The sequence below is a fragment of the Cucurbita maxima genome, unplaced genomic scaffold (genome assembly GCF_002738345.1).
Source record: "Cucurbita maxima cultivar Rimu unplaced genomic scaffold, Cmax_1.0 Cma_Scf00048, whole genome shotgun sequence".
Classification (NCBI taxonomy): Eukaryota; Viridiplantae; Streptophyta; class Magnoliopsida; order Cucurbitales; family Cucurbitaceae; genus Cucurbita; species Cucurbita maxima.
Window position 1 is genome coordinate 5,300 of NW_019272064.1, and position 138,673 is coordinate 143,972.

The 138,673-nt window shown below is 35.3% G+C and overlaps 19 protein-coding genes across 26 annotated transcripts in view; 11 read left to right on the forward strand and 8 right to left on the reverse strand.

Annotated features, from left to right (window-relative positions):
• Window positions 1-2,685: 2,685 nt before the first annotated feature.
• LOC111471062 (protein RADIALIS-like 1) lies at window positions 2,686-3,830 on the reverse strand. Its single transcript, XM_023116749.1, has 2 exons — window positions 3,533-3,830; window positions 2,686-2,929 (listed from the first exon to the last, which is right to left on the reverse strand). The coding sequence occupies exons 1-2, from the start codon at window positions 3,777-3,779 to the stop codon at window positions 2,925-2,927; spliced, it is 252 nt and encodes an 83-aa protein (XP_022972517.1). The 5' UTR covers window positions 3,780-3,830; the 3' UTR covers window positions 2,686-2,924.
• A 9,885-nt stretch (window positions 3,831-13,715) lies between these two features.
• Window positions 13,716-15,088, reverse strand: LOC111471063 (protein RADIALIS-like 1). The gene is made up of 2 exons (XM_023116750.1): window positions 14,685-15,088; window positions 13,716-13,913 (listed from the first exon to the last, which is right to left on the reverse strand). The coding sequence occupies exon 1, from the start codon at window positions 14,946-14,948 to the stop codon at window positions 14,709-14,711; it is 240 nt and encodes a 79-aa protein (XP_022972518.1). The 5' UTR covers window positions 14,949-15,088; the 3' UTR covers window positions 13,716-13,913; window positions 14,685-14,708.
• Window positions 15,089-19,046: 3,958 nt separating this feature from the next.
• On the reverse strand, window positions 19,047-20,343 carry LOC111471083 (protein RADIALIS-like 1). 2 transcript variants are annotated; one of them, XM_023116777.1, is made up of 2 exons: window positions 20,003-20,343; window positions 19,047-19,240 (listed from the first exon to the last, which is right to left on the reverse strand). In XM_023116777.1, exon 1 carries the CDS (start codon window positions 20,251-20,253, stop codon window positions 20,011-20,013), a length of 243 nt encoding a protein of 80 aa, XP_022972545.1. In that variant the 5' UTR covers window positions 20,254-20,343; the 3' UTR covers window positions 19,047-19,240; window positions 20,003-20,010. The 2 variants fall into 2 exon arrangements, with proteins under 2 accessions (XP_022972545.1, XP_022972544.1); XM_023116776.1 differs by having other exon boundaries at window positions 19,047-19,252.
• Window positions 20,344-25,650: 5,307 nt separating this feature from the next.
• LOC111471073 (protein RADIALIS-like 1) lies at window positions 25,651-43,601 on the forward strand. Of its 2 annotated transcripts, XR_002715156.1 has the most exons (3): window positions 25,651-25,961; window positions 26,282-26,346; window positions 43,589-43,601. XR_002715156.1 is itself a non-coding variant. In XM_023116759.1 (2 exons), the coding sequence occupies exons 1-2, from the start codon at window positions 25,709-25,711 to the stop codon at window positions 26,284-26,286; spliced, it is 258 nt and encodes an 85-aa protein (XP_022972527.1). In that variant the 5' UTR covers window positions 25,651-25,708; the 3' UTR covers window positions 26,287-26,478. The 2 variants fall into 2 exon arrangements, 1 of the variants encoding a protein (XP_022972527.1); XM_023116759.1 differs by lacking the exon at window positions 43,589-43,601 and having other exon boundaries at window positions 26,282-26,478.
• On the forward strand, window positions 36,258-41,249 carry LOC111471067 (probable LRR receptor-like serine/threonine-protein kinase At2g16250). The gene is made up of 4 exons (XM_023116754.1): window positions 36,258-38,950; window positions 39,092-39,220; window positions 39,663-39,685; window positions 40,390-41,249. The coding sequence occupies exons 1-4, from the start codon at window positions 36,996-36,998 to the stop codon at window positions 40,992-40,994; spliced, it is 2,712 nt and encodes a 903-aa protein (XP_022972522.1). The 5' UTR covers window positions 36,258-36,995; the 3' UTR covers window positions 40,995-41,249.
• On the forward strand, window positions 42,195-46,686 carry LOC111471068 (transcription termination factor MTERF2, chloroplastic). 4 transcript variants are annotated; one of them, XR_002715153.1, is made up of 7 exons: window positions 42,195-43,078; window positions 43,154-43,562; window positions 43,994-44,209; window positions 44,335-44,442; window positions 45,354-45,628; window positions 45,803-46,236; window positions 46,320-46,686. XR_002715153.1 is itself a non-coding variant. In XM_023116755.1 (6 exons), the coding sequence occupies exons 1-6, from the start codon at window positions 42,360-42,362 to the stop codon at window positions 46,056-46,058; spliced, it is 1,983 nt and encodes a 660-aa protein (XP_022972523.1). In that variant the 5' UTR covers window positions 42,195-42,359; the 3' UTR covers window positions 46,059-46,686. The 4 variants fall into 4 exon arrangements, 1 of the variants encoding a protein (XP_022972523.1); XR_002715154.1 differs by having other exon boundaries at window positions 46,371-46,686; XR_002715155.1 differs by having other exon boundaries at window positions 46,374-46,686.
• A 126-nt stretch (window positions 46,687-46,812) lies between these two features.
• LOC111471071 (NADH dehydrogenase [ubiquinone] iron-sulfur protein 8, mitochondrial-like) lies at window positions 46,813-50,349 on the reverse strand. The gene is made up of 8 exons (XM_023116757.1): window positions 50,182-50,349; window positions 48,951-49,029; window positions 48,728-48,781; window positions 48,530-48,621; window positions 48,329-48,442; window positions 47,442-47,509; window positions 47,266-47,377; window positions 46,813-47,181 (listed from the first exon to the last, which is right to left on the reverse strand). The coding sequence occupies exons 1-8, from the start codon at window positions 50,233-50,235 to the stop codon at window positions 47,086-47,088; spliced, it is 669 nt and encodes a 222-aa protein (XP_022972525.1). The 5' UTR covers window positions 50,236-50,349; the 3' UTR covers window positions 46,813-47,085.
• A 617-nt stretch (window positions 50,350-50,966) lies between these two features.
• Window positions 50,967-52,526, forward strand: LOC111471072 (protein NUCLEAR FUSION DEFECTIVE 6, chloroplastic/mitochondrial). The gene is made up of 3 exons (XM_023116758.1): window positions 50,967-51,176; window positions 51,331-51,449; window positions 52,182-52,526. The coding sequence occupies exons 1-3, from the start codon at window positions 51,034-51,036 to the stop codon at window positions 52,199-52,201; spliced, it is 282 nt and encodes a 93-aa protein (XP_022972526.1). The 5' UTR covers window positions 50,967-51,033; the 3' UTR covers window positions 52,202-52,526.
• Window positions 52,527-54,231: 1,705 nt separating this feature from the next.
• Window positions 54,232-57,517, reverse strand: LOC111471069 (BTB/POZ domain-containing protein At3g05675-like). The gene is made up of 2 exons (XM_023116756.1): window positions 56,152-57,517; window positions 54,232-54,767 (listed from the first exon to the last, which is right to left on the reverse strand). Exons 1-2 carry the CDS (start codon window positions 57,325-57,327, stop codon window positions 54,498-54,500), a joined length of 1,446 nt encoding a protein of 481 aa, XP_022972524.1. The 5' UTR covers window positions 57,328-57,517; the 3' UTR covers window positions 54,232-54,497.
• A 6,511-nt stretch (window positions 57,518-64,028) lies between these two features.
• Window positions 64,029-67,918, forward strand: LOC111470997 (probable receptor-like serine/threonine-protein kinase At4g34500). The gene is made up of 7 exons (XM_023116669.1): window positions 64,029-64,779; window positions 65,985-66,089; window positions 66,176-66,298; window positions 66,404-66,574; window positions 66,657-66,786; window positions 66,943-67,152; window positions 67,560-67,918. The coding sequence occupies exons 1-7, from the start codon at window positions 64,217-64,219 to the stop codon at window positions 67,644-67,646; spliced, it is 1,389 nt and encodes a 462-aa protein (XP_022972437.1). The 5' UTR covers window positions 64,029-64,216; the 3' UTR covers window positions 67,647-67,918.
• Window positions 67,919-70,074: 2,156 nt separating this feature from the next.
• LOC111470996 (cyclase-associated protein 1-like) lies at window positions 70,075-74,544 on the forward strand. Of its 2 annotated transcripts, none has more exons than XM_023116667.1 (11): window positions 70,075-70,539; window positions 70,840-71,008; window positions 71,103-71,167; window positions 71,575-71,863; window positions 71,976-72,132; window positions 72,215-72,324; window positions 72,453-72,508; window positions 72,608-72,664; window positions 72,820-72,963; window positions 73,566-73,669; window positions 74,286-74,544. In XM_023116667.1, exons 1-10 carry the CDS (start codon window positions 70,264-70,266, stop codon window positions 73,650-73,652), a joined length of 1,410 nt encoding a protein of 469 aa, XP_022972435.1. In that variant the 5' UTR covers window positions 70,075-70,263; the 3' UTR covers window positions 73,653-73,669; window positions 74,286-74,544. The 2 variants fall into 2 exon arrangements, with proteins under 2 accessions (XP_022972435.1, XP_022972436.1); XM_023116668.1 differs by having other exon boundaries at window positions 74,354-74,544.
• Window positions 74,545-75,790: 1,246 nt separating this feature from the next.
• Window positions 75,791-79,872, forward strand: LOC111471041 (guanine nucleotide-binding protein subunit beta-2). Its single transcript, XM_023116727.1, has 6 exons — window positions 75,791-76,126; window positions 76,249-76,343; window positions 76,922-77,346; window positions 77,753-78,110; window positions 78,272-78,385; window positions 79,538-79,872. The coding sequence occupies exons 1-6, from the start codon at window positions 76,021-76,023 to the stop codon at window positions 79,571-79,573; spliced, it is 1,134 nt and encodes a 377-aa protein (XP_022972495.1). The 5' UTR covers window positions 75,791-76,020; the 3' UTR covers window positions 79,574-79,872.
• A 972-nt stretch (window positions 79,873-80,844) lies between these two features.
• LOC111471040 (coatomer subunit gamma) lies at window positions 80,845-86,880 on the reverse strand. The gene is made up of 18 exons (XM_023116726.1): window positions 86,680-86,880; window positions 86,117-86,214; window positions 85,953-86,003; window positions 85,703-85,816; window positions 85,415-85,615; window positions 85,221-85,322; window positions 84,563-84,670; window positions 84,255-84,488; window positions 83,912-84,162; window positions 83,634-83,805; window positions 83,373-83,528; window positions 83,225-83,275; window positions 82,983-83,123; window positions 82,713-82,910; window positions 82,467-82,598; window positions 82,189-82,362; window positions 81,599-81,838; window positions 80,845-81,275 (listed from the first exon to the last, which is right to left on the reverse strand). The coding sequence occupies exons 1-18, from the start codon at window positions 86,723-86,725 to the stop codon at window positions 81,081-81,083; spliced, it is 2,664 nt and encodes an 887-aa protein (XP_022972494.1). The 5' UTR covers window positions 86,726-86,880; the 3' UTR covers window positions 80,845-81,080.
• Window positions 86,881-88,095: 1,215 nt separating this feature from the next.
• Window positions 88,096-91,271, forward strand: LOC111471043 (ras-related protein Rab7). Its single transcript, XM_023116728.1, has 7 exons — window positions 88,096-88,266; window positions 88,736-88,762; window positions 88,917-89,016; window positions 89,730-89,876; window positions 90,007-90,087; window positions 90,182-90,327; window positions 90,838-91,271. The coding sequence occupies exons 1-7, from the start codon at window positions 88,214-88,216 to the stop codon at window positions 90,902-90,904; spliced, it is 621 nt and encodes a 206-aa protein (XP_022972496.1). The 5' UTR covers window positions 88,096-88,213; the 3' UTR covers window positions 90,905-91,271.
• Window positions 91,272-91,407: 136 nt separating this feature from the next.
• On the reverse strand, window positions 91,408-102,036 carry LOC111471039 (SWI/SNF complex subunit SWI3D). 2 transcript variants are annotated; one of them, XM_023116724.1, is made up of 7 exons: window positions 101,464-102,036; window positions 100,092-100,612; window positions 98,994-99,626; window positions 98,022-98,188; window positions 97,227-97,948; window positions 92,032-92,222; window positions 91,408-91,967 (listed from the first exon to the last, which is right to left on the reverse strand). In XM_023116724.1, exons 1-7 carry the CDS (start codon window positions 101,927-101,929, stop codon window positions 91,587-91,589), a joined length of 3,081 nt encoding a protein of 1,026 aa, XP_022972492.1. In that variant the 5' UTR covers window positions 101,930-102,036; the 3' UTR covers window positions 91,408-91,586. The 2 variants fall into 2 exon arrangements, with proteins under 2 accessions (XP_022972492.1, XP_022972493.1); XM_023116725.1 differs by having other exon boundaries at window positions 92,032-92,219; window positions 101,464-102,035.
• Window positions 102,037-103,384: 1,348 nt separating this feature from the next.
• On the reverse strand, window positions 103,385-104,286 carry LOC111471093. The gene is made up of 2 exons (XM_023116786.1): window positions 104,200-104,286; window positions 103,385-104,082 (listed from the first exon to the last, which is right to left on the reverse strand). The coding sequence occupies exons 1-2, from the start codon at window positions 104,236-104,238 to the stop codon at window positions 103,543-103,545; spliced, it is 579 nt and encodes a 192-aa protein (XP_022972554.1). The 5' UTR covers window positions 104,239-104,286; the 3' UTR covers window positions 103,385-103,542.
• A 4,858-nt stretch (window positions 104,287-109,144) lies between these two features.
• LOC111471092 (BURP domain-containing protein BNM2C-like) lies at window positions 109,145-110,958 on the forward strand. The gene is made up of 2 exons (XM_023116785.1): window positions 109,145-109,242; window positions 110,014-110,958. The coding sequence occupies exons 1-2, from the start codon at window positions 109,162-109,164 to the stop codon at window positions 110,770-110,772; spliced, it is 840 nt and encodes a 279-aa protein (XP_022972553.1). The 5' UTR covers window positions 109,145-109,161; the 3' UTR covers window positions 110,773-110,958.
• Window positions 110,959-117,721: 6,763 nt separating this feature from the next.
• On the forward strand, window positions 117,722-119,539 carry LOC111470967 (uncharacterized protein KIAA0754-like). Its single transcript, XM_023116632.1, has one exon. The coding sequence runs from the start codon at window positions 117,722-117,724 to the stop codon at window positions 119,537-119,539; it is 1,818 nt and encodes a 605-aa protein (XP_022972400.1).
• A 2,087-nt stretch (window positions 119,540-121,626) lies between these two features.
• Window positions 121,627-138,673, forward strand: part of LOC111471091 (phosphatidylinositol 4-kinase alpha 1-like) — a 19,900-nt gene continuing 2,853 nt past the window's right edge. Inside the window, exons 1-21 of the mRNA XM_023116783.1 lie at window positions 121,627-122,945; window positions 123,083-123,424; window positions 123,556-123,717; window positions 124,109-124,276; window positions 124,402-124,560; window positions 124,647-124,774; window positions 124,883-125,186; window positions 125,390-125,558; window positions 127,689-127,906; window positions 128,633-128,791; window positions 128,871-129,053; window positions 131,086-131,622; window positions 131,714-132,073; window positions 132,934-133,148; window positions 133,977-134,160; window positions 134,332-134,465; window positions 134,566-134,719; window positions 135,982-136,248; window positions 136,834-136,911; window positions 137,102-137,149; window positions 138,549-138,673. The exon at window positions 138,549-138,673 is cut by the window's right edge and continues 48 nt beyond it. Coding sequence (XP_022972551.1) covers window positions 121,944-122,945; window positions 123,083-123,424; window positions 123,556-123,717; window positions 124,109-124,276; window positions 124,402-124,560; window positions 124,647-124,774; window positions 124,883-125,186; window positions 125,390-125,558; window positions 127,689-127,906; window positions 128,633-128,791; window positions 128,871-129,053; window positions 131,086-131,622; window positions 131,714-132,073; window positions 132,934-133,148; window positions 133,977-134,160; window positions 134,332-134,465; window positions 134,566-134,719; window positions 135,982-136,248; window positions 136,834-136,911; window positions 137,102-137,149; window positions 138,549-138,673 — 5,096 coding nt within the window. The 5' untranslated portion in view covers window positions 121,627-121,943. The remainder of the gene's footprint in view (window positions 122,946-123,082; window positions 123,425-123,555; window positions 123,718-124,108; window positions 124,277-124,401; window positions 124,561-124,646; window positions 124,775-124,882; window positions 125,187-125,389; window positions 125,559-127,688; window positions 127,907-128,632; window positions 128,792-128,870; window positions 129,054-131,085; window positions 131,623-131,713; window positions 132,074-132,933; window positions 133,149-133,976; window positions 134,161-134,331; window positions 134,466-134,565; window positions 134,720-135,981; window positions 136,249-136,833; window positions 136,912-137,101; window positions 137,150-138,548) is intronic.

Below are 138,673 nucleotides of genomic sequence, written 5' to 3' on the forward strand. Positions count from 1 at the left end.
ATAGATTTGATTGATTCGTAGGGTGAGATTCCACATTGTAGTGGGGAACAAATCATTTCCGATAAGGGTGTGAAAACCTCTCCCTAGTATACTCGTTTAAAAAATCGTGAAGCTAACAAAAATATGTAACTGATCAAAGCGGATAATATCTACACATATTTTCACCTAAAACTAGATTGAATTGAACCAAAAGTCATCTGAATTTATTTTAATTCTAAAAAAATGTGAGTGATAACATTTATATGCATATATTTATTTTATTTATATTTAATTTCATAATTATATTTTTAGTGAACTCTTACATTTTTGAAAAGAACTAAAGTATGTTTTAGAAATTAACATTTTACTTTTATTAAAAAAAACAAAAAATTAAATAAATAGCTAATCATCCAACCTAAAAGAAAAATTAATGGTTGGTTCTTGATTAATAAAATAAGGGTGGTTTGAGTTGAAAATTTTATCAGGTTGGTGTAAAATAGGTGCAAATTCAACCTAACTCAATTTATAAAATGATCTTATCGATTTGAGAATGGAACGAAACATTCCCTTAACGTATAGGAATCTCTCCCTAACAAATGTATTTTAAAAATGGTGAGACTGACGACGATACGTAATGGACAAAAGTGGACAATATCTGCTAGCTAGTTGTGGGCTTGAGTTGCTATTGGCTTTATCATACTATTTTTTTTTTATTAATCTATTAGGATCGAAATTAATAGATAAGTGAATCGTACTAAAGCTCATAAAAAAAGTTGGTACGAACCCTTGTTCACCTGTACATATGGGAGGGTGAGCTTTTTAGGTTTTGAAAGATAGATTTCGAGCAAAGAAAGCGAAGTTTGGTGTAATGACCCTAATTTTATTACTGAAATAGAGTTGTTGCCATATGCATGACGTGTCTTTTTTATACGAAAATAGTTCATTAAACGATGCATTGGAAGGAAGCAATTGTTTTGCAAGGTTTGCTCGATTTATCTTCGACCCTTATTGCTTGACTATTGTTTAGCCTCTATAAGATACCTGTCGGATAACCATTTTGTCTTTCATTTTTCGTTTTTCATTTTTTAAAAAACAAGAACATTTGATAACGTTTTTTAGAATAAAATATTAGGGTTTCAAAAAATTAATTCAGGATTTTCGTAATCTTGTATTTTCTTCTGACACAAACACGTTTGATTTTTTTATTTTTTTTTTAAAACACAAGAAAAAAATAGTTAAACAACGTTATGGGTATCAGAAAACTAGAAATAAAATCGAAAGGATGCTTAAAAGATTAGATTTTGGTTGATTGATATATTGACCTAACATAATCACAAGTTACTTTTTTAGGTATTCGTGCATGTTAATTCTTAGATATTCATGAATGTTCGAGTAAACCTAGTTCGGGTTAATATGAACTTATAATTTATTTTTGAAAATCTATGTACTTTTTTGTTCCTACGTATTTCAATTCTACTTAAGGTAAAGTAGAGACCTAGTGCTTTAATTGTCATATAACACACTATTACAACTTTCTAAACCTAATAAACTCATTTTCTCCCATTTAACACCGACTTGCCTAGATAATCGTGTATAGAATCACATCGATGAACAATACGAACAATAACTCATACCAACTTTTTGATACAGTACGAACAATAACTCGTACCAACTTTTTGATGTTGTGTATTTTAATTAGCTCGAAAGTTTTAATATGATCTATTAGATCAGTAAACTTACTTTTTCTATCAAAATAAGATTTATTTTGATTGGAACTATGACGTAAATGTGAAAAACTATCTAGTGTGACCTTTGTGTTCATCTAAATAAATGATAGACATTGAAGGAATATTTTAAAAATATTCAGTAAGTGATGGTATTGTTGGGATCGAAAAATGTAACCACATATAACATAATTCTTGACACGTAAGACTTTTTTTTTATTAGGATTTGATGAATAGTATTCTCTAGCTCACATGTGTGCATATGAACCCACTAGGTGAGCTCGGATTCGTACCATCAGCCTGACTATGGACTAGCACATCCTCCCCTTACCAAAAACAAATAAAATGTTGACATTAAAACACATAAATTAATAGGTGAAAGTGATGTTCGTAGGCTTAATTAAAAAGAAAATAAAAAATAAAAAAACCAAATAATCTTGATTTTTGTTTTGTTACCTTTTAGATTTTTAAAATCTAAGAAAATTTAGGGGAAAAAATGTTTTTTTTTAATTATAATTTATTTTATTTTTACAAATTTGCTATGAATTCCAATATTCCCTTAGTTTTGTAAAATTATTTGGCTTTAGAGCAAGTTTCAATCTTCTTCGTGCACATCCACGAAAACGGTTGAACGTCTATTATTTGTTTAATGGCATTTGTCTCTATATTATTGCGGCTCTTGACATAGAGTTAGCCGAGTTTTATTTTCCAGATATTGTTATTGCTTCTTCTCTGAAAAAAGTTCACGACTCGTAAATCTTCTACCTCCACGCGATATTGCTCCATTAGAGTTTCGTCCATTGCAGAAAATTCTCCACTACTGCCTCTTATAGGAGTTTAGGTCGTGTCTGAGTCTCAGTGCTTGTTGGTATAGAATCACTCATTTAAATGTGGTTTTTTTTCATTTATATACCCGTACTCTTCCTTTGCGTCGTACGAAGAAACATAAATTAGCACTTTCATTGTTGAGAAGGTAAAAAGGTACACCATATTGCTTATAAATTTCATTATAAAAGGACATAAATATTCATTATACTAACGAAAAAGGAAGGGATAATCCTTTTGATCTTGCCCTCCCAAAATCGATGGTTGATAACAATTAAGATAGAGCTTGACGCCAATCAATAATATTAGGTATCATATTAGACAAAAAGGTTCATTCTTCTTTCCTTCTTTTATTCTCCCTCACTTCACCATCACAATGGTGGAGCTTCATGTTTCTCATCCTGAGAAAAAAAAAACATTGGGTTAAAATCAAACATGAATAATTAAAAAACCGAAAAATTTGGTTTGGTTTGTAGGTTGATTTTTTTTTTTTTTTTTGTCTACATCAACTCGACCAACTCAATAAAAAGGTTACAATCCAACCCAACCACACCCTGCATTTAGAAGTGTAACATCCTAGACCACCGTAAATCTACCGCTAACACATATTGTTCTCCTTTGACTTTCTTTTTCGGGCTTCCCCTCAAGGTTTTCAAAACATCGGCTAGGGAGTGATTTCCATACTCTTATAAATAATGATTTGTTTTCCTACCCATCCAATGTTGGGATCTCACAAAAAAGGTTTGGAACATTTAATATTTGTAACTGATGTTAGTGATGTGAGCTGACTTCTAAATATTTGATATTTAAACTTTGAGATTTTAGTTATTAATATTACATGTATCAGTTTATAATAAAAGAACAATCCGACAACTCAACCCAACCCAGAAGTTTGAGTTGGAAATTGTATTCGGGTTGTTTGGATCACCTCGAAAAAATGATACATAAAATTTCATATTCGAATATCAGGTAAAATCACCGATCAATCCAAAAACTTATTTTACCTTGGGTACCTCCTCCAGAGGTTTGATAGGGAAAGGGAACTTGACCCGACTCAATGAACTTAACATCGTCGACAAGAAGTGCATAATGCCTTTCGACCTCCTCGGCAGTTTTTCCCGGAACAGCCTTCGCAACATTCAGCCATCGGTCAGGTGTGTCTTGATCATAAACTGCCAATGCCTGCTCAAAGACCTTGTTTTGCTTTACAGTCCATGTACTAGCTGATCCATGGGAAGACATTGAAGCCATTGGTAAATGCTAAGTTCAACAAGAAAATTAGGGCAAAAGGGTTAGAACGAAGGATGTGTGGCAAAGAGTGGGCAATGGAAGCTCTTTATAAGCACGAAACGAGAGGGTTGATTTGAAAAAATTATTCGATAGAGTGACCACGACCTAACTACTTCATAATACAATTTATGGTATTTTTTTTTATCGTTTCTGTCTCGTACATTAAATGATATAGAATTATCGAACGTATTGTAGCTATGTTTTAACACTTTTTTCTTTCTGTTTTTGATTGGTGGGATAACTCCAATTGGGCAATGAGATATCCTTTTTCCTTTGAAAGAGCATTTCAATGATTTGTCTCCTTAGAAACCATACGATGTAGTAAGGACAAAGAGAATCAGTATCTTCCTAAGAGTTATTTTCCCTCCCATAGTACTATTCTACCAGCATTATGTAAAGTTGTTAAGTTGTTTAGGCACTTGATGACTTCGACATTTCTCTGCATCCCTTACAATATGGTCATGTTATCTACTTCTTGTTTTTTAAGAATAACACGAGTCATTCCAGTATGTTTTGTCATCACTCACATGCATTCCGAAAAAATTCTTAAGAGGTCACCCAATATAGAACATTCCGAAAAAATTCTTAAGAGGTCACCCAATATAGAATTGCTCTAAGTAAAGTGCGTTTAACCATGAAGTTTCTATGATTGAGCCATTGGAAATGAAAGTGCACCTTATTGGTATAGATAGTGACTTTTAATTCTTTCCAGTCTTTCTTAGCTATTCTATTCTCAAGTTCTGTCTCATTCGAATATGGTCTTGGTTCATTCATGTATCCCTAATTTACTCGAGTGTCACCGTAAATATTTATGTCCATTGTCGTTGTTCTTAATGATTTGTATCAGAGTTATGCCCTTGACTTAGCCACATTTGTATGCAATCCTAATTAGCGAGCAAATGTCGAGTAGAAGAGCCTAGATAATAGGTGAACTAATCGATTACTATTTAAGGAGACACTAAGTCATTTGTTTGAAATAATTCTTATGAGGATGACATGGCCTTCGATGATATGAAATCTTCTTATAGAAACCAAAAATAAAACTCCAGCTCAAAATGAATAATATCATATTATTGTAAATATCGGTAGATTTCTATAACAAATATAACACATCAATCACGTTATTATTATGGGTCCATCATATGATTGAAGAATGCATTTTTGGAAAATAGAACACAAGAAAATAAAGTTATATTTGGCAACTATTTCATACAACTTGGAACACCTTTGGTTGAAGGAATCTAAGTCCAAATTTTGAAAACAAAAAAGGAAGAAATATATTTTTTTTTTTTTAGAATTTGACTAAAAATTTAAATAATTTTTTTAATTACGATCAAAAGCTTACTCGAAAATTATAAGGAGCGTGATATAATTTTTTTAAAAAAATTTAAATCAAAATAGTTATCAAACGAGGTCTTAAATAATTTTTTTTATGGCCCGTGCATTCTCATGCAACGCGGTCATATTACTTACTTCTCGCTTCTAAAAATGAATATTATCCCCACAAACCAACATGACTCCTTCCAACACGATGTGTTCTCACTTAAATGCATACTAGGAAAATTTTCAAGATGTCGTCCAACATAGAATTACTCCAAGTAAAACACGTTTAGCTATAGAGTTCATATGATTGAGTCACCGAAAAGGAATGTGTACCTTGTAAGTATAGGTAGTGAATTTCAATTTTTTAAATCTTTCTTAGTCATCATATCTTCAAGATCGCTTTTATTTTGATGTGGTCACGGTTCATTCAAGTACTCCTCCTGTATCTAGAATTTAATTATCATTTAAAATTTATCATGATAAGAATTTAATTACCTCTTGTCTCATTTAAGTTGATGATCTAAAATATCAAGAATTTTGACAAAATAAGGTGTTTTTCTAGTAGATTTACAATATATAATATGAACTTTTTGTTGTCATATATATGATTTTGAGATTCTTATTATATTCTCTTCCAAGAAAAGAATATGACTCAACTTGAGAGCAATAGGCTACACTAAAAATATCTCTTGGAATATATGATATACAAAGCTAGGGAAACAAAGGCATAAGGATCACAAAAGCTAGGGTTGTCCTGCCATGGCTTTACGTTGCAACTTGCTCTAGGGCAGCCCCCAAGTCTATGGGCAATATATTGTCACACTTGAGTCTTGTTTATTAGCTTGAATAGAATCTATATTCAAAATTTATTTGTGACACTCGAGTAAGGAAATACTACATAAATGAACCGATATCATATCTGAGTGAGAGCGATTCTGAGTATAGAATGACTAAGAAATACTTAACATAGTTGAAAGTTACTGCCTATACCAACAAAGTATACATTCTTTTCTCGTGGCTCGATCACAAGAACACCAAAATTAATCGTGTTTTGCTTGAACTAATTTTATGTTGGGTGACCTCTAAGGATTTTAATAAGAAGCATATGAGTGAAGACAAAACATCTTGAAAAGATCTGTGTTGGTTTGTGAGGATTGTTGTAATGATCCTATGCCCAAGATTCGGATCAGTATTTGCCTGATGACTCCAGCTTGTGACACCCGAGTAAAAAAGGGTACATGAATGAACAAAGATCACATATGAATAAAAGTGAAAGGGTACATGAATGAACAAAGATCAAATAAGAATAAAAGTGGACCCGAGTAAAAAAGGGGACATGAATGAACAAAGATCACATATGAATAAAAGTGGTCCTAAGGATATGATGATTAAGAAAAATTTAAAATAATTGGAAGTTACTACCTATACCAATAAGGTGTGTCTTTTTCCGTGACTCAATCATAGAGATTTTACCGTTAAACATACTTTACTTTGAGCAATTTTATACTGAGTGACCTCCGAAAAATTTTCTTGGGATGCAGGGTAGCGAGGCCAAAGCATGCTAGAAAGACTCTGTTGGTCTGTGGGGTGATCTTCACTCTTAAGAAGCGAGAAGTAGGTAACATGACCATGTTGCAGACCGAGTTCCTATGATCGCTCTCATTCAAATATTGAAGTTTTATATAGTAGGGATTCTTCTCCTCATCTAGTCAATTTTGGGACTGTGATCTCATTCCTAATCAATTTTATTTTCTTTTTCTAAAAGCATTTTTCATTTGTTTGAATTGCACAAAATGTCTAAAGTAAAAGGAAGGTGACCAAATGTCATGGTAAAGTATCTCTAGTGATGATGAGCTGAAAATTACATGAAACATAACTTTTTTCACGAATCTCTTTCAAAGGAGGTCGGGATGGTGTTGTTAATCATTTCGTTTATAGAAATAAAACTTATAAATACTACTTTCACGTACTGATTTTTTCGGGTAAGAACGTTATTGAAATCTAAACAAAATTTTAAAAATTAAAAGACGAAAATCATGACTATCAAACTCTAAGGTAACACATGCTCCAAACAATGCTTAGATTCCTTGTGATTCCCTATTCCACCTCCCATTTGAAGGTGACATAATATTCAAGACTATTCCTTGCTAGTGCGGTCCTCGAACATTCACTTCAACTTGGAAAAGGAATGCTTATCATTGACCGATAATTTAAACCATATTCTAGATTATATTGTCTGCTTTGATTTGTTACATATCGCCGTCAGCTTTACAATTTTAAAATAAATCTATAGAGAGGTTTCCATACGCTTATAAGAACTATTTTGTTCTCTTCTTCAATTGATGTGAGATCTCACAATCCACTACCTTAAGGGCCAACGTCCCCGCTGGCCGCTGGCACACCGCCCAGTATTTGGCTCTAATATCATTTGTAACCGTCCAAGTCTACTACTAGCAAATATTGTCCGTTTTGGCCCATTACGTTAGTCTCACAATTTTAAAATGCGTTTACTAGGAAGAAGTTTGTACACCTTTATAGAAAGAGTCCTACTTCCGCTAATTTAGGGACTGATCATGATTTTGCTTTTGTGATATTGAAGGTGGCATTCTTAGCTGATCATACGCCTATCACTGCTGCGTTGCTGGGATGTATTGGACCATTGAAGCGAAGAATCTTAAGAGAGAGAAAATAAAGGAAAAGGGAACGAAAAGGTGACACCCCAATGAATCTTTTTTGTCCATATTTGTAGGGTTTTATGAATGATAATATTGACATTCATGGGTCCAAAAATGTCGTTATATATATATATATATATTAAAGATCAAAGTAGATCAAAGTTTGAGTATTATGTAGCAGGAGTAAGATAAGTTTAAGCTTGTATTAGTTACTACGTGAAAAGTTGATTATTCAATCTCTTTGGCACCTGATGGTCCAGACATGTATCGACGTCAATTTCATGGTATTAAAATATGTCTACTAATGCGAGATTTCTATACGCACCTTAAAGAATGTTTTGTTTTCCTCTCAAACTAATGTGGGATCTCACACGACATTTTTCTGCATCACCTACAACATGGTCACGTTCCTACTTCTCGCTGCTTAAGAGTGAAGAATATCCCTGTAGACCAACACGAGTCCTTTGAGCAGTTTATCCATGGGGAGTTCCTATGATTGAGCCACCGAAAAAGAAGGTGCACCTTATTGGTATAAAGAGTAACTTTTATCTTCTTTAAGCCTTTCTTAATCATTCTATCATCAGAATTGATCTCATTAGGATGTAGTCTCAGTTCAGTCATGTATTTGTCTTTTACTCGAGTGTCATATTCTTGTATCTTAAATTTTAGGTTTTGTAGTTCATGTATCTTAAATTTTAGCTTTCTTAATCCTTCTATCCTTAGAATTGCTCTAATTCGGATGTACATGGATATCAAACTCAGGAAAGAATTGGAGGGTCAACATTGCTTATGGTTTGGCCATGTGAACAAAATTTTAAGATAGAACTTTGAATCTCACTTTTTCACTAAGGAGCTTGGGTTTAGTTTACTCATACGAATAAGATGCTTGAAAATAAGATATTTTGGATTAAAAGAAGATCATATTAGTTATGAATGAGAATATTATCAGAATTTCATCGAAATAAACGATGTTTGTGTTTGGTATTTTGTATGAGAATGTTACCGAATTTGGGGGTGTACATAGGTTGGCATGAATTGGGTTGAAAAAATCTTTTAGATGAACTCGAAATTTTTAGTTGGTTGGATTGGTGACTCAAGTAACCCGAATAGAGTTCACGACACAACCAAACTCAACTCTCTATTTTCGGGTTGGGTTGGGATAGGTCGTCGGATTGTTTTCTTAAAAAAATTATTTATCCACAATATATCTTACATTAATAACTAAAATGTCATCAAATTCAAATATCAAATATTTATAACTCATTACCCATCACTAATAACATCAGTTGTTAAATATTCTGAAATCTTTTTGAAAGTAAGATAGGGTTGAGTTGTAACCCTATTTTTCAAGGTGATCGGGTTGACCCGTCTTAAAAATTGTCAACCTGCAAACCAAACCAAATTTTCAATTTTCTAAAAATTAAACCCAACCTAAACCGAAAAAAATTCTAATTCAACCCAACTTTTATTGTTTGGATTGGATAGTCTAAGTTAATTAGTTTATCTGATCATACGAACATCCCTAATTAAATTTTACTGAAATATAACAATTATATTTGTGTTTGGTCAATCCCATTGCTTTAGTTTATTTTCAAATTTCTTTCCTACCTTTTAAAAATATATTTTTTAAAATAAGACTTAAAAAAGATATGAAAGTGCCTCGAAAAAAAGAGCAAGCAATAACCTTTTTTTTATTTCATTGAAAAAGTACAATTAGAATTAAAAAGGCACAAAAAGCAAGCAAAATTGTTCATTCTTCTTTCATTCTTCAAGCACTCCACGAGCTGCCTCTATCCAACTTCATGTTTCTCCATCTTGAGAACAAAACAAAGGAAAAAGAGAAATATTTTGTTAAAAATCAAACTTGATCAATGTTCAAACAAGCCTCGGGCTCTCTCTTCTCAAGAACGCCGAAGAAATCTCTTTAAAAACGATCTCTTCCCGTGACTGACTCTGATACCATTTGTAACAGTTCAAGCTTACTGCTAGCAAATATTGTCCGTTTTTGCTTATTACGTATCACTGTCAGCTTCACAGATTTAAAACACGTCAACTGGAAATAGATTTCCACACTCTTATAAGGAATGATTCGTTTTCCCCTCCAACCACGGTGGGATCTCACATTTTTTTCGATCTCAGTTAAAGAACGTCGACTATGAACAAGTGAGAATTATCCTCGCGATTGTTCTCCATTAATTGTCATCTCACTTGGGTTTTTACTCTCGATCCCACTAAACTACATCGGGCTAGTATCCTGATCTTAGAAATCTTAAAATGTTTTAGGGATCGAAAATTGAAAAAGAGTGAAATTCAAAGGAAACTATCATCGTTCTCGTAATGACAGTTCAAACGTTTCACACTTGCGTTAAATTTTGAATAAAATCTATACATATTACCTCTTCTCAATCATCTGGACCTTCCATATGGGAAAGGAACTTCACCAGACTCAATTTGCTTGACATCCTTCAAAAGAAGTTGGTAGTGCCTCTTCACTTCCTCTTCGGTTTTCCCACCAATGGCCTTAGCAACATTGAGCCATCGCTCAGGTGTGTCTTGATCATACACAGCCAAAGCCTTCTCAAAGGCTTTGTTTTGCTTTGCAGTCCATGAACCACCTGACCCATGAGCAGACATTGAAGCCATAATTAAGGGGTTAGAATCAAAGAGGCCTCTAAAGTTTTATGATGGGTACCAAACACAAGGCTGTGGGTACTCTTTATATATATGCTGGAAAAGCGAGGGTATCTTTTGACATTACAAAAGGAATTTTAATGATTTGTGTCCTTAGAAACCACAAAATGTTGTTAGAACAAAAGACACACAACAATTGGAGATGGTGAGAGAATCAGAATCTCGGGTAGAGTTTCTGTTTCTCGAAAACCAAAATCTTGAAATGTTAACTTGTGGGCCAAGTATCCTTGTTGGCACACGGCTTCTTTCTAGCTTTTATATCATTGTAACCGTCTAAAATCATATTGTCCGTTTTGGTCCGTTATGTATAGCCATCAGCCTCATAGTTTTAAAACGTATCTGCTACGGGAAAGTTTTCTCGTTTATATAATAAATATTTTGTTCCTCTCTCCAAGGAATCTCAGTCTATTCGTCCATAAATTTTAAAAATCGAAATTTATTAAATACAAAATTAAAAATTGAAAGTTCATAAATTAAATAGACACAAATCTCAAAATTTTAGATCTAGTAATTTTTGTACGATCTTTTATTTTAAGGGTTATATATATTTTATTCCATTTGAAAAGAATTTATTGTTTATTCTTGAAAACTTTAGTATTTGATCACATTCACAATATATTTTCAACCTAGAAAAAGAAAAGGACCCAACTTTATAGCAATAGGCTACCCTAGATATCTATTGGAATATAATAGGCGTAGCTTGGGGAAACAAAGGCATAAGGATCATAAAAGCTATGGCTGTCCTGCCATTAGTTACGGCTAGTTGCAACTTGTGAGCTAGCTAGGACCGTCCCAAAGCATATGGGGAATAGTCCTTTGTACCATTCATGGATGTAGGAGAATTTCTTCTTTTCGAATCACGTAGATCTTTGTCTTTTTGTTTAATTTATGTTTGTGGGTGTGTGAGAGCGATCGATCTTGCTTCCACTTCTGTTACAACAGTTGGTCTATGAGAATAGTCAAGTTGAGACCCCATTAAAATGTAGATAGAATATTACAAATTTTATGTAATAGCTCAAGCCCATCGCTAGCAAATATTGTCCGTTTTATCCCGTTACGTATCGTTGTTAGTCTCACGATTTTACAACACGTCTGCTAGGGAGAGGTTTCCACACTCTTAAATGTTTGGTTGACCTCTCCAACCTATGTGGGATCTCACAATCCACCCTCCTTAGGGGTCAACATCTCGGTGGCACACCGCCTGGTGTGGTTTCTGACTTTGATACCATTTTTAACCGTCCAAACCTACCGATATCAAATATTGTCCGCTTTGGCACGTTACGATCGCCGTCAGCCTCACGATTTTAAAACACATCTGCTAGAAAGAGACTTGCACACTTTTATAAGGAATGTTTCGTCCCTTTCTCCAACTAACATGAGATCTCACATTTTTATATCTCATCAAATTAAATCTGTGGGTTCATTGATTATTTACTCAGTTATTACAACAAGTCTAATGTCATTTCCCTCTCAGATTAAATTGTCAGTTTTTGGGTTCGATGAAGTTTTTACAAGAATGTTTTTCATTTTTCCACACGACTTGACAAGATCGTTACCAAAATGAATGTGTTCGAAGAAGAAAGCTATTAAAGAATAAGATGACAACTTACAACATGTTGAAATTCGTTAGAGATGAATATAGGAGTCGGTATTAGGGTTATAGCTCGAGCTATTACCAATATTAGTTGAAAACTACATGAAATAAACTCTTGCAAGGAATCTCCTCAAAATGAAATTGATGGCTAAGGACTTAGACATACCCTCCAACCAATGCTTAGAATCTTTATCATCCCCAATTCTTCCCTCCAATTGAAAGCAATAATTATATCTTCGAATCTTCCATTTCTTGTAGGAACTATATTCATTACAAGTATGGACCTTGAATATTTAGTTCAAGTTGGATGATAATGTGTTCATATTTCACTAAGAACGGGAGAAATCTTTTTTAATAACCTTATTAAAAATGATCCTAAAGCTTAGTTTAAAGGTTATTAATCAATCCAAATCATAATTTAGTGTTACTAGCTAGTGTTTATTCCAATGTCGTTCTTAATTCTTGTTCGATCCATCTAAAACTTGTCTAAAGCTAAAAACACAAAGATCTAAAGGTTATAAAAGACTCTAAAGCACTTTTCTTCCATCCGATAGAAGTTCAAATAGATCGTTGCCTACTAGTTCTTATTGAAGCGTTGGTTCGTGTTCAAACACGTTTAAAATTGTATATTATGAACTATACTGGTTATGGCTAATCAGATCTAATGTTGCTTAAGGTGTGGGTCACCGCTGAAAGTCATCTCCTAATTCAAAATGGCTAATTGAATTGAGTAGCTAGTGTTATGCCATTGTATCACAATTTTCAATGCTCTTATACCACTTATTGTAGCGGAAGCGGAAGAAAGATCGATCACACTCACACACCCACAAACAGAAATTAAACAAAGAGATACAAAGATTTACATGGTTCGAGATAGAAATTTCTCTACATCCACGGATGATAGCCAATCAATATAGCCAAAGGATTTACAAGTGTATCTCTCATACTCTTGTACTCAAAGTCTCTCATCAAAGTTCTTCTTAATTGCCTCTAGCAAATACAAAATGACAATGACTCTACGTCTCAAAATAATGAGAGACAAGCTTTTATATAGACATAACAATACTTTAACTCTTGTTCTTAATCTTCATCTCTCTCGATATCTCACCACCGTCAGTCCATTTTGGTCTATTATGTATTATCATTAGTCTCACGGTTTTAAAACGTATCTGTTAGAGAGAGGTTTTCACACTCTTGTAAGGAATATTTCGTTCCTCTCTCTAACCAATGTGAGATCTCACAATCCACCCCGTTGGGAGTCAGCGTCCTCGTTGACACACCGCCCAGTGGTGTTTGACTATAATACCATTTGTAACAGCTCAAGCCCACCGCTATAGTAGATATTGTCCGCTTTGGCCTGTTACGTATCGTCATCAGCCTTACGGTTTTTAAAACGCATCTACTAGAGAGATTTTCACACTCTTATAAAAAAATGTTTCATTCTCCTCTCCAATCTCCAAAGTGATTCAAGCTACTCAACCATCGTAAATAAATATTCTAAATGTTGAAAATAAGTTTTGTCCATGTTGTAAACTAAACACAAAACCCTCGATCTCAAAAATCATAATATTGGTGGTTTGATTGAATAATAAACTCATAAAGGCCAGACAAAACTGTTGATGAGTGGTACTAACACCAAGAAATCATATTCATTCGAGTATTACAACTACATTTTAAGGGATACAACCACAGAGAACTTCAAATTTTTTCATGAAAATTCCAAAGAAAAAAGAAAAAAAAAAATGGATAGATCAGCAAGAAAATGGCTTTCTTCTTCTTATTCTTCCAGCATGGAACTTCATGTTTCTCATCCTGCAAAATTCAAAGGAACAATAAATATTGTTTAAAAATTAAACTCAAGAACTAATGGCTGAGTTTAGTGTTCTTCTTGAAACATGTAGTCATCAGCTTAAAAAAATAAACTCGAGCTCTCGGGTGATCGTAAATTTAATTATATCAATATTTTAACAAGGACGTCAGACAACTGTCCTATCCCAATTCATCGTACATTTAAATACTATATAAAAAGTCGAGATTTTAAAGTTTTTTCTCAATCTATACAGAAAAACTTACTGTTCATTCATATCATTTTGCATTTGGTTTGATTGGATTGTGACATTTTTTTAGACGTAACCTAGTTGTTGAGAGTTGCCATATTTTCAACCAAATAACTCTTATTAAATAATGAACTCAACCCAACCATAAACTTTTTGGGTCGGATTGGTTCATGATCTTTAGGTCATTTATTTAATTTTTTATTTTTAATAAAAGTAAAATATCTATTTAAGTCAGATTCACCACTCTAATTGAATATATACTTTGAAAAATTACCTTCTAAATAGTTTAAAAATGGTTCTTAAGAGTTATTGAAGAATAAATAATAAAAAAAATTTAAAATATTTCAGTTCTTTCAATTCCGTTCAACTTAATCTAGTTTTACGAGAACCCATAAATCAACTTAACCCATAAAATTTTTATTTATCTGAATTCATTTCAACCCAAATAAGTTCAAAACTCAAACGGAGGTGGATCCAATTTTCTTGCTTGATCATCAATTAGTGGCACTAAATTGGGAGCTATTACCTTAATCATCATCAATGAGTAGCATTAACTTCCTCTTGAGCTTCGATAAGGAAAAGGAACCTTGCCAGACTCAATATGCTTAACATCCTCCACAAGAACTTGGTAATGCCTTTTCACTTCCTCTTCAGTTTTTCCACCAATGGCCTTAGCAACATTCAGCCATCGATCAGGTCTGTCTTGATCATACATTGCCAAAGCCTCTTCAAACGCCTTGTTTTGCTTTGCAGTCCATACACCCGACCCATGAGCGGACATTGAAGCCATTGATGATATTGCTAAGTTTGAGGAGATTTGGCTAAAAAAAACAACACAAAAATGGGAAAGCTTTAATGGGTTTGAAAAAGAATTCAAATTTTGCAAGGAAAAGATGAATGGATTTGTGCCAAAGAGCTACACCTTTGGTGCTCTTTATAAGAGGAAGCCAAAGGGTAATGAACCAAGTTGGGGTGTAAAGGGAAATCTTTTTGTGTAGTTGAACAGGGAATGTCAATGATTTGTGTGTTTATAAACCACAAGATGTAGTAAGGACAAAACACAACAATTGGGAGATGGAGAATCAGTATCTTGCTTCCAAAATTTTGAGAAAATGCAATATTATAATGATGTTTTGAAGAAATTGATATACTTAGAAACTAGAACATATCAATTTATTTTGTTTGATGATTGTAGGTTAGGGAATAAAGATGAGAAACCACACCAAGACAAGAGAGAGGTCCATTTAAAAGGTCTATTTTTATTATTATTAAAGATTTCAAGGAGAATGAGATGCTTGAAAAGGGTATGTATGGTAAAACTAGTGCTACAATTTCCTCAAAATATTAATGAAGTTAAAGTCGTGAGAATAAATATGAATTTTCTAGTTAAAAGAAATTAGTTGTGACGGCTCATTAAAGGAGGGTTATGCAAATGAATCGATATTGCATTTAAATGAGAGTGATCATAAGAATAGGATGATTATGACTATGAAAGGTTTAAAATAATTGAAAGTTATTACCTAGTAGATATTGTCTGCTTTGGCCCGTTACTTATCGTAGTCAACCTCACAGTTTTAAAACGCGTCTGCTAGGGAGAGGTTTCCACACTGTTATAAGAAATGTTTTGTTTTTCTCTCTCCGACTGATGTGGGATCTCATAATCCCTCCCCCTTGGAGGCCTAGTGTCCTCGCTAGCACACCCACCCGATGTCTGGCTCCAATACCATTATAATAGTCTAGGTCTATCACTAATAGATATTGTCCGCTTTAAAGTATTACGTATCATTGTCAGTCTCACGATTATAAAACGTGTTCATTAGGAAGAGGTTTCCACACCCTTATAAGGTTCACCTTTTTTTTCGGTGGTTCAATCATAAGAATTTCAAAGTCAACAATTCTATGTCGAATGACCTGTTCGTAATTTTTCTAAGAAGCACGTAAAGAGAAGTAAGTAACATGACAATCTAACAGGGGGATGTTGGAAAATGTCGGAGTTATCAAATGTCGAATCCTAGACCTGGGGCGTTACACTAGCAAGTGAAATAATTTTATAGAAAAAAACAACCATTAGTTTTGGAATATCAATATAGTCCCTCATAAAGGTTGTATACTTCAATCAAATTGGGAATAATTTATTGATTTATATGCCCACTTTATGAATTGTATATGATTGGGGGAATTCAATCATACTCACATTATATTCTCTACTTATAAAAGAAAAGGAAACAACTTCATAAGGTATAGGGTTAGACTAAATATCTGTTGGAATATGAAATAGGCTTAGGGCAAATAAAGGCATCAGAATCGCAAAAGCTTGGTTGTCCTACTAGTGCTTAACTGCTGCAACTTGCCCAAGGATAGTCCCAACCCTACACGAATATCTTGTCACATTTGAGTTTATTCTATTGACTTTAACATAGAATTCAAAAATTTTGTTGGGACATATTTAGCATGTGGAATAAAAAAAAAAAAAAATTAGGTTAGACGTGTTAAGATCAAAACTCTCCCGATAAAGAACAAGTTTAATGATCCAAGATTCTAACACTCGGTAAGATATAAACAATCCTACTTGAATGCTCTCAACTCAACGGGTTTTAAAATCATGAAACTGACGATAATACGTAACGAGCCAAAATAGACAATATCATCTAGCAGTGGGTTTGGGCTGTTATAAATGGTATGAGAGCCCAGACACCGAGCAATGTGCCAGCGAGGACGTTGGACCTCAAGGGGGGCAGATTATGAGATCCCACATCGCTTGGAGAAGATAACGAAACATTCCTTATAAGAGTGTGAAAACCTCGTCCTCGCAAACTTATTTTAAAACTGTGAAGCTGATGATGATACGTAACAAGTCAAAGCAGACAATATCTGCTAACGTACACAACTTTTTATTTGCTTAACATAGAGAATTCATGGCACATACCAGTTATACTCTTTTTCAATAGACATATATATGTATACAAGGTATGTCCTCTTTAGGTACCAACAAAAGAAATCAATACAACTTAATTAGGTTTAACGTGTTATGGCTATTTAAATTTGTAACGACTCATACCTAGGATTCACAATTTGAATTCAGTACCTGATGGTCCCGACATTTACGTGCATCTCTTGTGACATGGTCACATTATTTATTCCTCATTTTTATGACAACACTAGCTTTTCCACGATGCTTTGTCCTCAGTTACATGACCTAGAATTGCTCCAAGCAAAACACATTTAACTATGGAGTTCCTATAATTGAGCTACCGAACAAATAATCAAATTATATCTTATTCAAATTAGATTTGTTTTAGCTTAAGCTATCTAAGTTATTTGAATTTAAGATTTTAGATTGCATAGATCAGTATTTTGTTCGTATACATATTAGAAATTTTTTTAATGAAACCCGGTCTCTATGCATCAATCTCGATTTTTTCGCCTTAAATTTGACATAAACTACCCAAAATATGTGTTGGAATATATAGGGAAGCTAGGGGAACAAAGGCATATGGATGTTTAGGTGCAACTTGGGCTATATAGCAAGACTTGTCACACTTCACTTAATTCTATTGAGGAAAAAAGAGGATTCACTTTAACATCGAATCCACAAATTTTGTTTGGACATGTTTAGTATATTGAAGAAACAACGGATGGTTAGAATCCAAAATTTATTGGTTCATATAACATTCTTTTAAAGCTAGCTTTAGAGTTCATATAGGTTATATTATATTAATCGAGTTATATTTATTTAGTTGAGTTTTTTAAGAAGATTGTATGAAAGTTAGAATAGGAAAGACCGCTAGTAGATATTGTATTGTTTGTTTTGGCCCATACATTCCAGGAAAGACCGCTAGCAGATACTGTATTGTTCGTTTTGGCCCGTTACGTATTGTCGTCAGTCTCACCGTTTTTTAAAAGAAGTCTACTAGAGAGAGATTTTCACACCCTTATAAAAAATGTGACGTCCCCTCTCTAGCTCTTTGAGGTCCAACATTCTCACTAACCCCTCTTCAGCTGATGTGAGATCTCATAATCCATTCTTTTGGAGGCCGAGCGTTCTCATTGACATATCGCTTGATGTTTGATATCATTTGTAACAACTCAAACCCACTGTAAGCAGATATTATTCTTTTTAGGCTTTTCCTTCTAAACTTCCCATCAACATTTTAAAATGTGTCTACTAGTTAGAGGTTTACACATATGTAAGAAATGTTTCGTTCCCCTCTCCAATCGATGTGGGATCTCACAATCTTTACCATCTAACACGAGTTCTTTTAGCATGTTTTTTCTACACACATGCTTTCTAAAAAAAAATTAGGAGATCAGCAAAGACAAGATTGCTCCAAATTAAGCACACTCAAATTTAAAGTTCTTATGATTGAACTATGAAAAACAAAAGTAAAAACGATGCACCTTATTAGTATATACATAGTAACTATGATTTTGTAAGCATTTATTAATCATCATATCTTTAAAACTATTCTCATTTGAATATGATATTAGTTCATTCATGTATACCTCATCATTAGTGAAACAACTTATAATAACTTTCAGTATTGAGTGAATTTATCTAACATAATTAGCTCGAGCTAATTCCAAGCTACAATAGATGATGCAACTAGCTCTTGTTGTCACATAATTTTGCCCGCTATCAAAGTCTTGATTATCAACTTTTGGTAATTAGTCCAGGACTAAAGCTCTCTCATCGAAAATAAACATAGTTATGACTATCAATTTCCTTCGATTCGTAGCTATTTAAGAAATTCTCCATTTAATTTTGAGGACCGAATAAGTATTTTGGTCATAGATGTTCTTAAACTCTTATCTTAAACTAAGTCTAACATGATATAAAATATACAATGTCTAAGGTGGATCGCTTCGAAAATAATAATCATAATATATAGATGGATTGATTAGTTGTCTTTATTAGTAGTATTTGCTGATAAACTTTGGAAGGTCAAATAAGGTGGATCTTATTCGTTCAATGCTACTTTGCACTTAGAAGTACAATTGGAAGCAAATGGTTCTTCGTCTTCCTTCCTTTATTCTTCCATTACTGCATGAGCTAGCTCAATTGATCTTCATGTTTCTCACGACCTGATGTCGAACCTGCACTCATATCAACTGAAATATAGTTCAATTGATTCATGCATAAATACTCGATCAGGAGTACGAGTTCAAATATTCCACCCAAACAAAAGAGCATTGTAAAGTAAGAGTGATTTTGAAGCAAACTAGCATGGTAAAATATTAAATTTACTACTCATTCAAACTATCTCAAGTCTATGACTAGCAGATATTGTTCTTTTGTTATTTCCCTCAAGGTTTTTAAAACGCATCTACTAGGAAAGGTTTTCACACTCTTATAACAAATGTTTCGTTCTCCTTCTCAACCGATGTGGGATCTCACAATCCACTCCCTTTTGGGGCTCAACGTCCTCACTGACACTCGTTTATTTCTTCAATCGACGTGGGACACCTCAATCCACCCCCTAGCATCCATGCTGACACCGCCTCGTGTCTACCTCCCTTCAGAGCTTAGCCTCTTCGCTGGCACATCGTTCAGTGTCTAGTTCTGATACTATTTGTAACAGCTCAAGCTCACCGTTAGCCGTTAGTGTTGTTTTTTAGTTTTCCCTCTCAAAGTTTTTAAAATGTGTTTAGGAGAGGTTTTCAAACCCTTATAAAAAATGTTTCGTTCTCCTCTCCAATCGATGCGGGATCTCACAATTTTCTCTTCAATTAATATTGATATTGTAAGTCAACTAGTACGAAAAGTATTAAATATTGATAAATAGTTAAACTTATCATAATTCATTGACTTAAGCTTTTGAATTCCGTTTATCGAACATATATTACCTTGTTCATCAGCACAATCTCGTAGAGCTTCTATATGGAAAATTAATTTCACCAGACTCAATATGCTTAACATCATTCACAAGAAGTTGATAATGCCTCTTGACTTCATCTTCAGTTTTTCCACCAATGGCCTTAGCAACATTGACCCATCTATCAGGTGTGTCTTGATCAAACACAGCCAAAGCTTTCTCAAACGCTTTGTTTTCTCTTGCAGTCCATGCACTTGACCCATGAGCAGACATTGAAGCCATTGCTTAGTGCTATCTTGTGGCAAAACAAATGGACAGCTTCAATGGGTTTGAAGTGAAGAGAATGATTGTGTTGTAAAGAGAGGAAATGGTAGGAGCTCTTTATAAGGAACAAGCCAAGAGGGAATTCATTGTGTCAATTGGGAAGTGGGAAATCTTTTGAATTTGAAAGGGAAGTTTGATGATTTGGGTCCTTAGCAACCACAAGATGTTGTAAGAATATAAGACACCAAACAATTGGAGATGGAGAATCAGAACCTTCCAAAGGTGATGGAAACATTAGAACAAATAAGTTCTTGGGAAGGAAAATATAAAACTAGAAAGGAAACCTTCTATTTTACTCGATCACTACTTGATTTGTGTAACGACTCATGTTTAGGATTCAAATTTGGATTTGGTACCTGATGGTCCCGACATTCACCTGCACGACGTGGTCACATTACCTACTTCTCACTTCTTAAGAATGAAAACTATTCCCACATACCATCACGAGTCCTTCAAGTTCTTAAGTGTGAAGACTATCTCCACCAACAATCACAAATTTTTCAAGCATGTGTTGTTCTCACTCACATGTATCTTATGAAAATTCACAAGAGTTCACTCAACATAGAATTGCTCTAAGTAAAGCAGGCTTAATCATGGAGCTCTAATGACTGAGCACAAAAAAAAAATGTGCATCTTGTTGGTATAGATAGTGTCTTTAAATTCTTTTAAGTCTTTGTTTGTCATCTTATCCTTAAGATTACTTTCATTCAAATGTGGTATTGGTTCATTCATGTACCATTTCTTTACTCGGGTTCATTCATATCTCATCGACAAATGCACCAAATCACATCAAACAATAATCATGAACCCACGACTTTGAAACCCATATGTGTAAGCCCCTCACGAACCCGTATAATAGCAACTTGAGCAGATCCTGTGACGACCCATGCAGATCTTCAACGGGACTCTAATTCAAAACTCACTATTTTTTTATTAACAAAAAACTTAAACAAAGGAGGAATAGAAGTAATTTCGAGAGCAAAAAGGGACTAAGACATGATTGGCCATGAGATTCGTTAGAGATGAAAAGTAGAAGTAATTTCGAGATGAAATGAATAGTGATGATTATTTGAAAACTACATGAAATAAACTTTATGCAACGAATATTTTCAAATGAAGTTGATAGGCTAAGGGCTTAGAGATACCCTCCTACCAAATGCCTAGAATCTTTTCTAATCCCTAATTCTCCTTCTTTTAGGGACTATTCCCTATTATTGTGGTCCTTAAATTGTTTAGTTCAAGCTACAAAATTGTTTGTTCTTGAGTTCTATTTCCCATATTGATAGATAATAAATATCACATTATGTTGACATACTTGATGAGTACTCTGTCATCGATAAGGATTGAACGATCAGTTCTCAAGAAAATCAAAATTTTGAAGGAAGATGACGTTTTCTCCGAAAAACATTGATAGTACTTATTCAAGCATTTGATTCATAAGGTTGTTTAATCTCATAGAATACAAATTCATATATTACACAAAATCAGCCTAATACCTATGACTTTTGCCCTTTGTCTCAAAAATATACAGTATATAAACGGAATTATTAGCACTACATTTTAAAAATGCCCATAAATTTTTATCGTTAGTACCCTTAAAATTGAAGAGATTGAGGATTTATGAGAGGGTACATAGATAGTTTATATCTATATATTGATACTAAAAAAAACTTTTTATAAAAGTTGAGAATATTAATACTACTTTTAAAAGTTTATGAGTATTTTGTAACAGTGTACCAACCGTAAAATTGGTCAAATTGGTCTTGCCCGCGGGTTGGGGACGGCCCTAGGCCAAGTTGTGCAGCAAAAAGTCATGGCATAATTTGTGATATTGATATCATTGCTTCCCTACATAGCCATTGTGAGTATCATTTTCTTATATTTAGAGTAGCCTATATAGCCTATGAAGAAGTGTCCTTTTCATTTGTAGGTAGAGAATATAAGATGAATGTGATTGAATTCTTCCCAATCATATATGTAATTCAAAAAGTTGATTGTAAATCTTCTCAATTTGACACATTAAATTCGTGATTAATTTTAAAGATTCGAAACTCGTGTTAGGAATGAGTATCTTTGTTGTGGTTGATGTTGATAGGAGTATCTTATTGTCCAATTTTTATTGACTTTTGTGAGAATGTAGGGTAAAGATTTCACTTTTTTTTTTTTTTGGAGATCATATATACCCATTCTTATTGAAATTTATGTGAGTTCAAGAATAAAGTGGTTTGTTCGTCAAAATGAAAGGGTTACAAGATATTTGTTTTGATACCATGTTAAATCATTTGAGTTGTTGATGTCGAGTCATTCTTATGCCGCTAGCTATGCCCTGAATTGAAAGATAAGCGGGGTCGGGAATTCTGAGTCGACAACTCAATTTGATGAACTTACAAACTATCTCTTACCATGTGGTCACATTTACCTACTTCTGGCATCTTAAGAGTAAAAACTATCTCCGCATACCAACTCGCATCTTAAGAGTGAAAACTATCTCCATAAACCAACACGAGTTCTTCCAACATGTTTTGTTCTCACTCACATACATTCTAGGAAAATTCTTAGGAGGTCACGCAACATAGAATTGTTCCAAGTAAAACACATTTAACCGTGGAGTTTCTATGATTGAGCCAAAAAAAAAAAAAAAAAAAAAAAAATCTTNAATCAAATTTAAAAATTAATTTATGAGGCAATGTAGTTTCAATTATTAATTTATTTTCTCTTACAGAGTTAACTGCCAAATTAATGATTAAGTTATCACTCAGGTAGTGCACATGGACAGAACTTAGATTTTATTTATTTTAATAAAATAATATTAAAAAATACTTCAAAATCTTATTTTCAGTTTGACTTTTTAAATTATAAATAAATATATAATTTTTATATTATATTAATTTTTTCTGAATAATCTCCACCAATATTATATTTTTCTTAGTCAGATCGTTCTCATTTGAATGTTTTTTTTTTAATTTGTATAAATGAAATTCATTCAATAAAAGAAAAGAAAAGGAGTATTAAAATAAATAAATAAAAATAAAGGTAAAAAAAGAAAAATTGAAAAATTGAAAGTAAATAAAGGTAGAAAAGTATACTTTAATTTGAAAAGAAAATAATGAAAAGATAAAAACAAAAGTAGTTGGGATGATTTGTGGTGTGTCTTCACATAAAGAGACTAAGAAACACAATAATGACCCATAAACTATCCCCCAATGTTTTTGTTCCAATATTTCTCAACATTTCATGTGGGCCAAAAAAAAAAAAAAAAAAAAAAAACATCTTGTTGGTATATGTAATAACTTTCATTTTCTTTAAGTTTTTCTTAGTCATTCTACCTTCCGAATCACTCTCATTTGAATGTGATTTCGTTTCATTCACGTACCCCTTTTTTATACATGTAATTGCATAATCTAGTAACCTCAGTAATGAAGGTGCTTACTGAGTATTTTTGTGAAATCCCACATCGGTTGGAGAGAAAACCTTTCCTATTAGACGCGTTTTAAGAACCTTAAGGGGAAGCCCAAAAGTGAAAGTTCAAAGAGGACAATATATGCTAGTGGTGGGTTTGGGCGGTTACAAATGGTATCAGAACCAGACACCGAGTGATGTGCCAGCAAAAAAATTGTTCTCCGAAGGGTGTAGACATGAGGCGGTGTGCCAGTAAAAACACTGGGCCCCGAAGGGGGTAGATTTGGTGGGGGTCCCACATCAATTGGAGAAAGGAACGAGTGCCTGAGAACGCTGGGCCCTGAAGGGGGTCAATTGTGAATCCCACATCAGTTGGGGAGGAGAACAAAACACCCTTAATAAAGGTGTGAAAACTCTAGTAAAGGCGTTTTAAAAACTTTGAGAGAAAACTCTAAAGAAAAAGCCTAAAGAGGACAATATCTATTAACCGTGAGCTTGGGCGGTTACAATTTTTAATACTCAACATTTTATTTTAAATTTTTTTAGATAACGACAAGAATGTATCGGGCGCCATGGGCGCATGGTGAGGTGACTTATTGATGGTGTCATAGGACTAGACAAGTTGTAGTTCAAATTATGAGTGATTCAAGATTGAAAAAGAAAAAATTCTCCATCTACATCCTTCCCCCCTACTCTAAATTGGGAATTCCCTACCCATTTGAAGTCGGTCCACCAAGAATATTACGATAGCTTTACTTCAACAAACTATAGATCACAAACTTACTATATAAATATACGTTCAACTTCATGATAATTAGCTAAATTAGGAATTTTTTTGACGTTAAACGAAAGCGAGAGAAACTTTTCAACGAAAAAATGGTAGACCGTTCATCAATCCAAAAGCTTAAGTTGATAGGTTACGATACAATAATTATATCGATACTTTAACGCTCTTCTCACTTACAGTCTCGGGTCAAACACGTAGAAATCAATACTAATTAGAGAGTAAATGACGATATAGAAGTTCAAAAACATGATTAATGCTATGATATAGTATTTAATCATCGCTAAATTGAAAAAATTAAGCTAATGGGTTATGATAAATTTAATTATATCAATATTTTAACACTCTCTCTTATGGGTTTGAAAATTTGTAGAAGGTTGACTATGTGACGCTCAAGTAAAGGAAGGGTACATAAACGAACCGAGACTAATCTGAATGAGAATAATCCTAAGGATAAGATCCTTAAGTGTAAGGGCTTCTGGAGCAATTTTATATAGTGACCTTACATAAATTTTCTTAAGAAGCATGTAAGTAAGGACAAAATATGCTGAAAGGATCCATGTCGGTCTATGAGGATAGTTTTCCAAGTGAGAAGTAACAAAACCATGTCGCTAAGGAATGTTTGTGAGATCCCACATCAGCTGGAGTGGAGAACAAAGCATTCCTTATAAGGGTGTGAAAACCTCTCCCGAGTAGACTTATTTTAAAACCATGAAGCTGACGGCGATATGTAACAAGCCAAAACAGAAAATATCTGTTAGCCGTGGGCTTGGAATGTTACAAATAGTATCAGAGTCAGACATCAGACAGTGTGCCTACGAGGACACTAGGCCCTCAAGGGGGTAGATTGTGAGATTCCACATCAGTTGAAAAGGCGAACGAAGCATTCCTTACAAGGGTGTATAAACCTCTTCATAGTATATACGTTTTAAAACTATAAAATTGATAGTGATATGTAACCGACCCAGAAAAAGAAACAATATTACAAACAAAGGAAAAGGTAAAACACTTTGGGGGAAATGATTCTACATCTCTTTTGTTCTATATCTTGTGGTTTTTAAAGATACAAATCATTAAAATTCCCATTCTCTCAAATGCAATAGGTTTCCCATTATTGCCCTACTAGGAATTTCTCCACACCTATAAACCCTACATTTTTCTTGCTTATAAATTGCACCAAATCCCCAACTCTTTACCACAAAACCCCATTCAAGCATAGCTTTTGCTTCAATGGCTTCAATGTCCTCTCGTGGCTCAAATGCATGGACTCCAATGCAGAACAAGGCCTTTGAAAAGGCTTTGGCTGTGTATGATCAAGACACCCCTGAGAGATGGCTCAATGTTGCTAAGGTTGTTGGGGAGAAAACTGAAGAGGAAGTCAAGAGGCATTACCAACTTCTCCTACACGATGTCAAACATATCGAGTCGGGCAATGTCCCGTTTCCTTATCGAAACTCTAGCGATGATTTGCCGAGGAAAAGAGGTAACTTATAAGATTCTGTTCCCTAGGGAATGTTTCGTTTGATAACATTCGTGATTTAGAGGTGACACGGGTTGTTTTCCTTTCTTCTTTCTCTTTAGTACGTTAGGGTTGTCTAGACAGAAAACCGAGTTGTATACTGGGTGAAATAATTAATAGCTGAAACACGAAACGATTATCTAAAACAGTTTCATTTTTCGATATTTGAAAAACATAAAATGAAAAAACAAGAAACATTATCAAATCCGCGCGTATTTTGTTACATTTTTGTGTATTAAATTGGCAAATAGATTATATTTAACTTTTTTTTTTTTTTTTCTCAGGATGAGTAAGAAGAAGTTCTTCATTGATCCAGCTAGTGCAATAGCTGGAAGAATAAAAGAAAGAAGTTTATTTGAAGTCTTGTTTCTCCCAAAATCTAGGAGATATTTGGTCTTGTTTTTCTCCCAAAATCTAGGAGATATTTGGTCTTGTCTTGGTTGACATTCATATCTATGAGAAATGTCTAATTTAAGAGAAACACTTGTCTTAATTTGCTAGCTGGATTACACCCGACTCGAACTAAACTGGGTTTCGTTATTTTTATATTTGTTATCCTTAATTGGGTCGGGTTGGGTTGTTTTATTGGAACTGAATGGAGAAGTTCGATTTTCGAGTTTAAGAAACAAAGTTTTGGGTCAACTCGAATCGAACTAGTCCATTATAATAATAAAAATGAATCATAATAATAATATATACTTTGAGTAGACCATAGTGTTACGGTTTTCTTTTGCACGTCATACCTCTGCATCACACACTATCACCCACGCCCTCACCACACTACCCTCGTATCCATCGCATCACACGCCAATGCATGTCGCACCATCCCTCTCAACTGCACACTAGCATGCTGCTCGCTCACCATTGATTGTGTTAAATAATTATGTATTGTGGATAAATATAAATTTTTTTAAATTGAAGAACACGACAACCTAACCCGAAAATAAATAGTGGAATTTAGTTGTGAAACCATTTCGAATTACCTAGGTTACTAATCCAACCAACTTCAAACTCGTGTACCCTATTTTCATTATTTTTAAATTACACGAGTCGATTTCATGAGTTTTTATTTGTTATCGTAAAGTAATTGACCTTTAAAAAGTCGTAAAAGTCGGGTAGTTAATTTTATAAGTACTTTTTGTTTAAAAATTATTTTTTATCTATTATTTTAAATACGCAATTAAACAGATATATTTGTAGTCGATTTAAATCTTAACCGATAAAAATATATCTATTAATTATAGGTTCGAGGCTCGAATCCTAGCTGAACGAAAGATCTTATAACCCGTTTACAAGGATGGGCTTCATGATATCATCGTATGGCCCATTTTACAACAAAAAGAAAAAAATTATGGTTTTGGTATATTTTTCTTTCAATTTTTAAATAAAATTTATTGTCGTTCAGACTACTAGAAGAAAGAAAAGCGAGTTTAAGATTACGAGCCAAAGAAGCAGACCGAGACGAAGAAGAAGCGTTTCATTTACTGTAAGCTCGGTCGCATTGTCTACATCAACTGCCATTTACCTAATAAGCTTGTGGAAAACGAAGCTATGGTACGTTCTGATACTATATTTGAAGTAATTGTTTGAATTCATGAGCAAAAAATCAAACAAATCTCACGGGATTACAAAGAACTGCAGAATTGTCTTACAACAACACGAGAATATAAAAAAAAAAAATAATAATAATAAGTGTTTCTTATCATACGTATTTACGGGTTCTTCGAAGTAGATACAATGCATACAAAATTAATCTTTAAAGTATCTACGGGTTCTTGCAGGGATCAGGTTCCCCACACATAGTTTTTCTCTATTTATTATTCTTTAAAAAAATAGTTATTTTAGAGTTTACATTTTTTTTTTATAATTTTTAATAAAAAATTGTAAAAATTTCGAATTTATTAATATATTTTATAAGCCATAATTTATAAAATAAAATCGTAGTTAAATTACTTAATTTATTTTTTTAAATATAACCAAAATGCATATATATATTTGTTGAAACTATATTTATATTAAGCGAGGCACAGAGGGAAATTAGGCGAAGACATGAACGGGAAGTATATCTAATGGAAAAAATGTTCCCACCCCGTCCATGTTCTCCACTCCCTCCTCATTCCTCTTCAGTACTCGACCTTTGGGGTAAAATTGACATTTCTACAAAGGCGTGAGTTCTAGTCTCAACCTAAACTTCTTAACAAGATCTCCTTCGCTTTTTTTTTTTTTTTTTTTTTGTCGTCGTCAGAAATAAGGGTTAAAATTATTTAATAAAAATATTATCATTAAATCCATTTTTTTTTTATTAAAACAATAATAAATAAATAAATAATATATTATTGTGACTCCCCATTGGGCAGTTGGATCTAGATATTTAGCATTAAATATTACAAGTAATTATAGAAGAAAAATCAGAGCATGCTTAACCACTCATTGGCAATGCATTAATTTATATTACCAAATATTTTTCTATTCCTTCTTTTTTTTTGTGGGTTTTTTTAATTATTATTTTTTTAATTTTTTTAAAAATTCAATTTTAAATTTCCAACTTTTATTTCTTTAATTACCACAATAATATTGATTCATTTAATTCTTTTTTCAATTATTTAGATACTAAGATTTGGATGAATATTTACAAAAGTATATATATATATGGATCTAAATGCCATTTAATGAGGGTTATGAGTATAAAATTATTTTGGCCTGAAATTTCAGATGCATCTTGTGTGCCTAAGTCAAACAAAGAATAAAATATTGGATGATAAATAATTTAAATTATTGGGTGTAAGGGCAAATCTTATTTGTTTATATCTCGATATGGTCATTTACGGTCAAACCCGTCTTTTGAAATATATGAACTACTATATAATCGAACAACTATTTGATACCGTGTTTGAATTTAACTTGTAGAAGATCACAAAATAATCAATATCGTCATTGTTTAATGGTTAAGACAGTCTTAATTCCTCTAAAAATGGCTCGTTCACATTTCATCAATCTTATACTTAATGATTGCTATCTAGTTAATCCAAGCATAGTTCAATGACCCGCTAACCTGACCTACCCAAAAAAATTGGTTTGATTTGCTAGTTGACTTTTTGTTTTGTGGGTCAACTTGACCCAGCTGACAATAGGTTACAACTCAATCCTATCCTTAAAAAGATTAAGAATATTTAATGTTTGTAATTAACGTTAGTGATATGGAATTTTAGTTATTAAGGTAACATGCATTATAGATAAGTATAATTTTTTAAATAATTAAAAAAAACGACTCAATAATCCAGTCCAACCCATCTCAAAAATAGAAGGTTCGGTTGTGAACTCTATACGGGTTACTCGAGTCACCACCTGAACTTCTCATGTATCAGACAAACTTCTTAATATTTCGGTTTTTAAATATATTCTAGGATCTCTGTCAGTCTTATTTCATAAAATTATATTAAACCATAAACCCTAATATATATATATATATATATATATATATATATATATATATATATATATATATATATATATATATATATATATATATATATATATATTATTCTAATAATTATTGAATAATTCAAATATATTTATAAATCCAACCGATAAAAAACCGAAAATATGTTCCAATTTAATTTGGAGATAACATTTAAATTTAATATTTTAATAATTAATTTATATTAAAATTAAAAAAGTCAACGATTAAATCTAAAAAAATATACCTAACGAGAGTGATATTAAAGATATGAAATTACTGTAAAAAAATAATTGATAGTTACTATTTATACCAACGACATACAAAATTTTCTTAAAAATAAATAATTAACAGTAATTTACGTATGTTCATATAATGTCTTAAATTCGAATGATTTAATAGGACGGTTGGATTTCCATCCAACGGCTATAAACTCTACATTTGTCTTCATCCTTTTGGATCTTCATAGACTGCCATTGGACATAGCCATGTGGTCCAACTCTTGGGCGTTGACTGATCTCATCGTTGACTTTGACTTTATTTTTCCCCTCCAAAAGACATAAATGTTTAGATATTAAAGGAAAAGCAAAGCAAAAAAATTGATGGATATGGAAAACCATTCCCAAAGATGTGAAAGCTACCTATTCCATGTTTTAAATATCTTTCAAAGACGATAAATCTACTTCCGATCGTTAAAAAGACGTATGAATTGATAACTTTTCAATACAAAGAATATACATATATAGTCCAACCTCACCGCAAGTAGATATTGTTTGTTTTGTCTCGTTACGTATCATCGTTAGTCTCAAGGTTTTAAAACGTGTCTTTTAGAGTTACGCAGCGGAACCGAGGCTTCCATTGAAAGTTTTTGAGTTTTCCTTTCTGGGTTTTCCCATTACGTGTCTATTGAGAGATCAAATTGCTCCGAGTAAAGAATGCTTAACTATTGAGTCTCTATAATTGAACTACCGAAAAAGAAGGTGTATCTTATTGGTATAGGTAGTGACTTTCAATTCTTTTAAACTTTTCTTAATCATTCTATCCTCTAGATCGCTCTCATTCAGATATAGTCTCGGTTCATTCATGTACTTTTCTTTTACTCGAGTGTCACACTTATAATTAGACATTATAAGTGTCTTGAGAAATACGAGTCCGACTTATTAAAAAAATAAAAATTGTTAATCAGACAAAAGTATTAGTGGCTTGAGTGTTGACCACTAAAGAAATTATTGTCTCTTTTTCAACCACTTTCCAAAAATCACACACTTACATTTAAAATAACAAAAAATATCATGTGATTCATGTATTTATTAAAAGCAATATGAAGTTCGGACAACTTTTTATGATTTTTACTTCAAATAATCGTTACGTGTTTGGAGTTCGATTGAAAAAAAAAACATGATATTAAACTAAGAGTTGTTGTGTCGGAAAAGAGGAACAAATGACCTAATTTGTAGTCTGTTCTAATTTTCCGTAATGTAATTTAGGTCCTTAAGGGTATTACCCGTCTTTTATCTATTACAATAATTAATATAGAGTTATATATGACCTACAAATGACTCGAGAAGGATTGAAAATGAAATTTTCGAAGTACCCTTAAAAGAAAGATATAAAACTCCTACCAAATTAGAGAGCCAAGTAATAAACCAACGTACTTTCTAGGGTATGCCGGATCCGATTTTGGTGAAAACTACCGAACAAACCGACCCCAATGGTTTAGAACAAGTTTGAATAAACAAAAAATTCACATATTTTTCGGTTCATGTCTCAGCTTTAAGGAGGAGATGATTGAGGGAAAAGGAAAAACGTCAGCCACAAATGCAAGTTTGTACAAATTTGAAAATTGAATTTGACACTTGATAGCCTCTATATTTTCCTGCATCTCTTGTGACTCGACCATGTTATCTACTTATCTTGAACTGTTACTAAGCTCGGTGACTGGAAAAACACGATCAACTTAACCAACTATTTGAGTTATGTTATCAACTTATTTGATTTGAGTTGGATCGGTTCATGAATTCTCTTAAAATATATTATATATTATTGTTAAGGATATTTAGTAATAAATTATTGTTTACCATATATATTATATTTGATATTTTATTATAAGGCAAATATTAGATATTTGCCTTATTATCGTATCCTTTTATTTATTGTTATTTCCATTTATTACTATTTCCATATCCTTGTAATTCATTTGATTATAAATAAGATAACTTTCACACCATTTAGGTGTGGTGGATTAATCAAACATTCACATGGTATCAGAGCCCTCTCGGTTTAACAACCCCGATCCTTTCTTTTCAATGGCTTTTGAATCCTCTAATCTTCTTCTCCACCACCCCTGCTGGTTTTGACGCCGCAGGGGCAGTCTTCATGGCTGCCGTAGTCGGAGCCGATTGATTACTCTTCGGCTCCACCCTATTGACCTCCAAATCACCTTTCGTCATACTCTGTACATATAACCTCACCTTTTCCAACCCAATCGGTTTTCCCCTTGGCCAATATAGTCTCTCTCATTTTCTTCCCAATCAACCTTCATCCTTCACATAAACCCTAACCTAAACTTATCAACCTTTTGCAGAGATTTACCTTCGGAATCTGGGTGCCGCACTGGCCTATTCGCCAACCAAGTTGCCGCCGCCCTTCCTGCCAAAATTGGCTTCTTCGCCCGATGAGGCGACTCTTCCGACTGCCCTTCTCGCCAAAATTGGCTCCTTCGCCCAATGTGGCGACTCTTCTGGCTTCAACATTGTCTTTGTCCCTTGCTCTAGGTTTCCCCTTCTACTTCTTGGGGTTAGAAATATTCTCACCAGAGCCAAGGCAGCATCGTCGCTAAGCGACAATCCCTCTTCATGGGTTAGACATATTCTCGCCGAAGCCAAGGCAGCATCGCCGCTGAGCGGCGATCCCTCTGCAAATTTTTGATGGCCAAGAACCGGGTTGTTAGCATCTTCATGAAAAGTGTTTCTCAACCTCTTTGAATTTTTCAGATTCAAGCTTCACGTTCGTTTAAATCCGACGCTTAGCTTGCGGTGGAGTGTTAAGGATATTTAGTAATAAATTATTGTTTACCATATATATTATATTTGATATTTTATTATAAGGCAAATATTAGATATTTGCCTTATTATCGTATCTTTTTATTTATTGTTATTTCCATTTATTACTATTTCCATATCCTTGTAATTCATTTGATTATAAATAAGATAACTTTCACACCATTTAGGTGTGGTGGATTAATCAAACATTCACATCGACCATGTTATCTACTTATCTTGAACTGTTACTAAGCTCGGTGACTGGAAAAACACGATCAACTTAACCAACTATTTGAGTTATGTTATCAACTTATTTGATTTGAGTTGGATCGGTTCATGAATTCTCTTAAAATATTAACAGTTCAAGGGTATTAATAAAAAAGTTGAAGTTCATACATTGAGTTGAATCGGTTAATGGCACTTTTGAATTTTTTTAAAAAGTTGAAGGGTATTAATGAAATTTTGCCAACTATCGAATTCATTAATGGATATATATATATTGCAATGTGCTTAATGATTATACATAAAAACAATTGATTTATTATTATATTTATTTAAAGAATGCATAAGAACAATTGATTTAGAAAACATTAAAAAAAAACATTAATATTTTCTACTATTTTTAAATATATATCTTTAATAATAATTTAAAATAATTACGAAAGTCAACTATTCCGAATCTCCATAATTTTTTTAAAACTAAGATTAGATTGTAACTCTATTTTTGAGTTGATCGAGTCAAATCGAAAACCGACCCAAATCTTTTCAGTTTTTCAAAACTTCAATCCAACCGAGACTGAAAAAATCTAACCTAACCCAAATTTTATGATTTGAGTTGGATAGTCTAAGTTGGTCGGGTTCACGAGTCATATGAACACTCGTAAGTACCATCTTAAAATAGATGTCTGATCACTCAACCGCTACCTATTTTTTAGTCAATAATTTAAATTACTTTAGTCTTTTTTTAATTAAATCAAAAGTGACTTAATTTCGATCTTACAAGCAATCCATACGAAAAAATCCAAATAACATATATAATTAAAGTCAAAATAGATATTTTCTTTTTTTTTTAATTTTTTTATATATAAAAATTAAAGTAAACTATTCATGACTTATTGGAAAACGATTTTATTTTCATTTTTTTATTATTCTAAATGGGTTTATTTTATAATATATATTTTTTATCATTTAAATGTAATTAAAAAAAATATTTTTTAATTTTTTATCTTTTAAAATTTAACGTATTTTTTTCCATTTTAAAATAGCGAATAATTTTATTTTAATGTGATTTATTTGAATTTTATAACAAAAATAATGGAATAAATCAAGTGAAAATGTCATTATTAGGTGCAAATTGATAATTTTTAAAGAATAAATAAGTTTCAAAATAATTCTCACCTACCTAAAAATTTAATATAATAATAATTATTATTACGATTGACAAGTTCATTAGGTAAAAATAACAAAATGATTATAATTTGGACCTTAATTATAATATAATTATAATCAAATCATCGTAATCAAATAGATTAGATGGCTCAAAATTTGGATCAGGATTCGGTACCTGAGCGTCCCAACGTTCTCCTGTGATATAGTCACGTTACTTACTTCTCGCTTATAAGAGTGAAAGTTATTCTCATAAACCAACACGAGTCATTCCAGCATGTTTTGTTCTCACTCATGCATCTCAGTAAAATTTTTAATAAATCACCCAACATAGAATTGCTCCAAGTCAAGTACGTTTAATCGTGTAGTTTCGTATGATTGAGCCACCGGAAAAAATGCATTTTTTTTTTTTTTTGCACGAACAGTAAGAATACCGAGCATTAATTCAACGCTGAATCGCACAAATACTTTGTACTCAACTGATTAAAATTTTTGTTCCACAAGGAACGATTGAGAGCTCCTAACAAAACGAATGTATTTATGTATAAATATAGTAGAACTGAACTGTAACGGTCCAAGCCCACTGTTAGCAGATATTGTCCTCTTTGGATTTTCCCTTTCGAGTTTTCGTTTTTTAAACATGTTTGACAAGGAGAGGTTTCCACACCCTTATAAAAAATGCTTCGTTCCCCTCTCCAACTGATGTGGGATCTCACAATTCACCCTCCTTTCGGGGCCCAACATACTCGATAGCACTCGTTCCCTCTCCAATCGATGTGGGACCCAGCGTTCTCACTGGCACTCGTCTCTCTCTTCAATCGATGTAGAATCTCACATGAACGAACTTAAGGATATAAAGAGAATGTACAAAATGGAAGATATAGTTTTCTCATAAATCAAAATCTACGCTTACTCTCATTATCTTCTCGGAGGCATTTCTTCTTCACGAAAGGTAAGAACACATTCTCTGCCTTCCATCTCTACCACTATCAGATACCCTTCATTATCGCTAAGGCCTCTCGACCTCCCGTGTCGTTGCCAATAGCAACACGAACAAGCAAGGTGACAGGACGGAATGGGAGGCAACCATTGTGACAATAACAATAACGAGCTCGTGTTCTAACTCCTCAAATGTCATTTATCATAATGCTCAAACAAACACCACATTCGATATAATTTCGAAAAGTTTATATAACCAAATGTTTGTAATATCTTGAAAGATGAGAGAGAGAAAATGGTCGTACATGGTTTTATCTTGGAAGATAAGGGCATGAAAACCTATCTCGAGTGGATGTGTTTTAAAACCGTGAGGTTGCGACAATACGCAATGAACTAAAACAGACAATATCAGCTAGCGGTGGGCTTGAACTATTACAAATGGTATTAGAGTTAGACATCGAATAGTGTGGCAATGAGGACATTGGTCAGAGCTAGACACCAGATGGTATTGTCAACGAAGACGTTGATTGTGAGATCTTACATCAATCGGAGAGAAAAACAAAATATTACTTATAAGGGTGTGGAAACCTCTCTCTAGTGGACACGAGCTAAAACCGTGAGACTACAACAATATATAATGAGCTAAAAACAGACAATATCTCCTAGCGGTGAATTTGAGCTGTTACACGTAAGGTCTCATACATGAAATAAAAACATTAGTTTTTAGAAAAATGTTATATATATTTTAAAAAAAACTATATGATATATAAAATGAAGATCTTATTATAAGAGCTAGATGGGGAAAAAGGGGTAAAAATGTGTCTCCTTGGAAAGTACACCCACAACTAATAAACACCATGTGGCATGAATTATTTAATAATACCATTATTAGTTATATATTTTAATATATATATATATATATTATGGAAAGGTAATTAATTTTATAATAAGAGTAATTTGGTCATCATTAAGCTCCCCTCCACCATACATCAAGGTTCATTATATTATAATTCTCACGTTTTTATTTTTTACATTTAATTTTTTAATACATTTTTTTCAATAAATTTTTAAATAAAATTATATAAAATAATTCATATTTACATTTTTTATATAATTTTTTCATCTTTAAAATAAAAAATATATATACTTAATTATATTTTCAAAATATATTTGGATTTATGTGAAATAGTTAACCGAAGTTTAATAAATAATTTTAATTAACTTAAAGTTTAATTCTTAAAATTTTAAATCATCGTCCAAAAAAAATTAATTAGCTTATTAAATATAAATTAAAATTTTAAAGTTTAAAGTCGTATAAGATACGAAAAGTTAATAATTTAAAATTTTATTAAATATTTAAAAAGTTATATAGTTCTTATTTTTTTTCATCTTTATTGCTTTTTGATTCTTTTATGAGCAAAAGTTCTTAATTTAATGGCTTTAACCTCCCACACGATCAAAATTCACAACCCCTCTTCTTTTTCTCCATCCACCACCATCAAATCGACAGCGACACAAACTAAGAGGGGAAAAAACAAGCAAACCCCACTTCGTCGGCCCTGTTTTTATGCCCTCCTCCGCCGTGAACGGCTGATTCTCACTATCCCCACTCCACATTACCGCCCGGAGAATCGAAATTTCGTCTTACTTGCTAAAATCCGCCGTGGACGGTGGCGGAGGTAGCTCGAAGTCGCTGACGGCGTCTAGAAATCAAACCCCTAAGGTTTCTTCGTTCTAACTTTCCGGCAAGGCAGTTGGGAAAAGAGGGTTGGATTGAAAAGGAGAGGGAGAGAGAGTGATAGTCCACTCATGTATTTGACTAATTTATTTCTCTCTCTCTCTCTCTAGAATTATTATATTACTGTGACTTTCTGATTATTTGGGGTTTTTTATTTGGGGGTTTTCGTTTTTCTTTGATACCCATCTCTGTGAATCGAAGAAATTTAGGAACGGAGGGTTTCTTAGAGATGAAGATTGAAGTGGAGAAGCAAATAAGAGGAAAAGGGTAAGAATCTTTATGGATTTTTGATGAACAGGGGAAGAAGGTAATGCAATTTTGGGTATTCGGTTATTGTAATCTTATGCTATTTGATATCTGTGAAGGTAGAATAGGTAGCTATGTAGATATAGACACTGAAAACTTGTAGGATTTTAGCTTCCTGTTTATGAACAATCATGGTTTATAAGATACACTTTGTATTCTGGTTGTTCTTGTTGTTGTTGTTGCTGTTGTTTGAGCCCACATTTCAACAAGATTCACCGAGTTCTTCAACAGTCGAACGAGTTGCGTTACTTGAGCTCAGATCGTCGTTAGGTTTGAGAAGCAAGGAGTGGCCCATAAAGGGTGACCCCTGCTTAGTTTGGAAGGGTATCAAGTGTCAGAATGGTAGGGTAACTGAGATCAATATTGCTGGATTTAGAAGAACAAGAATTGGTAAACAGAACCCTCAGTTTGCTGTTGATGCCTTGGCTAATTTGACTTTGTTACAGTCCTTTAATGCCTCTGAGTTCTTGCTTCCCGGAGTCATTCCCGAGTGGTTCGGGCTGCGTCTTGGCTTGCTACGAGTGCTCGATCTGCGGTCGTGTTCTGTATTTGGTTCTATTCCATTGAGTATTGGGAGTTTGAACAACTTGACTGATCTATATCTGTCTGATAATAATCTTACAGGGACTATACCTTCTAGTTTAGGCCAATTGTTGAGCCTTTCGTTGCTTGATTTATCTCGTAATACACTCACCGGAATGATTCCCTCGTCTCTTGCATCTCTTGTTCATCTTTCTCTGCTCGACCTTTCTTCTAATTACTTAGCTGGGTCCATCCCTCCCGGTGTTGGGAGCTTATCGAAGCTTCGATATCTAAATCTTTCGAGAAACAGTTTATCTTCTTCGATACCTACTCAGTTTGGAGGGCTTGTTAGTTTAGTTCACCTTGACTTGAGTGTCAATTCTTTGTCTGGATCATTGCCTACGGATTTAAGAGGATTAACGAGCTTGCGAAATATGGTACTCGGGAGCAATACGCTCGTTGGTTCCTTGACTTACGATATGTTCCACACTTTAACACAGTTGCAATACTTGGATCTGAAGGATAATAGCTTTACTGGCTCAATCCCTGGTGGGTTGTGGTCTATGCCTGGATTGCAGCTTCTTGATGTGTCTGGGAATAATTTCACTGGGACACTTCCTAATTCTAGCTCTAGTTCGAATATTACTGGTGCTGTACTGAATATATCTAAGAATCTGTTTTATGGGAGGCTTACACCCATATTGAAAAGATTCAGTGTCGTCGATCTGTCGGAAAATTACTTTGAAGGCAAAGTTCCCGAATATCTACCTGCCAACGTATCTTTTGTGAATAACTGCTTCACAAATGTGTCGAGACAGAGGACGTTGGCTGTATGTACATCATTCTATTCTGCAAGAGGCCTGACTTTTGATAATTTCGGCTTCCCCAAGGCTATGCAACCTCGACAAGCGGAAGCGTTGAAGAAGAAGAGCAATAGAAAAGCTATTATCTTGGGCAGTGTTATTGGGGGAACTTCTCTTATCTTGCTAATAGTATTGCTGATGTTTATCTTCCTTAGGAGGCAAGCAAGAAGCACGACTACTCAACGAGGAGGAGGCGTCGTGGGACCAGTTCTTCCCGGGGACACCACCGAACCATCTCCTGGATTATTGATTGACTTTGCAAGTTTAGGAGAAACGTTCAAGTATCAACAGATGCTTCAAGCAACAAACGACTTTAGTGATTTGAACCTTATCAAACATGGTCATTCAGGGGATCTCTTCCATGGTGTACTGCAAAATGGGGTCCGTGTTGTTATCAAACGGGTTGATTTGCGCGTTATTAAAAACAACGCTTATTTGGTCGAATTGGAATTCTTTAGCAAGGTTTCGAGTGTACGATTGGTTCCTCTTATCGGCCATTGCATGGAGAATGAAGATGAAAAGTTCTTGGTGTACAAATATCTGCCAAATGGCGACTTGTCGGCTTCATTGTTCAAGAAAATCAAGACAGATGATGATACTTTGCAGTCATTGGATTGGATTACAAGGCTAAAAATTGCATTAGGAGCTTCAGAGGGCCTTTGTTTTCTGCATCATGATTGTAGCCCACCCCTTGTGCACAGGTATTACAGAATGTTTCCTTTTCTATTGTGGATAATCATCGTTGTTCGTGTTCTTAGCGTTCGTTTGGTTACTCGATATCATATTGGGCACCACGACACCTCCCGAACAATCACTAACATTGCTTTCTTTTGGTAATGAAGAGATGTTCAAGCAAGTAGCATACTTCTTGATGATAAATTTGAAGTGCGACTCGGAAGCTTGAGCAACGTTTGTGGCCAAGAAGGCGATGGCCAACCGAGCAGGATTACCAAGCTTCTCAAATTGCCACAGTAAGTACTTTCTTCAACAGATGAATCCCTTTTTATCGTTTTTTTGTCTCAATTTGAACTAATTGAAACTAGCTAACCCGTAAGCTGCTGAGCTTGAGCGACGTCTGTACCGCTCTGTGTTCTTACTAAAGGGTCTAGAAATGGATGGATAGCTTTATTTACTCTATTCTGTTTTTTAAGGAAGAAGTAAAGAAAAGAACATCGTTTAGCAACCATTATAACGATGTTGTGGCGATCACGTTTCATTCCGTTCATTCGGATGTTGTTTTTTGTATAAATGTAGTTTCGTGGCTGTATCTGTCGATCGGACTACAACTTGCATCTGCTCATATATATATATATATATATATATATATGTTCCTCGCTTTGCGAAGATTTGATTATTGTGTAACGTTGTTCGTAGATTATTCTCTGACATTAAACTTCCCTAAATGATGTGCAGGTCATCGGAGCAAGGCGCTTTAGGTACGTAAGAACTTGGTTTTTCATTGTTATATCTGTTTTTCGATCACGGTTCATGATTCGATTCATACGAGCAATTCATTTAACGTATATCATGGTCTTGCTTAGTATGTAACTTCAATACCACTCGAAGAGAAAATTTTCGTTCGTCTGAAATTACAAACACTTGAAGGAAGAATTCAGCTCAACCGTCTATTTTTCCTTAGGGGAGGAGTGACGTGTGAGATCCCACATTGGTTGGGGAGAAGAACGAAACATTCCTTATAAGGGTGTGGAAACCTCTCCCTAGCATACGCGTTTTTTTGAGGGGAAGACCGAAAGGGAAAGTCCAAAGAGGACAATATTTGCTAGTAGTGAACTTGAACTGTTACAAATGGTACCATAGCTAGCCACCAGGTAATGTGTTAGCGAGAAGGTTGAGGCCCAAAGGGGGGTGGACACGAGGCGGTGTGCCAGCAAGGATGCTAGGCCCTAAAGGGGGTGGATTGGGGAAAAGGGAACGAGTGCCAGCAAGGACGTTGGGCCTCGTGGGGGGTGGACTATGAGATCCCACATCGGTTGGGGAGGAGGGGTGTGGAAACCTCTCCCTAATAGATGTGTTTTAAAAACCTTGAGGGGAAGCCCGAGGGCTTCCCAAATAGATTCACTTTATGAGAGCATAAAACTATCTGAAATTATATACTAAACTCATCCATTCTAACAACCAGGTTTGCAGACAGCAGTATGTACCTATGATGTTTACTGCTTTGGAAAGGTGTTGTTGGAGCTAGTAACAGGAAAGCTCGGGATTAGCGCCTCCCCCGATGCCGAAATCAAAGAATGGTTAGATCAGACATTACCGTGCATCAGCATAAACAACAAGGAACTCGTGATGAAAATCCTGGATCCGTCCTTGATTGTAGACGAGGATCTGTTGGAAGAAGTGTGGGCTGTGGCTGTCGTCGCCAAGTCGTGTCTCAATCCGAAACCTTCAAGGCGACCCTTGATGAAATACATCGTCAAGGCTTTGGAGAATCCATTGAAGGTAGTAAGGGAAGAGAATTCGGGTTCGGGACGGTTTAGATCGACTTCCATAGGAAGTTCTTGGAATGCTGCTTTGTTCGGTAGCTGGCGTCAAAGTCTGTCGGATCTAACCGTGCTTCCATCAGCCTCAATGTCAAAAGTAGGTGGAAGTAGTTTCAAACGATCAGGAACGATGGGTTCGCAAGGAAGCGGACAGAACGGCGGCGGGGAACATTCGTCTTCTCGTCGACAGCATTCGAAGGAGATATTCCCGGAACCGACAGACGTTGAAAGATTGGAGAACGAGTAGCGGAAATACATTGGTTTGGTCTTTGATTCTTTGTTAATAGCACAGCACACACTCACATTGGTTTTGGAGCAACTGAGTGAAATACAGAGAGAAAGAGAGAGAGAGAGAGAGGGTTCTGTTTGATGACTTGTTTTCTATGAGAAAACAAGCTGCATTTTTTCTGTAATTGATCCATTGGTTTCTTGTAGCTTTTGGAGTGTAAATTGTAAGTTGTTTTATATTCTCCATTCAATCCATAAATGGCCAGGTTTTCGGTCGCTCCCGTTGCACGTAAATCAATTTATGGCTCGACCCGCGTAGAAAGCTTAGTTGGTTTGTCGGGGTTCTAGCTAGTTACATGTGTAGATTAGTTATGGTATGGCTATTATGTTTTGAAGTAAATATAATTAATGAGTATCAAGAGTCCATAATTTTACTATGTTGAGTACTAGTAGCCCACTACTACTTAATGAGTGTACTCATCAATGCTACTCTTTTCTTTTTAGATGATACTCCAGTTTCCATGGCTTGTGGTTGATGATATTACGAACTATGTGAAAAATATGATATGCAAAGGTAAAAATATCGAGTGGTCAAATCCCGAATCACAATAAGAGCAATGAAAAACAATATAAATAATCGACATTTCTTGTATCTGTTTTTACAATTCATTATGGTTTTCTCCTAGAAAAACATATTCATTTTCGTTGGTCTTCTCCTTATTAGCACGAACTTTATTGAAATTACAACAATGAAATCGATCGACTATAGAGTATCTCGAGATAGATGACTAAGATAAGATCAATGGTGATGGATATAGATATTGTCATGATTATGAAATAACAAGGAAAAAAAATTGATAAACAGGCGTAATTATGAAAACTTTGAGAAAAATAGTAAATTCCGCCGGGTTTTTGTAATTTCAATAGAAAACCATGAGTTTGGAAGAGATATCGAGGGAGTTTAATATTTGAACCTTAGAGGTTGAAAGCTCATCGGGGGAAGGACAAAGGAAAGCGTGATACCTAATTAAATCAATCGATTCGTCATGGTAGAGAAGAAAATCGTGACCCTGTTTTTAACAAGGCATCCCTTCTCCGGAAGTTATGAGGCTATCCCGACCCCACAGCAAAGAAAAGTTTACCGGGTGAAGCTAGATAAATTCAATTGTCAGACATTCTCGACTCAGTAACCAACCAAACGAAATCGGTGGTTTCTTAGTCACGACCCCGAACTATTTAGAACGAGCCCGTGGCGAGGAGGTTTGATTTTGGAACCCAATCCCACCAAAACCCAAACCCATGCTCCAAAAAATCCAAACTTGACCATAGTCCTATCTTCTTGACAGCCGCTGCTCCCGCCATTTCTGAGCAGAACAAAGCCATAATGTTATCTTCTTCATCTTTATACTCCAACCCACATCCCCACCTCCGTCCTCTTCATTTCCGCCCTCCCAATCCTCTCTCCAATGTCGTCCTCCACCTCCCCTCCAACCAGAAACCCAACGCCACCGTCGCCTCCGCTGATCTCCGCCGCAACAATCCCAAAGAAAAACCATCCACCAACGTCTCCGATCCTATCCAGCTGGAACCCCGCAAACACAACTCCAAATCCGCCGCCCTTGTCAACCAGTACCTATCATCCGGCGAATCGCCAAATCCACAAAACCTAGAACCCCCATTGCCCGAAGAAGAGAAAGTGAAGCTTCTCGAACTCTCGCTTGTGAGAAAACGAACCCCTCAATTTCCTGGATCGATTTATGTTCAATCCCCGAGTGATTCCGATGTGGGTTCTTCTCTCCCTCCCCTACAATCTCTGTTTCGAAATGCAGGAAGTGAGTTTCATGGTGAAGATGACCGGAAGATAATAAGGAGAGCTCTAGAGATTCGCCGGAAGGTGACCTCCGAGATCTTCAAGGAGGCGATGCGGAAAGGGAAATTTGGAATCACTTACACCGACAATCTCCTTGGTTGGTTGTCTGATTTCATCGATTTTGTAATGATTCAAGCGGCGTCGATGAAGCAGTTGCCTGAGTTTGCTCATTTGTCGTTCAATCTTCGTGCCAAGACCGTTATTGAAGAATCAAATGTTGTACCTCTTATCAGGTAATGGCCTATCTCCAAGTAGTTCAAAATCTTTAAGCAATTTGCACCTTACCAAACTCACCCTTCTTCTTACAGGTGGTTGAAGCATAACTCATTGTCATATCCACAGATAGGTAAGCTCATATGCATGTCTAAGGGAAAGCTTGAATCCATTAGACGTCTTGTGGAATGGCTGAAGGGGATTCATGTAAAGGGGGGATATCTTGGACTTACACTCACTAAAGCTGGAGGGAATATATTGGAACGCAGCAATGATGAACTTGATGAAATTGTGAGCTACTTGGAGAGTAATGGAGTTAGAATGGTTTGGATTGGCTTTGTTATGAGTCGATGCCCTTATTTGCTGTCTTACAGTTTGGAAGAACTGAAAGCTCGTGTGGAGTTCTTCTTAAATATGGGTATGAATGGGAAAGACTTTGGCACAATGGTCTTTGATTTCCCTAAGGTGCTTGGTCAGTATACTCTTGAAGATATGAACCAAAAGGTATGTTCTCTTAAATTGTAACTTAGCATTTGAATTTTGAGCATAGTTTCTACTTGATCCATGAGGAGAGGGAAGTTTGGATGATAATGATCCAAGGATTTCTAGTTGTAGTAATGTTTTTGTAACGGGTCAAGCCCACCGCTAGTAGATATTGTCCTCTTTGTGTTTTCCCTTCCGGGCTTTCCCTCAAAAATTTTAAAACGCTTCTGCTAGGGAGAGGTTTTCACACCCTTATAAAGAATGCTTCGTTCTACTCTCCAACCGATGTGGGATCTCACCCCTCATTTTCTTGTCCTTAGCATTCTATCCTCTCCAAGCAGAAGGAATAATGTAACTTAAGATTTTCTGTTCTATAACATGTAGTGATATATGAATCACTTTTCTGATCGGATATTCGCTAACATGAGGTGCTAGTTGTCGTGTTCATCCAGGTCAACTATTTAAAGGAGTTCGGGCTTGAGATTGAGGATATAGGCAGATTACTTGCATACAAACCACAGTTGATGAATGGTAGCATTGAGGGGAAATGGAAGCCTCTTGTTAAGTACTTCTACTATCTTGGAATTTCCAAAGAGGGTTTGAGGAGGATGCTTACAATAAAGCCAGTGGTTTTCTGCCTTGATCTGGAGACCATCATTGTGCCGAAGGTATTCCTTTCGTATTTCATGTCAATATTTTACGACAAAAGATGAACTGAGTAATGAAGAACGAACGAATATCTATGATTAAGATGTGTTTTTTTTTTTTTTGTGTGTGTGTGTGTGTGATGAAGGTGCAATTCTTCAGAGATATAGGAGTTCGAGATGACGGGATTAGTAACATGCTTGTGAAATTTCCATCGTTATTGACATTCAGCCTGTACAAGAAAATCCGTCCTGTTGTGAGTTCATTAACCTCTGTATCCTGTCTTTTTATACTATAGTTTAGATTATTTATTTGTTGAATTGAACCCTCTGGAAAGCAGTCCCATATAAAGACGTTAGGAAGTTAGCTCCGTGGTATCTTTATGGTTTGTGTATCAGTTTTTCCTTTGGTGCATCTGTGAGATCCCACATTGGTTGAAGAGAGGAACGAAGCATTCCTTATAAGGGTGTGAAAACCTCTCCTTAGCAGACACGTCTTAAAACCTTGAGGGAAAGCCTGGAAGGAAAAGACAAAAGAGAACAATATCTGTAGCTGTGAGCTTTGGCTGTTACAGCATCATTTCTCGGTTTTTTTTTTTTTTTCTTTTTTTCTTTTCAGGAGATAAGTTATTGCGAGGAATGTGTTTCGGATAGATCTTATGAATATGGTTAGGATACTGGAGGAATGTTAGACATTGTATAAAGAGTGGAGTTTGTTCAAAATGTTCATAAAAGGCTGGTCATAATGTGGATCGGAGTGTTCAATGGGGCGAAAAGTTTGAGATAGGGACCAACATAGCCCTCTCAAACGGTGATAGCACGAGCGTCGTTTCTCTACGATATTGCAGTATAATCTCAAGATCGAGTTCATATGCTATCAACAAGTGTACACTATAACACACGAGCGAATGTTTAGATATGGACTTCCTTTGTCCTACTTCGTGCTACTTGGATCTATTGGACGGTTGATCATATCCACTTTTCTCCATTTCTTCTGTTTTTCACATTGTGGGAAACAAATAAGACATTATCTCATGTCAAATATGTTGAATGTTTCATGGTTTTTCCTTTCTAAGAACACAATATTGTCTCTTCTCTACTAGTATAAGAGAAAATTAAGATTTTTCATTAAGATATGCTCAACAGTCTTGACTGTAAAACCATGCAGGTCATATTCTTGATGACTAAAGCAGGAGTCAGGGAGAAAGACATTGGGAAAGTTGTAGCTTTGGGACCGGAACTTTTTGGTTATAGCATAGTGCATAAGCTTGAGGTCAATCTAAAGTATTTTCTGTCACTCGGCATACATACCCGGACTCTAGGAGAAATGATTGCTGATTTTCCTATGCTGCTACGATATAATATCGACATTCTTCGACCAAAGTATCAATATTTGCGGAGAACCATGGTTCGCCCTCTGCAAGATATTATAGACTTTCCAAGGTAAGAATCAGCATATGCATATATTAACTTCTCATAAGCTTAGTTTAAAAATAATTCAGCTAGAAAATCGAAAGCAAAGAACCGAAGAAGTCCTTTGGTTCAATCGTGTTCATTTGATGTCCAATGAAGCTTATAATTTTGTTGAGCCAAAAGTTCTTATGATATTATATACAGGTTTTTCAGCTATTCTCTGGAGGGGCGCATCATTCCTAGGCATCAAGTTCTGGTTGAGAATCGTATAAATATCAATCTGCGTTCCATGTTAGCTTGCACAGATGAAGAGTTTAAGAACAAGGTTGCAGATATAGTGGAAAAACGCCAAAGATTTGAATCCGGTAATGTGGATGGTTCTCTCTCTGTTCATACGACTCACAACTCTATCGACTCGACTACACTAGATGACTCGTCGGGTGAAACTATAGAAGATTGATTTGATGGTCTTGAATTTTCAACTTCCTTCCCCACTTCAACGAATTTAACACAGAAGAAGAGCTCAAACTTGTTCTTATTCCACAACTATTGGGATGGATCGAGTCTTGTTTCTATAATAATTCATAGCTATCCAAAGACATTAAAGAACAAAAGACTTTCATCCCAACAGAGAGAAGGTAAGGAATGCAACCACCTTATCAACTTCTTTCACCATGCTGTATACTTATTGTATCAAATGATTTTCTTTCTGTGTGAATAGTTAAAGGTTTGACGAAACCATGATGATTCACGAGTGCTGATCCATCTGTAGCAGAGCGATTGCATAGCAAAAAAATGCTATAAAAGAAATACACAAGTTAGATCAGCAGCCTCAACTCTAGACAAGGGTGGACACATCTGTGGCTTCAAGATATCACAAATGTACATGTCATAAAGTTCTCTGTTTTTTAGATGGTGCCACATTTCTTCTGTTTTTCAGCTCTTCATATAGGCTGGGGGCAACAACTTTCGATGAACGCAATAATAGCTTCTATAAACGTTCAAAAAGAAAGAAAAAATGGTATATTGTACTACGAACAGACGCATGCAAATTCCTTATAATTTAATGCCTCAAAAGTGTTACTCTATCTTAATTCTAACAATATCCATCTTCATTTACCATGGATTCAAATGGCACAATCTATGAAGTTTCTATTGTTTTCATAGTTTTTTTTTTTTTTTTTCTTTTCAAAATCAATACCAGAGATTGAAGTCGTGAAGAACATTGAGGATATATTGATGACATTTTTCATATTTTAGCTACATTTCAACTGCATGAGAAACCATAACGTTCCCGTTTTTATTAGGAAGAAAAAACAGAACGCACCGAGAAAATTCCCAAACTTGGACCTTAGGAAGCAGCAAGAATTATGTTCTCAACTCATGTTTACCAAGAATACAAAATAAATTCAACAGCATGCTCAGGTTTATCCTATTGTGAACGAACTAAGAAAATTCAAATGTAGAGTGCACCGTGGGTAAATGTATCAGCGATAGAGACTTTCAGATCTGAGGTTCTCTGCAATCTCGGTCTCCCAGCGGTCTCCGTTCTCGAGCAACTTTTCTTTGTCATAGAGAAGCTCCTACAACATCACGAAACTATGAGGCTACTATTCTTCAGCAAATTTAGAAGCTTATCATAAAATTCAAAACATAATAAGATCAACCTCGTGAGTCTCTGTGGCAAACTCAAAGTTGGGGCCTTCAACAATGGCGTCAACAGGGCATGCCTCTTGACAGAACCCACAGTAGATGCATTTGGTCATGTCAATGTCATACCTGAAAATTAAGAATATTTAGGGACATAGATATGACAATAACGAGATCGTGGGGAGGTGATCACCTTGTGGTCCTACGGCTACCATCTTCCCGTTCCTCAGCTTCGATTGTGATTGCTTGGGCAGGGCAAATCTAACAAGAAAATCAAAATGGAATGACAGACACAAGTTCAATGCCACAACTCGAAGTAATAATCAGCCAAACTTATGCGCAAATGTAGCACGTTTCAAAGTAGCTAATTTATCTCCATGTGTACTTAAAGAGATCAAAACCCAAAATATTACAAGCATGGCCTGCTAAAATATTATGAAACATTATCAAAGTTCTTCATAAGATTTAAAACGTGAAAATCTTATTATTCAGTGTTACGAGGATACAGAGCAAAACTACTATGCAGATGTAATGCAATCTAATAAACCACTGATGAGAAATATGAGCACAGATAGTACTCAAAGTTGCATCTTTTAGAGAACTCATAATATTGTGCTCTACTGTGAGGATAACAGTGACTGAAAATAACAATGCGCTTCAATGCATTAAGAGTCGGTAAAACATCAACCAAGCTATAGTGCTCTACTACTACAGTCTAAGAGTAGGCGTAACAATCTAGGTCCACCACTAACAAATATTATCCTTTTTGGGCTTTTCCTTTCGGGTTTCCCCTCAAGGTTTTAAAACGCGTCTGCTAGCAAAAGGTTTCCACACCTTTATAAAGAGTATTTCGTTCTCCTCTCCAACCAACGTGGGACTCTCACGGTAGGAGTCCTACTCTAGAAGGAGCAGCAATTATTTTCACATTCAACTATGATGATGGTTAATAGATAAGATATATTATAAAAATCAATGATGGCAAGAAATATACAGACTTCTCCAACATTTCGTTGTAAAATTATATTGTCCGAACAAAAATGACTTAAACTAAAAGTTAAAAATATAGATTCAGATTCTTACAGCTTCACAAAGTTTACATGCAATGCATCGTTCTTCTCCAGTTGCATATCTTCGGAGGGCATGCTCACCTCGAAAACGAGGGCTTAGGGGGCCTTTCTCGAATGGATAATTGATCTGCATAATACATGTACAATAATCAGAAATCAGGATCAACAAGAATTTTAGCTTAGTGCCAAAGAATGTTGATTGGAAGACACTTACAGTGACTTTTTTCTCAAAGAAGTATTTAAGAGTCAGCATCAAACCCCGGACCATTTCAGTGAGAAATAATGTGTTTATGCTACGCTCAAAAACTACCAACGGCCAGGAAATTAATTTTTGTAAAAACCATAAAAAATAATAGAACAAACAATTGAAAAGTATTTAGAAGTAAACAGTGAAGTATGGAAGCAAAATTACTTGAACTCCAATCCTTTGACATCTCCTTGGCAAGCTGCTCTCTTTCTTCATCTTCTGTACAAGTAATGAGATGGAAAAGAATTTTAAGCAAAGAAAAATCCATAGCACAATTCTCGCAGAAATAAAACGAACAAGTTTATGTCATGTGGATCATATACAAACTGCTTAGTTAAGCTTCAGCAGTGATTAATTATGCCAATATAATGAGAACCAGAAACAAAACCTCTTTTGGTACTGTACAAGTGTGCACTTGACCGTAGATCATGAAAACGAGAACCTTGCAATGCTTGTCCAGAGATGGCCTAACAACAGTAGATTACACATAATAAATAAAACAAAGGGCAAAAAAACTTGTTACAACTTGAAGATACCCATCAAGTAAAGCTAAAGCTCAGGAGATAATATTCTTCATGAAATATCAAAGTGAAATATTCACAGCAAAGAAAATAACACAAAAGGGCCTTCAAAGGTTAACGTTGAACAGAACCGTCCACCCCAGCATAGAAAAAGATAAATAATGAAGATCACAGAATAAGTAACTGTTAAAGAAAAAGTCCAGAAACCACCTACAGATCTTGTGTGTAACAGACCAAGTCCACCGCTAGCAAATATTGTCCTCTTTGGGCTTTCCCTTTTGGGCTTCCCCTCAAGGTTTTTCGTTCTCCTCCCCAACCAATGTGGGATCTCACAATTCACCCCCCTTCGAGGCTCAGCATCTTCGCAGGCACTCGTTCTTTTCTTCAATCAATGTGGTATCTCACAATCCACCCCCCTTCGAGGCCCAGCGTCCTCGCTAGCACACCGTCCGGTGTATACCACTAATATCATTTGTAACAACCCAAGCCTCCCGCTAGCAAATATTGTCCTTTTTGGGCTTTCCTTTTCGTGGTTCCCTCAAGGTTTTTAAAACGCGTCTGCTAGGAAGAGGTTTCCACACCCTTATAAAGAGTGTTTCGTTCTCCTCCCCAACCGATGTGGGATCTCACGATGCATATAGTTAATAGCCTACATTTTTTTCAGAAAATTTCAGGAGATTTCATTGCATAAACACCCTAACCATCAACTGCCTAGTCTTCCAGTAGTTAGAACTCCAAGTTCCTTGTTCTAAACATAATCTGCCTCCATATGGGACATTTAAATAACAAATCCATCATTGTTAGGGGAAGAAAGAAAGACCGTCCCATTTCCAGTAGTTAGCAATGAAACACATTTACCATAACAATTTCGAATAACCAGACTTGTATGGTTAAACGAATACCCCATCTATTCTACGGCTCGATTATCTAAACTAAAACATACAAATTGTCACCCAGAAAACCTCGATTCAATAAAAACCGCAAGAAATCCCGAAACAGAACAAAATCTCAACGTCATCGATAATCAAGCAATTAGCTCTTATAAATCCATAGCCGGTAGAGTACAAAAATTTGGGCAAAGAGGAGAAGAATGCTTACAGGCTGACGAGCACGAAGAGCGAGAAGGGATTTCCGAGCTAAGATCGCAGCCATCGCCAATAGTGGCTCTTTCTAAGCAATATTTTTTACCGCCACTCACAGGGTGGGATTCCGAAATGCTTCGGCAGAGGCTATGCTCTCAGCTTTGTGATCGCTGGAGTCCCGGAATCGCTCCGATTCCCGGTCGATAAAACGCTGCGTCTTGGGCTTGAGCTTGGGCTTCATATAGAAATTTGAGTAAGCCCAAATATAGCGCCCTTACCGGCCCAAACTGGCCCATAAATTTTTATTCTTGCCCGGATTTGCAGAGGTTTTATTATAATTTTAAGTTTTGAATTACCTTTTTACCCTTAAATTTTGAATTTTATTTCTATTTACTATTTAGATTTCAAATTTATTTTATATTTTTATCATTAAATTTTGAATTTTTTTGGTCTCTGTTTCATTTTTTTGTGGTAATTTTATTTCTATTTATTAAATTTTTAATTATGGTTGAGTTATGCTGACATTAATTTATTTTTTAATTAAAAATAATTAATAAATTAGAAAAATAAAATAAAAAGTAAAAAATTCCCACATTTATCTCATTATATAATATGATTTAATTTTCAAAATTCATATATTTAAACATAAAATTGAATTTTATATTTTAATTAGATAGATTTTAATGTAATTTTGAAAAATAAATTTATAAATAACTCTATTAAATATAAAATTATTACAATTTTGATTACTTATTAAATAATTAAAATTTTACTTGAAATATCTTGAAACGAAAAGGCAGGAAGATGCCCACTATAAAGCTAGTTCCAAACCCGCGCCTGTGTCGAAGCCTCCATTTGAAGATCAGAAATGGCTTCCGTTTGCCGATCACTTCTAGCGGCGGCGGCGGGGGGTTCGAGGTCTATGGCCGGCCGTACCAGAACACTGGCTCATGTAACCCTAAAACCAGTGCCTGTTTCTTCTTCCTCCAGGGGATTCATTTCCGTTTCCAGGTACTTCCGCTTCAAATTTTGTAATTTCAATCAGTCGTTTACGTGCCGGAATTTCTTTGCGATCTTTATTAATTCCTAGTGTTTTTGGCTTTTTGGATCCTGAATATACATGATTTGCTTCCAATTTCACTGTTCTTCCTTTGTTTTTCTTCAGGATTGCTCCATCTTTGGCTTCTGTGGACTCTCTGATGCCACTCCACAGCGCCGTCGCCTCAGCTCGGCTTAAGTCCAAAATTGCCGTCGACTCGCATTGCTGGAGCTGGCTTTCTGAAGGTTGTTTTCTTTTCTTTTCTTTTTCATTTCTTTAATTGCGTTTCCCTTATAAACGTGAGTATAATCTGCGTAGGGAGAGGTTTTTTGTTCATATGATTTGGTTTTTGCTTTGTTATTGCATCCAATCTTCTTACTATCTGTTTGATTCTCGATACACTGCAAAAGTTTAGTTGAAGCTCCTCTAAAATTGATTCTATTTCCCAAACTTATCTCTCAACTTCCATATTTGAGGTAAACGAAGTAAAATAAGTTGGGAAATAAACTTCCTACATCTGTATAACATGTAATGTGCTTTCAGTTTGATTTCCTTGAACTCTGAACGCCTTTTTTCTTGGACTCCATTCCGTTCTAAGTACATCCGGGTCTGAGAAGGATTTTGTTTTCGAATTTTTGTTATTTTTGAAAAATAAGATAGCTTTCCAGCTGCTTTATTTAGTTTTTTACATATAAAATCCTTTCCAAATGTTTGCCAAATTTCAAAAACCAAGAACATAAGAAGCACCGAAAAAAGATTTTATTCTATAAAAAGTGAAAAATGCAAAACAAAATTGTTACCAAATGACCCATTGGTTACTGGCTAAGATTGCATCTTTTGTGTATGTACACTTCGGTCTATGAATTGCAATGAAGAAATGATACTTCATAACTTTCATCTTGAATGATCAACCATATGTCTCTTGTATATCATATCAAATTCATTTCCTAACTTCATTGTTTTACCTTCTCTTTTAGGATTTGCTACGCCTTTGTGACATAACAGTCGGTGAAGATAAATTGTAATTGCTAAAACAGCTTAGTGACTGGTAGCTGAAACGACCTTCCTTATCACTTGCAAGGTTTTTCATCTTTTCAACTCATCTTTGCAAGATACCTTTATCACATGAAAGAATCATTTAGACAACTGTTTTTTAGTTTTGATCATTGTATAATGCAATGCGGCCACATTTTCTGGATATGCAGAGAGCTATTGTTTTGAGCCTCTGACCACAACCCTGAGAGATTGGATTTTCGTTAGGCGTCTCTTTGTTGCTCTTGACTTTGTTCAATACCATGCAATTAATTTTCTCTATTCTCTAAGTATGGGGTCTTGGGCTGATGTTCAATACTTTTACTACATTATGCTGAATTGAAGCTTCATAATTCTGTTGTAACTGGTTAGATTATCGTTTTTCAGGCATTCTTTATCTATTAACGTTCATTAGATTAGGATATATAGGGTTCTAAGATTAGAATAGAAGGATCTTAGCCAAAGATAGATGGATCTATTCTTTCAGTTGTTTTTTTCTAACATTATCAATGAATATCTGTTTCGGAGCCTACTTGGATTTGGAATTAGATAAGTCCAAGTTAGAGAGAGACTTCGCCCCATCCCTATTGAAAACCGTGTAATGGGTTTTTTTCAAATTTCTAATAGGCATGAGGCTGCATACTTGTAACAGCTCAAGCCCACCGCTAGCAGATATTGTCCTCTTTAGGCTTTTCCTTTTAAGCTTCTCCTCAAGGTTTTTAAAATGTGTCTACTAGGGAGAGGTTTCCACATCTTGCAAGGAATGCTTCGTTTTCCTCTCCAACCAATGTGGGATCTTACGCTCATATGTAAATTGTGAGAGGGAAGTAGCTGCAAGATGGAATTTGGCTAGTAGGATAGGAAGTGTTTGCAAGATGACCTCATTGAATAGTTTTTCCCATGCAATGGATTAGATGGAAATTAGTTGCTAGATGTAAGGGTGCAAGTAAAGATAAATGTTAACAAAGAAAACCAATGAAATGAAAATTTTGAACTTTGATTCGTTTGACCAATCAGTATCAGTTGGTTCGATGTTCGATGTTCGATGTTCAGCATCAGTTGGTTTGTTTTTACACCTGAAAATGTTCTGGCTGTTTTAGTTAGTTTGATCAATTTGGTCGTTTTTGTTTTTTTTTTAGTAAGTTAGTTTTGATGTTCGAATTTATCGTATCTGTCTGTCATATTTGTTTGAGATTTTACGCTTATGATGTTTGTTATTGATAGTCTTAGACTCTACTGATAGAGAGGGATTATTGATTAGTTGACATACAAAACATTGAAAGTGAAGGGTCTTTATTGATATCTTATGGCCTCAACGCAATGTAGAAACCAATGAACTCTGTTTTTATCTTCTTCTAAAATAGACAAAGATGACTTTAAAGCCTGTAAGATCTACCTGCAGAGTTAACACAACGCCACCAATTTATGAGACTTGAAGGTATAAAGGCTATATTACAAAAAACACATTAAACTACAATATTACCCTTGACGTCTTGTAAATATTTACAAACTATATGCTCACCTGTTAGAATGTTAAACGAATATTGTAATCTAAGAAACGTTGTCTTTGAGTTGAAATTATGATTGTTGTGTCGTTTTAAATCATTGTTGTACAATTTAAGTGTTTTGAAGACAATTCATGTTATTTTCACAATTTAGTCTAATATAAATAAATATATAGAAAGTTAGAAATCCATCTCATGTTTAACCAAAAACCAAATCACAAATATCTCGACATTTTTGTAAGGACGATTATTGGAACAACGATACAGTACAAGTTGAGTTTGTTCAAAAAACCAAAAGGGAAAATCACTATTTACCCTTCTCTTTTTTAGTGAAGGTATAGGCATAGATGAGGTTTTTCAATATACCCTCACTTAGATCGGGTAGGTAAATGTACATGTACCTCCCCCGCCTCTCTATCCAACACGGTAAGATTTTGTTACGTATCACTGCAGTGAACAGGTAACAATCCATGGTAGTAACAAATAACAATATTGGAGAACTCTGTTCTGAAATTATTGCCCAAGATGATTTATACATGCTCAAACGAGGAGATAAAGATGCTCGCCAAACAATCTACATAATTATCAGCTTCTTAACTACTAATTACATCACTAAAAAGAAAGAGAACAAAAAGTTTCCACTTCTGTTGCAGGAGGAAATCTTTCTGGGGTTTATATACAAGCTTTTAATTTCCACTTCGTATATACACAAAAGTGATGAGATGGGAAGAAATCACCTCACAGTTCCTTTTTCGATCAAAGTTTCTCGAGCTGGGGCGGGTGTGTTGCACGTCGGAACCAGGTGTTAAACGCTTTGAACAGGTGAGGGCAATCGTCGACGTTTCTGATGAAGCTAAGACACTGCTGCAACAACTCCTGTGCATCTGACAAGGGAAGTGTGGAAATGATTCTCAGGAATGTTTCCTCCAGCTCTATACACAGGTTCTTGTTGCTGGAAAGTAAGGGTGAATGGTCTTTGCAGACGAGCAGAACCGGAAGCCAATGCTTAACGAACTTCTTCCTAACCTGAGAAGTTGTAATCGGAGAACCAGGAGCCACAAGAATCCTTAGTTAGAATGGAATTCCAACCCGAATCAGTTTTCTAATCAAGTAAAAATGTCCCAACAGTGGTTACTTGGGTCGATAAAACTCTACTTCTATCAACCGTTTTACAATGGATCGTCATCGAAGACAAGGCAAAGCAACCCAACATGGAACAAAAGTAAAGAAATCTTCATACTAACAAGGAACAGAGGTTTGAATAAGAGCCCATCTTCTAATTAAACCAAAGAGAGAACATAATGAATCAACTAATATTTACAAAAATCAAATCTATGTCCGTTGAATTTTTTTTTGTGGTTAATAACTTAGCTTAACACAAAACGTAATAACCCAAACCTACGGCTATTAGATATTGTTTTTTTTTTTTTTTTCCTTTCAGGCTTCCTCTAAAACACGATTACTAGGGAGAGGTTTGTACACTCTTATAAAGATTGTTTCGTTTCCCTCTCCAACTGATGTGAGATCTCACAATCCACCCCCTTTCAAAGTCCGACATCCTCGCTAGCGATCGTTCCTCTCTCCAATCAATGTGGGATCTCACAATCCACCCGCCTTCGAGGCCCAATGTCCTCGCTAGCACATTGCCCGATGTCCACCCCCTTCAGGCCCAGTGTCTTTGCTGGCAAACCACTCGGTGTCTAACTCTAATATCATTTGTAACAACCCAAGTTCACCACTAGCAGATATTGTCCTCTTTGAGCTTTTCCTAAGAGAGGTTTATACACCCTTACCCTTATAAAGAAGACTCCGTTCTTCTCTCCAACCAATGTGGGATCTCACACAAAAAGTTAGTAAAAGAAAAAAATGGTGGGTCCAATAGTTGAATAATTTAACTGGCGTGATTCAGAACACAAATCTGAATATTGATTCAATCAATTTCCAAAAGACAGCCTAGGTACCATCCTACCAGCTTTAAATGCCACAAACCAGCCAAAGACAGAACTAATCCCAACTTAAAATGACCAATTGGGTAAGTGAGTATAAATAAAAGTAACCATAACGTAAACTAAAGACTAAAGTACAAGAACTTCACAAGACTCAAAGATAAAACAAGAACTAGATAAAGAATCATAAAAAGACTCCAAAGAAACCTATAGAAAAGAGCTAAGAGCACAAGATATGCTCTACATCATCAACAGACAAGCTTCAGACAACGAAAATTTGATCTGTCAGCTTCAATTGCAATTCCAAAATATGAAAACAAAATCCTACCCACAATGTATTCAGACAATCAGATTAACACCAAAATAGAACTGACATCTTTCAAAAATCACACAGACAGCACATGAATGCAAAAAAAAACTCAACTTAAAACAAAAGCATTTTACTCGTGCAAAGTGATTAGTACCTGTTTGGTGGCCAAAATGCTACCAGCAGCAACCGCATTGGCAAGCTTGGAGGTACATCGCAAAAGAACTGAAGGAAACCCCGGCACAATGCCCCTCCACCCATCGTCTCGAAATGCTCGTTGTAAATCCGCAGTGAAAGAAGCCTGTTCACTCCATGCATCCACAGCAACATCAGCCACCCTCAATTCTATCATCCTCTCAACCACCCACGACAAATGCTTAGCATTTGTCATTGCAGTGTGCAAATTGAGCCTTTGAATGGCCTCCGTCTCGTTATGATCTCCTCTAAAATTTGGGCTTGAATATTCCTCCAAAGACTCTTTCACGACCTTCAAGCTCATCTCGAATGCCCTCTTCAGCACTCTCTTCGCGGACTCCCTTGATGAAAAATCCTTCAAAAGCTTCGCCACGAATGCCTTCACGAAAGCCATATTGGGATAATTATGAATAGCAGCCAAAATCAGTCCTTGCAACATTTCGTCGCAAGAATCATTTCGGCCCGGCGAAACCCTAGCAAGAAGCTCCCTCGATTCTTCCTCCTGCAGAAATGGAATCAATCCCATCACTCTCTTTTCCTCCTCATCGGTCCACGGCACGGCCTCCAGAAATCGAACACAGGACTTCACACAATCCTCAAAAAGAAATTTAAGCGCAACAGGGAGGAGATCCAACGCAGCCTTCGTGCTATCAATGGAGTCCGACATATCATCAACATAAAGAAGCTCAAGAACAGCCAAATGACTATCCATTGAGCCCTGTGCTGCTGGAACACTGAAACTCAACCTCAAAGGATCTGAATCATTGTCCTTCTTAGGCTGCCATCGGTCCGACAATAGAGCAGAAAAGTACTTCGATCGGCGAATAACACACGAATGAAGATAAATCTGGACATCGGAGGACGCCGGAGACTCGGAACCAGACGAATCAAAAGGAGCAACCTCCAAATATAGACGGAGGACAATATCAGCAGTAGAGGCGTCGTTGAAGGCGGCGATGGAGGAGAATGATGAAGTACGAGGGAGAGTATGGGGCTTTTTCAAGACTTCGGTTGAGGACTTATCTGATAAAGGAAAACAGTCGGCGGCGGCGACGGCGGCGGCAAGAACAGAGGAGTGACGGCTGGTGGAGGCAGAGTGTTGAACGTACTGCCTCTTCCTCGAAGATCCGACGGTCATTTCCAAGCAAATCGCCGGTGGATTTTACAGTTTGCTTGCGGAATCAACGCTGCAAAATCAACTGCAAAGAAAGGAAGATGAAGAATGCATCACCTGAGAAAGAATTGGAGATCGTTCTAGATTTGGTCCTTCCATTGAACCTTGAAAGGAAAAAATGGGAAATTGGAAACTCACCGCAGTCTTTGATCCCTTTTGGGGGATTTATATCCAAATTTGTTTTCGATTTTCTTTTTTGTTTTTGTTTTTTTATTTAATTCTTTTTTATCAAGTCTAAAGAGCTCCTATAATAACACTATCGTGCTTACTCGAACCCTATACCTGAGTCGATGCAGCGTGTCTAAAGAGCTCATATAATTATACTGTTGTGTCTATTTGAACCTCCGACTACTGTTATTTCTATTTGAACCTCCGACTCCTGTCAATGCAGCGTGTCTAAAGGGCTCGTATAACTATAATGTTGTGTCTATTTGAACCTCCGACCTTAGTTGATGTAGCTAGTCTAATGAGCTCATATGATTATAATATTGTGTTTGTTTGAACCTTCGACCTCTATCAATCTAGTATGTCTGATGAGCTCATAAAGTGTTGTGTTCATTTGAACCTTCGGCCAATGCAGTGTGTCAAATGAGCCCATAAAGTGTTCTGTTTATTTGAACCTCTAACCTCCGTTGATGCAACATGTCTAATGAGCTCATAAAGTCCTGTTGTGTTTATTTGAACCTCCAATCTCTATAGCACGTCTAATGAGCTCGTAATATCCTAATATTGTGTTTATTTGACCTATGACCTCCCGTGCAACGTGTTTAATAAACCCATAAAGTTATAGAACAGTATTTATTTGAACCTTCGACCTATGTAGCATGTCTAATGAGCTCATAATCTCCTAATATTGTGTTTATTTGAACCTCCGACCTCTCGTGTAGCGTGTTTAATAAACCCATAAAAATATAATACTGTATATATTTGAACCTTCGACCTATGCTCATAATCTCCTAATATCGTGTTTATTTGAACCTCCGACCTCTCGTGCAGTGTATATAATAAACCCATAAAGTTATAATATAGTATTTATTTGAACCTTCGACCTATGTAGCATGTCTAATGAGCTCGTAATCTCCTAATATCGTGTTTATTTGAACCTTAGACCTTCCGTGCAACGTGTTCAATAAACCCATAGAGTTATAATATTATATTTATTTGAACCTTCGACCTATGTAGCATGTCTAATGAGTTCGTAATATCCTAATATTATGTTTATTTAAACATCTGACCTCCCGTGCAGCGTGTTTAATAAACTCGAATATCGGGCCACAATAAAAATTTAAAGTTCATAAATCATAATAAAAAAGCTCATTAAATATTAAAAAATATAAAAAAATCAAAGTTTAATTATTTATTTTAATTTCAGGCTGTAATAAAAAATATATATATATATTTTCACTTTTTTTTATTATTATTATAAAATATCTGGATGCAGTGATCCAGATAAGCATCAGACCAACAAATCATTATTTATTTATGTGTCTTATTTATTTATTTATTTTCCTTTTTTTAATGATATGATACAGAATAGAATCACAGATGCTCCATAAATGGTAACCGTATCCAATCCAATCTTATCAACAAAAACATATAATATTAAAAATAGCAACTGATTTGACCTTAAATTGAATATTTTTTAATTTCTAAATTACCTTTAAATTATTTTTCCATAAAAATAAAATTTTAGTGTAATTAATTTTTTTACTAAGCTTTTTTATTTTTATTTTTTATTAAACGACTTCCACATGCTCCGTTTATTCAACTCGAGCAAACATCTTTCTAGTTATGTTTTGTCTCCACTTTTCTAAAAAAACGCTTGATAAAAGATTGTTCCAAATCGAGCTTGGTTATCTCGTGAATGACCGTTTTTCGGTGTAAGTAGTAATTAATAATTTTTACCAATTTTTTTCACCATACTTGCATAATTTACTCGTGGGTCGATTTGAATTATTCATACGGGTATTGGTAAATTTAAATAAATGGTAAAAATTGATATTTTCATTGTAATTTAAATTGAAAGTTACCACATCTAATATTGATTTAATTAATTTTATTTTTTTAAATGTTTAAAAATGATGTGAGTTAATGGGCCGAACCCACTGGATGAGTTGGGCTGAATGGAAACATGGAATCTAATGGGCCAAGCCCATCTTCAAATGTCCAAGTTGGTGGTGAGCTCATAAGGTTGCCTTAGAGTATTTAATTAATAATTTTGTTTTAAAAAATTCATGTAATTTATAATATGCTGGAAAATTAAAATTCTACACAACCATTGTATCCAATAATTAAAAAGAAATATTTTTTATATATAAAAAATATATTATTTGGTAGAATGAACAAAATAAGCACTTTTCTCGTTTCATTTGATAAATATTGTTTAATGAAAATTTTTATATTGAAAAGATTGGTTTTTTTTTTTAATATTTTAATCTAAAAATAAATAATTTGGTGTAATATATATATATATTAAAAAGTTCTTTAAATTATTTTTAAAATTTTAAAAACACGCTCAAATAATTAGTTTAAATTTAAATATTTGATATTTAGAATAAATATTTAATTAGTTAAGTAGGTTTAAGTGATACTCCCATTCATATTTATATTAATATATTAATACATACATTTTAAGCCACGTCATCCATATATTAAATAATTGATGATGAAATAATGTAAAAAAAAAACTATTATTTACTTATTTATTTATTTTTCTTTTGAGAAATTGAGAAGGGAATTTGGAAAATGATATATATATTAAAGAGAGGAAAAGGAAAAAATAAAAAATAAAAGGAAATAAAGGAAAATAGAAAAAAGAAAAAGAAAAAGAAAAAGAAAAAGAAAAAAAGAAGAATTAAAAAGGGGAATTAGAAAAAAGAGAGAGGAAATAAGGGAAAAGGGGAAGGGCATTCTCGTAACATTAAGTTAATTAATTAATTACTTTATCAATTTTGACGTTTTATGACTCGTTAAATGGATAAAAGCACAGAAATACCTTAATCGGTTCGTTCTAATTTCATCAACTTTGCCTTATTATTTATGCATAATATAAATTTTTATTGAATTTAAAGGATTCGAGATGCTATAGGTAGTGACTGGATTGTAAATGGACTTTTGTTTGAGGGACTCTATCAGCTGCACATTTCTATTTGGTTACTCGGTTTTTATGGACTTGTTGATTGTTAATGTAATTTAGCATGTTTATACTTCGTTATACACACTATAGTACCCTGATCGTAATTTTAAGATTATGACCCACCTAAATAAGTTAATACGAGAGTTCTATTAGAGGTTAGCTAACCTATCTCTAATAGCGAACTTGTCTTGCGAGGAAAAAGACCACATAACATCATGCAACAAACAGAGGCACGATGTCCTCTCCTTTTGATTATGTTATCATATACATTGTGATGACTATTAAAGGGTTGTCAGCTAACCATAGTGAACTATCCACATAGACGAGATTTGCATTGGTATTAACGAGTTGGTCGTGTTACAGTTATGCTCTAGATGAATATGTCATGGTATGCCGTTAGGTTTGATTCAACCGGATTCGATTTCAATTTTCGGTTTACTTGGGTACTCCTACGATTCGTATTCCTAATCATACATATTGTTGAACTAAAAAAAAAAAAAAAACATCAAACAACACGAAAGATTTTTTTACGGCAGTAAAAGAAGTTACAAATTTTGAAGTAAAGAAACTAAATCGTTATATAAAAAAGGATAAAATTATTATTTTCACAAAAAGTTCATAAATAAAAAAATATATTTTAAACATTTTTTTTATATTAAAAAAAAGGGATTTAATTGACATGATGTGGTTTTGTGGGAAGCCGTAGCCTAGTGCTTTGGGCCCGACCAACCACACCCAAAACATAATTATCGGGTTCTTTTTTTTTTTTAATTCTTTTTCTTTTTATCGATTTTCGGTAATTCTTTCCGTAATTTTTAACCATTTCCAACGGCATTTTCAAAGTCGCGTTTCGAATTTGAATTTTAGATTTTTTTCGAACATTTAAAATAATTTCATTTTTTAAAAATATAATATATATATATATATATATTAGCCAAAATTTTAATTCACCCATGTGATCCTAATTTTTTATATTTTTTCTAAAAAAATTAGACATTTACAGGTAAAATTCAAATTTATATCAAATTTAATAAAATTAAAATTTTTTTTATATATATATATATATATATAGTTTAGTTAAATTTTATATATATACAGTCATTTTTTAATGTTGGACTAAAGGCTTAAGTATAAAACAAAAATATTATGATTATTATTATTATGTTTTGAAAAGGGTGTAAATGTAATGCTGCTTAATGGAATCCGTTAACATTAAGGTCGGGATCAAGAATAGTTTAAAAAGTCGAAAATGAGGTTAAAGTAAACTGACGGCATGAGGTAAAAAATCGATGTTAGGAAGAATCAGATAGAATCGACATGACGACAAATAATTAGTAGACCAAATAAACAACAAATCTTATTATTAACTAGGTCTTACCAAATTTGGCTCATTAATGGAACATTAACCAATATTTTATTTATTTAACCCCAAATTATTATTATTATTATTATTAAATAATACAGTAGGTGAGTTTCATAAAGGAATTAGGTAAAAGAGAAAATCGGGTGCGTTTGAAAAAAAAACATCTCGTTTTATTGCATTATTTTTCAAAACTACTAAGTTAGATGTCACAATCCATGACAGATTGTGTCATCGAGAAAGTCATTGAGGACAATGACTTTGAGCTTCGATTTCTCTTAAAAATTGTCTTAAGCGTGTTAAGATCACGACACTGCACGGTTAAAAATGTACGATCGTGACATTAGACACACATATTATGTAAAAAAAAAAAAAAAAAAAAAAAAACTATGAAATAGTTTGGTTCTTGAACTATTTTTTAGTCATTTTCCATTTGGNATGATTTTTTTTTTTTTTTTTTTTAAATGAGTGCCACTAGAACGTTCAGAAAAACTTATTTCTTATTTTGAGCGTTTACTATGTTCACTAGATAATATACTAAAAAATAAAAAAAAAACATACTCTAATGCGATCCACTTTTATTTTTTTATTTTTTTATTTTTTTATTTTTTTATTTTTAAAATTAAAAGTAAAAAAAATATATTGAATGTACCATACTTAAAAGTCAAAACGATGTTTGACCTCTACCGTACTTAAATATAACACGTCACATTGAAATTACGTTTGGCTTAAAATATCTAAATTATAAATTAATCTAAAGAAATATGAGAAATATATATATAAAATAATGTTTTGATGTGATTTAAATGGAGTAACAATAATGCTACCAAATAAGTTAGTTATATATAAATTTTAACAAATTCTTAAATTACCTCAAAATTAAATGTGCCCTTGCCCCACAAATTATTCTCCATCTTGCCTCACAAAGTCAACGAATCTATAATAATAGTCAACCTTTATTTATAAGATAAAGTTGATTAATAATAACTACAAAATTATTTATATAATTTTATTATTACAATATTATTGATTAAATTTCTTTTATTAATTGGGTGACAATGATTTTATTATTTAGATTGTCCCGATTAATTAAATTTTATATTTTTTTTATTAAAATAACTTTTTTTTAAACCGTTAAAAAAATAAAAATAATGAAGCAAATTTTTAGGATGAATAACTGTAATTATAATAAAAGAGAATCATAAGATTATGCTTTATTTTTGAAAATCCAACCATAGGTAACATCATTAGCATCTTTACTTTATACCATAGGGAATATATTTTTGTGATGGGCATTTTGGGAACAATCATTATTATTATTATTATATTTTTATAAAAGTTTAAGATAGGCAAAAATTCTACATACATTTGTTTTTTATTTATTTTTTTATTCAATTAAAAATTCATTTATCTTCCTTGAAAAAATAAAACAAAATAATTATTTTTTAATTGTAGTTTTACAAAATTTTAACTTATTAAATAATTATTTTAATCAGACTCATCAAAAATAATAAAAAATGTTTAATAATTCTATAAATTTTTTAAGTTTTTGTTTAATTTTAAGTGAGATCTTATATCGGTTGGGGAGAATAACGAATCACCTTAAAAATGCAGAAACTTCTTTCTAGTAGACTCGTTTCGAAAATTTTGAGGAAAAGTTCGAAAGGAAAAGCCCAAAGAACATAATATCTGCTAGCGAGGAGGCTGAGTACCGAAGGGAGCAAACATGAGGCGATGTATTAATAAGGACGGTCGTCCTTGAAGGGAAGTGGATTTTGTGGGTGTACCACATCGATTAGAGAAAAGAACGAATACGTGTGAGGATGTTGGGCTTCCAAGGAAGTGGATTGTGAGATCCCACATCGGTTAGAAAGAAGAACGAAATATTATTTATAAAAGTGTGACAACCTCTTTCTAACAGCAACGTTTTAAAAAGAAGTTAGTAATACTTAGTCACGCTTGGTCACGCTTAATAGGGTGGTCAATTCAGGTCCCATAGCCCTCCTTGTGGCCGTTGCCACCGTCGCTATTCAGTGGCAATTCCGTAATAATTCACTTTCTCGTACCCCAAAACTCAACAACGTTCCTTCTCTTTTAGCCTTCTCCTCTGTCACTTTTTTTTTTTTTTTTTTTTTTTTTTTTTTTTTTTTTTTTTTTTTTTTTTTTTTTTTTTTTTCTTTTTTCTTTTTGATCTTCATATCCGTTGAATCCTCATTTCACAATCTTTCAACTCCCTTCTTCTTCTTCTTCTTCTCCAAATTCATTTTTCCTGCAAATTTTCATATTTTTCTCAACAACCCACGTTCCATCTTCTCTTCTGCTGCTTGTTCTCATTTCACCTCGTTTCGCCGGGAACAATGGCGGTTTCCGGTAGCAATTCGACCCAGATTCATCCCTCCGACGAATCTTCCTCCAGTTCTTCCGAGAGTTCACTATCCAACTTGAAAGTCTACGCCGCGATCGGCATAATTACTGCATGTGTGATTGCAGCGTCTGCTCTGATCTTCCTCTGTATCCGTAAAAATAGGGACTCGAGGAAGCACAAAATGCGGGTGAAGCATAGTTCCGGATTAATTCCATTGTTCTCCAAGGAGATCGCCGAGATCAATGAGTCCGATCGGAGTGTGGATTGCGAGAAAGGGGAAGTCATTAGGGTTGAGAATAAGAAGGAAACTGAGTTCGAGACTGGAGTAGGTAAGAAGAGTCAAGAGAGCGACGTGTCCGGCGGCGGTCGAAGCGATGTGCCGGTGGAGGATCAGAACTTAGGGTGGGGACGGTGGTACACCTTGAAGGAACTCGAAATTGCCACCAATGGGTTTCTGGAAGAGAATGTTATTGGAGAAGGAGGCTACGGCATCGTGTACAGAGGCGTTTCGCCGGACGGCTCCGTCGTCGCCGTGAAGAATCTTCTTAACAACAAGTAAGTGAATCAACGACATTCGCTGTAAGCCATTTCAGAGAAACTCTGCATTGTATTTGGCAATTATTCGCTCTATAATTTACTCGAAAATGAAGAATTGCACGTCATTTTTGTACTTCTCAATTGTTTATTGCCATCTTGGTGGGTGGATAGTGGATTACAAAGATTCAACCATTTCATATTTGTTTATTGTATCTTGTTTTCAGGGAAAACTGTGTTGAATATCACTCTGTTTTGTTTATTAAATTCCCTGTTCTGCTGCTGTGTTCATGCTTTAGTCTTCATTTTTCTTCCATTTTTTAATTTCCCCATGAAATTCTTGCTTTGACTGAAGAAACTTGGATCCGAACTTATTGGTACTATGTCGGTAGTGGGCTTCCTTTGTCACTTTGTTCTTTACTGCATTGGTGAATTCTCATGAATTATCAGCAAATTTTTCTATTTCAAATCACACAACTTCACCATATCGCTTGTGATCGTTACTTTTTCTTTTCTTTTTCTTCCTGGTTATGGGTAGATTCTCTCTCAGAAACTAATATGGCCTACTTGATGGTGCTTGCTATATTTTAAGTTAATGTCTTAGGGCCGGTCTGGTAGGCAATCTAGAAACAAAAATTTGCATAATGTGATTCAATGAAAACAAAGTTGCATTTCATGTTTTACATATGTGTTCGGTAATAGATTCACGAATTGAATCCCAATTTAAACCATAAAACTAGTCGTAGTAGTTACCTATAACACCTAAATCCACATCTAGCAGATATTGTTCGCTTTAGCCCGTATCGCCGTCAACCTCATGGTTTTAAAACGCGTCTATTAGGGAAAGGTTTCCACACCCTTATAAGGAATGTTTCGTTCCCTTTTCAAACCAATGTGGGATCTCACATTACCACTAAACATTAGGCTGAATATAAACTATCCCTTATGATTATGTTTATGTTTAAAATTTTGTGTAATTGTTATTTTATAATATTATATAATACATACTTTAGTTTATTAAAAATGAATTGAGTTTATAGCATGAAATCATGCTATATTTGTATGATCTTTTTTTTAATATAATGTTTTTCATAATTTGCACTATTTGGATAACAGAATCGAGAACAGTTCTAAAAACATCCCCAGACAATGAATCGAATAGCAGAAAATAGAATGCAAATTGGCTACCAAACGTACCCTTCACTGTTTTCATAATTTTCTTACAGGGGTCAGGCAGAGAAAGAGTTCCAGGTTGAAGTAGAGGCCATTGGAAAAGTAAGGCACAAGAACTTGGTGGGTCTGATGGGTTATTGTGCAGAAGGAACACAGAGGTACATTGTTTTTTGAATTCCTTCAAAAGTTAACACGTGAGTCCAATAAAATAAACTTAACATCTGGGATTTTGTGGCCATTTTAGGATGCTTGTGTATGAATTTGTTGATAATGGCAACTTGGAGCAATGGTTACATGGTGATGTGGGGCCTGTTAGCCCTCTAACATGGGATATTAGGATGAAAATTGCCCTTGGAACAGCAAAGGGGTAAATTGTTTTACATTGACATAGAACATCTGGTCGTATTGGAAGTTGATTGTAAATATGTTTTGGTTGTGTTTTTTGTTGCTGATTGACTCATTTCAATAACAGTTTGGCGTATTTGCATGAGGGTTTAGAACCGAAAGTTGTGCACCGTGATATAAAATCTAGCAACATTCTCTTAGATAGAAAATGGAATGCGAAAGTGTCTGATTTTGGACTTGCGAAGCTCTTACAACCTGAAGCGAGCTACGTAACTACTCGTGTTATGGGGACCTTTGGGTATGTTTCTATGTTACTACATTCTATCCAGTTTTGCAACTTCAGTCATTCTGGTTTGCTGAGGTACTTTGTTGTGCTGTAGATATGTTTCACCTGAGTATGCAAGTACAGGCATGCTTAACGAGGGGAGCGATGTATATAGTTTCGGAGTTCTACTTATGGAGATAATTACTGGCCGAAGTCCAATTGACTATTCCAGGCCCCCAGGAGAGGTAAGACCATTACGCTTGCTCTCAGCACCATGTTAAGCGAAGTTTCTCCCATGTTTCATACCTAATTAAGTTTTCCAATTTAATTTACGATGATTCCTGTGTGCTAGAGAAAATAGGTTTTTATCTTGTTTAGGCATTTGGTGACTGTGTTTGCAGATGAACTTGGTGGACTGGTTTAAAGGAATGGTGGCAATTCGGCGTGGCGAAGAGGTTGTCGATCCGTTGATTGAGATTCCACCCCCTCCAAGAACTCTAAAGCGAATGTTGCTTGTTTGTCTACGCTGCATCGACTTGGATGCCAATAAAAGGCCAAAGATGGGGCAAATTGTTCATATGATAGAGGCAGACGACTTTCCTTATCGTTCGGTAAGCACTGTTGTCCACCTATACTCTTTAAATTATTTGACTTAAGATGTGCTGATTGTCATCCTAGTTCATCTACATCAGCTGTTCTATCTAACCCCTCATTTCCAAAGTTCCAATAAACCCAAAGAAGATAATGCTTTAAGTATCTGAATAAGTTATCGGCTCGTGTAAAATCTAATCGATTCAGTGACGAGTTATTTAGCTAGACCTTTCTGTATACAGTCCAGAAAGTTATCTTAAGGGAGAATATGATGGTTTCAATTGTCAATTTATGTAGGTTAGTTGTGTACTGGTGGAATATGAATGATATTCTATCATACTATTGCAAGCCTGATGTTCTCAGACATCAATCACTATTCCAGAACGTGTTCAAATAAGAGAGTGAATCTTTTTTTTTTTTTTTCCAGGAGCTTCGATCCGTGCGAGAGAAAGATAACCAGCCTTCTAGCTTAGACGTGCCGAGTAAACTTCCAATGAAGCATGCTGGTATATAGAGGACATGGAAGCAAGAAAGAGATGAACCTTATTGCTGCAAGAAAGAAGCCAGTTCTTCCAAGAGGTCAGATTATTTTGTACTATAATTTCTTCTCAATCAGTTTTCGAAAATCTAATACGAGGCAGCGCGGTGTATATCGATTATTTGCATAATGTTTGTGCTGTTGTATTGGTGTTTATGGTTCTCTACAAACTTAAGAAGTGAGCGTTTCTTTTGTATATAGGATGTCCTATTTTTTATATATGAAATTTGTAGGCTTCTTGCAATGATTCTCTATGCGTCTCTGTTTGTGAAATTTTGAAGTTTATTCAAGAACTCTTGGGTTCATTCCCATTCAATGTTGAACTTGTTCAACATTTAGTGAAAATCATTGCTTTGTATCATCAACTTCAACTTTGATTGGAGTGCTCGCTTTCTACTAGCTCAATACCTTTGATCTACGTATTAGATCTATGAAGGAACGCTAAAAGCGAAAATAGTTGTCTCGAGTCTATACTGACACTAGAGTGTGAATATATGATTTTGAATTGTCGCCTATTAGTTTAGTTAGCGTGACATGTCATCTTGAACCATAATAGTTCTTTGAGTCTATACTAATACTAGAGTGCGAATATATGATTTTGAATCGTCGCTTATTAGTTTGTGGTGTGTCATCGTGAACCATAATAGTTCTCCGAGTCTATACCGACACTAGCGAATGTATGATTTTGAATCGTCGCCTATTAGTTTAGTTAGCGTGGCATGTCGTCGTTAACCATAATAGTTCTCTAAGTCTATACCGACACTAGAGTGCGAATATATGATTTTGAATCGTCGCCCATTAGTTTAATTAGCGCGACATGTTATCGTGAACCATAATAATTCTTAGAGTCTATACGAGACTAGAGTGCAAATGTATGATTTTGAATCTTCGCCTATTAGTTTAGTTAGCGAGACATGTCGTCGTCAACCATAATAGTTCTCTGAGTCTATACCGACACTGGACTGCCCATATATGATTTTGAATCGTTGCTTATTAGTTAGTTTGCGTGGCATGTCGGGTTGCCTAGTTGATAGCTTCCACCAACAAAATCCACTTCTCAACAAACACAATGGGGCCATCATCTGCCACATTTCTACCCAATTTGTAAGGATTTTTAGGAGTTGGTTTGATGTTGTTTTCCCTCTAAAGTGGGAGATTTCATCATTGTTTAGCAGTCCTTGTTTGTTGTTTTCCCTCTTTCTTTCTCTCTTTGGCTACTTCACCAAACAAGTCTTTGTCCATCAAAACCAAGCTTCCCTCTATTTGTCATTTGCTTCATCTCACTTTTCTTGTGTTGGTTCATAAATATCCATCACCCAAATCCACCCTAATTTGCTCAGACATATGCACGTGCAATTTGTTTTATCCTAAACTCGACTTATGTATATGTTTTACCCAATCTTTCACATATAGGCTTTGATGATGTGAGGTCCCACATTGGTTGGAAAAGAGAACGAAACATTTCTTATAAAGGTGTGGGAACTTCTCTCTAGCAAACACGTTTTAAAATCGTGAGGCTGACGACAATACGTAATGGGCCAAAGCGAATAATATATGCTAGCGGTGAGTTTGGCTAGCGGTGAGTTTGGCTGTTACAAATGGTATCAAAGTCAGACATCGGGCGATGTGCCAGCGAAGATGCTGGGTGCTAAGGAGGGTGGATTGTGAGGTCCCACATTGCTTGGAGAGGAGAACGAAACATTTCTTATAAGAGTGTGGAAACCTCTTCCTAGTAGATGCGTTTTAAAACAGTGAGACAACGACGAAACTTAACACTAATAATACCTTCTAGGAGTGAGTTTGAGCCATTACATAGCACTATACGCAAATTTTACTTTTCAATAATCTTTTTTTTCGAAAAATTGCTATTAAGTTATTTTGACGTGAATCTAATGAATTATAAAGCACGAGTATGATATGAAATTGACGAGACTTCAAAGAAAATTAACCTTTGAGTTAGATTTTTGCTTAAATTTGTTACTTTTAAAAGATTCCGATCGAGTTGGTTACCTGAGCAATCCAAATACAGTTTACAACCCAATCTCGAGTTGGATTGGGTTGTCGGATTGTTTCTTTTTCAAAATTTTAAGAATATTATACTTATCTACAATAGAGGTTATATTAATAACTAAAATCTCATAAAACTTAAGTATCGTACGTTCATAAGTCATAATACATTACTAATATTGATTGTAAATATCAAATATTCTTAACCTTTATTCATACTTTTAAAAAATAAATAAATAAAAAGGAAGAAAAGGTTTTTTTAATCATGAATGAGACACGTGGCAAGCAATTATTAGAAATTGAGAATAATCGTGCTGAAAAAATTGAAAAATTGCCACGTGTAATTCTTCAAACTCCCGGAATTGCCCTTCTGAAACCAAAACGAACGACCCCGCGCAAAGTTGTAGTAACTCTTCATCATTGAAACCGCCAAAAAAGAAAATCAACGAAACAACAACAAAAAGCCGAAGCTAAAGCCTGGATTTCGATTCCGAATCATTGAAATCAAATAGTCATCTTCTTCATCTTCATTGCATTTCTCCGTGGATCTGATCTTAGATTGAGTTTTGCGGTTGCGGTTGCGGATATGGAGGAGAAATTGATTCAACGCCTTGAATCCGCCGTGTGCCGACTTGAGGTACTGTCCAACGGATTCTCCACTGGCAGTCGTTCGTTGGGAAGTGGCGACGATGCGGCGTCGGAGCCTTCGATTTTGGCTTTTGAGGATCTGATTAGGAATTGCGTTCGGAAGGTGTCCGATGCTGCTGAGAAGATAGGAGGTCAGGTCCTTGAGGTCACGAGGATTGTGGAAGAAGCTTTTTCCGTTGAGAAGGAGCTTCTTGTCACGATCAAACAAACGCAGGTAATCGGCTTTTTTTTTATGTTTTTTTTTTCCTGTTTGAACGACGATTTGATGAATTCGTTGATCGATGAGGTCGTTTATCCTGTATATTCGTTTCCGTGGATGTTTAATCGTGATTGGATGCTAAACGAATGAAACAAAAATTTGAGAATCTTCAAAATGTAATGTTAATTTACAAATGTTGGGAGTATTGCTCTCGTGTTAGTTGCTTGGGGAAGATAGCGTCTCTATCTCAAGTTTGCAATGTCTCTCGCTCAGAACGAATAGCTTTATTTGGTCGAATGTTTTCCTGTGTTGCAGAGACCTGATCTTGCCGGATTGGCTGGATTTTTCAAGCCACTGAACGAAGTTATTCTGAAGGCAAACGCATTGACAGCAGGGAGAAGATCTGAGTTTTTCAACCATTTGAAGACTGTTGCCGATGCTCTCTCGGCTTTAGCCTGGATTGCGTATACAGGAAAAGAGTGTGGTGTGAAGATGTTTTTAGTTGTTCCTTCTACGTTAGAAATGGAAATGTATAGTTTCACTCGAACCTTCTAATTCCCCGATTATACTTTTCGTAGGTATGAGCATGCCTGTAGCACATGTTGAGGAAACTTGGCAAACGGCTGAGTTCTACAGCAACAAGGTACACTCAACATGGCACATTAGTTGATATATTCATGATATAAGAAGGAACACTAACCAACCTATGTAAATATGTAAGAAAAATTTTCCTATGTAGCAATACAAACATGATCAAAATGGCTTTAGTAGGTGCTAGACTGAACCTTGTTTATGAATTTGTTATAATCTACAGACTTATTTTTATCATGTTTTCTCCATGGTTTGTCTGCCTTGTACTCTTAGCCAAACCATGATTCAACATAAAGAAATAGATGGGGGAAGAGGACAAATTTAAGAAGTGGATGTATCATTTGAAATTGATAGTCTTGATGCTTGTAGCTCTCTGTGAATTTATTATCTGTGCTAAGTAGCTGGACAAAGTATTTCCAAGGCTGTATTCATTCTTTGTTTTCCTAAATCCTAATCTAGATTCTCGTGGAGTTTAAAAACAAAGATCAAAACCATGTCGAGTGGGCCAGAGCTGTGAAGGAACTATTCTTGCCAGGTTTGAGGGATTATGTTAAAAGATTTTATCCTTTGGGACCAGTTTGGAATCCTGCTGGAAAAATGGCGAAAGCTCCTACCCCAAGTGCTCCTGCTCCTCCACCTCCCTCAGCTCCCCTCTTTAGCACTGAAACTTCTCAAGCGTCAACACGTCCAAAAGAAGGAATGGCTGCTGTGTTTCAAGAAATTAGCTCAGGAAAGTCTGTCACTGAAGGTACAATTGATTATGTTTACAGAATTATATTCTTTAGCAAAAGGGTCTATTGATTTGTATACCAATTATAGATATGCTGCCCTACTTTTTAGATGTTTTTGTTGCATTAAAGGTTTGAGAAAAGTTACTGATGATATGAAGACGAAAAACCGTGGAGACAGAACTGGTATTGTCAATACCAGTGAAATTGGTCAAAGAAATTTGCCTTCTTCGTCGAAGAAGTCAGTTGTCGCTCCCAACCCCAAGTTCGAGCTTCAAATGGGTCGGAAGTATGTCTGCTAATATTATCATCCCTACTGAAGAAAATGACATCCCTGTGATTCGAACACCTCATATCTTGCATCCTTGCAGGTGGGCCATTGAGAACCAAATCGGAAACAAAAATTTGGTTATATCAGAATGTGATGCAAAACAGTCGGTATACATGTATGGATGTAAAGATTCTGTGGTTCAGGTTCAAGGTGATTTCGTTACTTACTCTCTTCTCTCCCACCACTCATTTGACATCACTAGCATGATATTGCGCAGCCACTTCAAAATTGCTCTTGTTCCATGAGCAACTTACATCATCCCTAAAAACTATGTGCAGGAAAGGTCAATAACATAACAGTTGACAAATGCACTAAGTCAGGCGTTGTGTTCACTGTAAGTGTGAAATAAGCAATCCGCACACTATTTCAGTTCATTGAAGTCAAGCTCATAGGAACTAATCTAGACTCGTTTGTTTATGGCCAAAAATAACAGGATGTCGTGGCTGCATGTGAGATTGTAAACTGCAACGGCATTGAGATTCAATGCCAGGTATCTTTTTCCAACGATATGCTCCCATTTTGCATGGCCATATGATGATTTATTATACAAGGCGTAAAGCATATAGTTAAGGGAAACAAAATTATGATATCCGTAGTCAAATTATTTTAATATGTTTGTAATAAAGTAGTTTCTGGTTATTTTAGGGATCGGCTCCAACTATTTCGGTGGATAATACGGGTGGCTGTCAATTATATTTAAGTAACGATTCTCTGAAGTCTTCCATAACGACGGCCAAATCAAGTGAAATCAATGTTTTGGTGCGAGGAAATGATCCAGATGGTGATTGGGTACATCTCTATCTTGTGCATACGTTGTTGTGTGTATCTGTTTTTAATCAGATCTTCCTATTTCTTTTCCTTCATTTAGGCAAGTCGGCCTTAGTCGTTCATGTTCATAACGAAAGATAATGGTTTAAATTTCATTTGATAATACTTTTATTTCAACTGTTTACAAATTGGATCCTGAACACTGATTATTACGGTCTAAAGTCACCTTTTATGAAGGGATTTGCAAAGTGTTATTTTAAGGACTTTTGTTCATGTCCCCCCGTTAGGAATCACGGACTTCCACAATGGTATAATATTATCCATTTTGAGCTTTCTCCAAAAGTCGTCATACTAATGGAGATGTATTTATTACTTATAAACTTATGATCATTCCCTAAATTAGCCAATCTGGGACTCCCTCCCAACAATCCTCTCCTTGAACAAAGTACACTATTAAGTCTCCCCTTAATCGAGGCTTGACTCCTCTTGAGTCCTCGAACAAAGTACACCCTTTAGACATTTGAGGATGTGTTACTTAATTAATTGAACATGTGCGTAAGTTGGCACAGTAAAGAATTCATTCATATTCCTTTAGATGACTTCCATTGTTTGTATTCTCACAGGTGGAGCATGTTTTACCCCAGCAGTTCCTTCATGTACTTAAGGATGGTCGTATTGAAACAACACCAGTTTCTCACTCTGGTGCCTAATTCAGTTTAATTTTCTGGTGATCAACACATCTCTGAGCCTTTTAACTCTGCTTCATAAATCATTATAATTTTTTACAGTTGGTGCCTTTCTCTTATGAAATAATTGTTTGTATATGAATTTCGACGGCTACCAATAACTTGTTTTGAGTTTTTATTTTTTATTTTTTTATTTACTATTTATTTGTTATGAATGGCTGAGTTAATTTATACCTGCCTAAACTAATCTCTATTAGTATCTTATCATTCAACATTTTGGTTTTAGAGCATGTAGAATACGTATACAAGATTTTAGTGCCTCAGGAAGGTTGGTGACATTGGTGTTCTTTTGTTGTGCTTTTTATGTCGTGAATGAAATACTTTAATGTTTAGATTTTAGCACTTGAGTTACATGGTTAATTTAGAGTTTGATTTTATAGATTTCAAATTGATTGCTTGTATTCACACATTCTTGGTTTATGGCTGAAAATTTGTGTCTTGCTGTTTATTATCAAGCTATAATAAGATATATGGCAGTTTGTTAGCAATTCAGATTGATGTACCGTCAAAACTGACCTAATGTAGCATTAAGTTACATTGTTACAGCTGATTTTGTTTTGTTTGGTTAGATAATCTGAGCTTTTATCTTGATTTTAGGGATGGTGTATTTGAACCTATTATCTTAGTTTCAAGAATCATATTATGACGGGAAAGTTTGAATGTAGGCAATAAGAATGCAGAACTTGGGAGCATCCCAACTCGAAATGATCATGAAATGATCATTCATATGGTATTGTGAGGTTAGAAGTTTGGTATGACTCAATTATTTGATTTGTATTGTTTTGGTATAACTCTCATTATTTGATTTGTATTCTTAAACTTTGTTTGTTTTGTGAAAAGTTTCATTGTTTGGTTAGGTGGAAAGCTTCATTTTTGAAACGGCCATTTTCAAAACCATCAAGAAAATTATCTATATTAAGTTATCATTTTTATCAATTAATTGAAATTTGTTTAGAATTGGTTTATAATTTTTATTCCAATAATAGATTTGATATAACTATTATATGAATATTAGATTTAAATCAATTACTCCCTAGTTAGGGATGGTATTAAACCAATATTTATGATTTGGGGGTATTTTAGTCCTCTAATTTCAAGCTAAAATATTGCATTTTGACGTCATTTTTAAAATGTAAAATTAATTTTTAGCCCTATAAATATATCTAATGCCTTTTTATTATTAGAAGTAAAAAAGTTGTTGACGTGCAATTAAAAGGGCTAGCAATATGATTTTACAATAAAAAAAAAAAAATAAAGCAGAAAATAAACATCTTATTTTGCTACTTTTTATGTGCATTCTTTTTTGGTTGAATTTACTTTTCGCTAATAGTAAAATAGTCGTTTTTTTAACTAAGCCTCATTTGGATATTGCTTATTTATTTTATTACTTTTTGAAACGATCTCAAAATATTTTATTTGAAGTTTCTGTACAAATGAAGGTAATATTATATAATTTTTCTATATTTTTTTTAAAGATACAATTTTACGTAAAACATAGTTTTTCATTATAACTCAAATTTATCTGATCTTTTATTTCTTCGTCGAATAAATTAAAAAAAACTTATTTATTGAATTACTAGTCGACTATAGTTTTTAAGAAATTTTAATTATGCTTTATTTTTTTCCAAACAAAAATTGTTAAAATAGTTTAAAAAAAAATGGAAATGAATGAGACAACATAAAAAAAACATCATTTATAATACTATTCTAAAAATTAATCAGGTAAATTATTTGATAAATAATAATAATAATAACAACAATATTACACAAACCTTCTTAATGTTGGTCATTAAGTATTAAAATATATATATATATATATATATATATATTTGAATTAATTTAAAAGTTTAAACTTTAAGTTAAAAAAGGGAAAAATAAAAGGATGTTGTTGTATAACTTTGTCTGAAATAACATTTTGCGGCTAATTAATTGAACACAATTATAGTAATTAAAGTGGATTTAATTATTAGATTAGAGCCTGAATGGACCCCACATGACACGGTGTTTTACACGTATGGTTAGTGCAACACGTGGGACAGCGTGGGCCCCGCCCGCTTCAGTAGAAAAATAATTCTCCATTTTTTCGTCCCTTTTCCTCTTCCTCTCGATCGCCCCTAAAGTTTTCATTTGCTCTTCTTCTTCTTCTTCTTCTTCTTCAGAGACTATCATCAACCCTTCGCTTACTCCTGGACCTGTAAACCCTAGTTGTACCCTAGATTTTCGCTTCGATTTCCCCTCATTGTCCTGTTCAGTGCTCAGGACTTCTCTGAAGCTCGATTCGGGCGTGTGGATGGCGTTTCTTAGTTGAAAATTTTTGTTTTGAAGAAGCAAAATGTCTGTTTCCGAGCTTAAGGAGCGGCATGTGGCGGCTATTGAGACGGTCAACTCTCTCAAAGAGCGATTGAAGCAGAAGAGGCATTCGTTGCTCGACACTGATGGTGAGCTACTTCATCATCCTGGAGGTTTTTTCGTTCGGCGTTGTTTCTTTTTTCTTCTGATTGATGATTATATTGTTGTTAGTTGGTTTCGATCTCATCCGTTTTGGTGGTTGCTTCTGCAGTAGCTGGGTATGTGAGGTCTCTGGGGAAGAATCCCGTCTGTTTTGGAGCTACGGATCTCGTGTGCTGCAGGACTTTACAGGGTCATACTGGAAAGGTACGTTTTGTTGGTTATCTACGAGGACGACCGTGTTTCATTTCCTCTTCAAGGTTGCCTGTTTTAGAAATCCTCTTACCACGTTGTGAACAAGATCTGAAATCGTTGCTTTACTGTAGACGTATCTTGGAAGGTTGACTTTAAGACAATTTTGGATTATCTAGTTAAGAGGAATGGATTTGGTAGCGATTGCCTTATTAGTTCATTTATTACGTGTATGCTTTGCAAGAAATTTAATGATTTGACGTACAATCATACTTGTTGGTGGGAAGGATCTAAGGCAGTAGGGGAGGATAGGCCTATGAAATGATAAAAAGAAACTTTCTTCAAGAGATAGCTTACTCTGATTTATGCTACATTATATATGTTCTCTCAAGTCTGATGAAATTATTTTTCTCATTTTACTGGCACTCGACTCATTGTCTAGAATACAGACCCAAGATATTGAAAACTGTTCCTATTCTTGTAATGAAGTGTTTCTTATGCAATGGTCCTGCTCTCAAATATGTCTCTTTTTCTTTACAATTTAACCTTCATTCTCAATTGGGGTTGGAAAATAATTGTTGAAACTCCTGCAGGTGTATTCGTTGGATTGGACTTCAGAGAGGAATAGAATCGTTAGTGCTTCTCAAGATGGGCGTTTAATAGTGTGGAATGCGCTAACGAGCCAGAAGACTCATGCCATAAAACTACCTTGCCCTTGGGTCATGACCTGTGCTTTCTCTCCTTCTGGACAATCTGTAGCGGGTGGTGGTCTTGACAGTGTTTGTTCTATCTTCAACCTCAACTCTCCAACTGACAGAGATGGGAATCTGCAAGTGTCTAGAACGCTTAGCGGGCATAAAGGATACATTTCGTCATGTCAGTATGTTCCAGATGAGGATACTCACCTCATTACTGGTTCTGGGGATCAGACGTGTGTCTTATGGGATATTACTACAGGGCTTCGAACCTCTGTTTTTGGAGGTGAATTTCAGTCAGGGCATGCAGCAGATGTATTGAGGTATAACTGATTTTGAAACTTAATTTTGAGGGTTTTTATTCACATAACATCCTTAAGGAGTTGGTTTAGAGATGAATCTAGTTCATTGGAGTTCCATTGTCTGGGCTCATTCTTTTTTGATTGGATTGTCAGGGCTCATTCTTTTTTGATTGGATTGTCAGGGCTCATTCTTTTTTGATTGGATTGTCAGGGCTCATTATGATATAAAGTTCCGATATGAATATGCAATTTTTTTCATTAACTTGTTTACTTGCTTATATTACATTTTCCCTTCTGTAAGCCCTTCTGATTTACGGTGTAAAGATGGATGCTTGTAATTGTCCAATGCTAATTCAGGGATATTTTTATTTTATTTATTCATGTTGCTTTTGCAGATGTTTGACTAATTTGTTTTTCTGCATGTTAGTGTATCTATTAGTGGATCCAATTCCAGAACATTTATTTCTGGTTCTTGTGACGCAACTGCTCGTCTGTGGGACACTCGGGTAGCTAGTCGAGCAGTGCAGACATTTCATGGGCATGAAGGGGATGTTAATGCAGTGAAGTTCTTTTCAGATGGTAACCGATTTGGGACAGGTTCTGATGATGGAACTTGCAGATTATTTGACATCAGAACTGGGCATGAACTCCAAGTTTACCATCAGCTGCACAGTGATAATACCAACTCACACGTAACCTCCATTGCATTCTCTATATCTGGAAGACTTTTGTTTGCTGGATACAAAAATGGTGATTGCTATGTGTGGGACACCTTACTTGCAAAGGTATTTCATCTTGTTCAAATTAAGTTGATTAAGACAAAGCTGTTGTCTAATAATTTTCTATAGCATACTTTGAGTAGGAAAAAATCCTTTGTATATTACTTTATCTTTTAACAGGATATCTAATTGGGTGAAATGACACCTATTAATTTTTGTGACTGCAGATGGTTTTGAACTTGGGAACACTTCAGAACTCACATGAAGGGCGAATTAGTTGCTTGGGCTTGTCTGCTGATGGAAGTGCTTTATGTACAGGTAGTTGGGATTCAAACCTGAAGGTTAGTGTATTTGTGAACCTGGAATTCCTACTTCATTTTGACTTGCTCCTGCTTCCTACTTTCTCTTGATTGGTAGGACCCTTGATATTGCTTAAGCATCGAAAAGTGATGAATAAGTTCTGATAGGGTGGTAGGGATACATGATCATCTTCTTTTTGTAGTTAAATAATATAATGTCATTCACGAAATCTTGCCCTAGAGATTGTTTGAAAAAATGTCTTAAAATAATAATCCAATTTTCTTTTCTTTGACATCTTTGTTTTGCAAATTGATTGGGATAATTTCTCATCTTGTCAATTTAAACCTTAATTTCCCTCAAGTGGTGCAACTAACACCTCCTCAAATTAAAATAAAAAGTTACTCAAATCAACCAATAAGTCTAACAAAATTCAGCAAACAAAACCCAAAGATGAAGCCAAAGAAGCATAAACGAAACCACAAAAATACTCGAACCTAGCAACAAATTCAAGTACATCAAAAAGTTCTCAAACTAAACAATAAAATGTCCAAATCAAGTTAAACAGTATATTATCAATATTTCTTACTTAACTTAAGGCTAGGATTTGATTTGATGAAATTTAAAATTTAAGGATAAATTTGACTAGCTAAACTCAAGGATATGGGTGAAAAATGAATTATTCTCCAATTGTCTTAAGATAAGAACCACGATCAGTGATCCATAAAGACTCATGTTGTATATATCTAGACCTTTATTAAAGAACTTGTGATTTTGAATTGACGAACAATTTGGTTGCTTTATAAGAACAGCTATTATCATTTTATGAAAGAAAAAATAAACAAATCAAAGACTGATCTAAACATGTTTTCACTGAACTTTTGTTCTAAAAAGCATATAAATATTCTGAAAACTGCTCCTAAACAAGCTTTGAAGCTCTTAATTTTTGACTTTCCACCGAGAATGAGAAAAAACTGTCTTTGGGGATGAAAACTTATTTCTTTGTTCTTGCGTCCATTCCTTTTCGAAGCTTTAAACTACATTTTAGTGTTTATATATTGTGGCATTGGAATTACATTTCTTGGTGATTGTAAGCAATTTGACTCTTGCTGATGATTGATGAATGATAATTGTTACGCATAGATTATGGATAATATGTAGCTATAATTTTCTTTTGTTTTTTTTTTTGTATGTAGATATGGGCTTTCGGAGGTCATCGGAAGGTAACTTAAGCATGGGGAGAGGTTAAAGGGGGTGCATTTTCTGTAGTGGCTTCAGTTTGACTGCAAGGCCTGTGTTTAGTGTCTGCATGCAAATGCATTGTTCTTGCTTGTTGAAATCCTTCAAATTCTTGGGAAGTATTCCAGTCTTTGCCTTGTAAGTTGTAGTAACCCCCTCTAGAAAGATGTCCTATCTGAACATTCTGAATGATTACTGAAAAATGGTGGAAAAAAAAAATGGCTTTCATGAGCTAGAGAGTTGGTTTTGTTACATGCTGTCTTGTTTTACTATGATAATAATATAATTGAATGGTGTGGTTATTAAATGTAACATTGTGTCTTGTCTATGATTTTGTTGCTTTATGTAACTTGAAAATGAGCTTCAGAAGTTCATGCCTAATTACATTTTAACTTTTTGCTGTTATACCTTCTCATTTGATAAATTTAGATGGTAGTAGACCTTGTAACTTGGTTGAGATGTTAGATGAGTTTAATTTCCATGGGAGGAAAAGTTTCTAATTTCTTCTTCTAAAACTATGTTGGATTATGATTTCGTTGTTAGTTTTCTGTTTTTGAAATTTATACGTACTTTTAATTGTAAAACTTACTCTTTTGAACTTTATGTGAGTTCGACCTGTCAACTTCTTCCTCATCTTGTGTAGCTCGGATTTCATCTTTGTTTTCTTCTGCTCGTCTTCTTCTGCATATCGACGATTTTCGGTTTCTGTTGGGATTTGATTTCTATGGTTTCTTCTTCAGTATCTTCTCCTTCCCCTTCGTGTAAAACCAAATTGACTTCATTCACTTCTTTGTTTTTAAGCTTTACATTTAATTTTAAAATAATAATAAATATGTTTTTTTCCTCATCAGCAAGTTATAAATTCTAAAATTATTAATATATACACATATATATATATAATTCTAATATAACAAAAAGTTTTAAAAATGATAAAAAAAAAATGTTGAACAGTACAGAAAAGAAATGAGATTATGATTGAAATGTTGAGTTTGAAAACTAACCAAACAAGAACAAAAAAGTGTACTATAAAAATTTAAGCCAAACATGTTCTTAGAATGCAAGCAATTCAAAGGTTTCAAGGCTGGGGGGGGTTCATACGACTACTCATCCATTGCAACCCAACCCAACTCAATCGGCAAAATCTTACCCCATGAATTCCAACGTTGACATATCAGTCTTTTTTCCAGCTGGGGTAGGTCGGGTTGGGTAGAGATGAGACAGGATGGGATTTTCCGAATAGCGGGGCAGGACGAGGAAACCATTCTCAACAAAGTTAACAATTAAAACAGGGATGAACAAAATAGAGACTCAAACTAACACAACAAACTCACCCCAATTTATGTCGCCTATGTCCCGAATGAAGTGAAGTTTGGCTCAAACTTCCAACAAGATTCTTTCTACAAGATTTGACTGTTTATGTAGCCTATATCCCAAACCTGTGACCTAATTTCTTTTCTCACAAACAAAAATCAATAAAATTTAAATTCCTTACAATTCCGATTAGCCACAGGCAACTATCTCATGGATGGCATCACTCACATCTTCATCATCTGATCTAGCGGCCAGTTTCATCGCAACCTCTCTTGAAGAATCGATTCCAAACGATAATCGCACAAGTACCTTCACATCGCCATAGTACACGCCAGATAATAGGCAGGTGTGTGATCTTGAGTTGCTTGGGACAACCTCAGTACCCTGAAAGAGAGAGCAAACATTACTTGAATGGGAAGACCAATGATTCAGGAAAGAGTTGCTAATCCATGAATCAAGTATATCTAAACTGCATAAAAACACAGATTTTTGAGACCCAACTCACAAACCACAAATCTACCAACCATAAATAAGTAAAGACAACACAAATTCAAGCCTTCAAATCTCGAAATACGATGCGACTAAAGACTACAAAAAATCAAGCTTTGAATCTCAGACGACACAAATATAAGCCTTTCCTAAGATCGTACACGTCAAACATTTCCTTCCCTTGATGATTATCCAGCATGATAACATAACAAACTAACCTCACAGGGCTGCATGCCGAGAAGATTTATGACAGCACCTACAGCTTCAGCCAAACTCTCCCTAGCCCCAAGTCCGTATTCGTCAACTCGCTCGCAATCTGGACCCAAGCTTTCCCAGGCATTTTTAAAATTAGAGACCCCTACTTTCAACATGTAATCAGCTGCAACAACCTCCAGATCCTCCAGCTGATATTCATCCTCTACACCATCTTCTTCAGCCTCACCAGTGCTGGGGTCAACCTAGTATAACCAAAGAAGTGCAATACAAAATCAAAATCAAGCATTTGGATGCTCGGCAATGAACTTTTCGTAGTACATTACAAGCTTATATGAGAAATGAACAGAATCCTCACCAATTTTAGCTCATTAATATGGTTAGGCCAAATTCATGAGATATTCTGTTAGACGTGGACCCATGACTAACTCTACAATTGAATTATAAATATTCAGTTCCTCACTCTGACCCATATAAGTCTACAATTATACGGAGCCAATATGTGCTGATATCGAAGTATGGTGCTTGCAAACTCAATTATTAATACTTCTCATCCAATTCACCATCCTTATTTAATAAGTTTTTTCCGAATTACCTCTTTAACAATAAATCTCAACATGTTTGAAAATTTCCCAACAGCGGGGATCCCTTCAGGCTTCTCAAATGCCACAAAGGTTTGTCCAGGTGAATCATAGGGAAGTGATCTGAGAGGCTTGGATATCACTTCAGTGAATTCCTCTGCTTCAGACGCATCAACAACAACAGTGACCTGGCCAGAAGGCAGAAATGATTATTACAAATCTGAATGCAATTTAACCAAGAAAAAATAATAATAAAATAAATGTAGACAATTTTCCTTGAATTGGTCAATACATTTTCAAGTAGTTGCTCTGGAATTGTATTCGTGCAGTTGTACTGAAACACAACATGGCTGTTAAAAATATGCTTAACAACATTAACTGCATATTCCGTTTCTGCTTCCGTAAGCTCCACAGGTGTTGAAGACTGAGAAGTTCGATACCATCAAAATGTCAACATTGAAGAAGTATTATTGAAAATATATATACATAAGTAGCACAACACATCACCATGCATGATTAAGAATAGTAATAACAGAACCTTGAAAAGCTTCCCAAAGTCGGCAAATTCTGGAATCGAGGAAAGTAGCTTTTCATATGTATCAACAGTGGATGTTGGGCCAATTGGAGGAGCACCGAGCCCAGCTGGCTTTTTACCTGGGGCTTTCTTCTCAGCAAGTGGCTGAGACTTGATTTCCTTGGGCACGGAATTAATGTTAAAAGGCTCCTCAGAAGACACCTGCATCCATAAGCAGAACACATGAATAATGGTCTCGGTGGTACTTGATATACTCACTAAAAAATTTCTTACATAATTCTTCAAACTTGTTTCTAGATTGATCAGTGGGACATCCAGAGACCCAAAAAGAAAGTCAGTGGCATCCTTCTCAGTTTTAGTAGCTGTATCGTCACCTTCAAGTGTTTTTAAGTATAGGGTGGCCCTATCTCGAACCTGCCCAAGAAATCAACATACAGTTTGACGAACCATATATATAAGCAAGACATCAAATTTAAATAACTCCAAATTTTTAAAATAATATAGCCATAAGATACCTCATCATCATTGTCAAAGAGACATCGTCTCAACAGAACAAATATTCGAGGCTGTAATGGAGAGAGGTAAAAACAACATCATTAGTTGAGTGATAAGAATGACAAATAAAGTTCATCGTACTTACAAGAAAGAGAAGGGAATTTGTACCTTTAAAGATTCAACTGCAACACCAAATCTTGCCAATGTGCTCACAGCACTGGCACGAACCGTTGCATTTTCAAGATGTACTCGGTTGTATATGTATCGTATGTATTTACTAGGATCAGAGGTTTTGGGTCCCTCAATTCCCAGAAAGTGAAGGATCTGATATTATGGGAAATAAAACAAATTATAAAGGCCATATAGAACATGAAGGCAAGGCGAATTAGAGCAAATAGCTGCTGGAATAATGTAAAAATGTATACTAACCTGTGTCGATAGATAGGTGAATTCACAATCTTCAATAAACTCACACAAGTGAAGCAACCCACTCTCTTTTGCATCAGGAATATCTCTTATAAGAATAACAATTGAATCCACGATAGCTTTTTTATAATCAAAGCCCCCTTCTTCTCTGAGAATGTTGCTAAGGAAATTCATCCTGAAAAAGTGACAAAATGTGTCCTGGACTTACAATCCCAATATATATTGCCTAAAAGGATGCAACATATAAATATTGAATAATAAAAAATTCTGTAAGAACTCACAGAGATCTATACTTCAATGGGAACTTCAAACATAAAGATTTAATAGCTTCTATCACGACAATTTTAAATTCATCTGCAATATCTGACATAAAGTTTGTGATCTGCTTCATTAGACGGTCCACACTTGATTCGTTTCCTGTTTTTAGAAGTGTTGTTATTGCAAGAGTTGCAATGCTTCTGTTTTGATCAGAAATCAAGCTCTCCATGTCAATATTGCAGTTAGTGACAGCCATTGGATGATTCATTGCCACCTGCAAGATTTTCAAATATATTTTCCAAATATCAAAAGAAAATTTAAAAGAGAGAGAATAATCTTAAAAAAAGAAATAGTGGTAGATATAACCTTATTCAAAGTGCGGACAGCAGCAAATCTCAGCACTGGCTTTGAGGAGCTTAAAAACAGCTGAAGAACAGTAATGGCTGGAGTCAATTCTCTGCTTGTTACACCATGCAGCTCAGTGATTGCTTTGGCAGCTTCAAAGATCACCATCTCTGCTTTGTGGCGCAGACAACCCTCAAGAAAATCATAGAAGGGCCGGTCACCAGTTTGAGTACTGGTAGCTGATTCACGAATAACCTATTTGAACAACACTCCATAAGAAAACAAACAAGCTAAGACCTGTCATGTATATGAACCAGGAAATTACATACCTGACTGGTATAGCGAATCAAGAGGCATTGAGCCAATGGAGACCGAACAGTACCCCTTGTTAGGCTAGTGACCAGTTTGCTAACAGCTAGACGATCATTTTGACGTATCTGCAAAGAAAAAATTATAGTTTCTTTAGATTGAATAAACATAATCTTTCTTTTAGAAGAGAAATGGAACCCAGTGATATCGAAAGGAACAAAAAAGGGCGGGTGATGGAAGATACGAAGTGTCACACTAGGGAAAAGTGGGTCCAAAAAAGTACTTCAGGAAGAGTAGTTATAAAAAGCTTTAGAGACAGTAACAAAATGCCCAATCTCTAAGAATAAGTGGCAGGCAACAATCACAAGCTATGAACACTAGTTGGAATAATAAATTAACATTTTAATTTGGTTCACATACAATAGGAATAAGCAGACAAAACAAACCTGAATAATCAAAGTAAGAGCAAATGTGCATGTTTAAGAAAATAACAATACAACATCTAACCTTTATCAGGATTTGATTTCACAAATTAAGTCAGTTAAAATAGACACAACACCTAACCTTTTAAATTTCAATATAAAGCAGCCATTAAAATTACATAGTTCAGCTCAATAACCTTCCCCAGCATTCAGCATAACACCAAAAAATGTGACACAAAAGGATAATCTAACATACTTGATGAAGCAATGCAAGAGCGTGAAATTGAACAAGCGCTGCCCTTGACTGAACAGCTTCCTGAACCTCATTACTCCATCGCTTGACAATTTCTGGATTTGTCTGTGATTTAAAAGATGCAAAGGGAGAGAGTAAGAAAAAATGACAGAAAAAACTGCTCAAAGATGCATATTATTATTTACAATAATGAATACCTGGAGCAAATGAATACCACTAACTAAGGCGGCACTAGCTACCACAGGATTCTTATCTACAATTGCTTGTTTCAGATACCTCTCGATCTGGGTGAGAAGGGTTCCATCTGTAATCCGACAGAGGACACGAATGGAATTTGCCCGATACATATCAGTCTTACTATTCATATCCTTCATTAGGGAGCTAGTCACAATAATAACCTTAAAGAAAATGAAATTAAATGTGTTAGTTCATAATTTTGAACGTATAACTCCAAAAATTAAAGTTAACCTGATTGTGGTGTTAACCTCATCAGCAGATGGAGAAATCTCCTTTATCATCAAATAAACCATTCTCCTCAACCCTATATCTCTTGACTGGAAAAGCTTTGTGACAGCAAAGAAAACTTCGGTGGCTTCAATCTATTAAAAACATTGTTGTACATCGTCAACATTGTCAACATTTGAACAGAACATGCATACATACATCAGCCAAGGCCATGCGTGGAAAATGCATTGACTAATACTAATGCTTTGACGGTGGACTATTAAACTTGACCTTTGTGAAGTTTTCACCCTGATTCAGAAGGTACAGAAGCTTCGTGATGACCTAAAAATAAGACATGCACCAGGCAGAAAATATTAATTATAGAACAATTGGGTGCGCAAGAGGGAAGTTAAAGGAGAGCTGTTTCAAATAATTCCCTAGTACAAAGGCCACACCTGAGAGCATCTTCTTGGATCTAATTGAGGATCATTAAAAACCCTAGCTTCCTGAAGAACAGCACCCTTCTCAATCCCCAAAAACGGAGAATACTCAGCTGTAAATGCAAAAAACCGGAGTTAACATCATACGTCCTTGTGCTGATACAGCATAGTAATCCGGAAACAGGATACAAGACCCAAATGACAGCACTATCCCATCCAGTCATCAAATTAACAAAACCACAACAAAAATTGCAAATGCACTTATCAATATCGTAATTAAGGCAGCAGCCACATTACAGACTGCATCCAAACATCTCAACTTGAAAACCTAAACCAAATTGGAACAAAAATAAATCGAAGATAAGAATCTTGCCGAGTTCAAAACAGAGCACGACAACACAATACATCAAGAAGTACTGCCAAACAACGAAGTCAAGTAGATCTACCATCCAAAAAACTGATCCAGCCTCCCGGAACGTGAACTCGAGGAATTAACCAATATTGAAGTGAGAAGAGAAGAAATTGAGTAACTATGAGGTAAATGGAAGGGAATTTGAGGGAGTGAAAGAAGACATTACCTTCGTCATCGCGGTCGTCGTCCTTCTTGATGAGAGGCTGAGCCATGGGCGATGTATTTGAATCTGAGAGATCTAGAGACGACCAGCAAAGCTTTCCTTACTGCCTGCGAACAAAGGAAAAACCAGAGAAATGCTGAAGTTTGTGCGATTTTGTGAAGGGCTTTGGCTTTGGTCGGAGAAGAAAGAGAAACCGAGAGAAAGTGCTCATCAGAAATTACAATATAGGATGGGCCCTTCTTCAACTAACGAGATGCAAAATATGGACCCTTTTTCAACTAATGAGATGCAATATGGGCCTTTCTTCAACTACGAGATGCAACATGGGCCTGGCCCATAGTATGGGCCCATCTTCAACTAACGAGATGCAATATGGGTCTGGCCCATTGTATGGGCCCTTTTCAACTACGAGATGCAATATGGGCCTGGCCCATATATGAGCCATTTTTCAAATTACAAAATACGATACGGGCCCTTCTTCAACTAACGAGATGCAATATGGGCCTAGCCCATAATATGAGCCCTTTTCAACTAACGATGCAATATGGGCCCTTCTTCTACTAACAAGATGCAATATGAGCCTGGTCCATAGTATGCTGCACTGCCTTGATGCAATATGGGCCTGGCCCATAGTATGCTGTACTGTCTCAATGCAATATGGGCCTGGCCCATAGTATGCTGTACTGCCTTGAGCATCTTACCGCCGTAGACTCCGCCCCGCAGGGTGGTTTGCTCTTATGCTATTCCTGCTATAATGCTTCTTTGAATTGAGATCATTCATCTATCCAAATAGTCATAACTCTATGCAATAGTTAAGATCTTCAAAGGTCCCATTGAAGATACGAGTATCGTATCTCTTAAAGACCTCCATTGATGCTCGGGTTATGATTTATCACCCTAGTTGGTTTACTAAGATTGTCTGAAAACTCTTCCACGTCGTGACAGACACGGGGAATCAAACTTACTGAGCATTGAAGGTTACGTTATGGGGACTAATATGAAAATATGAAAATAAAAGCGTGAAAGATTTTGGTAATTAAAACAAAAGTATACAATATTTATTTATTTATTACACGCTAAAAAAAAAAAATCACAATTTTTTAATTTTAATGAAATCTATAATATTTCGCCTGCCTTACACGTGGTTTGGCTCGTTTTAAATAAATGGGTAGAAATAATTTTTTTTAAAAAAAGTTCTAAAAATATAATAAAAATAATTTTAATCCATTAATAAAATACAAATAATTTATTTTTTTTTTGGTATGGAAATTAATATTTTAAAGAGTGAAATAAACCCAATAATGTAATTGAAGTAAAATAAAAAGAATGGGGAAATGAAATGGAATTATTCATTGTTTTCCCATTCACAGATCACTACAGCTTGGCTTCGTCTTCTGATCAGAGAGAGAGAGAGAGAGAGAGAGAGAGAGAGAGAGAGAGAGAGAGACCAGAAGCCTCTCTTCTTCTTCTTCATCAATTCTCTCTGTATCTCTGTCGCTAAGTTTCAATAGATTGAATTGATCTTTGTTCCCTTACGATGCCGTCCCGAAGAAGGACCCTCTTGAAGGTCATCATCCTTGGGGATAGCGGGTGAGAATCACTGTTCTTCTCTTTCTCTTTTCCAATTTTGCTTTTGAGGTAGACTGCCCTTTCTCTCTAATACTCAACGGATCGACTCAGATCGTTACTTTCCGAACTTGCGGAATTTTCTTTTGTGAGTTCTTGGCCTTTGATCTGGAAGGGATTCAATGGGGCTTTAAGATTCTGTTTGCTCGGATTTAGATTGTTTGATGAACTTATATGTTCTTGCTTCTTTTTATTCACCAGTAGATGGTTGTTAGTAGTGATTGGTTCTTATTTTTGTTGGGAGCACTCGCTTTGTGGCTTACTTTCTATATTTGGGCTTTTTTGGTTTACTTTTTGGAAATTGACTTTTGTCTTGGGCTGGTATTCAAGGTTCTGATTCGGGGAACTGACATGTTTGGATCTGTTTGTTGTGTTTTAATTTGTTCCTTCTCTACTCTATATGGTAATTTGAAGCTTGTTTTTGAACTTGCAGGGTTGGGAAGACCTCTTTGATGAACCAGTATCCTGCTTGATTGTTGAATTAACAATGTTATAGTGTATCATTTTCCATTGAAGATACTGATTCGAGTTTCTCTTTTTGTAACAATTCTTCTATTTTATAGAAGAATAGTTTCTTGATCCTCCGTGTGGTTTCCTTGAACTTTTAAAAACAGATATGTAAATAAGAAGTTTAGTAATCAATACAAGGCCACCATTGGAGCTGATTTTCTGACTAAAGAGGTGCAATTCGAAGATAGACTTTTCACTTTGCAGGTTGGTAATGGGGAAACTTCTATTTGCCTATGCACATGTTGCTTTTATTAGATTAGGAGAATTGTCTTGAATTCGATGGGATAAAAACAGAACAAAAAATGTGGGATCCCACGTCGGTTGGGGAGGAGAATGAAACATTTTTTATAAGGGTGTGAAAACCTCTCCTTAGCAGACACGTTTTAAAAACCTTGAGGGGAAGCTTGAAAGGGAAAAAACCCAAAAGAGGACAATTTTTACTAGTGATAAGCTTGGACTGTTACAAATGGTATCAGAGCCAGACACTGAGCGATGTGCTATCGAGGAGGCTGAGCCCCGACGGGGGTGGACATCGATGGAAGAAGGAAACAAATGTCGGCGAGGACGCTGGGTTTCGAAGGGAGGGTGGATTGTGAGATCCCACATCGGTTGAGGAGGAGAACGAAGCATTTCTTATAAGGGTGTGGAAATCTCTCCCTTGCAGACGTGTCATTAAAACCTAGAGGGGAAGCCCGAAAGGAAAAACCTAAAGAAAACAATATCTGCCGGCGGTAGGCTTGGGCTATTACAAAAAAATGTCTTATCACTTAGACTCATTCTAATTTCCTTGTGATTGGTCGATTGTGGGGAAAATGTGTATGAACTTAATCAATCCATTATATTTATAGTTGTGTCTTGACTCGGTACATCCCATTATTCAATGGCTAGAAATCAATTTACTACTTTATGCCTTACAGATATGGGATACAGCAGGCCAGGAACGATTCCAAAGTCTTGGTGTTGCTTTTTACAGAGGTGCTGATTGCTGCGTTCTGGTGTATGATGTCAATTCAATGAAATCATTTGACAATCTTAACAACTGGCGGGAAGAATTCCTTATTCAGGTTCTGTTCTCTATGTTCATGGACTATAATCTTGTTACCAGAAACCGATTTACAGAAGAGTTCAAATAAGTTGAAAAGATGATAGAAAACCTGAACTTCTTTTGATGCTTTTGCATAACATCATCTGCAGGCGAGCCCTTCCGATCCCGAAAATTTTCCCTTCGTTGTTCTAGGAAATAAAGTTGACATAGATGGTGGAAACAGTAGAGTTGTAAGCATTACCTAAATTTCAGTATTGAATCATGTTCTCTTTCTACATTCAGAAGGTTGTAAGCTGAAATTTTCTGTTTTTCCGAATACTTCAGGTTTCGGAGAAAAAGGCACGAGCTTGGTGTGCATCAAAAGGAAACATCCCATACTTTGAAACTTCTGCCAAAGAAGGCATTAATGTGGAAGAAGCCTTCGAATGCATTGCAAAAAATGCCCTCAAGAGTGGGGAAGAGGAAGAGATGTAAGTTCATATGCCAAACCAAATATTACTAACTCAGTCTCTCATTTTCTATTCTCAGTTATTTGTTGTACATGTGCATAAAATATGAATCCATTGTTAGCTACATTATCATGCATTTCACCAACCAAAATTACTTATCAATTTCCACATCTGTACGAACTTGACGTGATAGGGTTTCGGTTGGGGACATTTCACCTAGTTTTGTTGTTTCCAAGCTTTGTGTCGCACGACGTAGAAATGAACAATGTGTGCAGGATCCTGAATCCTCTATCATATACCTTATAGAAAACGAATAGACGAATTAAGGTTTAGATCTAGCAATGGATTTAGTTAGTAGTTTTTGACCTGAGGCTGTGGATATGTAGAATCTAGCTCGTCCTAAATGGCTGTATTTTCTCACTTCCTTTGTTTCGAACTTTCTTCGTCCATGATTCATTGGTTTCTACTCCTGGCTATTAACTTTACTTTCACAAAACCTTTTCGATTAATGGTTGCAATGGTGTACCGCAGATACTTACCCGACACCATCGATGTTGCGAGGAACAACCAGCCAAGATCATCTGGATGCGACTGCTGAGTTCAATACACTGAATCACCTCTTATTCTATTTCATTCTCCAGTAAATCTCAAGTCTTCTATAAAGGTCCTACAGACTCAGGCTTTTTATGCATATTCCTATTTGTACATTTGGCTTTGCATTTGAACAAATCCTGTCATTATCGACTCAGTTCGTGTTTGGTCGTTGCAAGTTGTGTTTACTATCTTAGGGGTTTATTAATTATCCATCTCGTGACCGACTCTATGCCTGAGCCTCATTTGTTGATGACAATCAGTTTGTCGCCTAAGTTTATGTAATTCTTCTCAGTGAACGTATTGATTCTTGTTTATTTGCTAGGATTTTGGTTCTTCTGTTCATGCTTCAATATATTTTAGATCTTCAACCAGGATAGTTTCTGCAATGGTCACAATTATAACTCATTTGTTAAACTATAATATGATAATATGGCTATATATATATATATATATTACGAAATGTCCAATAGAAAGATTTTGAACTATAATATGATCATATGGCTGTTCAGAATACAAAAGGACTATAGAGTCTGGCAGGCTGAATTAGATTCTTTTTCCTTTCAAATTTAAAACTGTTCCTGGTTGAATATAATACAACATTCAAATCAAATTGGTTACACAGTAAACTGAAGTGAACTCTACTGTATTAAAAAGGTCGCGATCTCAACCTGCAAGCTAATATTGATTTACTTTGACCCAACAGAAGAAAGTGTGTCCTGATTTGCAGGGCGAAATGAACTCCCAGAAATTGTTGTACTGGTTGTTGGGTATTGGGGGTTAGGGTTAGAAGCAGCCATACCCGGCAGTCCCGATGTCGGAGGCCTTTTGGGCACCATGCCCATTGGAGGCCTTGGGACTGTGTTTGCAAAGTTCATGGGCATCCTGTTTGTTGGTAATGTTGGTGCCCCACCTCGTGATGACGAAGCAGGTAAGCCTAGTCGAGCAGCGATTATCTGTGCACGTTCCTGGAAAAGCCTCTGCTTTGACCTGTCTAGTTGCTCCCTCATTCTCACCGTCACGTTATCCATGTCGTTGAAGAATGCTAACTTGCTTTCCAACTTATGCAGCTATAAGAGGGGGTAATGTAAGTTTTGTTTAAAATGTATGGGAAGGGAATTTCAATTGAGATACCTGTTTTTCGATTAATATCATGGCAAGATGACGGATTTGGTCCTCTTCCTGATTAGCCAGGATTTTTGCCTTCACTGCTGCTGCTGACAGTGTCGTAACCGCAGCACGCTTCAACTTGTCGATTTTATCCTCTTTTTTACTCATACAATTGGAGTTTTCTTCTTTGTTGTCCTTGCTTTGATTATCATCTGTTAAAGAACAAATAAACACGTACTGTAAAAAAAAATGCATTCCTATAAAGAAAAGGCCTTATGGCGAAATCTTATAAAGGCTAAATATACTCCTACATCAAACAAAGATCACCTCCCTCCATCTTCTACAAAAGGGCTTTGGAAGTACATAAAAAAACATCAAAATCTTATCACCCACCGAACTCGCCATATGGTGGGGAATGGGGGAAACACATCATTTTGGACCAACCCATGGATTGAAAACACCATGCTAGCTTTGAAGTATCCACTTTTGTACAGGCTTTCTCACAACAAAAAAGCCACGATTAAAGAAACGTGAAATGTTGTCAACAAATTTTGGGATTTGAAGCTTGGTAGGAGGATAATGAAGCAACAGAGTGGGCCGAATTATTAAGCCTTGACCTTGCCTCTGTGGTATTGTCAAACAAAGAAGACTCACTAACTTAGCTCCCCAGCGATGACGGGATTTTTTCTACAAAATCCTTGATGATGGACATGGGGGAAAAAGTAGAAGCAATAAATCTCACGCTAGCAAAGACAATATGGAAAGGACATCAACCTAAAAAGGTGAAGTTCCTTTGGGAAATAGCGCATAAAGCCATCAACACAAGTGAAAATCTTCAAAAAAAAAAAAAAAAAAAAGTCTTACATCACTCTCTCCAAATGGGTGTCCACTAAGCAAGAAAGCAAACGAATCACAAAGTCACTTGTTTATGCAATGTACATACACTCAAAATTTCTGGACAACGATTCTTAATATATTCGGATGGCATCTCACATTTCCTAGGGAGGTAAAGGATATTTTGGATATGGCCTTAACGTACCACCCTTTCAAGAATGCAAAAGCCCTATTATAGAAAAACCTTATCATGGCTTTCTTTTGGAATCTCTGGAAAGAAAGAAATCAGAGAATATTTGCAGAATCGACATAGACCTACACAAAACTTTTCGACAATGTTGTTTACCAAGCTATATCTTGGTGTAAACTGTCTAATATTTTTACTTCCTATAGTTATACCTCCCTCATTGCAAATTGGGAAGGTCTTTTGTAAACATCTTGGATTATACATCCCTCTTGTAAATTTCACTCATCAATGAAATTTTCTCTTATCAAAAAAAAAAAAAAAAAAAATTAAAAATAAATAAATAAATGCATTCTCGTATACTTCTCAGCAATTGAAACAAGATTCATTAATTTGCTGAGTCTGTTCAACACTCCTAAAAAGTCCAGAGAATCAATCATGCTTATAGTGTTCCTCACACATTTTAAAATTCAGCACATCAGATCAAGCATGATACATAATACAATGATACGACAACAGAAGGACGACAAGAAGTTATACCAACTTGAGCTAAAAAAAACCGAGCGAAATTTCAAAGTCGAAAGACTTTGTCCTCAATATAATCTTTTTAAAGACAAGTCACAAGACTGAAATTTTTCATTGTACAGAAAATTTCTTTCTTGGTAAGAAGATAGACTTCTTTTAAAGACGTCTCCATACCCTTAAACGATCGAACTTAATAGTCTCCGAACACTCTTGAAACAAGGTCATCAATTCTGAACTCCGCACATTACAACCATCAAAACTAAACACTACCTGCTTAGTCTCCTCAAGAGTAAAGGGCCCCTCCAAACTATCCCCTCTTTATACTACTCATTGGCCGCCATAAAAGCCAAACAGCTTGGGGTGGTATCATTATTTTTTTAATAAGAAAGAAGAGGGTTATTTTCACAGGGATAACAATAACAACCCAGGGCCGGGAGTAGAGGGCACCCTCCAAAAAAAAGTACACCATGAGAATCTTCAAATTACTAATAATTATCCAGTGTTGGTAGTTTACGAAAGAATTTTGTATATAAAGAGATCCACCAAGACCTCGTATCATGTACAAGATTAAAAAAAGAAAAATCAAAATAAGAGAACTTATCTTCAAAGGAGTACATGTTTCTTTCCTGCTAGATGTGCCACAAAAGATCTCTAAAGGCATAACTTCTAACAATCTTGTCTTTCCTTTTCAAGTTCCATGCATGAATGAATACCTTCCATAAACCAATCGTCCACCTTCTTATGGAGGAAAAAAGAAATTCCTAAGTTCCCACCAAGTGGTAGAGGCAAAGTCAATGGAGGAGCAGGTGATTAAGGTTTCCTCCATATTCAAACACATCCTGCAACCTGATGGTGAGAGGAACCACCTCCTACACTTTTAGTTAATCCTTCATAATTAACGAGAGACAAAGTTTTGTTTTTGTATCTCCGAAACCGACAATTCTATGAAAGAAAGATTATGATCCCCTTCCTTTCCACGAAGCTCTTGATTTCTATTTTCAACTTACTCAATCTGAACTTTGGCAATTACTTTCTTCAACAGAATTAAGTCCCTTATGCAAATAAAAGTTTCTTGCTCCTTCATGGCTTACACAAATTTCACGAAAGATGGAGACGCATTCCGATCCCACAATAGTGACCTAAGGGAAGAAAGCCTTTTCATGAATTTAAACCCTTCCAACCTTTTCATTTGTTTTTCTTCAGTTCTTTCATAAAAATATTTGGGATTTTATGTTTGCATGTTACTGGATTATGTTGGGTTTTTCACAGTTCACTAAAAGGAAATGTGGAACAATTAGTTGGTGGAACTTATATCAAGGGAAGAACTAGAAGTTGTGGATTGGTGCGGGTAACTCAATACAATGGAATATTCTACTGGAAAGAGATAATTGAAAATTTAACGAGCCTTCAAGTGTTATTGTTCTCTCTTTCTCTCTCCGGGGGGGGGGGGGGGGGGGGAGAGATGGAGGTGTCAGATTGTTAACCGTTCAAGATGGATATCTAATGAGAGAGGGATCCAAAGAACCCACACTCATCAATGGAAGCCTTGTCAAATCATAATCTCTGACTAAACACCAGCACTAAGTGCACAGACCAAGCCAACCTCCTAGCTCCTCCTAGAAACAAACCCTTTCCCGATACCTGGAGGGACCATAATTACATTTATGGAAGTGAGTGAATAAATTCTATGATCCATGAACTACTCCCAGGCTAGGAAGGTTGCGAGTCCATACAACTAAGATGCCTCCAGAAGACCTTATAGGATCAAGGGACTGTCACTCAACAAAACTGATGTCTCTAAATAATATGAATTGGATTCCCATGAACCCTAGAACACTTTGTCTCTTGAAGGATAAACAAGTCATGCTTTGCTTGAGACAATTTCCCTACAAAGTCTCCACTTAACTTTCACTTCAAGCATGAATTTGAAGAGATATTTGAAAGACAATATATTGGATGGCCTGAGAAAAGAACGCCTATCCTGAATTTTGACGTTTGTTTCATTTGATGTCATCTCAAGAGTCACCATAATCTTTTGCGAGAAGGCATCAAGCTTGAAAGAAAAATGTCAAAACCAATTAGCAAAGAGAGCAAAGTTCTTCAGCTCTGAATTCCCAACCCCTAAACCCACCCCTCTACACCACCCCCTGGCCCCTCCAACAAAGTGGGCCATAATTTCTCTAACTTGGCATATGGTTGAAGGACAAGAAATAAAGTGAGAGCTTCACTATCTGATTGGTTTTGTCAGTTACTTATGCTTCCCCCTAAAACATTACACTTCCCTACAGGATAGATGATGCTTCCAAACCTTTTCAACCACTAGATCGAGGATTTGTTTCTCATGCATCAAAGCTGATAGACTTCTTGAAACAGTAGCAGTTGGCCCTTTTTTCCAATCTAGTTACAAGTACCTTAACGTTGAGCTTATAAAAGATGCACGTGTACTACTAATGTGCCTAAAATCTTATAATCTCATAGCACAATTTTTAAAAATAAAAGAAATATTTGTAGTACTGGATTTAAATCTATGATGCCATTACTATGAAGTTCATTAGAACCTCCAACAAGTTATGTTTGGCGAGAATCTAACATATTCTGATAAATATAATAAAAAAGCATTAGAATAAAGGACACATGTCATCACAATAAATAACAAATTGTCTGAGTTCCTACACTAAGTGCCATGTTAAAAGATAATGGAGCCCAATCTAATCCCTCCAATTTAAAGGGGATGGAAGAAAGAACTAGTGGAGGAAAAGTTCATCAAAATGGTTAACTTCTTCTATATAGTTTCTTATTGAGACTCAACATAAGATCCATCATTTCTGTTCAATTTATTAATCCATTTCTCACTCTTCCTTCCACTGAAAATATCGTGGAAAGATCTGAGTTAATTTCCTGGGTATGAACCATTAAGGTTTAAACTTTTATTTGAACAATTCTTCTCTGACATGCAACCTTTCCAACTCTTCTTTGAATTCAAGCATCTCTTCTCTTAACACCATGGATCCTTAAATCACACACTTATAATCTTTTTCCCAACAAATAAATTTTCTCTTCTATGTCGCCCATACACTTATTTGTTCAGTTCCAGAATCCGTGTCCACTTCAAGTTTTGTCATAAAGGAATGTCCAAACAAACCACAGAATTCTTGACCCATCTAGTGAGTAGTATAAAAAGAAGGGTTGGAATTAACAACTAGCCAATGCCCATTTCAGATTTGAACAATTATCCGCTCAAGCCGTTTGTCTATTTGAAGGAAAGAATCTTCCTATCCTATTGGCAGGTAGATAGATTTTTTAATTTATTTATAGGAAATGAACGAGGTATGGAATTAATCACAGAAAATCAAACAAAACAGCCTAAGGGGCGGGGAGTTATTTATTTATTTGTTGTTATTATTTTATAGTTCAACACAACATTTAGAGATGGGGATTTGAACACCTAACCTCTTGAGTAAGGTTTATGCGATAACTAATTTAGCACATGAGGAAGCTTAACAAAAAGTCCTACATTTCTTTTGCCTCTTGGAATGTGCAAGCTTTGGATACCCTTGAATAATATTTTTTAAAAAAATTGAAAAATGCAATCTGAATTGGTGGGAGGTTCAAAAATACAAAATTATAGCTGGGGAAAAAAAAAAAAAAAGAAGAAGAAAAAAAAAGAAACACGTACCTGCTCCTCTTTCAATAACCGAAGTTGGTTTTACTGGTAGTGGAGTTGCATTCTCTGCTGAGGGCAAAGAATCAGCGACCTTGCTTGCTCCCTGGTCAACCACGGATTTAGACGTTTCAGTTTGTGCAGGTTCATTCTCATTGTGAGAATCAGGTATAATGGCTACATCTTTTGAGGCTTCTTTCACTGAATTAGCAGAAATTGTTGGTTGAGGCTCGTTTGCAGAGGGTAAATGATTTGGCTCGTCATCTAATTCTTTTTTAGTTTTGGCAGAATGAGATGGAACTTGCTTCTGAATCTCAGTTTTTTCAGCATGTTGCAAATCTGACATATGAACATCCTTTGGTGACAACTTGGGTTGTGATGATTTTTCAGCAGAAGTTCCTTCTCCCAACTTTTCAACTGGATTTGATGTCGATTTTGATTCTACATTTTCACATTCCTTCACAATGCCTGTTCTTTCAACCTCAGGTAATTCTGGTTCTCTCGATTCTTTCAAATTACTTGTTCTATCTGAATCATGATTAGTAATTGGATTGTGTTCTATAATAGCATCTGAAGAATTTTCATTATCCATAGTCTCCTTTGTCACCAATTCTCCATTTTTGTTATTACTGTCATTAGTTGATAGGGCTCCGTCATCTAAGACTGAAGTAGAATTGTCTGGTCTCTGTTTCGCACACTGTTCCTTGTCATTTTTCTGAGTTTCCACATTGACAATACTGCAAAAGTATCACTGTGATCAAAGAATAGAACCAAACTGAAACAAGCATGTCAAGGCTCAACGTCAAGTACCTCTGTGAATTAGCTTTGGCCTTCTCAACATCTGGTGGATCTTCTAAAATAAAGCAGTGCCTTGTAGCCAGTTCTAAACTGGGAGATTTCTGAGATATGCTTTTCAAAGAAAAACGGGCTGATGCACTGGCAACATCTGATCCAACTAAGCGTGCAAGGAATGCAGCCTGAAAAGCAAATATTTAAATAGTTGAGCAATCAGGAATGAAATTTATGATTATAAGGAGTGCTACTGAAGGGCAAAGAGTACACGCTTCAGCATTTCTGCTCCACCAATAAATATAATAAGCATGACAATTACTAACTGAAGGTCATCCTGAGCAAGGATAGAAGCCAATGAACGAATTGTAACGATAGCTGCCAAAACTTGGTTCATGTACAGACACGGATGACAAAACGAAATCCTAGAATGCTAAGGCAGGTTCAAGATAAACCTTCATTTTCTAGCGGAGAGAATTATTTGAATTGAACATATAAAGAATAAAAGGGAAAAGATAGCAAGAATCTAGAATCAACGAAGTTAACATACACCTTCAAGCAAAGTAGTAAAGTTCATACAAAGTGAACGTCAAACTGCTCCTTTGCAGCGCAGACCTGGTGCATTTTATAGGCTAACAAGAATTAAGATGCCTGCCATGACATCCAAAAGATCCATCACGGAAGAAATCATCTTCCATCTATGAGACTTAAGAAAATTCCAGAAACCAAGTTCAATGTATAAGGAACCAGCTTAAGTGATGACTAAGTTTTTTTTTAGCTGCACAAATCTAAATAATGGTTTTACTTTTAGATTTTTATTTTATGGAAAGCGAGGAACTTCAAAACCACACGACTAATCCTAGCCTGATTCAGAACAACAATGAAATAACCATAAATTTAAGGCATACCAATGAATAAAAACTATTCAAGATCGATTAAAGAAAATTAGGACTACCGATTTCATTAGTTCTTACGTTCTAAATTTCCACTTACCAATGCCATGACAGGGTTCCCTACATCAGCAAATGAAAGTGGATGCTCAGGTGTTAATACATAACCAATGGCTTCAAATGCCTCCCTCAAAGCATTCAAGGCAATGTCTTCAGAAACCTTCTGATCACCATCTTCTAATTTGGAGTTATCTAAAGCAGCTTTTCCTTCAACATCCTCTGATTTTGAATTATCCAGCCCAACTTTTACCTCACCTGTATCTTCCTTGGTTGCAGTTTCTGTATTCGAAGCCTCTTTTTCAGTAGCCTTATTATCCAATGATTCAGTGATATCAGTAGGAACTGATGAATCATTTTCAGTTAAAGGTGGAACAGTTTCTTTTGCACCGTCTTCAACATTATCCTCAGATTCAAGAAAGGTATCCTCAATTGGCATTTGAATGAAGTGCAATATACACTGGGCTTTTGTTTTGGTGGCCACATGTTCAGCAATCTCATTCCAGTTTTCCTTATAAAGCTCTAAAGCCTCAAGGAGGAGGAGAGTTTCCTGATCTGTCCACTTACCTCCACTAGCACCAGGAACCCCAACGGACTCCATGAGAATAAAATCTGATGAAGACATATCGGAATCAAATTTCCCATTGTTAAAGCACTCCGAACATAAATCAAAATCTGCCTGCCAAGGATGAATATTATTAGTTGATATGTCAATGAATACACATCACTTTTGATTTATGAGACTACGCATGAAATTTAATGTCATGATTTTGCATCCATGAGATTCTAAAATACAAGTTTGATATTCCAACAATGAACTGAAGAAGGAATTTTGAATTGACAACCCACCTGCTCCTGGGTTCTGTCTGGTATATGACACTTTTTTTTTTTTTTTTTTTTTTTTTTTTTTTTTTTTTTTTTTTTTTTTTTTTTTTTTTTTTTTTTTTTTTTTTGATAATTATAGGCTAGTCCTAATTCCTAATAAGATTGGAGGCTGACACTCATTAGTTTTTGTTGGGAGGGGGCATTCTCATCCCCTTGCCCTTAGGCTGCTCCTTGCTTGTTAATAAAATTCCTTTGTTCCTAATTAAAAAAATAAAAAAAAAAACAAACAAACAAACAAAAGAAGAAAAAAGAAACCAACCTGCTTCTGGCAGTGGTAACGTTTCCGAGAGCAATCAGCAGAGCATGAGTTACAGTGGTACTCAACAGATGGACCCTCAGGCCTCGTCAACTCTTCAGAAATTGCAGATTCTCTAAGCAATCTAGGTGGAGCTGCAGTGGTAACATTGATCTTCGGAACAATAGATGGGCAGGATTCTAATGTTTCAAAGTGAAACAACTTCTCAACCAAAGAGTCCTTTTGACTTTCATCGTCAAGATCACTTGTTGAAATTGATTCTGCGGATAGTAAAGGGTGAAAATTAATCAAACCCCAATGGTCAAGAAACTCCATCACCTCCTTTCTAGCATCTTGTTCTCCAACTTCCAGCTCTGATAGATCTTTTGCTTCAAGCTGCGTACTGGGATTTGCATGGAATTTTTTCATAATCCAATTACGTATCTTGATATATATATCAGGACTTCGAGTGCCATCCTTTCCACTGAAAAAAGAAGGCATCGAACGTTCCTCAATTGGATGGACTTCTGTCCATGAAAACCAACCTGAAAACAAAGACCAAACGATAATCAATAAACTTGTGGATCTCTCATTCTCTCTTTATTAATGAAGAAAGAAAGCCGAAGATTAAGCTTGTTCCTGGAACCAGAAAGCAAGAAATGAAAATTTTGTAAAGCATGGAAGAATTAAACTTATTGCATGGCTGGTTATTAATGTAGCACTTGGCAATTTCGCCCACTACATACTCTAGAGAATTAAGAAGCTGTAAGAAACAAAACATGCGCATGAAATAGAAGGCCAAAAGAAAGGGAAACAGAAAATATTGGTTGAGACTTCGTCTTGAAGAAGATCTATGTACTTTTCCAATCCAAGACAGCAGAGATCTTTCAAATAATTTTACATATCAGAAGATTTTTAATTTCAGAAAAATCTTTCAAATAAAATCTATGATCTTTCATATAATTTCACATATGTACTTGTCTATGTACTTGTCCAATCAAGCTGTAAGATGTGCATGGTTTGTCAACCATGCACATTTTCTTGCATCCTCACATAGTTTCAGAAAAGCAAAAGAAGCTCAACATGTAACCATTGTTTATCCAACTTCTCTTTAGACTACCCTCAATTTGCTAAGAAATTTTTGACAAAATAAAAGGATGCACTGAACTTCCAATGAAACAGATACAACAAAGCCTGATGTACGTTTAGATATGCACTACTGAGATACTGAATTCTTAATCACAACAAAGAAAATTGGGAAGCTTTTCTTCACGGTACAAAAATACCAAGCCCTTAGTTCAAAATTTCCCTTCTCTCAACATGGAGGTCATTTCGACAAACCCCTACAACGCTTGGCACAAATCAGGATCTCGAAAAAGAGTAAACCGAAACTCACCGCAATGATTCGGAACGACATGAGCATTCGCACTCCGAGATTTAATGGCTTCGAAATCAGCTTCGAAAGACGCCTCCATATTCGCCAATCTAGTCGCCTTGTTCAATTCCTCCGCCGCGGCGACCAACGCGTCTCCACGCTGAACTTCGGAATGAAGTAAAGAGCCTTCCGTCTTAACTGATTCGGCGGCGGAGGCAAGTCCCCCATTAGCCGATGCTGCTCCAGCAACATTGTTAGGGCCAAATCGAGCTCTGGTGAAAGGGCCGTTATGATTTGGAGGATGTGTAAGCGCAGATTTTTCGCGAGTAACGCGTTTCGAGGGCGCGGATGAGGAGATAGAGCCACCGAGAGTGCTTGCCTTTCGCTTCTGAGCTCCAGCTCGACGACGAGAAGAAGGCGGCTCCGATGACGGAGAATCGGTGCTGTTTGCCGGTAAATTTCGGGCGTCGCGGCGCTTCTCCTCCATGTGAGGATTTGGTTGGAAATGGATTCAGTTGTAGATGATGATAGTGTCTACTTTTGAGAACTCCATTGTTGCTGATTATATTGCTACTGGCATACCCAACCTTGTTTCTTCCATGATGCATTGAACTTAGAATTCCAATTCTTACCAAAATAAATAAATAAATAAATAAAATAAAATTCAATTTTTACAAACCTTACTTGAGGTTAAATAGTAGGCTAGTTTTTTATTTATTTTTTTTTTTAATTAAATATAGTGATTGGGCTATAATCCGCTCATATTTTCAAGGTTTTGAATCTCAAAACATGATTTAAAACACAGGCTAAAAACAAATGCCGTGAAATTTAAATCAAAATAAAAAAAATACGAGAAAATGAGTTTAGGATACAATTACACAATGAAATTCAAAGACGAATTGACGCTCTAGAACGATCCCCATTATGACTATATAAAAAAAGAAAGAGTATAAAAATGCTCACTAACTAACCTATTTGTATGCTCGCATCGGATCCTTGACATACTAGGTATTCGCTTGGTGCATTGAAGTTTCGAACAGTACCTTAAGTGCTCAAGGACCCACTTTGGGTTCGGAGGAGTGGTTCACCCTTTTCTGTCGTTGTAGATCTACAGAGCGACAAGTCCCATCTTTGAGACACTACTCGTAGAACCAATGTCCATTGAGGCACTATTCGTAGAACTCTCTTAGTGAGACAAAATGGTGGTGCCCTAGTCTACTCATCATCCGTGGAAGGCCTATAAAATTATATAGTCACCCAAAGTTGGGGAGCGACTTCAATGTACTTACCAACTAATAAAATTACCAACGTGATTTCAAGCCCTCTCTTAGGACGGATCCGTACATTAAAAAAAATTAATAATTTAAAATGTGTTTATTATAATTTATTGAATAAATTAGATGATTAAAAGTTTTTAAATATTAATAAATAAAAAGCATTTAAAAATTATATTAATTTAAAAGCCCTTTTTAAATAATTATCTCTTAACACCTTTTTCATGATTAAAAGTTTTGATTCCCTTAAGAAACATTTTTTTCATCCGTTATTTTATATACTATTAAATTTAATTGGTAAATTGATTTTATTAAATTTCTTGTGAAAAAAAGATGGTTGATTCATGTAACGCTGACTACATAAATGAATTGAGACCACATCCGAACAAGCTGATCTTGAAGATATGATGGTTAAAAAATATATAAATAATTGATAGTCACTACTTATTCTAGGGACGTACTCCTTCATTTTTTATAACTCAATTTTAAGAACAGTAATGTTAAGCGTTCTTAGTATTTGATAAGAAAAAAATATCTTGAAAGGATCCGTGTTGGTGCGTGGGGAATAGTTTTCATTCTTAAAAACACTTCAAGACGAGTAGGTAGCATGATCATGTAGCGGGAATACAGAAGAATTTCGAGCCATCAAGTGTCAAATTCGATTCTGATGTTTAGTTCCTTGAGGAGTTTCCCACGGTTAATTTTATTGAACAGAAAAGTAAATTACACAAACGGTAAACACGTTAGATCATAGCTTAAAGGATTCGTAAATCCCTTAAGAGATCAATTATTCTCGTATATTTCTATGGCATGTTTTGACATAACATTAAGCATGTGCGACCTCTATGACAGCTTTGTCATGGTGAGCATCAACCCGGAAATCTTTAGCTTCGAGGTCATCGTGATCGCGATCTTTGATAGAAAGATTTGTTTCGATATCATCTGGATAAAATGAGGCACTTGGTCGTGGTTGTATGTCTTTGGAAAGAAGTTCGACTTTAACAACATTTGGATAAAATGAGAGATTTGGTCGTGGTTCTATATCTTCAGCAATAAACTTTTTTTTGGTGTCGTCGGGATAAAATGATGCACTTGGTCGGAGTTCTATGTCTTTAGAAAAAAGTTTAGTTTTGACTATATCTAAGTCAAATGTAGCTTGGGGTCGAGACTCAATATTTTTGACAAAAAGCTTTCCATCTTCAATCTTCAACGTTTCGGTACAATCTTCTGTTTCTTTTTCATAACGAAGTGAGTTTGGATCAGAATGGATAAATTCTTGAATTTCTTCATGCAACAACTTGTCGTCGATAAAATTTCTCCAGTGATGATTTCCTGGCTCGTGCCTTGATTCTATAGTGTTTGCAAGCTAGATTCACCGCAAAAAAAACATAAATCAAAACACGTTCGAGTATACATAAATAACTTAATTTGAATACGAAATGGGGTTAGAGTAGGGGAAGATGATGGAATTGGTATTAATTACCAAAATAAGTAAGAAATTGATGAACACAAGCCCCTTCATGTTTTGATATCACTTAGTTCCTCCTTTGCTGACTTCCCTTCAAAAAAAGCCACAAACTCTTCCTCTATATATACTGTTCCATTAAATTTTATATAATGTTTCAATAATAACTTTAAACTTTTAAAAAAAAAAATTCCAAAAATATTTTTAAATTAAAAATTTTAGAAGTATCTTTAAATTTTTTTTAATATTTCAAAGAATATCCATAAACGTTTAAATTTAATATTAAATCTTAAACTTTTAGAAAAAAAATTAATTTTTTTTTTTTACTGTTGATGCCCTTAAAATTAAAAAGGGAAATAATCGATGAGATACAAATAGACGTTTATGTTCATATTATTAATTATAATAATTTTTTAACAAATTTTGTATTAAAGTTAAGGAAATTAATAATACTTTTAAAAAATTCATAGTTATTTAAAATATATTTAAGTTGTATTGAATTTAAATAAATGAAAATTTTATGAATTGTGTTTTTAAATACATATTTTTGCTTACGATATAATTATATATACACATATTTATTTAATTTCATTATTATTATTTTTTATTATTATTTATTCTCCAACCACAATATAAAATAATTTTTAATCGTTTAAAAGGAAATTTTCGAAATATATATTGAAATAGAGTGGCAAATCTATCCCATAAAAAAATGTATTTAAATTAATTTTTGGATGAGAATCATTAATTAATAAAATTTATTCGAGTTGATTATTTGCATTATTGTCATTTATGGTTGATAATGCAAATTAATGGATAACAAGAAAAGGAGGCTATATAGATGGAATTTATGAATGACTAATTATAGAAACTTTTACAAACCTTACTTGAGGTTAAATAAATTTTTAATTTTTAATTTTTTTTAATTAAATATAGAATATGATTGAGGTATAACGCCCCCCTTTATGACCATATAGCTTTCGAACACTCCTCCATTTTGACCTCTCTGGGGCTAGAAATATTCTCACCAGAGCCAAGGTAGCATCGTCGCTAAGCGACAATCCCTCTTCATGGGTTAGACATATTCTCATCGAAGCTAAGGCAGCATCGCCGCTGAGCAGCGATCCCTCTGCAAATTTTTGATGGCCAAGAACCGGGTTGTTAGCATCTTCAAAAAGTGTTTCTCAACCTCTTTGAATTTTTCAGATTCAAGTTTCACGTTCGTTTAAATCCGACGCTTAGCTTGCGGTGGGGTGTTAAGGATATTTAGTAATAAATTATAGTTTACCATATATATTATATTTGATATTTTATTATAAGGAAAATATCAGAGGTATCTTTCCATTTATTACTATTTTCATATCCTTCTAATTCATTTGATTATAAATAAGATAACTTTCACATCATTTAAGTGCGGTGGATTAATCAAACATTCACAATAAGCAACCTATTTGTATATCCACATGCTTTACTTTGGGATTAAGGAAGTTCAAGTCTAGTCTCTACTGCCACTTGAGCATCTATGGTGCCTCAAAGTTTTGAACGGTACCTTAACGGTTGAAGGACCCACTTTAAGTTTAGAGGAGGTGGTTCGCCCTTTTCTAGCATTGCAGGTCGTGGAGCGACGAGTCCCATCTTTGGGTGAATTACTCTCTATTCTTTAACTTAAGGTAGTTTACTTTGCCTATGCAGTGTAAAATCGATGTCCCAAGTTTAGGCACGGTCTCCTACAACTCTCTCTCTCTAGTGGGGACGGTATGATGTGTGTGCTAGTCTAATCATCATCCATGGAAAGTTAGTTGGCGATTGTTGAACACAACTATCTGTGAGAAACGCTCGCACATTTTATTAGAACATCGAGAAGAGATTTAAAAACACTCTATAAAAACTACTGCTTTATCAAATCCCTAAATCATTTTTCTAAATTTATTTCTAAAATTCTAAATCATAAATATAATTACTCATACCGAGCTTAACTTATTGGACTAGTGATAATATTTTAACATTAACAGCTAACCCTTCCCATAAGATTATATACTCACCCAAGGTTAGGGAAGTGACTCCATGTACTTACCAGCTACTAAGACTACCTGCGTGATTTCACGCCCTCTCTTAGGACGGATTTGTACTACTTATACTTAAAGAATTGATGGTTAAGAAAAACTCGAAGAATTGATAGTCACTACTTATACTGAGAACGTGCACCTTCATTTTTTATGACTAAATCTTAAGAACTTTAAAGTTACGCACCGCATTAGGTGATCTAGTATTTGAGCATGAACAAAATATCTTGAAGATGATTTATATGAATACATGGGGAATAGTTTTCATTCTTAGAAATACTTCAAAACGAATAGGTAGCGCGATCGTGTTGCAGGGATACATGAGAATCTCGAGCCATCAGATGCTAAATTTGATTCCAAACTTGGTTCAACGGTGTTATAATTTTGAAAATTTATTACTGAAACAGATCGTTAAACTAGATCATATACTCATTACATTCGGTATCGATCACTGTTACATGAAATGGAAATCTAAATAAAAACCATCCCGGCAGATAGCTTCCTCGTAATATTATTCATGACCACAACTTATTTGTTCCACATTCTAATAGAAAAGTAAACCATAAACATGTTGGATCATAGCTTAAGGGATTCTTAATAGGTATTTTTCTTCCTTTCGGTTTGGACATACCATCCAGCTTGTGCCACTTGTATGTCAGCTTCGTCACGGAGAGCATCGACCGAGAACTCTTTGGCTTTGAGATTGTCTCGATGAAATGTCGTACTTGATCGTGGCTCTATAGGTTTGATAAATAGATTTGTTTTGATTTCATCGGGATAAAATGTGACACTTGGGCGCGGTTCTATATCTTTGGCAATCTTTGTTTTGTTATCATCCGGATAAAACGTGACACTTGGTCGCGGTTCTATATCTTTGGCAATACTTGTTTTGATATCATCCGGATAAAACGTGACACTTGGTCGCGGTTCTATATCTCTGGAAATCTTTGTTTTGATATCATCGGGATAAAACGTGAAACTTGGTCGTGGTTTTATATCTTTGACAACCTTTAATTTAATATCATCCGGTTAAAATGATGCACTTGGTCAGGGTTCTATGTCCATAGAAAAAAGTTTAGTTTTAACTACATCCGAGTCAAATATTGCTTGTGGTCGAGGCTCGAGATTTTTGACCAAAAGTTTTCCATCTTAAATCTTCAAATTTTCGGTTACTAATAATAATTGTTTTTTTTTAAAATTAATTTAGCCTTATAATTTATTATGAGTTTTAGAGGTGCCACTGATGAAGGGTAGGAGTGTTCAAAAAACCCAATAACTCAGAAAAGATCGATGGACCTGACTCAACCCATTCGATTTGAGTTAGGTTATGAACTTATTTAAACTGTATTAAGTTCAAATAAATAAAAAAAATTATGAATTTATTATTAACATTAAATATATATTGTATATATACGTATATTTATTTAATTTTATAATTATTATTTTTATCATTTATTAAGATATATATTAAAATAAAGTTGAAAATCTTAATTAAATAAATATTTTAGAAACTTACATTAAAATTAAAAAAACAAATAAATATTATAGAAACTCACATTAAAAATAAAAATGTGTTCTTGGGTTAGTTTGGAATGAGTTCATTATTAAAAAAACCTCTCTACCTGCTAATACTCGAATTAATGTGATTGATCCGAACTTTATTGCGATTTATGGCTCTTAATTATCGTCACATGGTATAATTCAGTAGTTAGATACACACCCTTTTAGCTCATTTGAGTTTATCTCGAACATTAATATCATGTAACTCAACTCAATAATTAGTATCGTATATGTTGGTCCATATATGAAATTTCTCTTGATCCACCCTCTAATTCATGCTATTTTCGATTTTTCTTTTTCAATTTCAAATTTTCATTATTTGTGATTCCGTAAATTATGAATAACAACAAGTTCGATCTCGATTGTTTGTGTAACAGTTAAAGCCCACTGCTCGCATATATTATCTATTTTTGCCCGTTATATCACCGTCTACCTCATAATTTTAAAACGTGTTTGTTAGGGAGAGATTTCCACACCCTTATGAATAATGTTTCATTCTCCTCTCTAACTGATGTGAGATCTCACCGTTTGAATAGATTAGCACGTAATTTTAGTATGTTATTTTGTCGATAATTGTTTTTTTAAATAATTTTGGATAATTATATTCATGGCAGTCGAGTGAGTTAGAAAACCCTAATTCGGAGGACAACGCTTTTTACATCGATCAATATATTTAAACTTTACATTATAAACTTCCGATAAGCTATTATACTCAAAAAATAATGAAAACGTAGATTTACGTAGAAAATCCTTGATATGAAACCCTCTATCTCGAAACCGATACGAGTGAGAATTTTGGACGGAAGAAATAACAATATTATTAAAATTAATGAAATTTGTTAATATTTTTTTTAAAAGTTATAGACTTTTTAATACCCACTTAAAAATTTATGAATTAAATTTGTAATTTAATGAAAATTAAAAAAAATGTGACATTAATAATTAATTGTAATAATACAAGCTTGATTATGATGAATTAAATGGATATGGAGATGAATATTATATTTTTAATTTCCGCCCGTCTTAACTATTTATTTATTTATCTATTTATTATTTATATATATTACTATTTTTATTAGGATGTTTTATAACTCTCACACTGGTCGACGACTGACTTTGATATCATTTGTAACTGTCCAAATCCACCGCTAGCAAATATTATCCTCTTTGAGTTTTTCCTTCCGAACTTCCTCTCAAGATTCTAAAACGAAAAACTATCCATCATTCTAATTTCTTGAAAAATAAATAAAATTTTCATAGAAGATTGAAATAGGTAATCAGAACGATGCGAAAACTTCCGATAAATAGGCATATATCAGCTAGTTAGGAAGCTTATACAATCCAAACCCAACAAAACATGGAGGAAACTAAAAGGATGGGTAGCAGCAGCCTGGCTTCTTGCTTCATCTTCCTACTTCTTCTCTTGCCAATTCTTAAGGTAAAGTTTGACCTTTTACTTCAAAATTTAAGTGTTCTTAGGAGCTCTCGAACAAATTATACTATAAGCCTTTTCGGAAGTTTGTGGAGTTCTCGAACAGCCTCCCGTTAATTGAGGCTTGATTCCTTTATCTGGAGCCCTCGAACAAAGTATACCTTTGGTTCTCCACTTGAGAATTCTATTGAAATGACTAAGTTAAGGGCATGACTCTGATACCATGTTAGAAATCACGAATATCCACAATGGTATGATATTATCCACTTTGAGCATAAGCCCTCGTGACTTTGCTTTGTGCTTTCCCAAAAAGCCTATTATCAATAGAGATGTATTCATTTACTTATATACTCATCATCATTCCCTAAATTAGTCAAGGTGGGACTCACTCCCAACAATCCTCCCTTCGAACAATGTACACTATAAGCCTCTCCTGGGGCTCATAGAGCTCTCGAGGAGCCTCCTCTTAATCGAGGCTTGACTCATTTCTCTGGAGCTCTCGAACAAAGTACACTCTTTGTTCGCCACTTGAGGATTCTATTGACATGACTAAGTTGAGGGTCTGACTCTGATACCATGTAAGAAACACGAATCTCTACAATGGTATGATATTGTCCACTTTTAGCATAAACTCTGTTAGTTTTGCTTTGGACTTTTCCAAAACACCTCATACGAATAGAGATCGTATTCATTTGATCATTCTCTAAATTAGCCAACGTGAGACTCACTCTCAACAATCCTCAACAAATATCATCTCACAACGCTCATATTTTGCAGTTTGGCGAAGGAAATACCGAAGCCTTAGATGAAAGTGAAGAGAAGAAGGATCCCATGCTCATAAAAATGGTGACCAAAATAGACCCAAAACTCATAGTTTTCTTCACCATAAATGACCTAAAACAAGGCAAAAAACTCCCAATTTACTTCCCCAAAAGAGACCCATCAAAATCCCCTCCATTATTACCCAAACAAACCCCTAATTCAATCCCTTTCTCCCTCAAAAACCTCCCTCAAATCCTCTCCTCCTTCTCCTTCCCCCACGCCTCCCCTCAAGCCCAAGCCATCCAACAAAGCCTCCACCAATGCGAGCTCAAACCCATCAAAGGCGAGACCAAATTCTGCGCCACTTCCATGGAATCAATGCTAGCCTTTGTAACCACTGCCTTGGCCACAAAACCCCCTCTCAAGCTTCTCAAAACGTCCCATCTCACAAACTCCAACGTCCATTTCCAAAACTACACGTTCCTCGAAGCCCCTAAGCAAATTGCAGTCCCGAGGCTCGTGGCGTGTCACACCATGCCATATCCATTCGCTGTTTATTATTGCCATTATCAAGAAGGTGACAATAGTGTGCTGAAAATTGCTTTAAAAGGTGATAATGGAGACTTAGTTGATGCATTGGCGATTTGTCATATGGATACCTCCCAGTGGAGCCCTAGTCATCCGTCGTTTCGTGTCCTTAACATCCAACCTGGGTCTGTCCCTGTTTGCCATTTCTTCCCTTCCGATGATCTCGTGTGGGTTCCTCAAGGTTAGGTCAAAGGTTCGAATACTCCTACTCCTGTTCGTCAAATTCAATAATGAAGAAATAATAGTCCGATCATACACGTGGCTTTCAAGCAGTGAACATGTGGGTGGGTCTAAGTTTGATTTCCACCTTTTAAATTATGTAATGCATAAAAATAAAATAAATTGAAATATCCTTCAACTTTATCTAATCAATATTAGTTTAGAAAAAAATAAATAAATAGAAAATTTTAAAAATTTCTAAATTATATCCATAGATTCTTATTTGGCAATGCTACGTCAGCAATTTATCCAACGGTCATTAAAAACTGATAGATTTGGAGCATCCAATCCAACGGTTGATAGAAAACCACATCATAACTAGAATAGGTCCAACAAACTAACTCGGAATTATACAAGTTTTTGCGTACGATAATTAACCCGACCAGTAGAGTCGTTGAGATTATATTCCCCGTCTCTATCCGATTCTCCAATCCGAGATAAATAACCCGATTGTGGTTGAGATTATATTCCCCGTCTCGATCCGATTCTCCAACCCGAGATAACTAATCCGATTGTGGTTGAGATTATATTCCCCGTCTCGATCCGATTCTCCAACCCGAGATAACTAACCCGACTAGTGGTTGAGATTATATTCCCTGTCTCGATCCGATTCTCCAATCCAAACAGTGCAGAGATTATATTCCCTATCTCGATTCTCCAACCCGAACCGTGCAGAGTAGATAAATTTGAAACATCCAAACGAACCGTGCAGAGTAGATAAAGATTAAAAAAAAATGTATATCACAACAACCTATTTGACCAAAAACCTTGGCCATTTTCTTTCTCATTATATAATATTTTATCATCAATTTCATACGCCAAAAATGGGTACTAACATGATACACAAAAGTAGCAAGACTAACAAACGGGCTGTTATCAGCTGCCACCGTCGCCGCCGCCGTCGCCGCCGCCTACGAGGAAACCAAATCATAACCATTTGAAACATGAACAGCTCCGATACCTCTCTACCCATACTACAAGGACTCAAAATTATATTTTTTACTATTGTAATTTAAATTTTAAATAAAAATAAAAGTAAAGGTTTTAAATATAATTTAAATTAAAGATACATTTTTATATTTATCTCAAATAATAAGAAATAGAGATAAATAAATCTTTCCTCACTAATCAAAATCATAATCCAAAATTCCACTCGATTCCGTAATAGAAGTGTCTATTGTAGGGTTGAAGAGAAAAACGAGGCGATCCTTAGCCCTGGTTTGATGAATATTAGTATGGGTGTAGAAATATTTGAGATGTTTAAGTTTCAAAAGTCCAATTAACCATCCCAAAAGTAAGAACAACCAATTTATTCTTTCGTTATCATTGATGATCACCGGCTCTACGCACTTTGCATGCATGCACAACACGCAGTTCGCTAACGTAGGTTTCGTCCATGATTGGGGAGCTCTACTATGTAAAATATCTCTTTTTCTCTCGATAAAACTCGCTATCTCGTTGAACTTCTCCACCAAATCATACCCCATATTGTAACTTTATTTGCATTGGTTGCATTTGACGTCGCCCGTGATTGTGAGGATGCAGTTTGCTTGGAGGTAAGCGAGTTCATGGACTATGGCTCGACGGGTTGTGGACCATGGATATGGTGGTTCGATTGGCGTGTTGTTTGGTCTACTTCTTTGTCGTCTTTGATTGGGTTGTGGAGCTTGAGGGGAGTGATGTGGGATCACGACATGTTGGGGTAATGTCGATGGTATTGGGTCGATACTTGATTGTTGTTGTGAGAGTGTTGCTGTGTCATTGTAAATTGGGGCAGTGGCGACGGTGACAGTAGACGTAATTGGGGGGTGGCGACGGTGGAGGGAGAGAGGGCGGTGAGGGCGGTGGTGACGATGGTGACGGTGGATGGAGAGAGTGCGATGGTGACGGAGGACAGAAAGAGAGTCTAAGTTCGAGATCGATTTGTATATTATTTTCTAGATTTGTCATCGAAAATTATTGGAGAATGTTGCTACAGATGTGAAGTATTAGGTAAAATTTAAAATCTGTTCCCATACCATAAAAAAACTTTTATTAAATTCAAACACTAAAATTTTAATTAAGAATCCATAAAATAATTATATTTAGTTTTAAAAATTGAGAAATATTAGATAAAATTAGTTATAATTAAATTAATTTTTAATTAATTAATTAGAAAATAATCATAAGTGAGTATTAATAAAAATATTAAATAAAATGAATTATAATTAAATTAATTTTCATTAATTTTTCATCGCTCATTATAATTAATTAAAAAATTTCACATCGAATTATTTTTAATTAATTAATTAGAAATTAATAATTAGTATTAATAAAAATTAAAATGTAATTTTTTTAAAATTTAACTACAAAAAATCTCAAATTTTAAGATTAAGTTCAAAATTTAAAGATGCAAATATAACATTTTGATAACAAAAAAAAATTAAATTCCAAAACTTAAAATATAAAATTTTGAATATTTGAAAATTTTATTTTCTTCCCACTCTTTGAAAATATTTAAACGATTTTTTATTTATTTGAGTATTTTATGTAACTAATTATTTTATTTATTTGAGTATTTTATGTCACTAATTATTTTAATTATGGTACTTTAAAAAATTATTTTAAAAAGGAAACAAAAATTTTAAAAACAAAATATTTAAATCAGTAACTAAATTAAAAAAAATCAAATTTATTTTAAAATGACATTAATATTTTTTAACAACTAAAATTTGATAATTTAGCAAAATCTTTTATAAAATTCAAACACTATAATTTCAACTAAGAATCTATAAAATAATTATATCTCAGATGTTCGTGGTCGAATAATTTCTAGGTCCTCCATGGTGGATTCAAAGGTCTAAGAAGAGGGCACTATTTAGTGCTCAAACTGCAGTAAGAAATGCTATTAAGGCAGTAGCAGATCAAGGTATGCAATGAGCAGAAGTCATGATAAAGGGTCCTGGTCTCGGAAGAGATGCAACGTTAAGAGCTATTCGTAGAAGCGGTATACTCTTAAGTTTCATACGGGATGTAACCCCTATGCCACATACGTTTCAATCAACAAATATTAGATAAAATTAGTTATAATTAATTATTTTTCATTACTATTATAATTAATTAAAAATTACTTCAAATTATTTTTTATTAATTAATTAAAAATTATTAAAAAAAAAACAGCATTAATAAAAATATTAGATAAAATTGTTTATAATTAAATTAATTTTCATTAATTTTTCATCACTATTATAAATTAATTTAAAAAAATCGATCAAATTATTTTTAATTAATTAATTAGAAATTAATCAAAGTGAGTATTAATAAAAATTAAGAGAAAAAATATAATATTTTAAAATTTGAAGACTAGCACACCAAAATTAAAATGTAATTTTTTAAAATTTAATGACAAACAAAATCATTTTATTTTTAAAATGAGGTAAAAGAGAAAAATAATTAGAAATAGGTTAGTAACTAGAGGAAAATATAATAAGAAAAAACAATGGAAAGTGAGGAAGAATGGTCAAAGTCAAAAAAGGGTATTTGGGTCATTTTGCCATTAAAACCTGAAATGGATATTAGTTAGTAAAGAGGAATAAAAGAAAAAAAATAAAAATGGAAAGGTGGGAGAGGAAAAGAAAAAAGAAAAAAGAAAAAAGAAAAAAGAAAAGAAAAAGAAAATAAAGAGAAGGAAGGTTCTAGAGAAGAGGAGGGGAAGTAGCAGCCACTTTAGATACGGCCACGAGGATTTCGGTTTTGGCCGAGATTTCTTTACAAATACTTCACAGAATCTATAGGAAGCATTCTATACCCTTGAATCCTTAAAACGTCAACGAAGAAAATTCGTAGATAAATTCTTGAACCTTTGTTTTCAGATTTTCCTTAGATTTGTGAGAAATATTGAGAGTTAGATTCTGAAGTTTGAATACGTTAATCTAGAGTGGACTCCGAGTGGACTCCGCTCATAATCCGTGAAGGAAGTCTTGATCGATTTAGATCGGAAATAGGAGTTCCGACTTTTACCAAAAGGATGTAAGTATGGGTGTTTCTTGACAACTTTAGACTAAGTTTATTATGCATGTGGTTAGAAATAAATTACGAAAAAAATACCTTAAATGGATATGAGGTTTACAAATCTAGTGAAGGAATCACGTTAATCCGAGTTGTGTAGAAAGAAATACGAAAATGCAAAGAAAATAGAAAATAATCGATTTTCTGAAAAAATCGTAGAGATGGGAGGAAGAAGACGAACGGCGAAGGACGCGTGTTAGAAAGGGAGAGGGCCGTGAGTCGTCGGGAAAATGGGACATGTGTCAGGCGTGGAATGGCGCAGGAAAATCACGAAAAATACTGCGTCATATAGGGTTTGAAGACCGGTGCCCGCTACCAGACTCGTGAACCCGCGCGCAACTCGAACCCGTCAACCAACCTATCCCCGCTTTTCGCCACGTGTCAACATGGGAAAAATCGTAGGAACTCGCATGCATCCAGATTCAAACGCACGACCTAGCTCTCAATGGACCATCCAACCCTCTCCACGTGGCGACACCCTAGCACGCGACTCCATCCCTTCAGCGCGTCCGTACGCGTGCGTCTGTGCGTGTGGGAAATCCCTCCAGCGCGTGAGACACTATTTTCATCCCGATTTAACTTCCGTTCGACTAGTTTTCATCCCGTTTTTTATACTGATCTAAGTCTAACTTGATTTAGGACCTATCAGCGAACTTTCAAGAGTTTTGGAACTCTTAATTAGCCAAAAAATAAGCTTCGAAGGGCACGTTTCATTTCTATAAGTAACCACACATATTTAGGAAGTAATACTTATGGGGTCCGCTTGGTTTTGTATGCATGCTAGAGCAAATTATCCCTAGGTGGTTAGATCTAAAGATCCTTTGTACTTATGAAGTTAAATATATATCGGTTGGACTTGCTGCCTTTATGAGATTTCGTTCTCGATGTTTGTATGCTTGTTGGACTATCTTTCTACTGTTTTTATCTGTTCATACTATGTGGGTGGACTGGAGGATTTGTGTATCTGCGCTTCGGGTGTTGATGGATGATATCACCCCTAACTCAATAGTTTTAACTACCCTTGAGATATAGAGAACCACATGAGGACCCCGAGGTGTAGAGAGATGACCTCTTAGTCGATAGGATCTGGTATAGTGTTCGAGTATGCTCTGCTTCCTTTCCTACTCTAGTGTGGTATTGTTGAGCTAGGCAAGACGCCAGTTAGGGAGATGTTACCCTCCCCTTCCTACTCCGGTGTGGTACCGTTGAGCTAGGCGAGACGCCAATTAGGGAGGTATTACTCCTCCCTTCCTACTCCGATGTGGTACTGTTGAGCTTGGTGAGACACCTATTAGGGAAGTGTTACTCAGTGGTAGATCGACTACTCTACATGGGGATCCGTCTTATGGTAAGATGTTGATCACGCGAGTGGGTCAAGGTCGCCTGCATGATGGGTCCGTCCTCTGGAAGGACGTTGACCATGCAGTGACTAATTCTAGTTGGATTGTACGAGTGGTACATGTAGTTATGAGGGAACACATCATCCTCAAACGTTGAATATCGCTTCAAAGGTTAAGTCCTTCCACCCTAAACTGTGTACTAAGAGTACTGAGACTCTAGGGTCTAGAGTATAGTTGGTGGTTATCTCCTAAACTTGGATGCGATTAAGAGCTTACAAATAGGTTGCTTACTGAATATATTTTTATACTTACCCTGTTTCCCTTTTTTTTTTCAGGTACCGGTCGAGGTGGGGAGGTGTTCAAGAGCTGCACTGTCACAGAGGGGTGTCGGTCTTTTGTATTTTTCATTTCCCGTTTGTAATATTTGACTTTAATTTTGTATTTAGTTTTGGTGTCATTGACTCTTTTTTTCTTCATTTAAATTTTATCAGATTTTCATCACCTACTTTTAAATTTTATTTGTTTTCGATTTCGTTTTTTTAGTCACGTTTTTCGAAGCCTTGAAAATCGGGTCTTGATATAATTAAATTATTTTCATTAATTTTTTATCAATATTATAATTAATTAAAAATTCTCCATCAAATTATTTTTAATTAATTAATTAGAAATTATTCAAAAAGCACTAATAAAAATATTAGATAAAATTGGTTATAATTAAATTAATTTTCATTAATATTTTATCTCTATTATAATAAAAATTAAGTGCATATTGAAATACAACCGAACTATATAAAAATTACCTTTAAAATTTAAGTTTAAAAATATAATATTTTAAAATTTAAAAACTAACAAAAAAAAATTAAAATGTAATTTCTTCAAATTTAAAGGCTAACAAAACTCAAATTTTAAAATTTAAAGGTACAAATATAAACTTTTGATAGAAAAAAATAAATTAAATTTCAAACTTGAAGTAAAATATAAAATTCAGAATATTTGAGTATTTATTTGAATATTTTATGTCACTGAAAATTATTTTAATTCATTTTTATCTATAATTAAATTTTTACGGAAATCTCAATGAAATATTTAGGAAAAGAAATATAAAAACAAAAATTAAAAAAAAAATATTTAAATTAGTAACTAAATTTAAAAAAAAAAATTAATTTATTTTAAAATGCCATTAACATTTTTTAACGATTTAAAAAACAAACGTTTTTGTTAATTATAAATCTTAAAATAACTAAATTTATAATTACATCGAATTAAAATTATAAAAATGAAGAATCAAAATAAATTAAAATTAGAAACTCAAATATTATTTTAACACGAAATTTAATTTTAAATAAAATTGGAAAAGATTTTATTCTTTTATCTCTTCTTCATCTGACGGTCGTTGGTAACCGATATATCTTAAACCTATATCGAACGGTCATGATTTTTTCTATTTATTCAAATAATTATTTAACTCGTAACAGTATAAAATCGTCAACCAAAAGGAGTAGTATCTGATTTCCACCTGGTTTAACATAATGAAGACTATAGGAGGTAATAGCCAAAATAACAAAGATCCCAACCTTGAACTCTCTCTCCATATGCCATCTCAGCCTCCACTTGAATGGGGTCAACCGTCGACACCGACATCGCCCCAAACTCCAAACCAACCAGTGGCGGTCTCTTGTTCCATCGAGCAAACTATGAACCAATCGGTGGCGGTCCCTTGCTCCAGCGAGCAAACTATGAACCAACCGGAGGCGATCCCTCACGCCATCGAGCAAATTTTGAGTCAACAGGTGGCAGTCACTCGTGGGGAAACTCCGAACCAATTGGTGATGACCCCAAACCCCTTAGGGGAAGCTTTGAACCAACCGGTGGCGATCCCTTGTGCCACCGAGCAATGCCGGTTGGTTCGAAGTTTGAGCCTACCGACGACAATCACTCGGCCCATTGGGGAAACTCTGAACGAATTGTTGGCAATCCCTCACACCGTAAATGAAACTTTGAACCAATCGATGACGATCCCTCACAACATCGAGCGAACTTCTAGCCTACCGGCGACAATCACTTGGGCCATCAAGGAAACTCTTGACCAATTGGAGGAGATCCCTCACAACATAAGGGAAACTTCGAACCAACCGGTGGCGATCCCTCGCGCCATCGAGCGAACTTCTAGTCAACCGGCGACAATCACTTGGGCCATCGGGGAAACTCTTAACCAATTGGAGGAGATCCCTCACACCATAAGGGAAAATTCGAACCAACCTGTGGCGATCCCTCGCACCATCGAGCAAACTTCGAGCCAATCAACACCAATTATTCGAGGCATCAGAGAAACTCTAAACCAATCAGTGACAATCCCTCACAACATAAGGGAAACTTCGAACCAACCAATGGCAATCCCTAGTGCCATCGAGCAAACTTCTAGCCAACCGGCGACAATCACTTGGGCTATCGGGGAAACTCTTAACCAATTGGAGGAGATCCCTCACAACATAAGGGAAAATTCGAACCAACCGGTGGCAATCCTTCACGCCATCGAGGAAACTTCAAGCCAACCAACGACAATCACTCGAAACATTAGAGAAACTCTAAACCAATTATTGACAATCTCTCACAACATAAGGGAAACTTCGAACCAATCGGTGGCGATCCCTCACGCCATCGAGCAAACTTTGAGCCAACCAACGACAATCACTCAAGCCATCATGGAAACTCCGAACCAACCGATGGCGATCCCTCAGACCGTAGAAGAAACTCCAAACCAATCAACGACAATCCCTCAAGCCACAAATGGACACTCTACATCAAGACCTAGACGAAGACGAAGTAGAACGAGAGCAGACACCAGGAGGATCGAGCCACCGTATCCATGGTCGGCCGAGCAACGAGCATCAATCCACAATCTCGAGTACCTCCAATCAAACAACATCGTAATGATCAAAGGCGATGTGAGGTGCAAAAAATGCGAGAGATATTACGAAATCGAGTACAATTTGATGAACAAGTTCGATGAGATAGCAAGATTCATAGAAAGAGAGAGAGATAACATGCATGATAGAGCTCCAATTTGTTGGAAAAACCCTATTTTACCAAATTGTGAGCATTGCAGGGAAGAAAACTGCGTAGAGCCAATGATACCCGATGAGGAGGACGACAACCAATTCAGAAGAATCAATTGGCTGTTCTTGCTTTTGGGGCAATTGATTGGACGTTTAAAGCTCAAACAGCTCAAATACTTCTGTGCTCATACCTATAACCATCGAACCGGGGCTAAGGATCGTCTCATCTTTCTCACTTATCTTGCGTTGTGTAAGCAACTTCAACCCTCAAATCGTCTCTTCAACTGCTAATTTGATTAGGGTTTTGATTATTGAATAGTATATCCCGAACCGTTTTAAGATATTACTTCGATTTGGAGTATGAGTATGAGTTTGATTTCAGTTGATAATCTATGTTTTTTTTCGGTAATATTGTTTTTGGTTTTGGGTCTAATGTGCATAATAGGTGATTCAAACTCCAGTTTTGGATTATATTTATAATGATTTATGTTTAAGTTTGGACTTGAGTATCTCAAGTCGTTTTAAGATATTACTTCGATTTCGAGTGTGATTATGAGTTTGATTTTAGTTGATAATAGATGTTTCTTCGCCAACCATGTCGTTTGAAGGTCCAGGTATTTCAAATCATATTAAGATATTACTTCGAACTTGGGTATGAGTATGAGTTTGATTTTAGTTGATAATATATGTTTTTAGAGTCCAACCGTGTACGTAATTCTAACTTCTATTTAGAATATATTTATAATCATTTAAAAATAATATTCAGTTAGATATACGTTCGAGAATATAACTTGAAATTTAGCTTACTTAGTCAAACTCGAGAGGATGGTAACTGATGAAACTTAAAAAAAATATTTTTATTTGGTTACAAAGAATATTTTTATTATTAAAAAAAACCAGAGAATATTGGGTTACAGAGATTTGATTAAGAGAAATATTTTTATTTGGTTGAAGACAATATTTTTATTAGGGTTAAATTTAAAAAATTTAAAAATTGACAATTCAATTTTAAAAATGTGCCGATCTAACCCAATTATAGGTGGGTCGAGTTCATTATTTAATAGATGTTATTTGGGTCGGAAAAAATTGAAACCACTCGTCGAGCAAGGACGAAAGTCGGCCTTAGTGATTCGATGGTACCGAGTGGAAGGGCCGTCGCTCAACGGATAAAAGTTACTCTAGGGATAACAGGCTGATCTTCCCCAAGAGCTCACATCGACGGGAAGGTTTGACACCTCGATGTCGACTCTTCGCCACCTGGGGCTGTAGTATGTTCCAAGGGTTGGTTGTTCGCCCATTAAAGCTGTGTGTGAGCTGGGTTCAGAACGTCGTGAGACAGTTCGGTCCATATCCGGTGTGGGCGTTAGAGCATTGAGAGGACCTTTCCCTAGTATGAGAAGACCGGGAAGGACGCACCTTTGGTGTACCAGTTATCGTGCCCACGGTAAAACGCTAGGTAGCCAAGTGCAGAGCGGATAAATGCAGACATTAACTTTTTAACCATTAAAAAACGTTTCTATTAACTATAAATCTTAAATTTATAATTACATTCAATTAAAATTATAAAAAGTAAAAAATCAAAATAAAGTAAAATTAGAAACCAAATATTATTTTAACCCATTTTTTCAAAATTTAGTTTTAATTTTGTTGCTAGAAAATAAAATTTAGGAAAGATTTTATTCTTTTATCTCTTTGTCATCTAACGGACCGTCGTAACTGATAGATTTTAAACCTATATCAAGCAACCGTCATAATTTTTATTTTAAAACATATATTTTAATAAAGTATTTGTGTTTGGATATTTCAAATATTTAGATGAATTTTGGAATGTTTGTGCATTTTTCTTTATTATTATAAAAATAGTATGTTTAAGATTATATTTTTTCTCAACTTTTTCATCTTTTCCTTTATATATATATTATATTATATATATTTATTGTTTTTATTAGGATAAAGATTATATTTTTCCTTAATGTTCTGTCATTTTTTGCTTTATATATATACACCCTAATATTAAGATAAAAAAACTAATTTATTATATATATTTCTTGTTTATATTTATATAATAAAAAATGTAATTACCGTGAATTATGTTATATTAAGATTTAAGTGGGTAGAAATTAAGTTATAAAATATTATTGAATTTATAAATATCTTTTTAATTTTTTAATAAAAATTATATTAAAAGATAAAACTTATCCACCTTAAAATATTTTTTTAAAAAATAAATATGTATAAAATAAAAATAAAATTTCTAATTGAAAATCACGTGAATTTGAGTTTGGCAAAATAAAGGGAGAATTTGTAAAGAAAATTAAAAAAAAGTGAGAAATAAATAAAATTTTCCTTTAAATATGAAAAAAAAAAAAAAAAAATCTTAATTTCGGGACCGAAATGAACAGCAACCTAAAGATTTTGACGAAATCAAAGCTCGACTGTGTAATCCGATGCAGATCGATCAAAGCGCGACTGTGTAATCCGACGCAGATCGATCGAATGGCTAGCAAATTTTTTTTTGAGAGTTTTCAGGAACAGAGAATCGGTGAGCTAGATTAGGGGGGAAATTCTCTCTCAGTTCTGCTTAGTTTACACCATGGAAGCTTCTTTTCGAGCTCGGAGTTTTGTTGTCTGACATTAGCGCAATATTTCATCCAGTTGCACGAACGTATCGTTTGTTTTTTCAGATTTGGTTGCAATGGACGCGTTGATTGAGCTCTGCGACTTGATCGCGCAGAATCCAGCCTTGTTCTCTGAAAAGCTCTCGTGGATTTGTAGTCGATGTCCTCCATCTGAGGCTATTCTTGCTGGATCTCCTGCCATTTCGCGTTCTCAGCTCAATGCAGTGCTTGCGGTTGCTCGACTTCTCTCTAAATGCCCTGAATCGGTTGGTCTACGCCCCAAATCTGTCGTCCTCGAGTTTCTTCGTTCAATTCCTCTCTCTTTCAGCTTATCTTTCTGGCCGCAGTCGTTCGGAAATGATGCTATCGCTTCGTTTTTTACCGAATTCTTGAATTACACGTCGAAAGCCTGTGAATTATCGACAGATTTTGCCATGGAGGTTTCGGGATTCACTAGTGAGGTTGTGTTGTCTGCAATTAATGATTGCAGTGAAGGTTCGGCAATTTCTAGAGCTTTTCTTGTGGCTCTGTCGAAAAGTTTTCTCCCGATTATCCCTTCCGATGCAGATAAATTGGTTAGTTGCATTCTTGATCTTTTTTTGATATCAGAAGTTGTCCCTGGAACGCCCAGGGAACAAATTCAGGCAAACTCTGAGCCCTCATCGTCTCAGAGTTCGCCATTGAGTGTAAGCCATCAGCCTTCGAATGGAGGCTTAAGCCCTGGAAATGAGAACGGCCAAGTGTCAGGTTCCTTAAGTAGCGGTGCTTCACGCATCACAGACGACGCCACTAGTGCGTCCTCAAGAGGGTCGGGGATGATGAACGGAAACAGCATTCTTTGGAAGAGTGGTTTAGACCAATTAGGTATGAATTTGGGAACCAGTGAGGGCGGCGTAGCTTTCGTTAGGCAACAAGTTGCCTTCTTTGAGGACGAGTCTATCGAGAATTTGGAGAAGCAGGAGATTGCCTTCAAATTAATGACCCACATTTTAGATAATTCTTCCTTTGATGCAAGGCTCTGGGAACAGATGAGAGCATTGGCTAAGAAGCAGCTCCAGACATTGCCAACTTTCCTAAAGGTTAACATTTTCATTGTCAAACTTGCAAGAAATTGTCTTGGCAAAACTATACTTTCCAAAATGAATTTATGTGGACAACGTTTTAGATAGAAGAAAGTTCAATAGTAATTGTTAAACTTGCTGATTGATATGTGCAGATTAAAAAGCGAGATTGGAGCGAACAGGGTTCAGTTTTAAAAGCAAGAATTAATACTAAACTCTTGGTTTATCAAGCTGCTGCGAGGTTAAAAATGACGACCGTTGCTTCTCTAGATTTTGATGGGAAACCGGCTAAGAAGTTAATATTTGAGACTTTTGCATTATTGATGGATGCTGCTGAAGCCTGTTTACTCTCTGTGTGGAGAAAGTTGAGAATCTGTGAAGAACTCTTTGGTTCCTTGCTTACTGGACTGGCACAGATTGCTGTTACTCGTGGAGGTCAGCCATTACGAGTGTTGCTCATCCGTCTTAAACCTCTAGCTTTAACAGTGTGTGCACAGGTAAGCGTTCTTGATTGGTTTAATTTTTTCTATATGCAGAGAAAGCGTAACAAGATTCCTATATCAAATCTTTGTTCGAAACTCAGAGGATGGTTAACAATTTCGCAATGTATTGAATGTATTTGTTCCAGGCTGATACTTGGGGAAGCAACCAGGGAGCAATGTTTGAAAGTGTCTTGACAACATGTTGTGAGATAATAGAATCTTGCTGGACCAAAGATCGAGCTCCCGTTGACACATTTATCATGGGATTGGCCACGAGCATCCGTGACCGGAATGATTCTGAGGAGCAGGTTGGTTATTTGAGATTGCTGAGTGAACAATAAGCGGTTACACATTGCCTCTTTTTCTTTTTTCTTTCGTATGAAATAAAAGCTTTGTCATTATTAGATTTCTTGTAAAATTGTGCTGATATCTGAAAGATCTTTAATGCCCACGAATACAATCTGTAAGTAAATCTCATTGGTTCTCTCTCTTTTCTACTTAAGCTCCCCTCAGTACTGTTTTAGTGGATGGTCTAGTTTGTTTAAGTTGTTTGATTTTTATTGCGGTTATCGATGGGTATCTATGGCATTAAAGTTTTACATAAATCCTCAACCTTCTATGAAACGTATAATGTTTCTGTTTGTTTAATTTTACAGTCAATTACCAAATTCATAATGATTTGATGTACGCCAATTTCAGGACGACAAAGAGAAACAGGCAGTTCCTACGCAACTTAATGTTATTCGCTTGTTAGCTAAGATGTCTGCTGCTGTTAACAAATCTGAAATTGTTGAGATGATATTACCCCTTTTCATTGAGAGCTTAGAAGAGGGTGACGCGTCAACTCCCGGTTTATTGCGACTTCAAGTATGGGAACTTCTATTTTGCTAATATTATTTGTGGATGTGGATTTATGACATTTCGTTGTTACTAGTTTGTTTATTACCTTCAGTTGATGGCTTTTTAGTATCGTCCTAATATTTTTTCTACAGCTTCTTGATGCTGTATCTCGCATGGCAAGCCTAGGTTTTGAGAAGTCTTATCGAGAGACAATAGTTCTGTTGACAAGAAGTTACTTAAGTAAACTTTCTAGCATTGGGTCATCTGAAAGCAGAACAGTGGCTCCGGAAGCAACTACAGAACGTGTTGAGGTGTGCATATTTCTAAATAATGTTATGTGATTATTTTGTTCCAGATGCCCAATGAAATGGATGCTCATGGTTCAATTACATTCTAGATACTTCCCGCAGGATTTCTTCATATTGCTAGTGGTCTTAAGAGTGCTAAACTACGACTGGAGTATCGTCATCGGTTACTCTGTTTATGCTCAGATGTTGGCCTGGCTGCTGAGTCTAAAAGTGGCAGGTAGAGGTGCTTTTAAATTTTTGTTACATCGTACTATTTTGATTATTTATGTTTTTTTTTTTCCCTTGCATATAAAATTCCATATTTAATGCTCTTCAAGTCTTACAGAAGTGGAGCGGATTTTCTGGGACCTCTACTGCCTGCTGTCGCTGAAATATGTTCTGATTTTGATCCCACAATGAATATCGAGCCATCCCTTTTGAAGTTATTTAGAAACTTGTGGTTTTATATTGCACTGTTTGGCTTAGCTCCTCCCATACAAAAATCTCAACTGCAGACAAAATCAGTTTCCTCTATGTTAAACAGTGTGGGGAGCACGGCAATTGCTCTGCAAGCTGTGAGTGGACCATACCTGTGGAATACGCAGTGGTCATCTGCCGTTCAATTTATTGCTCAAGGGACTCCTCCACTCGTGAGTATTTTACGCTTTCTTTCTTTTGTTTTGGGATTAGTTTTAGTGCGGGAAAGAGGGTTATAAATGGCTCCATCTATATTCTGTTATGAAGATTTTGAATTCTTATTTCAAGAAACTTTCCCTTTGTTGCTTAATGTTTGAAGAGTCTTGCTTGTAACCATCGTTTTTAAAGCTATTTAGTGGAACTTTTTTTTTTTTAGGTTGTAAGTTCAGTTAAGTGGCTTGAGGACGAGTTAGAACTCAATGCTCTCCACAATCCAGGTAGTCGGCGAGGGAGTGGTAATGAGAAAGCTGCTGTAGCCCAAAGAGCTGCACTTTCTGCTGCTTTAGGAGGCCGAGTTGATGTTGCTGCAATGAGCACAATTTCAGGTAAAATTTTGTCCTTCTCATGCTTCAATATTGATGTTTGCCATGGTTATAGTATTCAAACGTGAAATATTGTAATAGCTCCAATGGGCAGGGCCGATCTCCTCCTCTGACTCCTAATCACACCCACACCCACACCCACATATATTACTGAAAGTTATATTTGTATTTAAACTATGTTTTTGTTATGTGGATGATGCAATCATATGGAGAATTCTATATTTTGCGGAGCTTGAATAGAAAAAAAACAATCCATTTTTTTCTTATGGTCCTTAAGATCTGAAGCAAATTAACATTGTTGACTGGCTTCAGAGAATTGTTTTTACCTTTCCTTGTTGCCCAGTTGGTTATTTCTTGTCCAAAAAACGGAGAACATGGACCCTTCTTCATGTTTTGGCCCTTTGTTAAGACTTATATGGCCTTTTCAAGGATTTTTTTCTTAAGATTCTGCTGGCCAAACAACCTTCATGTTTTCTTGCATCAGATTTAGTTTGGCAATAATTGTAAGAAAAAAGAAAGAAAAAAGTCAAAGTTCCTTGGTGTAGTAATATCACAGTGACTATTGTGTGGCCTATTTGGCTTGGAAGAGCAATTATATTTACAAGATGTATAGATGTGAAGGAAGATTTTGAAGTCCTTGAAAATATGATGCAATGTCTCCTCGCCCATGTTTAGTACTACAAGAGGGAGAGGTGTCTGGAATTTATTTGGAAATTGCACAAACCACCCCTGGAGTTCTGTTGCAATCACATACTCAGCTTTCAATTTTATGAATCGCCTCCCCAAACTTATAAATTTTTTCCAATTATACCCTAATGTTATGTCTCATTCATCTTGAGTTCAGTCTTTCCCAACTCCACGAGTGACATATTGCTGAATGCTCAAACTATCATGTACCATAGAAACTATAGAGATTGTTACTATCAAATCTTCAGGCTCCAGGGATTGTTACCATCAAACCCGATGTGTCTTTTATGGTAGGGTGTAAGTGGATTGGTTTGGATCGGCTTTTGGCCTAGTTGAACCAACCTATAGAAAATAATAAATTGATGTCATGTGGGTGTGTTGTCTTGTGGGAGCTTTTAGGTGAGAGAAATAACAAAATGTTCCGAGGACATGAGAGTTCTTCTATCGAGGTTTGGTTCTTTAATAGATCATCAATTTCTTTTCTGGCTTTTGTTTATAGGCTATTTTTGTAATTTTACACTTGGTCTTGGTCTTGGTCTTATTTCTCTGGTTCTTTATTAGATTTTTTGTTTCTCTTTGGGCTTTTGTTTCTAGGCTCTTTTGTAATTTTTCACTTAACTGGACTGGAACTCTCACTTGTAATTTGGCTCCTTTTTGTGGATTTTCTTGTATGCCCGTGTATTTTTTTTTTTTCATTTTTTCTCAATGAAAATCAAGTTTTTTTTTTTCATAAAAAGGAAAAAAACTGAAAATTTGATTCCCTTATTTGGGCCATCCCCGCTACCTTTCATGACTTCAAAAAAGAATGGGAAACTCAGACGAATGTAGAAAAGAAAGAGAAACTAGAAAAGACAACTTCTGAGAAGTTAGATTATGCCTCTCATCCTACCAGATGGGACCCCCTCTAAAAGGGGAGAAATAATTCTAGGTAACAGTATTTGACTCCAAAGGGAATCGTGTAACAACCATTTTTCCATTAGGAACTCATCACAAAGTCCTAGGCTATTGATTCACAAGCTCCTAATGTCAACTGCCCTTGAAACAACCTCCCAACTAATCAAATGATCCCCTCTCCTTCATTAATGCCTTCTCACAAAATGTCTCTAAGAATTTTCACTAGATTTCTAACAAAAATAGAAATCATAAAATAAGATTGAGAGCAAGTTAGTATCCCACTCAAGACCGGTTGAATAAGAGTTGTTAACCTATCATCTTTAGAGAACAAGCTTGACCACAGTTTTAATGACTACAGTTCTAATGACAATAGCGAGAAAGCCATTGAGAACTGGCTGATCTAGAGTTAGTCAACCACCCTGAGATATAAGGATTTTCCTCCACTTCCTTTTGTATCAGTTGCCTATTAAGCAGTTTCCTTGTTTGAATATCTTTCATTAGTATGATATTTTCATTCTTCCCATCTCATCTCATCTTTGTTTCATTTTGTAGGTGTCAAGGCTACATATCTCCTTGCAGTATCTTTTCTAGAGATTATACGATTCAGTAGCAATGGGGGCATACTTAATGGTGGTTCAAATGTAAATGCTGCTAGAAGTGCCTTCAGTTGTGTTTTTGAGTATCTTAAAACTCCAAATCTTTTGCCTGCTGTCGCCCAATGTTTGACAGCAATAGTGCACAGGGCCTTCGAAACTGCAGTTTCGTGGCTGGTATGTCCTGTATTCTTTACTGAACTTCTTTGGTTTCTATTTCTTCGTATCCTCACTCTATCTTTTACTTTACTGCTATTGATTAGTACACCTGCTAATGCAATATCTATTCTCTCGATGCACCAGCTACTGCATATTTAAGGATCCATGTTAAGCAACTTGTCAACTCTTGTTAAACTGTCAAGTTCTTATATACCAACTTTGAGCGACTTATATGATTGATTTGAAAATTTCAAATTAGTTGACCCTCTTAACCCTCATTTTGAGGATAAAGAGAGAGTTCTTTCGCTGCTTGTTTTTTTTTTTTTTTTTTTTTTTTTTTTTTTTTTTTTTTTTTTTTTTTTTTTTTTGCTATTTTGTGGAGAATTTGGCTTGAGAGAAACTGTAGGATCTTTAGAGGGGTTAAGAGATCATGGGAGGAGCCTTAGGAATTGGCTAGGTTTATTTCTTCGTTGTGGGTGTCTGCTAATTGGGCTTTCTATGACTACCATGGTCACATTCTTTTTGATTGCGGTCCATTCTTGTTGCTAGTGTTGGCAAAGAAATTTAAACAATAATTTCTCTTACAAAGTTTTATTAGGAAAAATGTGAGTAAAAGAATAAAAGAATTAAACCTAAATGATGCAACCTGTGTAGTTAAGGATTTATTTTCATTTTTAAGTTTATCATCAACTTTACACCCTTTCTTTATATGTGAATGTTGTTTTTCCTTTGGGCGTCAATCAGGAAGATCGGATATCTGAAACTGGTAATGAAGCTGAGGTCAGAGATTCGACTCTATATGCTCATACCTGTTATCTTATAAAGTGTATGTCTCAAAGGGATGAACATGTTCGAGATATTTCTGTTAACTTGCTGACACAGCTCAGAGATAAGTTTCCCCAGGTGAAATCACGTCTTTGATTACAAATTCTTTTCTCATGCCTTTTCATTTTCCTAAAAATCTTGAAATATGTGCTTTCAGGTTATGTGGAATTCGGCTTGTTTGGATTCCTTGCTCTTTTCCATGCATAATGATGCGTCTTCAACTGTTGTGAGTGATCCTTCTTGGGTTGTAACAGTTCGTTCTTTGTACCAAAGGGTAGTTCGGGAGTGGATCGTCAAATCACTGTCATATGCTCCCTGCACTTGCCAAGGTCTCCTACAGGTTGATCAGTGGGAATAATATTCGTTTTTGTCCTTTTTTCTGTTTTGCCTGTCTCAAGTTTGTCTTTTAACATCATTTTCTTAACTACACTTCTTTCACTTCTCCACATAAAAGCTTGGTTTCTCATAAAAACAAAAAAAACGTAATTTTCTCAACTTTGCAAATTGCAATATTTCTTTTTAAGCCAGCTACTTGGCATGTGAGCTACAAAAAAGGGGGAACAGTAAACCCAAGTTGGAAATGGTTGCTAGAAAGTTGGAGTAAAATGGTTTTGTCGGATAATGTTGTTAGGGCTATCTTTCAGTTTATTTAGTTGGAAAGGAATAGAAGAATTTTCCAAGGAGTAGCCTAAGATTGAAGTAAATTTGGTAGTCCATGACTTGTATATCTACTTTCTGGAGTTCCTCTTCCCAAGTTCTTGTTTTTATAACCGTTCTCCATCGTTGATATATTCCCATTGGAATGCCTTCTTGTAATGTCCTTGAAATTTTTTGCACGTTTGATTTTACTTGATAAAAGGAATATGAAGTGGAATGTAGTAAATTTTGGAAGGAACGCTAAAAGAAACCTGAGGATAAGAGGTAATGACTGGATAAACGGATTGTGTTATTCGGAGACACTTAACTGCATCTATGATTCTACATGGGCTTCAAGGGGAAAGTACAGGATATAGTTATCCGTGAATTGTATAAGCTTAATCTTTTATATCGGGATGTTGACTAACTTGACGGCTTATTGATGTCTTGGCATAAATCTCTTGCATTATCTAATTGATACTCACAGAAAAGGTTTACGTGTATAAAATTGAGGCAAGATCTTTGCTGCGATTTTTAGACCAGGCTAGACACAAATCCTTTCAGCAATACAGTTTTCTTTTCTTCTCTTGGTATTTCATCACAGTGATAATTGTTACTCATCTGTCCTGGGGTGACTTTTCTCTGGCAAGATTTTTATACATTTTTGGATGTCAGTTTTCCTCTTCTTGGATTATCAGGACTTTGTATACGAAGGGCTGCACATCAGTAATCAAATGTTATTGTTCTTCGTACTACCTCTTGGTCTTTTGCGTCTAAGTTCTTTTGTAATTATTCTATCTACTCTACAAATTAAATGGGGATTCTTTTTGGTAACTCCAATGGTTTTTCTGGCTTTTGTACATTTCATTTATTCGTGAAAATGATTTAACTTCCAGAATTACTTCTACTATAATTGTAGAAATCATCTCTTGCAAATCTTCTTTCTGCTTGTTTTGCTCAACCCTCCTTGTCAGTTGTCACCTTCTTGCCAATCTGTAGAAGGTTAAAATCTCCAAGAAGATTAGATCCTTTTCATGATCGGTAATCTTGCAGATGATCAACACCATGAATTTCATCCATAGATCTTCACCTCCGGTATTATCCCTTCAATGGTGTGATCTGTAATGGTAGAACGATCTGGGTCATTATAGATATGTCAGCATAACATAGGATGCTCTTTGTGGTTGGCAGTTTATTTTCTTTGCTATTAGTTGGTAGATCGGCTAGAGAGAAACATGAGAGTATTTTGTGTTGCTTTTTCTGGTGCATATTATTATTGAAAAATCATAGTATGCGACACATAGTCAAACTCAACAAGCTACATGGCTTGGAGCACTATTTCCATGGCTTCCTCGTGCAGCTTGGCAAAACGACAGTGGCTCTTGTGACCTTTTTCTTGCTAGAAGGATCTAGAACATTATTATATTTTAGTTTAGTGTACCTGCTTCTGTAGAAACATATTGAAGCCTTATAGAGCGTAGTGCAGTACTTAAAATCAAGTTCTATAGTGGGGATTTTTGGTTAAGATAATTGGGTTTGTTGTATTGAGATTATTAGATCAGAAGCGTTAAAGAGGAATAGTGGCAAACATATCAGATGTTCCCATTCTGGGAAACTTCAACCTTTTTGAGGAACTATAACCATATCTTGAATCTTAATAATAAAGTTCCATCGCATTTTTTTTGAAGCATTCACTTTCAAGTTTTTAAAAATTATTTTTAATGGGGATGATTCAGGAAAAGCTATGCAAAGCGAATACATGGCAAAGAGCCCAGCATACACCTGATGTGATTTCTCTTTTATCTGAGATACGGATTGGCACTGGAAAAAATGATTATTGGACTGGCATACAAACAGCAAATATTCCTGCTGTCATTACTGCTGCAGCTGCAGCTTCAGGGGCTGACTTAAAATTGACAGAGGCCTTTAATTTGGAGGTGCTAAGTACTGGTATGGTCAGTGCAACAGTTAAATGCAACCATGCTGGAGAAATTGCTGGTATGAGAAGGTTGTATAACAGCATTGGTGGATTTCAGACTGGTGTTACTGGTCCAACTGGCCTTGGTTTTGGTCAGGGCCTTCAGAGGCTGATCACTGGAGCACTTCCCCAACAATCGCAGAATGAGGATGATTCATTTAATGGGATTTTGATTATGAAATTTGTGCAGTCACTTCAACAATTTGTTAGTGGAGCAGAAAAAGGTTGTGGCCTCGACAAGTTGAAATTTCGTGAAACTTGTTCTCAGGCAACTGCCTTACTTCTGTCAAATTTGGTATCCTTCTTGCTATTCATGGGTAAATGCAGTTGAAGTATCCTCTTGTCTGCATGCATTTTTTTTCTTATAATATCTACTCATTTTTCAGGCTTCTGAAGCAAAAACAAATATAGAGGGCTTTGCACAACTCATACGCCTTCTTTGTTGGTGTCCAGCATACATTTCCACTCCTGATGCAATTGAAACTGGTGTGTTTATTTGGACTTGGTTGGTTTCTGCTGCACCTGAGCTTGGATCGTTTGTCCTTGCTGAGCTTGTTGATGCATGGTTATGGACAATTGATACTAAGCGGGGTCTCTTCGCTTCGGAGGTCAAGTATTCAGGACCTGCTGCCAAGTTGAGGCCTCACTTATCTCCAGGGGAGCCAGAATCGCAGCCGGAGATTGATCCTGTTGAACAAATAATTGCTCATAGAATATGGCTTGGATTCTTTATTGATCGCTTTGAGGTTAGAATTTTCTTAGGCATCCTAAATATTTGCAGTTTTGCTTTGGTCATTGCATGGTATACTGTGGGTAAAAGTTGAACATAAATTGAGGGTACGTGCTGCTCAGTGTCTTCCCATGAGTTTTGGCTTATTGTCTGATACCAAAAGTCAGTGCTTACCCATAAGTTTGTTACCAAAAGTCAAAACACATATAAAAGGAAGGTTATGACAGAAACCAATATTATCCTAGCTGCTCCTATGATTTCCCTTAGGAGACAACTGTTAGAACTTTTTCAAGTGTTTCTTTGGCGTGACTAATATTTTATTTCTTTGTAGGTACAATATCTTTCATTCTCATGTCCTTTTTTATTTTTTTTTTGTTATTGTGCCTGCATAGTGCATGCATATTGGGCATTGTGCATAATTTTTGGGTAGTTCACCTTTCAAGTCCTGGTGTGATTACGTTATTGGGATCTTACTCCTTGATCCCTCATCGGGATATGGACTGTAAAGCTCTTCAGCATTTAGCATCCTTCCTTTTTGAGTTCACTATCTCCTCTCATTTATTTATTCTTTCATATTAGCAATGAAATACTTGCCTTCTATAAGCATGTTTTCACTGAATCACTTTCCTGAAGAAAAAATTGTTAACACTTGATTTGGCAGCTTGGACCTACTCGAGTGGTTTAAAGTTAGATTTAAGCTTTAAATTGTAAGAATATGCCACTATTTGAAAACGAGAGATGCATTTTAAATCTTTTACCTTATTGTTATTATTTGTTTCATTCTTACCAATCCTAATTGGCTTGTCTGATAAATGGATCCTTAATATTGTTTTTAATATATGACTAGCCTCTTCAATTTTTTTGTTGGTTCACTAGGTAGTTCGACATAACAGTGTTGAGCAACTCTTGCTCTTTGGTCGCTTGCTACAAGGGTCCACTAAGCCGCCATGGAACTTTTCACACCATCCTGCAGCAACTGGTTCCTTTTTCACTCTGATGCTTCTAGGGCTTAAGTTTTATTCATGCCAATCTCAGGGCAACCTACAGAATTTTAAAACTGGACTTGAGCTGCTGGAGGATCGGATATATAGGTTCTCATTATTATGCTCGTCAATTTTTCTTTTCAACCAAATTAAGTATTGCATTAGCGTTTGTGATGGTATATAATGATATATTATGGTATGTCTAAGGCTTTGATTCAACTATCTGTTTTGATTTGTATGAGACTTGAACTGTCTTGATATCTCTGCGGGACTACTGATGTTCTGTGATATGTATATATTACGTGTGTTGGAACCAGTTACCGATGTTCTGTGATATATATATCAAGAAAATGTGATGGAACTTCATTAGGATTCAAGTAAGAATTTGATGTCTAATCAATTAGCCAAGCACTACCTTCCCTTGAGTTTTTGAATGAATAACATTATCTATACTTATTAGGATTTTTTTTGTCAGTCTTCAGCTTTTTACATTGTAGAGATATCACCGTTATCCATCGATTATGTATCTTTTTACTTGGTAATATACAGTAGATTACTACACAAGCAATTTCATTTTTGTTATTTCTCTTGGTTGCTTCATCATTCTTCAGCCAAAGAGAACTTGTTTTCTTAGTTTTTGTTATCCTAGTCCACTAATTATCTAAAGATTGATATAACCACGATTATTTACTCACATCCTTTAGAATGACTGAATTTACAAATTTCTAGTTTACAGTGGTTGATATAATGATATTGTTAAAGTTTTGGTATTCCGCGTTTCTGTTTTCTCTTCATAATCATTATACAATGCCACGCATTTTGTTATATTTTATTCTTCTCGTCTCTTGTAGTTGCAGTTCACTTTTTATGTTTGTTTTGTGAAAACCACCCCAATTTTTATTTGAAATTAAAACATGTGTTTGCTACTTCTTTCAGAGCATCCCTAGGATGGTTTGCACATGAGCCAGAGTGGTACGATGTAAAACATGTGAACTTTGCCCAAAGTGAGGCTCAATCTGTATCCATATTTCTTCATTACCTTTCAAGTGAACGTGGAAATAGTCTACAGTCTGATGCAAAAACACGTGGGCGCGAAAATGGTATTTCTTTGGTTGACTCGGTAAGATGATTGTATCTTCAGCCATTCCACCTGTCTTAATAAATGAACCACTAAGAAGATATGTCCTGCAGAATGGAACAGTGTCTAGCGTGTTCCGTTTAAATTTTGCCTTAGTTTCTGGTATTGTTTGAGTTCTTCAACTTTTTAATTGAGTGGTTTAAATTTTAACAGAACGATCAATATCACCCTGTCTGGGGCCATTTGGAAAATTATGCGGTGGGAAGAGAAAAAAGGAGGCAACTACTTTTGATGTTGTGCCAACATGAGGCCGATAGACTTGAAGTCTGGGCACAGCCAAATATTAAGTAACATATGTGCCACTGAATATTTTCATTCTTCTGATATGCAGAATTTGCATAAACTGGGAATCTTACATGGAATATATTTGATTATTTCAATGTTTAGGGAGAGTACACCTGCTCGACCCAAGCTAAGTGCTGAAAAATGGATTGAACATGCTCGGACTGCCTTCTCTGTGGATCCACGCATCGCCTTTTCTATGGTCTCTAGGTTTCCAACAAATGTATTTCTAAGAGCTGAAGTGAAGCAACTAGTACAGGTTTTTGTTTCCTAATTTTTTCTCTAAGCTAAAGTTCATGAACTTGAACTTCCTGTGCATTAGATACCATTGTTTTGTTGTCTATAATTGAAGCTGTAGTATAAGCATGTAAGCGTCCTTGTGCTCATGGTTAATAATTATTTAAGGTGAGCTATAGCTGGATGAAGAAAGGGTCACATTTGTGGTGAAGTTGATAGGATAGGACATATGTTTGATGCCATGACAAGTATGTTTTCCCCAGGCTTAATAGTAAGCACAAATTCTCTTATGACATAATTGAGCAATTTCTCTCCTACTGGAGAGTTTGCTGGATTAATGAATCAGATAAGTTAGGTTTTATTAGGTCCTTAAATATGGAATAATTGACGTGTAAGATGGATTCGATATAAATTACCAAGATGGGATAGATAAGTTGATCTGTTTAATAAGTTTAGCTATTGTTTTAGTTAAAATGATTTTGAATGCTAAATGTTCTAAAAGATTAGTTTTCCCCCCTTGTATAGGAACCTGAAGTTTGTGTTCATAGACATTGTCTTCGTTTTGAAAATGTGAAAAACCATGTTCATCTATTATTCTGCACTTACCATTTTACCGCCAGCTACCTGTCAAGCTCTTTAATATGTGCCCTTCAATGACCAGCATGTTGCCTTAACAACTATTTAATCAACACCTCTTTGTTGGCAACGTTGGGGTTCTGTGTGCTAACAAGATCAAGGAAAATTGTTGAGAATCTTGCACTTCAAGAGACAAAATTAGCCTATTAGACTATTTAATCAACACCTCTTGATCAATGCATTTAGTAGGAAGCTTTGAACTTCTCTACTTCCACACTGACACTCAGTGACAAAATTAACCTATTAGATAATTAGTAATGCACCGTGCCTTGGCTGGGTTTCTTTCGAACTTGTGTACGCCCACACCCAAATAGATAAATGAGCCCAGAAGATCAATGTCATTTTCTGTTATCTTTTCTTATATTCTTCACTCCGATAAATCGCCAAATTAGGGGATTAACGGACATTGACTTTCTTGGACCAGCATTTTGTGAGTAGAATATCCCTTTCAAGAATTTGAGAGACAACAGACTTAAACGATAACCAACTTTCACTTGAAAATTTTGTCTTATTCTTTTGTTTCTAAAATTGATCCTTGGACAAAAGTTTCTGTTAATCTGCGTGTGCAACTTTTGTCATTTCTTCTACTGTTGCTTAATGAGCCTTTGCTTGATTTTTTCATCTTTCTGATGTGGTTTCTTGATGCAGTTGCACATATTGGATATTCGCTCCATTCCTGAAGCATTGCCTTATTTCATCACACCAAAAGCTGTTGATGAAAATTCTGAACTTTTGCGACAGTTGCCACATTGGGCTGCATGTTCGATTACACAAGCTCTTGAGTTCCTCACTCCTGCCTACAAGGGGCATCCACGTGTTATGGCATATGTTCTTAGGGTATTGGAATCTTATCCTCCTGAAAATGTTACATTTTTCATGCCACAGCTGGTGCAAGCTTTGCGATATGATGAAGGGGTATGTGTTCTTAATGAACTCTCTTTCTATTATTCTTTCACAAATCCTTTTTAGTGTTGTTTTAGTTTAGTTGTTGGGACTTGGATGAAGCTCTCTTTCCATTGTTTTTGTTGATTTTGATTTTTGTCAATATATCAACCGATTCAATCATATTACGAAATCTTGGGTGATATTTTGTGATGCCGTGGTTATTCACACTTCTCCATATCGAGGTGTAGATTTTTCTATAAAGCTGGATATAGATTTTTTTGTACTAATTGATATGACTAAATATATAATCCTTTGGATTTTGGTTTACTTTTGCCTCGATATCTTTTGACATGCAAATATTATTATTATTATTATTATCTCCTCTTAAGAAGTTTTCTTGTCTGCTCCTCTTTTAATTATTGAGAAATACTAAAGTTAATCAACTGATGTTTTTAGGCCAATAAAAAGACGCACAAAATTTCACCTTTACTGGATTTAAGCAAGATTCAAAATTTGCTGACTTGAACATTATCAACGCTGATTGACGTATTAGCTCCTTTGCATTCTAAATTCTCTAGCTTTCTTTACATGATATCTGATTCACTTGCTTTCCAGAGGTTGGTTGAAGGATATTTGCTTAGAGCAGCTCAAAGAAGCGATATATTTGCTCATATCCTGATCTGGCACCTGCAGGTTTGTGAAATTTCTCGTGGTTTTGTATTTTCTTGGAATTCTCTTTATATATTTTATGGTTTTATGGGTCATAAAGTTATATTCTATTTTTTTTTTTTTTTTTTTTTTTTTTTTTTTTTTTTTTTTTTTTTTTACCTTGACGTATATGGTTTTGGCTGTTCATATCATAAATTGAATTGATGACTTGCAGGGTGAGACTTCTGTACCAGACTCTGGGAAGGATGCTAACTCTGGGAAGGTATGTTTCTATTGGTGTTTATGAAGTCAAGTCTGTTAGCGTTTTTCTTCTTTAAGTACACTCTGAAACTTAAACAAGATATCGTTTTATCATCTAAAAAATAGACTGAGTCGTAAGAGGAAGACATAACACATAACCAGTCCCACCAACCACAATAAGGGATTCCAATCCAAGAAGCTAAAATGTAATTTATAATTACAAAACACGTCGTAAATAGAAGCTCACACAGAGGCATAAAATCTAATGCTCCCATATCTCCTCACACACAGGCATAAAATCTAATGCTCCCATATCTCCTCCCAAGACCTCTCTCCCTCTCTAAAAATTCTATGGTTCCCCTTTAACCAAATATCCATAAAACCACGAAAAAACTAGCCTACCAAAAGAATCCGCCCTTATACTTCTAAGGAAGATGTAGTAGGACCTTTCCAACACTGTCCTATTATCTCTATAATGACTTTCATGCCATCTGAAACACTATAAGACTACAAAAAGTATAGAACTCTAAAGAATATGATCAAGATCCTCTAATGCTCCTCATATTCTTAGGGTATTAACTTTAGAGAGGATCAAGTTAAGGGTACACCATGAGGCCCCGAGAAACAAGAAGAATTCTTTACTTTTTAATACCCTAGATCATGGTGTACTCTAATGAGGCCCCGAGAAACAAGAAGAATGCCTCTGCACAAGGTCTAGGGTATTAACTTTTCCATACAGTATCTGCCAAACAAAGAATTTGATCTTCTTAAAGATTTTAACCTTTATAAACCAAGGAAAAAAAGAGGCATCAGAGGGGAGCGAAGGAGCACATAATAGGGGGAAAAAGGAGAGGCAGGAAAAATGTTTTGTTTGATAGATGGTAGTCTCAAAGCCACGTAATCCTACCTGTCGCAGTGTGGCTAGATTTTGGGAAATATGATCTAAAGTCAATGACTTTGTTGGTATCATTACCCATTACAAAATCATTCCTGCACCTTGTGGAATTGTCCTTACCAACCAAGTTTTAACTATTCTGAAGATCCAATCTTGATGAGTAAGAATATATCTTCGAAGCCTAGAGAAATATGGAGAGAAGTAGCCAACCAAAGACCATGTTTGGTGGAGCCAATTTTAGCTACAATGATTTTCCTAAAAAAAAATAAAATAAATAAATAATGGTGGCCTTTTTCAGGTATACTTATTCTTGATTATCATTATCCATTAGACCCAAAAATTTCCTAATGAATTCATTTTTGCTTACTGTACACTATGTTTCCCGAGCATGGTGATTATATTTTACTTTCCACTTGGTTGGATATAAAGTATCCTTGAACTGCTCTTTGCATTCTATCTTTATTTTATCAATATTTTTGTCGTTTCTGATTTAGTGCTCAATAATCCTGTGACATGCTATTTTCAGAATGCATCATTTCTAGCGTTACTACCAATTGTAAGGCACCATATTATTAATGGTTTCACTCCCAAGGCTCGTGACTTATTTGAAAGAGAGTTTGATTTCTTTGACAAAGTTACGTCTATATCTGG

Coding starts and splice junctions, on each gene's coding strand:
- LOC111471062 (XM_023116749.1), bottom strand. CDS start 3,779: ATGGCTTCAATGTCTTCCCATGGATCAGCTAGTACATGGACTGTAAAG.
- LOC111471063 (XM_023116750.1), bottom strand. CDS start 14,948: ATGGCTTCAATGTCCGCTCATGGGTCGGGTGTATGGACTGCAAAGCAA.
- LOC111471083 (XM_023116777.1), bottom strand. CDS start 20,253: ATGGCTTCAATGTCTGCTCATGGGTCAAGTGCATGGACTGCAAGAGAA.
- LOC111471073 (XM_023116759.1), top strand. CDS start 25,709: ATGGCTTCAATGTCCTCTCGTGGCTCAAATGCATGGACTCCAATGCAG.
- LOC111471067 (XM_023116754.1), top strand. CDS start 36,996: ATGGTTTATAAGATACACTTTGTATTCTGGTTGTTCTTGTTGTTGTTG. Junction 38,951..39,091: donor AGCCCACCCCTTGTGCACAG/GTATTACAGAAT, acceptor TTGGTAATGAAG/AGATGTTCAAGCAAGTAGCA. Junction 39,221..39,662: donor AAGCTTCTCAAATTGCCACA/GTAAGTACTTTC, acceptor AATGATGTGCAG/GTCATCGGAGCAAGGCGCTT.
- LOC111471068 (XM_023116755.1), top strand. CDS start 42,360: ATGTTATCTTCTTCATCTTTATACTCCAACCCACATCCCCACCTCCGT. Junction 44,443..45,353: donor ACAAGAAAATCCGTCCTGTT/GTGAGTTCATTA, acceptor AAAACCATGCAG/GTCATATTCTTGATGACTAA. Junction 45,629..45,802: donor GATATTATAGACTTTCCAAG/GTAAGAATCAGC, acceptor TATTATATACAG/GTTTTTCAGCTATTCTCTGG.
- LOC111471071 (XM_023116757.1), bottom strand. CDS start 50,235: ATGGCTGCGATCTTAGCTCGGAAATCCCTTCTCGCTCTTCGTGCTCGT. Junction 48,782..48,950: donor CTTGTACAGTACCAAAAGAG/GTTTTGTTTCTG, acceptor TTACTTGTACAG/AAGATGAAGAAAGAGAGCAG. Junction 48,622..48,727: donor GTCAAAGGATTGGAGTTCAA/GTAATTTTGCTT, acceptor GGCCGTTGGTAG/TTTTTGAGCGTAGCATAAAC.
- LOC111471072 (XM_023116758.1), top strand. CDS start 51,034: ATGGCTTCCGTTTGCCGATCACTTCTAGCGGCGGCGGCGGGGGGTTCG. Junction 51,177..51,330: donor GGATTCATTTCCGTTTCCAG/GTACTTCCGCTT, acceptor GTTTTTCTTCAG/GATTGCTCCATCTTTGGCTT. Junction 51,450..52,181: donor CTGGAGCTGGCTTTCTGAAG/GTTGTTTTCTTT, acceptor CTTCTCTTTTAG/GATTTGCTACGCCTTTGTGA.
- LOC111471069 (XM_023116756.1), bottom strand. CDS start 57,327: ATGACCGTCGGATCTTCGAGGAAGAGGCAGTACGTTCAACACTCTGCC. Junction 54,768..56,151: donor GCATTTTGGCCACCAAACAG/GTACTAATCACT, acceptor ACAACTTCTCAG/GTTAGGAAGAAGTTCGTTAA.
- LOC111470997 (XM_023116669.1), top strand. CDS start 64,217: ATGGCGGTTTCCGGTAGCAATTCGACCCAGATTCATCCCTCCGACGAA. Junction 66,299..66,403: donor GCCCTTGGAACAGCAAAGGG/GTAAATTGTTTT, acceptor TTTCAATAACAG/TTTGGCGTATTTGCATGAGG. Junction 66,787..66,942: donor ATTCCAGGCCCCCAGGAGAG/GTAAGACCATTA, acceptor CTGTGTTTGCAG/ATGAACTTGGTGGACTGGTT.
- LOC111470996 (XM_023116667.1), top strand. CDS start 70,264: ATGGAGGAGAAATTGATTCAACGCCTTGAATCCGCCGTGTGCCGACTT. Junction 70,540..70,839: donor TCACGATCAAACAAACGCAG/GTAATCGGCTTT, acceptor CCTGTGTTGCAG/AGACCTGATCTTGCCGGATT. Junction 72,133..72,214: donor GAGCTTCAAATGGGTCGGAA/GTATGTCTGCTA, acceptor GCATCCTTGCAG/GTGGGCCATTGAGAACCAAA.
- LOC111471041 (XM_023116727.1), top strand. CDS start 76,021: ATGTCTGTTTCCGAGCTTAAGGAGCGGCATGTGGCGGCTATTGAGACG. Junction 76,127..76,248: donor TTCGTTGCTCGACACTGATG/GTGAGCTACTTC, acceptor TTGCTTCTGCAG/TAGCTGGGTATGTGAGGTCT. Junction 76,344..76,921: donor TACAGGGTCATACTGGAAAG/GTACGTTTTGTT, acceptor AAACTCCTGCAG/GTGTATTCGTTGGATTGGAC.
- LOC111471040 (XM_023116726.1), bottom strand. CDS start 86,725: ATGGCTCAGCCTCTCATCAAGAAGGACGACGACCGCGATGACGAAG. Junction 85,616..85,702: donor TTTCTCCATCTGCTGATGAG/GTTAACACCACA, acceptor ATTTTCTTTAAG/GTTATTATTGTGACTAGCTC. Junction 82,911..82,982: donor AAACAAGTTTGAAGAATTAT/GTAAGAAATTTT, acceptor TTATGGATGCAG/GTGTCTTCTGAGGAGCCTTT.
- LOC111471043 (XM_023116728.1), top strand. CDS start 88,214: ATGCCGTCCCGAAGAAGGACCCTCTTGAAGGTCATCATCCTTGGGGAT. Junction 89,877..90,006: donor GGGAAGAATTCCTTATTCAG/GTTCTGTTCTCT, acceptor CATCATCTGCAG/GCGAGCCCTTCCGATCCCGA. Junction 90,328..90,837: donor AGTGGGGAAGAGGAAGAGAT/GTAAGTTCATAT, acceptor GGTGTACCGCAG/ATACTTACCCGACACCATCG.
- LOC111471039 (XM_023116724.1), bottom strand. CDS start 101,929: ATGGAGGAGAAGCGCCGCGACGCCCGAAATTTACCGGCAAACAGCACC. Junction 100,613..101,463: donor TGTCGTTCCGAATCATTGCG/GTGAGTTTCGGT, acceptor CTTTGTTTTCAG/GTTGGTTTTCATGGACAGAA. Junction 99,627..100,091: donor GTTACCACTGCCAGAAGCAG/GTTGGTTTCTTT, acceptor CATCCTTGGCAG/GCAGATTTTGATTTATGTTC.
- LOC111471093 (XM_023116786.1), bottom strand. CDS start 104,238: ATGAAGGGGCTTGTGTTCATCAATTTCTTACTTATTTTG. Junction 104,083..104,199: donor TCAATTTCTTACTTATTTTG/GTAATTAATACC, acceptor CGGTGAATCTAG/CTTGCAAACACTATAGAATC.
- LOC111471092 (XM_023116785.1), top strand. CDS start 109,162: ATGGAGGAAACTAAAAGGATGGGTAGCAGCAGCCTGGCTTCTTGCTTC. Junction 109,243..110,013: donor TTCTCTTGCCAATTCTTAAG/GTAAAGTTTGAC, acceptor CATATTTTGCAG/TTTGGCGAAGGAAATACCGA.
- LOC111470967 (XM_023116632.1), top strand. CDS start 117,722: ATGAAGACTATAGGAGGTAATAGCCAAAATAACAAAGATCCCAACCTT.